This window comes from Cucumis sativus, chromosome 7 (genome assembly GCF_000004075.3).
Source record: "Cucumis sativus cultivar 9930 chromosome 7, Cucumber_9930_V3, whole genome shotgun sequence".
NCBI classification, from domain to species: Eukaryota; Viridiplantae; Streptophyta; class Magnoliopsida; order Cucurbitales; family Cucurbitaceae; genus Cucumis; species Cucumis sativus.
Window position 1 is genome coordinate 9,240,915 of NC_026661.2, and position 144,179 is coordinate 9,385,093.

The following is a 144,179-nucleotide window of genomic DNA, read 5'->3' on the forward strand; positions in this document are numbered from 1 at the left end:
TTTTGTCATAGCTTGTCACTAATTCTGGTGTTTTACAGCTTAGTGATAGTAAGTTGGTTCATATATAAAGGTAATGTTTAGTAGGTAATTTTTATGGTTTTGGAAGTAGGCATTATATGAAAGGTGTTTTGTGAGCGGAAAAGGTGAATTGCTTTTGGTAGTGAGGTTACGATGGAAGTCTTTTAAGTAAGAGGGACCTTTGTGCTATGAGAATAGCTTATTGGTTAGGGTTATTGGTTTCTTCTAAAGCTTCAATGTAGGCTTCTTGATCATCATCATTGTGACTAGCTTCATGGACATTTTTTGATGTGTGGGTAATGGGATTTTCAGCAGTATGATTTGTGGTGACACATTTGTTTTCAATATGGTTAAATAAGGGGCATGGTGTGAGAAACTATTCCAGGAAGTCATGTGAGGTGGAGTTGTCATCTTCTTTGATGGAATGGAATGGAAATAGTTCTTCAAAGAATAAGACATCCTTGAAGAAAAAAAATTCTTTTTAGTTATGTCATACAGTTTGTAGCCTTTCATACCCGGTGGGAATCCCATGAAGATACATGGTTGTGCTTTGGATCAAACGTTGATATCTTTGTTAGTAGTGTGAAGGCATATGCAAGTCAACCAAATGTCTTTATATTTTTGTAGTCTACATCTCTGCCAAACAAAGTAGTAAAGGGGGTGCTATTTAAGAGTAGGACCATGGGTGTTCTGTTGATTAAGTAGGCGACAATTAGTATGCATTCTCCTCAAAAGGTAATGGGAAGTTTGGATTGGAACATCAAGACTCTTGCTACATTGAGAAGGTGTTGATGTTTTCTTTCAACAAATGAGTTCTATTGAGGAGTATAAGCACATGAAAACTGGTGGGTGGTTTCAGTGTTAGCAAAAAAAATCTATGAAGTTTAGCTCGGGGCATTATCAGAGTGCAAGGTTTTGATCAATGGGTTTCAATAAGTTTTAAAAATCATGGAATGACTTCTAAGACGTCATTTTTATTTCTCAAAAGATGGATTAAGGTAAATCTTGATTTATCATCAACAATAGTAACAAGGTCAGAGTGACCAGCATGTGTTTGGGTTTTAAAGGGACCCCATATATCACAGTGCACAAAGTCAAAAGTTTGTTCAACAACATTATTCAAAGTAGGAAATGAAAGATGCTCTGTTTAGCTAAAGGAAAAATATGACAGACTTCTTTACAGTTTAAAGAATCCAAAATTTCTATCAGTTTTGATAGTTCTTTTATTCTACTAGTAGATGGATGTCCCATGGATTGTGCCAAATGGATGTTGAAGCTTTACATGTCAATCACTTTGTTAGATATGATGGCTTTTACTCTTTTCATCTTTTATTCTGAGTAAGTAGAGTCTGTTGAAAAGTTCAACCTCCCCAATCATTTTCGAAAATGACTTGTCTTGAATGATGTAATCAGTGTTAGAGAATGATATAGAATATCTTTTATCCTTGAGGACACTTACTAATAGCAAATTATATTTGAAATCAGGTATGTGAAGTGCATCTTTCAGTATCACTTCTTTTGTCATGGAGGTGTCACATATTTACTCAAATTTCAGGAGGGTTCTAGTAGGTAAAATGGCTAACATGTTTTTAGTGCTATGTAGATTATTGAACATGAACTTTTCATTTCATATACGTGAGGAAGCACCAATATCAATTATCTAAACTAAAGAATTGGTGAGTGAGGTAAGGAAGCAAATACCTGCTATATGAGTAGTTTCTTTTATGGAACTCTCACCATTTTGGAAACTATTGAGATGTGTTTGAAGCATGTTTAAGAGTTGTGAATATTAATCACTATTAAGGCTTGCCAAAAATGCAGATCGATTGGTTTTAGGTGCTTTTGATGTCTTCTCACTTCCAGTTTGGACAGAATTGTTTTGTCTTTGTTGATGCACTAAGTTGTTGTTTGCCAATTTGTGTCCAAGTGGATATCCATGTAGTTTATAGCACTTGTCAACAACGTGGCCTCTATAACTGCAATTGGAACATATCAGATGTGTATCTTTCTTCTTAAATTTTTTAGAAGAAAACCACTTCTATGTATTAGCCATTAAGGTAATGGTCTCAATGGAAGGGGAAGATCCAATGGATCTTTTTCTTTCTTATTGGATGATAGAAGAGAATACTTTGTTTATTGGCGGCATAGGATCTAAGCTCGAATTTGAGAGTAGGATTCATTTAATCCCATAAGGAATATCATCAAAAATTCAACATTTAAAAAGTCAATCATCTTCTTTAATCCTTCACAGGTGCATTCATCAATAAGTTGATATTCAACGAGTTCTTGCCATATTAGTGGTAATTTTAGTATAATAGGTTTCCAATTGAGAGACTTCCTTGTGAAGTAGTTACCAAATCCTTTGGCAACTGATAGATGTGAGGCCCATTGGATTGTCAATATCTCTCTTTTACGTCATCTCATATTTCTTTTGCACTTCCATTATAGACTAGGTTGGCAGCAATTTCTTTTGAAATGGAGTTAATAATCCAAGAAGCTATTATGTCATTGTTGCATTTCCAAGCAGATAGGAGACTACCTTCTGAAGGTTTCTTGATTTCGTCGGTTATGAAACCAATCTTATTCTTTCTAAAGAGAGCGAGCATTTGATGAGAGGACGTGGTGGTAATCGTGGATGTGGTGATTTTAGAGGTCGTGGTCGAGAAAACTACGGTAAAAGAAAATTTGATGAGAGTAATTCAAACTCAAATTCATCAAGTGGTCATGGAAGACAACATTATACGAGGTCAAATAGAGAAAGATCAAATAAATTTGACCATTATTCCTAGGAATGCAAAAATAGAGTTGAAGAAAAGGCAAATTATGCTGAGAAAGATAAAGAAAGTGGTAATTCATCATTGCTTCTAGAATGCAAAGGTGTGGAAACATGTGAAAACAATGCATGGTATCTCGATAGTGGTGCAAGCAATCACATGTGTGGAAGTAAATCGATGTTCATAGAGCTTGATGAATCCGTTGGTGGAGATATCGCATTTGGTGATGCCTCAAAAAAATTTCAGTTAAAGGAAAAGGTAAAATTTTGATCAATTTGAAGAATGGAAAACATGAGTTTATCTCTAATGTTTATTATGTGCTTGATATGCTTGATATGCTTGATATGAAGAACAACATTTTGAGTTTGGGACAACTATTGAAGAAAGGCTATAATATTTTGATGAAGGTTTATAGTCTTTTGATAAGAGATAATCATGACAAAATGATAGCTAATGTGCAAATGACGAGAAATAGAATGTTTTTATTAAACATTCAAACTGATGTTGCGAAATGTTTAAAGCCATGTTTGAAAGATCCAAACTGGATTTGGTACTTGAGATTTAGGCATTTAAACTTTGATGGCTTGAGAGTATTAGCTAAGAAGGACATGGTGAAAGGGTTGCCATATGTTAAACATCCAGATAAATTTTGTGAAGGTTGTCTTTGCAGCAAATAATCAAGGAATTGTTTTCCACAAGAATCATCTTCAAGAGTAAGGAGACCACTAGAGTTGGTTCATACTGGTATTTATGGATCGATCAAACCAAGTTCTTTCAGTAAGAATAATTATTTTTTATTACTTACTTATGATTTCAGTCAAAAAAACTTTGGTTTATTTTGTCAACGAGAAATCAGAAGGAAGCATGTTCAAGAGATTTAAAGCCCTTGTTGAAAAAGAAATGGGTTATTACATCAAAGCATTGAGATCATACAGGCGAGAGGTAAATTCACTTCAAATGAATGCAAAACTTTTTGCGTAGAAAATGGAATCCGTCGACCTATGACAATTCCATTTACTCCTCAACAAAATGGTGTTGTTGAGAGGAAGAATCAAACAATACTTAGCATGGCTCGAAGCATGTTGAAGAGCAAGAAGATGCCAAAAGAATTCTGGGCACAAGTTGTTGAATGTGCAGTGTACTTGTCAAATCATTCCCCTACTAGAAGCTTATGAAACAAAACTCCTCAACAAGCATGGATAGGAAGAAAACCATCCAATGCTCATTGGAGAGTATTTGGATGTATGGCTTATGTGCATATACCTGATCAAAAGCATAGTAAGCTTGATGATAAAAGTGAGAAACATGTTTTTGTTGGCTATGATGCAAGCTCAAAACGCTACAAGCTTTATAATTATGTGACAAAGAAGACGATGGTAAGCAGAGATGTTGTGTTTGATAAACAAGCATCATGGAATTGGAATGATGAACCAAAAGACTATAAATGTTTGGTTTTTCTCGAGGATCATGATAAGCGGCCTAGTGACATTGCTTCTTCATGAACACTACCAACATCGTCAATCACTCCACAACAAAACACATCTTCATTATCTGCAAGTTCAAGTGAAGGACCTTGTGGCATGAGAAGTTTACAAGACATATATATGTTGAAACTGAAGAGTTAAGTCAAAGTTTTAATAACCTTACTCTCTTTTATCTATTTGGTGACGCAGTGAATCTTTGAATTTTGAAGAAGCTTCACAAAATGACAAATGGAAGATTGCTATGAATGAAGAGATAGAAGTCATAAAAAAGAATGATAATTGGGAACTTTCTACTCTTCCAAATGGAAAGAAAGCAGTAGGTCATGTCAAATGGGTGTTCAAGATAAAAAGAAATGAAAAAGGAGAAGTGAAGAGATACAAAACAAGATTAGTTGCAAAAAAATATTCTCAAAGAAAAGGCATTGTTACGTGAAGTGTTTGCTCATGTTGCTCGTTTTAGAAACCATAAGGTTGTTAATTGCTCTTGCTCCTCAAAATAATTGAAAGATCTTTCAGATGGATGTCAAATCAGTATTTTTGAATGGATATCTAGAAGAAGAAGTTTACTTAGAACAACCTCTTGGTTATTATGTGAAAGGCCAAAAGGATAAAGTTCTAAAATGGAAGAAGACATTATACGAATTGAAACAAGCACCAAGAATGTGGAATAGCAGAATCAACAAATATTTTCTTGATAATGGGTATTTGAGGTGCCCTTATGAACATTCTCTTTATATTAAGACTAATGGTCATAGAGATACTTTGGTGGTTTGTTTGTATGTGGATGACTAAATTTTTACAGGAAATCATGTAAGTATGTTTGAAGATCTCAAGAAGGAGATGACCCAAGAATTTAAAATGACAGATAAGGGTTGATGTCATATTATCTTGGCATTAAGGTGAAGCAATCAGAGAAAGGTATTTTCATCTCTCAATAATGATATACTAGAGAAATTCTAGAGAAGTTCAATATGATCAATTCCAAGTCTGTCACCACTCTGATTGAAACTGGGACCAAATTGTCTAAATATGAAGAAGGAGATGTTGATCTGTTGGTTTTACAACAAAGAATCTGTAAAATCTCACGCACTCTTCTTGAAGAAAGCAAAGATAAATACTTTGTAAGATATATTGCCAAGAGGGAGAGAAAATTAAATGGAACTTCTTATCTTTATTCAATTTGATGGACTAATATTTATAGTCTAAAAAGAAGCACAAATTAGTAACCCACTAACTTAGTGCTTGCTAAAACTTTGGACATGATTAAAAATCAAATAACCAAAAACAATAAATACAAAAATAACTTAATTCTTCCACCTATTTAGGAAGATCATGGCAAATTAATAGCCCACACTACCCCCCTAATTCTGACATGGTTCTAAGTTACGAACACCAAGTAGTTGACGCATAGCAGCTAACTTTACTCTCGTCAATGCTTTAGTCAGGACATCGGCTCGTTGTTCTCCAGTGTTGACAAATTCAACGATAATTTGTCCATTCTTGACACACTCTCGAATGAAATGAAAACATGTATCTATGTGCTTGTTGCGACCATGAAATACGGGATTCTTCATGAGAGCTATCGCGGATTTGTTGTCCACAAATAATGTTACTGGCCTTGGCTCCATTCCGACTATCTCGCTAACAAGGCATCTTAACCACAATGCTTGGCAAGCTGCGGTAGTGGTTGCAATGAACTCGACTTCGCAAGATGAGAGTGCCACCGTCTTTTGCTTTTGCGAATTCCATGAAACCAAGCTTTCGTTTAAGTAGAATGTCATTCCACTTGTGCTTTTCCTCCCATCGAGATCACCGGCTAAATCACTGTCAGAGTAACCGAATATATTGAATTCTCTGGGACCTTTCGTATAAGTGAGCCCAAAATGAATCGTCCCTCTCAAATACCTAAGTATTTGCTTGACCACCTTGTAATGCATGGTTGTAGGCCTTTCCATATACCTACTCGCCATCCCAACAGCATATGAAAGATCTGGCCTTGTGTTCAGTAAGTATCTAAGACAACCAACGATGCTTCTGTACTCCGTAGCATCAATTGGTGCTTCTTCGTGTCTTTGTGAAGTTGTGCCTTGGGTTCCATCGGGTATTTTGTGGCATTGCAATCAGCCATTCCAAACTAGGACAAAATTCTTTTGGCATAAGTTGGTTGTTTGAGCAGGATTCGACCCTTCTGTTGTTCAACTTCAATTCCTAAGTAGTAAGAGAGAAGGTCTAAGTCGCCCATTTCAAATTTTGCCTTCATTTATTGCTTGAACTTATTGACCTTTTCAATGCTACTTCCTGTTACAATGAGATCGTCAACATACACTCCAACAAGAACACATTCCTCTTTTTCTCTTCTTGTGTAGATTGCTTGCTCTTGAGTGCATTTTCTAAAACCAAGATCTTTGAGACTCCTATCAAGTCGAATGTTCCAAGCTTGTGGAGCTTGCCTCAATCCGTAAAGAGCATTTGACAATCTATACACCTTGTGTTTTTCATTTGGAACCTCAAAACCCTCCGGTTGAGTAACATATACTTCCTCTTCCAATTCTCCATTGAGAAATGCCGACTTCACATCTAGATGGTGTACCTCCCAACTTTGGTTTGCAGCGAGTGCAAGAATGACTCGAATGGTGTTAAGTCTTGCAACCGGTGCAAAAACTTCTTCAAAGTCAATGCCTTGTCTTTGTACATAGCCTTTAGCAACCAATCTTGCTTTGTGCTTGACAACTTCTCCATTAGGGTCTTTCTTCAATTTGAACACCCATTTTAGACCAATGGGTTTGTATCCTAGTGGAAGCTCGGTCAGACTCCATGTGTTGTTTTTCTCAATGGATTTTAATTCGTTCTTCATTGCTTCGTACCAGCGACCCTCTGTAACAGCTTCTTGGTAACAAGTCGGTTCTTCAGACACTACCATCATCACCTCATTCTCTTGTTCATCACCACCTACAACTTCCTCTGTGTTGGCGTAGATGTCACTGAGAGATCTTAGACGAACCGGTGTGTTCGTCGACGGAGGAGATGGACTGGTCTCTCCAATCGCAGGTATCTCAGTTGCATGTGGTAAGGCATTTTCAACCCCAGTTTCTGCATCCTCCAAGTTATCGAACTCGTCAGAATAAAATTGGTCCATCACCTGAAACTCTATAATCTCCTTACCGTCACTAACAACTTCGTTCCAAGCCCATTCAGGATTCTCTTGAAAAAGAACATCTCTACTAATTTGTAGTTTTCCACTGCCTGGGTCATATAAGCGATGGGCTTTGCATCCTTCTTCGACACCAAAATATACCATTGGTGAGCTTCGATCGTCGAGTTTCTTGAGGTGAGGGGTTGTGTTCTTTACATATGCCACACAACCAAAGACTCTTAAGTGTGCAAGATGTGGCTTTCTCCCCATCCAAGCTTCAAATGGTGTGCGTTCTCCAAGGGCCTTCGTTGGAAGACGGTTTAACAAATAAACCGCGTGTCTCACTGCCTCTTCCCAAAGTTTTGCAGGCACATGCATGCTTTTGAGGAGTGATCTCGTCATCGCCATTACGGTGCGGTTACGACACTCTACAATGCCATTTTGTTGTGGTGAATATGGAGCGGTGAGGTGTCGTTCGATTCCTTTTTTTTTTTGCAAAATTGAGTGAGCTTTGCAGATAAGAACTCACCACCTCGATCCGTCTAAAGCGTCTGATCTTGTACTCCGTCTTGTTCTCCATTAAGAATTTGAATTTCTTGAATGCTTCAAATGCGTCACTTTTTGCCTCCAACATATACAGCCACATCCATCTTGTGGAATTGTCAACGATCAACAGAAAATACTTGTTTCCAGCAAGAGTACATGGTGAAATCGGTCCGCATATATCAGCATGGAGGAGTTCTAATGGCTTCTCTGCTCTATATGTTGATTGACGGGGGGAAGGGCAATCTGGCTTGTTTGGTAATCACGCACGCTTCACTAGTGGTACTCCAACTACCAATTTCTTCTCCCCCATAAGCTTCAAGTCATGAAAATTTACATGGCCAAGTCTCACGTGCCATAACCATGTTGGATCTTCTAGGCTTGTCAGAAGGCAGACTTGCTTGAGTGTCTTCAAAGTTATCTTGTACAAACGATTTTGAGTTCGCTTCACCGACATCAAAAGCTTCCCACTCCTATCACACACTTTCATGATATCTTCTATCATTTGCACCTTATTTTCGTTTTCTATCATTTGTCTGAAGCGTATGATGTTACTACATAATTTTGGAATGTAATACACCTTTTGGAGAGCCTTCTGATCACCGTTCTTGCACTCGAACATGACTGTTCCTTTTCCCATGATCTGAATGGTTGATCGCCAAACTTCACCCTCCGAGTGAAGCTTTCATCTAATTCTTGGAACTTCTTACGATGGCCAGCCATGTGGTTACTAGCACCGTTGTCTAGATACCAAACATCATTATTTTCTCCATTCTTGTTGTTGCAATATATCTCTGGCAACAACCGCTCTTTGCTGAGTAGTATGGCATCCTCCTGATCACATATAGTGCGTGTCCCCTCCTAGGACATGGCCATCATCAAAGTTGGTTCTTCTTCGGCGGCACAAGTTAGATGAGCTTCCTCGTCACGACCTTTTCCACGACATTCCGACGCGTAATGTCCCATCTTGTTGCAAGTGAAACACTTAATATGACTTTTATCACGAGTGCCATTTCCAGTGTTGCTAGTGCCTCCCGCACTATTTTGACGCTCAGTGCCACGACCACGTCCTCGCCATCTTCCTCGATCGGTACCACCAAATTCGCGCCCTTTGGTCATTGAGGAGTTGTCACCACTATGTCCTTTTTGTCTAGCTTTCCATTCGGCATGGGTAAGTAGGAGTTGTCCATCGGTGTTGTTATTGTTTTCTCGAAGTCGTGTTGTTCGTTCCTCGTACGCCTTCATCCGTCCAATTGCTTCTTCAAATGGCATGGTTTCGAGATCTTGAAATTGCTCAATTCCGGCGACAATGGGAAGATATTTGTCGGGTACGGAATCGAGGAGCTTCTTGACCAATGATGAATCCTTAAGTGCAACTCCGAGGGTGGTGAACTTGCTTGCTAATCCGCTGATTTTTCCTGCAAACTCATCGATCATCTCGGTTTCCTTCATTCGAAGAACATTAAACTCACGCTTCAAGGTTTGAACTCTCGCCATCTTCACCGCTCACTGCCCAAGTACCTTGTCTTGAGACTATCCCATATTTCCTTTGCGGTCTTCTTCTTAGCAATTTGTAGAAGCACATCTTCCGGGATGCATTGGAGAATGTATGCACACGCCTTCTTGTCTTTCTTCACATCCACTTCGGCTCCTCTCGCTGGCTCTATTGCTTCCCAAACTCCTTGGGCATCGAGGATTGCTTCTGCCTTTATCGTCCACACCGTGTAGTTGTGTGGAGTTAACATCGGGTAGAGAATTGGCATTCCGCCATTCTCCTTTGTTTGCTGCGAGGTGCTTGTCATCTTTGTTGGAATATGCGATGAGAAGACAACCTGCTCTGATACCAAATGTTGGTTTTACAACAAAAAATCTGTAAAATCTCACGCACTCTTCTTGAAGAAAGCAAAGATAAATACTTTGTAAGATATATTGCCAAGAGGGAGAGAAAATTAAATGAAACTTCTTACCTTTATTCAATTTGATGGACTAATATTTATAGTCTAAAAAGAAGCAAAATTAGTAACCCACTAACTTAGTGCTTGCTAAAACTTTGGACATGATTAAAAAACAAATAACCAAAAACAATAAATAGAAAAATAATTTAATTCTTCCACCTATTTAGGAAGATCGTGGCAAATTAATAGCCACATGATCCTCCATATTTCAAAAGTTTAGTTGGGAGTTTGAGATATTTTACTTACACCATGACCAAGTGTTTTTTTTGCAGCATTTAATAGGTGAGTCGATTTATGGAATCTCCTACAACTACTCATTTGAAAGTGGCAAAGAGAATTTTTCGTTACCTCAAAGGTACGCTTGACTTTGGGTTATTTTATTCTTCATCTATAGAATCCAAGCTTGAGTTAATTTAGTAAGAGTTTCATATTCATTAAGTGTAGGTTTTAAACTGTTGTGTTAATTTGTAGTATGAGTTATGCTCATGACAATCCTATTTCTAAATCTAAATCATTCCAGTGTGAGGTATAATACACACAAAAAAAGTTAAATTATTCCAATAAAGTTTATTTTTATTTCTTCTCAAATACTCTATTCGGTAATGATCTATTTGGAGTGTTCATCACACGCTTCCAACAACACCAAGTCAAATCTCCAAGAAAATATGAAAAAAAAAAATCTCAAGTTGCAAAATTGATGCCAATGCTGAAGTGTTAGGTCAATTCTGGCCCAATGCACAAACTCAAAAAGACAAAAAATTGCATAGTGTAGCCCAGCACACAACATCACAAAGTTGGGTTTGGTGCAACGACGCCTTGCGTTGTAACAAAGTGCGGCATGAACATTTATATATATATGAATATTTCATGAACATATTTTCCAAAAAGCTGGTTTTTCTTACCGCATTTGATTGCATATTGTTCAAGAAGAATAGATACATTTTCCATAACAAATAAATTCCCAATTCGGTTCAAAAAACATTAAATATAAAAGGAAAAAGAAAAGCAATTAACTAAAGAAACATTAAATTATTACCAGAATTCTATCACGATATTTCTCCCTAATCCTTGTAGCCTCTACAAACATGGAAAACTCCTCAGTTCTAAACTTACAAAAATATGAACATATGAACATTGCAATCAAAACCCAAGTAATAAGGATTGTGGAGAGGAAATTAAAAAATATAATAAGGATTGTGGATAGGGAAAAAACAAACCTAGGAGAGAGTTAAGATAAATTAATCGTGGCTGGTAGAGGGAGAGGCGCACGGCGGTGTTGGGGCACATGATGACGAGAGAGAGAGACGGATGGCAGGCAGAGATGGAGAGGGAGCCTTAGAAGTTCGAAGATGTGGGAGATAAAGTTTCAGATATGTGTTGTGGGTTTTTTAAAAGGCTATCTCCCGACATCGTATGAAAAACATCATGAGTTAATAGAGATCTCCGGATGCGCTATTTAAATTGCCTGCAAGTTTGGAGAGAACTCTCGACACATTATTTAATGCGTAGAGAGTTGGTAGGAAACTCCAAACCCAATAAAAACGGTCTCAGGCACTAGAAGAAAACTACCCTACAATGACAGTTATATATCTCAAAAAATGAATGGAAGAAAAAAAAACTGTCACGAAATATAAAATTTAGCGTTTTTGGCGAGAAAAGACGGAATTTTTCGGAAAACACTTTTCGTGACAGTTATTAACTGTCATAGAATGTTAGGGTTAAATTTTTTTTCTTTTTTCCTTTTCTTTTCTTTTTCCTTTTTCTTTCTTTTCCCTATTTCCTTCTTCCTCCCCGTGCGTCCTTCCCCTTCTCCCCAGCCGCAACCGTCGCGCCTCTTCTCCTTCCTCCCGTACGCCGCGACGACTCCACTGTCTCCTTCTTCCTTCCCTTCCGTTTCCTTCCCGCCGCAGCCAGCCGTCTTTCTCTTCCGTTTTCTTCCCGCCGCAGCCCAGTCGCAGCCCGCGATCTGCCGTCTCCATCTCCGGTTCGCGAAGCAACCTTGCAGCAGTCGTCCCGCACGCCGATCTGCCGTCTCCACCACCTTATTTTGTCAAAGGTGTCTATATATATATCTTGTTATATTTTTTTGCTAGTGTACATAAGGAGAAAAAAAAAGAAAACGAAAAAGGATGGTAGTTAGTTTGGTGAAGGCTTGTGAAGGCTTGTGGAGGAAGAAAGTGTTTGGGTAAAGAAAGCTTTCCAAAATTTTGTTCTCGGCTTTAAATTCCATAGTGTATTTTGCTATGACTTTATTGGTGTTTTTTTTTCATCCAGAGGATGTAATTCTTTGAATTTGTGATCATGGATGTTTTAAATTTGAACATGATTGTGGGTTTGAAGAGATCTATCATTTGGATGGTGTGAAATTTGTTTTAAATTCTTTGGTTTATGATTTAGGCCAAAGAGATTGGAACAGTATAAATGAATCTCAACGGCCTAGGTATTGAGAAGGTTAGATCTCTTTCAACTCTTGATTTAGTACGCTTTCTCAATTTACTTGCTGCAACTTTGTTTCTTCGTTCTTTTATTCTTCATCTTCATTTCAAATAGGGGACGTCCCGACTTTACCTTTTTTACCTTAGATGAACGCTGTTGTGAATTCTTCTTTTCTTTATACACATATGTGCAGAACCTTCATCGTATGAATATGTAAAAACAATAGTTATGAGTTGGTCTTATGGTAAATAGAGAGTATGGCATTGCTTTGTCTCATAATTTTATTGAATTGTGTTTTCTAACTTCGTTCTTTTAACTTTATAATTTTCAATGCAATGTTGATAATTTGTGATTTCAGAGAAGGCTTGATGACATACACACCATTTATTGCAAGAACTTGAAGAAGATGAGATATATGTTGTTGAAGTTGAGAGCATGTATGTTGATCTTTTTAGTTATGTGGAACTTCATTTTTTTATTTTAGATATCAAGAATACAAGTCAAAGTATATTACAACACATAAACAAGCCTTTTTCTCACAAGGATGAAGAATGGTACTTCTTGTCTTTTTACTTCCAGATTTTCTTTCCTTTTGTTATTCCCCCTAATTCAATCTCTTTTGCCTAATTAGGTTGGGAGACAAATATGATCCAACCAAGGGTTGCACAGTTATAGTTGTTTGATTTTGTAGGAATGTAATTTCTGGATGTAACTTCATACTTAGAACGGATTGATTCTTACAGTTTAGTATTTTTTTTTCTCCATATTTATGTTATGAAATTTATTGGTTGTGGTATAGAGAGTTAAGTAGTAGTTCCCCAATATTTTGGGTTTCTACTTTGAGTTGGCTAGTTTATGGTCCTAGATCCTAGTAAAATTTTTATCTTTCTTTTGCCTTTATAAAAACATGTTTATATTTGTATAGATACTACTTTATTTTGTAATTTGGGATTGATATAGAGTATAGTTAGATTTTGGTTTGTTAAGGGAGGAAGAAAATAAAGAATTAAAAGCTTGGAACTTCATGCATCTTTTTCTCTCACTCTTTTCTTGGTGAATGTATTCAAGTCTTGAAGATTATGTAGCAGAGTACTACCAACAGCAGGTAGAAAGGCTTGTTCCGTACTTGTATGTTTTTTTTATGATTAAGACATTCTTCACTGCTCAAACCCAAAATTTGTTTTCTTCTCTATCACTAAAAGCAATTTTGTTTTCGGTCTAAAGCGAAATATGTTTTCTTTTTTGCTTAGCAATATTAATTCTAGGCAAGTTGAGAATACATATTTTGATCTTGATTTCTGTTATACTGTGAAAAAGTTTCTATAATGCTTGTTGATTTCTTCAATTTGATCTGAGTAACTTTATTTTTTTAAGAACAAACGATCAGAGTTCACCACATGGTTGGTTGAAATAAAAAAGGTAAATTAACATTGGTAAATGTGTGAAATAGTTTTATGCAATGCTTGAATTTTCCTTCATTTTTAACACATTTCATGCTTTCATTACGATGGAGCCTAGGAATGGAAGAAAAAAAAGAGACTTCAAGTTTCTATTTTGTTTCTATTTCAAGGATATGATTCCTAGACTTAAAAGTTAAAGTTCTAAGTTTTAATGTTATTCTCATTTTGTTTGTAGATTTTAAAGAGTTGAAGATAACAATCGATGAGACATTGAGCTTTGAGTTATGTGAGAGTTCTGTTTTAACTGAGGTAACTCTCTCTCCCTTGTTTCTTAATTCTCTCCCTTTGCTTTCCAAATTGCCTCCCAGGCCATCTTGCCATTGTTAAATACTATTGGAATGTGAGTTTATTGGAAGTTTAATAGGTAACTGCTTAGATTCTTCTGCTAAAGTTCAAAATGTCCACACCTCCCAAGGAATAACTCACGGTAACACTCTTATCTCCATTTCTATATATGAATCTTTGACCCTTTTCTTTTCTTCTCTTATCATTTATGTTTTTCCTCTCTTTTGGCCTTATGGTTTCTGGGTTTTCCTTGGATTTTTCATTGCTTTGATCTTCTGCTTGGTTTGGTTATTTGGAATTGTTGGTTGATCCTACTGTTTTCTGTTGTTTTCTCCTTCCCCTCTTTTCTTTCTGGTTTTAGCAAATTTGAACTCAGGCTGCTAGTTTTTATGATGTGTATCGGTTGAAGTTTCAAGTTGTTTATTCTGTTTGGAAATAAAAAAAAGATCTAGAGAGACAAATGTAGTTTATTAAAGTCAATAGAGTTAATTATTTTAAAACTAGTACATGTTTGAATTCAATATTATTACATGCTTCTTGTTTTTTCTAGTTTTAAGTAGCATATGAGATTTTGTCAATGTTTGGGTATAATAATCTAGTTTTTAATGAGATTTTGTGAATGAAAGATTCTGAGTACCCTTTCATTTTTTGGACTTCCCCATTGTAGTTCTCACTCACCTTAGTTTCTCCATTCCCACCATTTGATTGGAGATTTTTTTTGTTATTACTCCTTATAGGTTTCTTAGGAAGAGTTCGATATATATGTGACTGGCTCATGGAATTATGGTATTTGGTGTCATACTGCATTGGGATATGAATCTTCTTGCAATCAAATAACTGCAGAAGGTGATTATTTGCTTGTGTCCTTGGTTCACTACCTTTGAATGTTTAATATATGGATTGGGGATTAGAGATGTATGTTTTTGCAATGTGCTGTCTAATTGATTTTTGTAATTCAGAACTGCGGTCTTCCAAAATATGGACAGCTTTGTCATACACATGGGATAATGCTGGGCACTTCATTCAAGTAAGACGCTATAGACCTACATTGTCGCAAACCAACAATTAATGGTATGTCAATACATGTATGGCTTGCACATGAACCCTTCAATCGCTGTAGCACTTTTTTTGTTCCTGAACCTGAGTAGTTGCTGTAATCTTCCTATTCGTTTTAATAATTTGAGAGAATTGGTACATGATTATTCATAGTTCATCTTTATTGGCGATGATTGCATAATACAAACTGTTTAACTCTAAGGATTACAAATTGTCGTACATGTATTGTCGTAGGCTGTTTTGTTCTAAGGACCAGGAACAACCCAAGAAGTTGTTCAATTTGCAGTGGCCATTTGGTTGGACGTTCTTCTTCTCCTTGATCTCTTTCTCCTCTTCTTAGGAACTTCATTTTCATTATCAGATTTGAAGAGGGACCACCATGAGTGGGGTAGTAAAATGAATAGAGAATTGGAGAGTGAGCTGGGTATGTTTTTGGTATGTGTATTCTAGAGAGAAAGAGTAGCAGTATGTTTTTGTTTGCTGTGTTTGCCTAATATAGTCCTCATGGTCTTCTCTTTTCATTTCATGGAATCAAGTGTTGAAGTTCTTGTTTGTGTTCTATATTTTGTTGAGACGTTGATTTAGTTATTCATTGACTGTACGTATGTGTTATGGATTCTTTGTAGGTTCAACTGGAGTCGACAAGTTCATGAGTTTTGTTTCAAATATCATTTCCAGAAACGAACATTCTCGGTTGGTCCAGTCAAATATATTCGAATGTTATTTAAGATATTTTTTGATTAAGGGTTAGTATTTCGCACATGTGGATTACTGAAACTTGTATTAAGATGTACAAATATTATAAATCGTATTATAGTGTATATATATTAAAGTGTTGGCTATTTTCTTGTACATTGGTGTGAAACTTGTATAATTTCAAATTTGTCATTCTCAGCTACATTATTGTCATTCTAATGGTTCGTGTAATGGTGGAGCTGCATGGAGAACAAAATAAAACTATAGGAAATTGAGAAATGTGATAGTTAATAGTTGTTGTAAATTGGAGAATGATGACAGTTATTTAACAAAATAAATTGTCACGATTGCTCTATATGTGACAGGAATAACATGTCGTCATAAGATAAACAATGACAATTTTTTTTAAAAAAAAAAACTGTCACGATTGCATTATATTTGACTGGAAAAAAATGTCGTCAATGGCAAAACAATGACATTTAATGTTATCGAAAAACTGTCACGATTGCACAATCGTTGACTGGAAAAAAATGTCGTCAATAACTAAACAATGACATTTTTACAAAAAAAAAAACTGTCGCGAAAAACATATTCATGACAATTAATACATGTCACGATAATAGAATTCGTGACAATTATTTAACTGTCGTTAATAAAGAAATGATGATAGTTATTGAATGTCATAAAATAAATTATGACAGTTATTGAATGTCGTTGAATGTTGATTAACGACATTTATTTCATGTCATAAAACAACCTATTGCGACAGTTTTCAAAAACTGTCGTCGAAGGCCTTTCCATGACTCCCGCTTCTATGACTGAAAATAACTGTCGCGAAATCTGTTCGCGACAGTAAATAACTGTCGTCGTAGCCCACTTTTGTACTAGTGGTTATAAACATAATATAATAATATAACACAATATATCTATCTATATATTATATTCTTCTAATACTTATTTCAATGTAATACAAATGAAGTTCAATAGAACTGTATGGATTTAGAAATTCTGTTCACATGAGCTTTATAATTTAATAAAAAGGTTAGGATACAATTTCAGTATTGAACTAGCTTTGTTAATATGATATATTTTCAGTTCTACATATATATTATGTAAAGAGTTGAGAGAAGTTTAAACCTACAAAAATCTATACTAAATGTGTGGGTTTGTATGGTTGCAATGTTTATGTCACTCATCAAGTTAAATTCTTATTTCTTTCCTTCTTTTTTAGTTGTACATCAATAATTTATAAATGTCCTTTCAAATAAATTCCAATGATTTTTAAAAGAAAACTGATTGTAAAGTTTCCAAGTTAACTTGGAGAGTAAACTATATTTCGTCCTTCAATTTTTTAAATATATATCCTTTTACTTTTTCACTTTTTGTTTAGAGAATATATATATATTTAAGTTTTAAATTTTCCAAAAGTATCTTTTTAATCATTTACTTCCTAAAAAATACATATATTTTAGGGATATTTTTAAAAATAGTAAAATAAATTAAAATATGTACGCAAAATTTTTTATTCTATCACTACACTATATCAATGACTAATAGTGATAAAATTTGCTATAGGTTGTAAATATTTTTGTAAAATTTGCTATTTAAAAAAAAAATTCTATATTTTATTGAGTTTGTTCAAACGTGTATTTTTAGTTCCTGAATTTTTAAAAATATGTTTAATAGGTTCATGATTTTTTTTATTTAGAGATTAAATTATAAATCAAAATTATTTTTTAATTTAAAATAATTGTAAATTGTCTGAGGACCTAGCAAACCTACTTTTTTTTTAAAATCTCAAACATAAAAAATATATATTTGAAAAACTTAGAAACAAAATCCTTAATTATATTATCAAAAATTCAATAGCTAAAATGGTACAAATATACTTACCTACACAGATGGTTCAATAGTACTTTATAGAACAATGTCATGTGTGACAAATGTTGATAACTATTATACAATCAATACTGTGGGTGTGGATTAAAAGGAAACAAAAATATGATTTGAAAAATGATTGTCTACTGATGTGAATCCAACCGTGGATCTACTACAACTTTAAAGGTTAGCCGCTAATGCACAATCAGTGAAAGATTTTCGAGTTCAATAAGTTATTTACAAGAGAATAAAATGATAATGACAAAGGAAAAGTCCTATAATTTGGAAGATCGTATAAAGAAGAAAAAAATTATGCAAAAATTGTGAAGGATGTGCTATCAAATCAAGTATAAATGGCGTACGAACTGATGATATCAAATCTTGTCAAATGTGCATATCAAATTTATCGTCTTCCAGAGGATTTATTTAAGTTTATTTGGAGCATTTCTACCTATTTGGTTTTGCATTTTGCCTTCTCAATTTAATTGAGTTACAATTTATCACGTCTTATTTCTTAACGAATTTCATTTATTAACTTTTTTTAACGTTTTCTAACTTATTGGACTTTATAATGTCTAGTTGACTATAAAATGACTTGTAATGCTTTTAAAACAAAAACTAATGATTGAAACCTTTTGGTATTGTTATTTTTTCTTTTTCAAATATGCTTTAGATTTTATGATTAATCTGATTAATTGAATTAGTTTTGATCAAACTAATTCTGAAATGAATTTTCTTAGGATCTAAGAATGACCGTCATGAGTTCTTAAGTTCGACTGAATTCTTAAGTTCGACCTAAGGGTTATTCATTCTTATAACTAAGTGATTGATTGGAATCATTTATTTAGGTAGTCATATTTGTGAGTATGCAAAGATTATAGAGGATGTTCTAGCTTTACATAAACCAAGCATCTTGGACACCTTTCGTCTAATAGGTGTTTTTAGTGTTTTTTTCCGACAAATTTCTACCGATGTTCTTTCTTTTTTTTTAGTGTGTAAGAAAAAATTCATCACATCTGGATCCTCACCTTTCTAACCTTCTTTAGAGTGTTTGGGTCAACAAATTTGTTATTATATAGTTCAGTTCGTATGTTAAATAGCTTGTGTTTAGAGAGTACATACTATATTTTAGTCCAGTAAACACTCTAATCTATTAGAACCTCTGTCCTTGCTCTCTTTTATATCTATCTTTCTTCTTATTGTAGGAGTGGTGTAAATAAAGGACGGAGAAATCCGGAGAATATAAGGAAGAAGTTCAACCTCTGATAAGTGCTGCGTATTCCTCACTTCAAGCTTAATGAAGTGCATTCATAAGTTTTTCCTCGATTCATCTTTCCATGAATTGCTGAAAATGAAAATAAGTTCATAAAAATTCAAGATCTAATAAATCAAATAATTCAAAATTACTTTTCAAATTACTGAGTTTTTGACTCCCGAATATCCAATTGATTAATTAATTCTTTATAACGCATTTTATAAGGGAGATGAAAGATAATTTAAAATAGTAACGTTGGTCATAGCAACTGGAAACAACTTATATTACCATTGTTTTGTTTGAACTTTTTGTGGTTATAGGAATGATATAAAATAGAGATTTTTAATAAGATTATTTTATTTTTGGACTAAATTAGGATGTTTTAATCTTTGATATCTAAGTTAGGTTATAGGATCTAGCTTTCTTTCTATTCATTCCACGATAATAACTTTTGGATTTCTATTTTGTATCTTTTAATTTGTTGTAGATGTATGTCATTTCTTCATACTCTTTGTGTTTAGGTCATCCCCAAAGTTTGCCAAAGTTTGGCACTACGGTTCAATTACTTTTTCTTTGCCTTTTTATAAAAACAAAAACGTACATTTGTTTTTTCTCATTGTCTCCAATTAGGGTTTTCTTTAAAGCTAAATTAAGAATCGATATTCTATGTATTTATAGAAAGCAATTACGAGATTTTATTCTACGTATATTAGTAAGAAATTTGAGAAACTCAAAGTATCGTTGAGAAAAATAGGTAGTTATCGCGTAAAAGTCGTTTAATTTTAATGAACTATTTTACTTCTTGTGTGCATTCTCATAATTTAGGGTATGGTTGGAAGAACCAATAAAATTAAATATCATGGGCCTATGTGAGCATTGGTTTTGAATTAAAACAATGTAAGGACCTGTTTGGATGGAGTGGAGTTGACTACTATATCCCACTCCTTGTTTGGGTCTAGAGTTGTGTTTAATTGGGGATTAGAGTTAAGGTTAGAAATAACCTCCAAACAACGCACTGTGCTTCACTCCTTCGTTTTTCTATAGTGGTACTATTTTGTTCTCTCGTGTCCACACCTCTGTCTCACCCTCCCTTGTCCTTCACTTCCACTATGATGGTCTCCTCTTACACAAAATCACACTTTTCGTCTGCTCACGTCTTCCCTCTTTCCTTCATGTCTTCGATTCCAGTTGTCGATTTTTCTTATAGATTTCAAAGCACAAATTTCAAGATTTGTTACCATTCTCCTATTGCATGTTCGATTTCTTTGGGATTTTAGGGTTGATCTTTGAAATAATGGTTTTTGTACAATACGCTTCTCAAACCCTAATAAAAATATTTTGTTCGCTCACGTCTTCCCTCTTTCTTTCGCCTCTTCCGATTTCCTTACCACTCCAATCGAAACCCCAACTCGTACCACTCATTCTTCCCTTTTTCACTCAATTCAATTTCATTATTCTTCTAACCCTTCGCAGATCTATAGTTCCACATGGTTGCACAGTTGGTAGACATTTTCATTTGGAGTGTGGTCAGGGCTGAAGGATCTGAGCATGGTAAGGAGGAAGAGGTCATAGGTAAATTTCTCAACTTTGTGTCCTCGATGATGCAATCCCAAATTCTTTTTTCAACTTTAGGATTTATATTTCAAGTACTGTACGATTTATATCTTGTTGATTTTAGATCCGTGAATCTTTGGAGGTCAATATCTTTGATTTTGTTCCCAACCTTTTGTATTTCAATATCTATGATTATTTTCAATATATACGTCTTTGTTCTCAACTCTTTGTATTTCAATATCTATGTTTTTTTAACCTTTGGGTTGTGTTTGGTTTATAATTCACATATTTTGTATTCCTATCTCACTTAGGAGTCTTTAATTTCTACTTTGACAATATCACGAACCTTTGGATAGCGTTTGGTTTATAGTTCACATGTTTTGTATTCCTATCTCATTGAGTGGTCTTTGATTTTGTACTTTGACAATATCATGAACCTTCTGGCAGTGTTTGGTTTATATAATTCACATATTTTTTATTTGTATCTCATTGGGTAATCTTTGATTTTCAATTCCTACACTCTATAGGATAATTTCTTTTGTCGCTTCTAACGTTTTATTTCCTTGCTACATCAAATTCTCTCACCCTATTGGTTCAACCTAATTGATTTAGTTAAGGGATGATTGTGCTTGGTGGGGATAGAGAGTTGTGTTTGGAGAGTGGTAGGGGTGAAGTGGCATTGTGGGTCTTGGTGGGAATCAAAGATAAGCTTTCTTTTCCCTTACCCAACCAATGATGAAGTTTTAACTCTGAAACAAAAATAGTTAGCTTCTAATTTACTTATCTGTTTAGAGTTTAGTTTTAAAACGTTGTTGTCTTCTTTGTTTCTTTGTTCCCTACCCATCCCTACCATATTTTTAGTATTCATCACTATTAATCATTGTCATATCCCTTGTTCTTTTTGTTTTTTTGGATATTTTGCTTATGTACTATATTATTGTGATTCTGCCATATCTTTGCCCTATCTCGTACCCCTCTTTCTAGGAAACTTTAGTCCAAGCACATATTTTGATTGTGTACCTATTTTGATTCTACCATATCCAAAATATTTTCTTTCACTTTATCTCTTATACCTTCTTTATATGAAACTTTATGGCATATTCTAGGGAATACTTGGTAGGTATTGGTTGTTGTTGGAATTCTTTCCTTTTTTTCTAGGCTTTTTCCTTGTTAGAATCCTAGAATAATTATGGAAAGATTATGGGAATGTATTCCTTATTTTCCTAAATCTTTTCCCTTTTTATTCCATTGTGTACTCTATTTATTCTCCCTTGTACCTATTGCTTTATTCATTAGAAAATAATAACAACACAAACAATCGTGGTTTTTCTCCCGGTACTTGGGTTTCCACGTAAATTGGTGTGAACTCGTTGTCTCTCTTTTCAATATGGTATCAGAGCGGGACAATGAAAACACCCTAGAAACCCAAAAAAACCAAACCACTTATGAAAATCAAACAGAAGGGACAACCATCAATTTTAGTGCTACCGTAGCTGCTGCCATTGATGCTCGGATGCGTGCTGCCATGGACGAATTATTAAGCCGCTACAGAAAACGTCCAAAAATAATTTTTCGTCATTACCGCAGTCGTCCGCGCCGTCACCGACGACCCACCACGCGCCTCGTAGACCACCACGCGCCTGGTTTTCTTCCTCAGATGGCGCCGACCATCCCATCTGTCCAACCCTTTTCTTCGTCCGCGGCCTATATTGCTCCCCACGCCCCGATTTATGTTCTGCCATCTAATTCCAATCGGCTACCACTGCTTCTGCCGTCAAATCTGTATGGCCAGCCACCCAATGATCCTAGCTACCATCCCGATGTTAAAAACTCTCAAATTCACTCAACATTTGAGGTTGGTGAATCTTCGGCATATTCCAACCGTAACGTGCAAGCTTCCTCGGGAATAGTTCATCAACAATTGGAAGGGCTTCGACAACAGATAGCAGCACTTGAGGCTACCTTAGGGACGACATCCACTCTACCGATGTATTTTGAGAATCTGATAAACTCGTTCCCTAATGTATCCTCTCCTTATGTGACTAATACAGTGACTCAGTCTTCCATGTATCATCTTTCAGGAGAAAAGTTGAATGGCAACAACTATTTCTCATGGTCTCAGTCAGTAAAGATGGTCCTCGAAGGACGACAAAAATTTAGCTTTCTGACAGGGGAAATACCTCGCCCCCTACCGGGCGACCCACATGAACGATATTGGAAGGCAGAAGACTCTATTCTTCGATCCATATTGATCAATAGTATGGAACCTCAAATTGGCAAGCCGTTATTGTTTGCTGCAACAGCCAAGGATATTTGGGACACAGCCCAGACACTTTACTCAAAACGTCAGAATGCCTCTCGTCTATACACGCTGAGAAAGCAAGTTCATGAATTCAAGCAAGGAACCATGGATGTCACATCCTTTTTCAATAAGCTTTCTCTTATATGGCAAGAAATGGACCTATGCAGAGAACTAGTCTGGCGTGATCCCACTGATGGTGTACAGTACTCGAGAATTGAAGAGAATGACAGGATTTATGACTTTCTTGCTGGTCTTAATCCTAAGTTTGATGTAGTTCGAGGGCGTATACTAGGTCAAAGACCGATTCCCTCCTTGATGGAAGTTTGCTCTGAAATCCGCCTCGAGGAAGATCGCACAAGTGCTATGAATATTTCCGCAACCCCTACTATTGACTCTGCTGCTTTTAGTGCAAGATCTTCTAACAGTAGCAGTGACAAGCATAATGGAAAACCAATTCCTGTCTGCGAGCATTGCAAAAAACAATGGCATACCAAAGAACAATGTTGGAAGTTACATGGTCGTCCCCCAGGAAGTAAGAAACGCCCTTCCAACGACAAACAGAACACAGGGCGGGCGTATGTGAGTGAGTCTGCTGAACCTCCTCAACAATCCGATCCACACAAAAACCAAACTGATCTCAGTCTTGCCACTTTAGGTGCCATTGTCCAAACAGGTATACCTCATTCCTTCGGTCTTGTTAGTATTGATGGGAAGAACCCCTGGATTCTGGATTCTGGTGCCACAGATCATTTGACTGGGTCCTCTGAACATTTTGTATCTTACATTCCTTGTGCTGGGAACGAGACAATTAGAATTGCAGATGGCTCCTTGGCCCCATTGCTGGAAAGGGGAAGATTTCTCCTTGTGCAGGGCTCTTCTTACATAATGTTTTGCATGTGCCCAAACTATCTTATAATTTGCTTTCGATAAGCAAGATCACTCGTGAGTTAAACTGCAAAGCAATATTCTTACCTGATTCTATCTCTTTTCAGGACTTGAGCTCGGGGAGGATGATTGACACTGCCCGACATAGTAGGGGACTCTACCTCCTTGATGACGATACCTCTTCTAGTAGCATTCCTAGGACTAGTCTCTTATCTTCCTATTTCACTACTTCTGAAATAGGAAGTCGGTTCCCCTACTAGTCAGCCGCCTACAGTGGAACCGACTTCCTTTTTGTGATTCCTCCTGTAGTACGTTTTCCAGGGGACTTGGTTTGTGGGTAGGACTATGGAATGAGGAATGATGTTAGACACGACACTAGGAGTGGGTTCGATGAATTCAAAGGTGTTGTTAGACTCTTCACTCACACTCTCCCCCTGAAGATGGCTAACGGGAAAGTAGGGTCGATCCTCACAGAAAGTAAACATCCATAGTGACAAAGTATTTTCTGGATGGTGGGTGAAAACATTTATAACCACGCTAGTGAGGGGGATACCCAACAAACACACATGCCTGAGCCCGAGGGGTAAATTTGGTTTGATTAGGGCCAAAATTATGGACATAAGCGGTACACCAACAAACACACGAAGAGGAACCTCAGAAACATGACGAGTCGATGGGTAGGACTCCTTAAGACAATCTAAGGGAGTTTGAAGATGAAGAATACGAGAAGACATTCTATTGATTAAATGAGCTGCTGTAAGAATAGCATCTCCCCACAAGTATGAAGGAAGGGAAGTAGAAAGCATAAGGGAACGGGCTACTTCCAGAAGGTGACGCTTTTTTCGCTCGGCCACTCCATTTTGTTGAGGAGTGTAGGCGCACGAGTTTTGATGAACAATCCCCTACTATGCTGGGCAGTGCCAATCATCCTCCCCGAGCTCAAGTCCTGAAAAGAGACAGAATCAGGTAAGAATATTGCTTTGCAGTTTAACTCACGAGTGATCTTGCTTATCGAAAGCAAATTATAAGATAGTTTGGGCACATGCAAAACATTATGTAAGGAGAGCCCCGCACAAGGAAAAATATTCCCCTTTCCAGCAATGGGGGCCAAGGAGCCATCTGCAATTCTAATTGTCTCGTTCCCAGCACAAGGAATGTAAGATACAAAATGTTCAGAGGACCCAGTCAAATGATCTGTGGCACCAGAATCCAGAATCCAGGGGTTCTTCCCATCAATACTAACAAGACCGAAGGAATGAGGTATACCTGTTTGGACAATGGCACCTAAAGTGGCAAGACTGAGATCAGTTTGGTTTTTGTGTGGATCGGATTGTTGAGGAGGTTCAGCAGACTCACTCACATACGCCCGCCCTGTGTTCTGTTTGTCGTTGGAAGGGCGTTTCTTACTTCCTGGGGACGGCCATGTAACTTCCAACATTGTTCTTTGGTATGCCATTGTTTTTTGCAATGCTCGCAGACAGGAATTGGTTTTCCATTATGCTTGTCACTGCTACTGTTAGAAGATCTTGCACTAAAAGCAGCGGAGTCAATAGTAGGGGTTGCGGAAATATTCATAGCACTTGTGCGATCTTCCTCGAGGCGGATTTCAGAGCAAACTTCCATCAAGGAGGGAATCGGTCTTTGACCTAGTATACGCCCTCGAACTACATCAAACTTAGGATTAAGACCAGCAAGAAAGTCATAAATCCTGTCATTCTCTTCAATTCTCGAGTACTGTACACCATCAGTGGGATCACGCCAGACTAGTTCTCTGCATAGGTCCATTTCTTGCCATATAAGAGAAAGCTTATTGAAAAAGGATGTGACATCCATGGTTCCTTGCTTGCATTCATGAACTTGCTTTCTCAGCGTGTATAGACGAGAGGCATTCTGACGTTTTGAGTAAAGTGTCTGGGTTGTGTCCCAAATATCCTTGGCTGTTGCAGCAAACAATAACGGCTTGCCAATTTGAGGTTCCATACTATTGATCAATATGGATCGAAGAATAGAGTCTTCTGCCTTCCAATATCGTTCATGTGGGTCGCCCGGTAGGGGCGAGGTATTTCCCCTGTCAGAAAGCTAAATTTTTGTCGTCCTTCGAGGACCATCTTTACTGACTGAGACCATGAGAAATAGTTGTTGCCATTCAACTTTTCTCCTGAAAGATGATACATGGAAGACTGAGCCACCGTATTAGTCACATAAGAAGAGGATACATTAGGGAACGAGTTTACCGGATTCTCAGAATACATCGGTAGAGTGGATGTCGTCCCTAAGGTAGCCTCAAGTGCTGCTATCTGTTGTCGAAGCCCTTCCAATTGTTGATGAACTATTCCCGAGGAAACTTGCACGTTACGGTTGGAATATGTCGAAGATTCACCAACCTCAAATGTTGAGTGAATTTGAGAGTTTTTAACATCGGGATGGTAGATAGGATCATTGGGTGGCTGGCCATACAAATTTGACGGCAGAAGCGGTGGTAGCTGATTGGAATTAGATGGCAGAACATAAATCGGGGCGTGGGGAGCAATATAGGCCGCAGACGAAGAAAAGGGTTGGACAAATGGGATGGTCGGCGCCGTCTGAGGAAGAAAACCAGGCGCATGGTGGTCCAGCGGCGACGCGTGGTGGTCCGGTGACGGCACGGACGACTGCGGTAATGACGAAAAATTATTTTCGGACGTTTTCTGTAGCCGGCTTAATAATTTGTCCATGGCAGCACTCATCCGAGCATCGATGGCAGCAGCTACGGCAGCACTAAAATTGATGGTTGTCCCTTCTGTTTGATTTTTTTTGGGTTTCTAGGGTGTTTTCATAGTCCCGCTCTGATACCATATTGAAAAGAGAGACAACGAGTTCACACCAATTTACGTGGAAACCCGAGTACCGGGAGAAAAACCACGATTGTTTGTTGTTATTATTTTCTAATGAATAAAACAATAGGTACATGGGAGAATAAATAGAGTACACAATGGAATAAAAAAGGAAAAAAATTAGGAAAATAAGGAATAAGGAAAATAAGGAATACATCCCCATAATCTTTCCATAATTATTCTAGGATTCTAACAAGGAAAAAGCCTAGAAAAAAGGAAAGAATTCCAACAATATGACGAACTAACCTATCACTAACCAACCTATCACTCACACGTGTTTCCCCCCTTAATAACCCTCCATAACAAACTTATTTATATGACGAACCAACCTATCACTCACACGTGTCTCCCCCCTTAACAAACTTATTTCCTCTCCTCTTGTACTGATATAATATTAGAGGTCTAACAGAATCCTCACTTCGCTAAGATGACAGAGATTCACTCTCCTCAGCATCTTGCATTCAGGCTACTGCAATAACTCCATCCACAACATCCAAGGATTTCTCGGATTCCTTTCTTGTTACACCAAATGTCCACACGACGCCGGCATATACTATGTGCACACCACATAATAATAGCTCAACCTCAGAAATAAGACCAATAGTTTACTTACACACAAGCATCACAGTCATCATATAAGAATCATTCAAGTTACTCTTACAAATAACATAGCACTGGCATCATTTAAGACCATAACATATAATAATATACCCAACAAAATATGCATACTACAAACTCAGAAGAAATGTTTTCAAACACAACTTTCATACATGAAATCATTCGTCATATTCACATGATTATTCTCAACGCATTCATATAATGAAAGAACACTCACACAAAACATCCATTAAGTATTGAAAATCGTTTACGTAAAAGTACTTACAAGAGATAACATAAAGAATGCATAAATTAAGAGATTATTGGGTTTCTTAAAAGTTATTTAAAAAAACTAGATACATAACTAAATAAAGTATCAAATTCAAAGATGAAAGAGTTAACATACATAAAGAAAGCTCTTCAGATCCCTTCCTATTGCAACATCTCTCAAGACAACAATGGCCCTATTGATCTCAACTCTCAAAGCAGAGACAATCTCTTTCACTGGCTCCTCTGGAATGTGAATTTGAGGGATGTGCGGCATACAACAACCCCATTATTGGTTTCCAGCATTCTTCATCGTTATGAAAAGAATAAAAGGAACATTTAATATCACTCCTCGCTGACCAAAAATCATAGCAAATGCCTACATCAATTACTAGCTTGCTCATTAAACAGTATTTCGATAAATCTCACAATATCACAACCATGTATTAATGAACAAGTTTCCATCCTATCCTAACAATTGTAACAACAAAGAAACGGAAAATAAATTAGAGAGAACCATAAGTGTCAAAAGATCTCAAAACTCAATGGCGTATGTAAGCCACCCAACTCACCTCCCTTGTCCATAGATACATTTTTCATAAAAATACAAACCAGCTTCTTTGCAAGCACAGCAAACCGTGATTAAAACTTATCACTAATTGAATGAAACCCAATTCAATAACAAAAACCCTATAAGCACCAATTAAAAAACATGTAAGTCATAAGTGATCTATATATATGATGATGCAAACCTACTTTGTAGCATTGGAGCAATAAGATAACTTTCATATATTAAAAAAATAAATGGGCTCAAAAAATTCCATTTTCATAGTACAAGAGGAAGTTTGTGAAATCAGAAGCAGAAAATGGATAATCTAATAACTTGAACTTGAACAAATAGAGTATGAGGAAAAGAACAATAAGTTTTCAATTCGCAAAAGCTACAAAATCAAAGAAACAACGAATGTCAAAATGTCAATCTTAAATTTATGAGGAAAATGGAACACAAGTATTGTGGGAATGGCTTGGTACCTAAACTTTATGTTGGGCTCGATTGAACCTCATATCCCCGGTCCAGACTGACATTGAAACGTCGAACACCAACCATGGTAACAAACTTGGTTAGAGGAAACTCTTGTTATTTGAGAAACATAGGGATTGGAAATAACTGTTGCGTCTCCATAAATCCTACCAGAGAGAGAGAGAGAGAGAGCTTAAACAAACTTGTCAAGTTTGCAAGAACTACAAATTTTTTAATTTGGCTCAAACCTCTTTTCGAGAAAGTTCTTCTGTTCAAGAGTATAATGAGAGCGAGAAGGATTTGTAAGCTTTGCAGTTGTTGAACTAACTGCACATCCTCTTAGTCTACCAATTGATAAAAAAGTTATTACATGCTTAAAGATATACCCAAAGCAAAGATATACTCAAACCTCTTTTCGAGAAAGTTCTTCTGTTCAAGAGTATAATGAGAGCGAGAAGGATTTGTAAGCTTTGCAGTTGTTGAACTAACTGCAAATCCTCTTGGTCTACCAACTGATAAAAAAGTTATTACATGCTTAAAGATATACCCAAAGCAACATCTTCCTATTATACATTTCTTAACTATTAGAAGGAAACAACATTTCTTAACTATGACGTAGGTGGTGTTGGATTTGTTGGTACCTTCCAGATGTACCCAAAGCAACATCTTCCTATTATACACACCCAACTGGGGCACAATAACGCTCCAGACTCGGGCAAAATAACGCATTGTTTGAAACAAAAGAAAAACCAGAAAAAGGTTCAAATACCTGGCATTGGTGACCAAATGAAATTTGACAAAAAAACATTTGTGAATTCATCACACTCTTCGGCATCCATGGGTTTACACCTGAGAAGTTAATAAAATTATGAGAAGCTAATCCAATCAAACATGGGAGAAGCATGTGATAAGGGAGCGGTAAAAAAGAATCATCCCATCTAAGGAATTAGAAAAGGAAGTACGAGAATTAATTAAAAAAGGGAAACGAGAATAGAAGTTACTCTTCAAGGTTCCTGTAGGAGGAGAATAGTTTGTGCAAGTCATCTCCATAACCCAATGCTGGGATTTTCCTCACAATCAAATACCTGTTGAATTTCAAAATGAACAAGCTAAATATGACCAAGTGGGAAAGACATGCATAAAAATGAAACATTTAACAAGCCTATTACTAACTGGAGTTGGACAATGATGTAGAAGAAAAGAAGAAGAAGACTAACCTTGAATCATTAGCTTCAAGTGTCTAATAATTGTAGAGAGACGAGCTGATAGACAAAGAACCCACTAGTACAAAAGTGGTCTACGACGACAGTTATTTACTGTCGTAAACGAATTTCGCGACAGTTATTTTCAGTCATACAAGCGAGAGTCATGGAAAGTCCTTCGACGACAGTTTTCGAAAACTGTCGCAATAGGTTATTTTATGACATTAAATAAATGTCGTTAATCAACATTCAACTACTTCAAATAACTGTCATATTCTATTTTATGACAGTTAATAACTATCATCATTTCTTTATTAACGACGGTTAAATAAATGTCACAAATTCATTTATTGTGACATTTATTAATTGTCATGAATATGTTATTCGCGACAGTTTTTTTTTTTAAAATGTCATTGTTTAGTTATTGACGACATTTTTTCCCAGCCAACGATTGTGCAATCGTGACAGTTTTTCGATAACATTAAATGTCATTGTTTTGCTATTGACGACATTTTTTTCCAGTCAAATATATTGCAATTGTGACAGTTTTTTTTGAAAAAAAATTGTCATTGTTTATCTATTGACGACATGTTATTCCTGTCACATATAGACAATCGTAACAATTTATTTTGTTAAATAACTGTCATCGTTCTCCAATTTACAACAACTAATAACTATCACAAATTCGTTTGTTACGTCATTTATTTCCTGTTCCACATTTCTCAATTTCCTATAGTTTTTTCCTGTTCTCCATGCAGCTCCACCATTACACGAACCATTTGAATGACAATAATGTAGCTGAGAATGACAAATTTGAATTTATACAAGTTTCACACCAATGTACAAAAAAATAGCCAACACTTTAATATATATACACTATAATACGATTTATAATATTTGTACATCTTAATACAAGTTTCAATAATCCACATGTACGGAATACTAGCCCTTAATCAAAAAATATTTTAAATAGCATTAGAATACATCTAACAAGATTTTCTGCAGAAGCATAAACGACCCAACCGAGAATGTTCGTTTCTGGAAATGTTCTTTGAAAGAAAACTCATGAAGTTGTCGACTCCAGTTGAACCTACAAAGACAACATGAATATAAGTATCCATAACACATACGTACAGTCAATGAATAACTAAATCAATGTCTCAACAAAATACAGAACACAAACAAGAACTTCAACACTTGATTCCATGAAATGAAAAGAGAAGCACATGAGGACTACATTAGGCAAACATAGCAAACAAAAACATACTGCTACTCTTTCTCTCTAGCTAGAATACACATACCAAAAACATACCCCATCTCACTCTCCCCTTCTCTATTCATTTTACTACCCCACTCATGGTGGTCCCTCTTCAATAAGAGTTTTGCTTGTGGGAGATCTTTCCCTTGGGAATATGAGTTCTCACTTGACCAATAATATACCTCATAATGATAAGAAACAAATGGTCACTGCAAGAAGAAGTGGAAGAACCAGATTATCATATTACAGATGCCGAACATAATATGGTAATGGATATCAAATCTGATAATGAAAATGAAGTTCCTAAGAAGAGGAGAAAGAGATCTAGGAGAAGAAGAACGTCCAACCAAATGGCCACTGCAAATTGAACAACTTCTTGGGTTGTTCCTAGTACTTAGAACAAAACAACCTACGACAATACATGTACGACAATTTGTAATCCTTAGAGTTGAACAGTTTGTATTAGGCAATCATCGCAAATAAAGATGAACTATGAATAATCATGTACCAATTCTCTCAAATTATTAAAACGAATAGGAAGATTACAGTAACTACTCAGGTTCACGAACAAAAAAAGTGCTACAGGGAATGAAGGGTTCATGTGAAAACATACATGTATCGACATACCATTCATTGTTGGTTTACGACAATGTAGGTCTATAGCGTCTTACTTGAATGAAGTGCCCAGCATTATCCCATGTGTATGACAAAGCTGTCCATATTTTGGAAGACCGCAGTACTGAATTACAAAAACCAATTAGACAGCACATTGCAAAAACATACATCTCTAATCCTCAATCCATATATTAAACATTCAAAGCTAGTGAACCAAGGACACAAGCAAATAATCACCTTCGACAGTTATTTGATTGCAAGAAGATTCATATCCCAATGCAGTATGGCACCAAATAACAAAATTCCATGAGCCAGTCACATATATATCGAACTCTTCATAAGAAACCTATAAGCAAACACACATTCATATCCACTTACTTAAAAGCAAGTCACATATACTTAGATGTGATAAAATAACCATTCACTTACCCCTTTCATGCTTAAGTCTGTTCAAAACAATGTGCTTAACATTTTCTTGTATGTCGTTCGGGTTTAACAAAATTATATTAACAAAAAATCCCCACAAAATACTTCAAAAAATGTTGTTTCCTAATCTGGTGCTAAGCACGATGTACGTGCTTAGAAAGGAACTCCGCCAATTCCGATCTAACTTCATCGATTTCATCTTGAGAGTACGTAGGAGGTAAATAGAGTACGTAGGAGGTAAACTTTTCATCTGTAAATAATAAAGTGGTTAAGAATTATTTTCATTCCAAACAATGACATAAAGTGGTTTCAAAACTCTAATACTTACGACATCTACAATCGAAGTACTCCTCGCAGAAATTATGTCCCGCATGAATCGCATAACATAGTACCTGCATTCTACCACCCATTTTGTTTGGGACACTGGATGTAGAATATAAAAAATACATGTGAAACGTTTAAATTAATAACTTATTTACGACTACCCTACTGGTCAATGCCACATACCTTAACAACCTTCCAATTCGGTTTTTTCTTCTTTGATATATTGAATGACCTACCACATAATATAAGATTGTTACATAATTAAAATAGTTGTACACATAATAAAGACATTAACGACAATAATATGACCTACATTTGAAGCACTTCACTCATGTCTCCGTCAATCCGATTCTTCAACGGGTCAATCCAATATGCAACACCTTTGTAGGATTAACAACGACCAATGTCCAATGATTGCTAAGAACACATTTCCACCATTATAAATTAATATTTTAATAGTGAATTCAAATCGTGAATGCTAATGAAAATGTCATTGTCATGCGCTTACCCAGAGTTGTATGGGAACAATACTACTTGGTCATACTCGGCACCGAGAAGTCGAGCATTCAACAACTGCGCACGCGATTGTTTGTAACTCGAGTAACTTACAGATCCGGCATCCATGAACTTGAACAAGCTTGAACTTCGTCCTTGTACCATAATTGTGTGAAGGTACCTACACAATGAAATGACATTACAATTAAAAGGAGACCGCAACCATCAATGACGTATATATATTAAAAGGAAATCTTACATCATGTAAGCATCTAAGCATGATGTGCATATTGGCTGCATTGACGAGAAATCCCTCAGTGACTCAACCATAATGCAACATTTTCTCTTCACACCGAATAGCTCTAAAGGCGTGTTTAGTTGAATCGATGACCCCATATGTTCAACGAGTCTAACCAAACACCGGAGTGCCACTAGAGCACGTAGATATGCTGCCATAGAGAATGTGGACGGATCCGTATTGAAGCCCACAGTTTCCTTCTATCACAAAAAGTTCAACTACTGTTAGTATAATTTGATGCATAAAAACTCCAACACAATAAGACAGACAATTACCTTATCATTCCTAGTAAGAACAAGATGTCGTGGCCACAATAAATGTGATCCGACTTCATGCGTCAGTTTGGTGACTCCTTCCTTTGTCGGATTTGGAATCACACATTGGCCATCGAGGACAACATCCACTGATACCTTGATGTTCTCACCGTCACCTTCAGCATCAAATATTGTCCCATGTGCAATGATAGTATCTTCAGTTTCAAACGCAAGCATACACAGAGTTCCAACCTACGTAGAATTATATGTTAAATATGTGCACGTAAAGTTAGTCAATACGTTTTCAGGGTTATGTCTAACTTCTTACAAGATTAAACACGTATATAGAATTGTTGTGGAGCAGTGTGCCTTAATTAGTAAAGTATACTTTAAACTAACCTTCAAGTCACTTGATCTTGTGTCCCCCACATTTTCTTCTTTGTTCACTTCTGTCACAACGTCAGCCGCTTTATCTGGTACTGAATCAGAGGCTACGTCTTCAGTCTCATCATCTGAAACCCCTTCAACTGATGGTGTTCCTTTCGAACACATACTAGGGTCTTGTTCTTCTTCATCTCCTTTCGCACACTCATCTTTTTTCATTTTATGCAACTTCGCTTCTAGCTCGATAATTCGTTTGGCAATTTGATCACGTTCCTCATACACTGTCCTCTCCTCATTACCTTCTTTAGATTCCATTGGGGTATGGAAATATTTTTTCTTAGTCACGTACTTCCCCACGCCTCGGAGTATGCCCGGACGATCTTTCCCTCCCAATGCCTGGGTGAGAACATCGTCACCACCAGATAAACTACGTCCCTTCTGGTTGCCCATTAGATCGTCCTAAAATAGTGCATGAAATGGAAATTAAAAGATGTGAAACCATAGTAACAAAAAAAACATAGAAATTATAAGTTGCCAAATTTTCTCAACTTGTTAACTTACAATGAGATTGGCAACGTCCATCGTCTCTTTATCTGGGAACTCTCCCTTACGATCCAACCGTGCATGTTTCCATACTATCGATCGATCTATTTGATCTGACGAAGAAGATGCACGCTACATAAACAGTATATGTTATATTTGGAATCTAACATCATGAAAACAAAGAACATCTTTAAGGGCAGTTACTTACCAACTCCTCAACCAGATTTGCATACCCCTTGCGAGATATTCTATGGTTGTATTTGTACAGGCTCCTTTTCAGTTTACCATCTTCACTTTTTTTCTGTAGAAAAAGTTGTATAACCTCTATTAAATTAACATATTTGTGTAACAAATTGTACATAAAGTATAAGAAAATGTTTGGATATCCATACGTACTTCAAAATCTTCCTTCAACCGTGAAGCCACAAATTCATCCCAATGGTCTTGATCGATGAATGAGTATTCCGCTGGTGGGTGTTTTAATTTCTCCACATCGTCCTTAAATGGAAGTACGTACGTAGTTGTTAATCTCGACTTGAACCCACGATAGCATACTCCCGCGTTTTGAAGTATGTTTTTCTTCGACTTGGGGTCAAGAATGAAGCCGGCCTACAAAAAAAATAATAATAAAATGTATTAAATCTGTTGAAGTTGGTAGTTTAACCTAAAAACACTCAATAAGAAGCATTTTTACCTCAATCAATTCATAAATTTTCCCCTTCATCTCCATTGGAACAACATGCCAAGTAGAGTACGTGATAGGAACGTGAAACCTTACGGTCGTTCCAATAAAACTCTTCAACTTCGTTGCATTCGGTCCAATCGGTTGACCTAGTTCATTGTACTGAATAACCATTCTCCGTCCCTCACTACTAAAACGTGTTATATCTTTCATTCCCGTAGGGCCACGTTTCTTTTTCTGGCTACTAGTTTCCCCTCTTTGAATGGGTGTAGCAACCTCATCATCATCTGAATGAACCATTACTGCAAACATACATGTGATTTAAAACATAATACATGTGATTTAATTGTAAATGTGAAATATGAAATAACCAAAAAAGTGTTAACATAACTAAACATTAATAAACCCTTGGTTCTCAAAGAAAATAGGAAACAATTCATACAAACTTAATTAGGCAAAATTCACACTAAATATGGTAAAGCACATAACACTTTCAAATTAGAACATCTACTACATAAAATTCTCTAAAATTTGAAAACAAAGAAAGTATTGAACATGAAAAGAAAACTTGATAACGATACATTCTGAAGTAGTCATCTCTGAAAATGGAATAGTCCTACAAAGAAGAAAAAAACAACAATGATTAACTCATTTGTGGGGATAGTCAATTGGTAACTCATGTGCTTTCACAGTCAGGTCTAGCATATGTTTCACCACCTTCGTCAAAATCAAAAGTTGTGTGGTAAGAAGAGAGTGGGGGATAGTGAGGCAAGATGTCACTTATGTCATCATCAACACATTTGTGGGGAAATTCCTTCTCGGGTGGCATCACAACAACCGACCATCTTGGATCAACAGGATCTGTGACATAGAATACTTGTCTTCCGTGTGTGGCAATAATGAACGAATCTGAAGGTGGCCAATTCGACTAAGGTCCACCAGTGTGTAGTTCAGATCGTCCTTCGAACAGCAGCATTATTTTCAACCCAATTGCATTTGAAAAGAACAACCTTAAACATATTGTAGTTGACTTCCCAAATCTCTTGAATGGTGCCATAGAAAGACATGTCACAGACGACCGGGTTTTTGTCCTTCGCACTTGACACTTGCATTGTTGTTGCGACTAACATAATCCCACTGTTTTGCACCGTTCGGTAGTCATCACGAGATTTTGTGTGGTAAGACGTTCCATTAATTATGTATCCGTCGTACATCATTAAAGCAGGGTGGGGTCCATGTGCAAGCCAACGTATGGTGTTCGAGAGAACCTTCCCTTCCTGTAGTTCACTCATCACCTATTGAATAGAACAATTAGTCGTTCTAAATATTGAACAATTAGATTAAACGAAAATAAATTTTTGATTGTGTACGTACCCGATCCCTAAACCATGCACTGAAGGATCGATTATGTTCAACTTGTAGCCACTGTTCATTTTTTGCTCTTCTGCGATTTTCTATCTTTAATTGATTGAAATGTTGCCTACGAAATGTTTCATACATTAAATTGGTGGCTTGAGGGTAAATTAATGGCAGTATATACTCATACGAATGCTTACTCAACGTATGGGTGCACTTCTCCAATGTTCTGTAAGACATGAAGATGTGCTTGCTTGAGTTGTTGGACATCGGGTCGAACGTATGTTCCTGCTGATAGCGGTCGATCGCTTTGTATTTCTGTCCTTGAATTGAGTGACCCAAGTCCAATAGGATCTAATCCAGAAAGAAAATCTGAACAGAATTCAACTGCCTCCTCGCATATGCTTGCTTCTGCATTGCATCCTTCCGGTCGAGCTCTACTGCGAACATAACTTTTCAACACTTTCATGCATCGTTCAAATGGGTACATCCATCGCAAATATACTGGTCCACAAAGCTTTACTTCTCTAACGAGATGAACGACAAGGTGAACCATGATTGTAAAAAACGAGGGTGGGAAATACTTCTCAAGATTGCATAAAGTCAGAACTATATCTTCTTGAAGTGCATCAAGATCTGAGACAGAATTTTTTTTGGCACAAATCGCATTGAAGAAGAAGCACAATCTACTAATAGTGTACCTCACATTCTTCGGTAGGACTGAACGTATTGCAATTGGAAGCAGTTGCTGCATTAAAACATAACAGTCGTGCGACTTAAGGCCGGTCAGTTTTAAGTCATCCAAAGAGACACGACTACTAATATTTGCTGAATAACCTTCTGGAACTTTAATTTCTGACAAAGTCTTGCAAAATCGATACTTCTCTTCTTTTGACAGTGTATAACATGCCGCAGGGATATAAGTTCTATTACCAGTAAACGTTGGTGCCAATTCTGGTCTAATTTTCATATCAACCAAGTCAAGTCTAGTATTCATCCCATCCTTACTTTTTCTTGGTATATCAAGTAAGGTGCCCACTATGTTCATGCATACATTTTTTTCAATATGCATTATGTCTAAACAGTGTCGAACATGCAAGTGTTTCCAATATGGTAGTTGAAAAAAAGCATGTCTTCTTTTCCAATAGTCATTGCCACCTTCATTATGCACGGTCTTCCCACACTTCTTCCCTCATGAAAATATCATGTCTTTCATCTTAAGGTACATGGCCTTGCCGACAAGGGTTGTGGAGGAATTCCATGCTCTTGCTTCCCATTAATTATTTTTTTTTTTTGTAATCTGTATGGATGATGTCTTGGCAAATACTTCCTGTGTCCCATGTATGACATTTTTTTTCATGTTGCAATCTTATAGAAGTAGTCTCCTCTCCACATATTGGACAAGCCTTATATCCTTTCACACTAAAACCGCATAGATTACCGTATGCTGGAAAATCGTTGATGGTCCATAATAAGACAGCCCGCAGTGTGAAATATTCTTCCTTATATGCATCGAAACAACGAACTCCATCCGTCCACATCGTTTGTAGATCATCAATTAAAGGTGCTAAGTACGTATTGATATCGTAGCCCGGTTGCTTTGGACCTGATATTAACATTGTCAGCATCAAATGTTTTCTTCTCATACACAGCCATGGTGGAAGGTTGTATATTGTAGTGATGATGGGCCAACAACTGTACGTCGTCGACATATCTCCAAATGGGTTAATTCCATCAGTAGACAAACCCAAACGGAGATTTCTCGGTTCTGACCCAAAGGTTGGCCACATGTGGTCTATCAACCTCCATGATGGAGTGTCAGCCGGGTGTCTCAAAATACCATCAACTTGTCTATCTATCGCATGCCAACGCAAGTTCTTAGCATTTTCAGATCTCTTGAACATTCTTATAAATCTTGGAATTATTGGAAAGTACCACATCTACTTAGCAGCCACACCACTTTTTTCCTCTTTTGAGTTCTTAGCGATCTTCCACCTTGACAAACCACACTTAGGGCACTTGGTCAACTTTTCATATTCTTTTCTGTACAAGCAACAATCATTAGGGCATGCATCAATCTTTTGGTAACTCAGTCCTAGGGCACCAAGTGTTTTCTTCGCTTCGTACAAAGAACATGGAATTTCATTGTTATCAGGTAATAAATCACTTATTATGGACAGCAATTCAGAGAAGCTAGTATTCGTCCAACCATACTTAACCTTCAGGTTATACAATCTCACGAGGGCTGATAACTTTGTGAATTTCTTACATCCTGGGTATAAGGGTTTCTTCGCGTCATCAAACATAGTGTCGAAGGTATTTGATGCATTACAAGATTGTTCTTGAACAGATTGAACCATATTAATTGTATTAAATAAATCGTCGTTTTCATCAGTTTCATCCACTGTATTTTCCATCGTGTTGGCAACGTGATCTGAGTTCAATTCTTCACCATGCCAAAACCATACCTTGTAACTCTTATCAATTCCATTGGCATACAGATGATACCGAACTGTTGAGACATCCTTAAGTAAACGATTGCCGCAATTCAAACATGGACATCTAATTGAATTAAGACCTTTGGCATGACTCAACCCAAATTTAATGAACCTTTCGACTCCTAAATCATATTCTCTTGACATCCTATTTTGGGTCATCCATGACTTGTCCATTTTGTAGAGGTCTAAGTTGGCCTCGAAATAAACCTGATTACAAAAGAGATTATAGGCAACAACTTTTAAAACTCAAACTTTCAAAACGGTAGATGATCCTCAAAGTACTTAATAATTTATTTCATACCATTTAGGAATTTTCTAGCTGTATTTGAAACGATTGTGGTAGGAAAAAGCGTCACAGATAGACACACAAAAGTATATTTTCCAAAATAGATAATCAACATCAAAATTATATATACTAAAGAAAATATTGTAACTATATATACGAAGAAAATATCGTAATCCACCTATTAACACTCAAATACCATGAAACATTCTCCTAAGACTTGAGTCAATTCAGACCTCCCCTATTGGATTTTGTCGACTTTGACAGTTTTGAAGACTTTCGTCCCTATTAAACGAATCACTCGAATGCCATGATGAAAAGTAATGAAATTTGTTACATTAATTTGAAAGGTTGTCTCATTACCACATTAGTGATGAAACCATCTTGAAGGAAACTTCTGGACTAGGTTCAACAACCCCCAATTAGCATAAAACATTTGAAGGACAATTTCCTTTACAGACATGATGAATGATGAAGGGAATTAGTTGACAAATAATTATAACAATAGTTTGTCTTTAGTTAGTTGATTAGGGTAGGTTTGTATAAGTAGTTTGGCTTACATTGTACAAGTAATTAGACTAATTTTAGATTGTACCACAGTACACTGCCAGAAATTAAAATTGAAGAGAAATTAACAGTTAGAAAACAGAAATTGGGCATAACTCAATTCACAAAATAAGCTCATGTGGTTGCAAGAACGAATTAAGGTCATATAACAGAAAATCAACGATTAATGACTGAAATTGGGAAAAACTGAAACTCACGAAACAATCCAATGGAGACAAAGAAGAACTTCATAGAGAGAGAAAGAGAGAAAGAGATAAGCTTACCGGCAGAGGGGAGGGGTAACGACCGACACCCACGATTTGAAGCTTCGGGTTGATTGCAGAGGTTTGGAGAAGACCGGGGTGGTGGCGACGGGTTGGTGGAGGAGGTTTGGACGGACGGGTAGGAGGGGGGTGGTGGTGGCGACGAGACTTCAAACGGTCGGAATTGGGAGAAAAGCGAACGGTTTCGGAATGGGAGAAATTTTGGGCACAATGCGATTGCGAACGGACGGACGACCGGGCAGGAGGGGGTGCTATTAGGGCATACGGATGGGAGGAAGAAATTGGGAAGAGTTTGGGGAAATTTAGGGCACGCGGATGGGAGGAAGAAATTGGGGAAAATTTGGGGGAAATTTAGGGCACGCGGATGGGAGGAAGAATTTGGGGAAAATTTTGGGGAATTTGGTTTTTTTTTAAATAAAAATATGTAATTTTAATTTTTAAAATATAAAATAATAAATTTTTTAATGGTAACATTCTATGACATTAAATAACTGTCGCGAAAGTGTTTTCCGAAAAATTCCGTCTTTTCCCGCCAAAAACGCAAAATTTTCTATTTTATGACAGTTTTTTATTTTCCCATTCATTTTTTGAGATATACAACTGTCATAGTAGACAGGTTTTCTTCTAGTGACCCTAAGCAAAACCCTTGTAGACAACGATGCGTTGCCTTGTAGATGACGATGGTGCCAAAGCTTCAACGTTAGCAATTGGATAGAGAAAATGACGACGAGGTCATCGGTTGAACGACAGTCGTGTGAGACAGGATGTGGATGGGTATAGCAGCAAAAGAGATGAAAGTATTGTCGTCGTTTGGTTTGATGCGGGGAGTTTGCTTGAGCAAAAAGAAGAAAGCGTGAAACGCTCCAAAGTCGAAAAATATTAGATGGGATAAATTTTTCTATTTCCCACTTTTTTGCTTTTCAATAGCACAATTTAAAACAAGCTATCCTTAAGGCTATTAAAAAACTTTTCTTCTAGTGAGTCACCCACAAAACTCTTGGTCTCAGCTCCACCTCTTCTATGTTAAGGTATTTTCTTTTGCCTAAAGGCTACCATAACCAACTTCTCAGCATTTGAAGCTCCTTTCAGCTGTCTTTTCGAGGATGGTTTCAACTCCTTCATTAATCCTCCACTCTATTTATAGAGACCTCTTATTTCCAAGGCCACTTTCGTGCTTTACACTTGTTTCTTTGTCAAATCACCATGCTATGCAACTAACCCGAACCCGACACGTATGTTAAAATGCAGTAGTGATTGGACCCTCCCTTGAGACAACAACCTTATCTTCTTGGAAAGTCAAACTCTTTAATTATCTAGCTTCCTCAGACATAACTACTTCTTCTTATGATGCCCATTTTTAACGCAATTGACCCAAACGTATCCTTCTTTGCTTAACGCCTTTTCTAGGCTTTTACTTGTCTTAGATAGTCCTTTTGACAAGGGTTATTTCTTTAGATCAGGACCTCACAACTAGTCCCTCCTTTTTGGAATTTCGTCCTCGAAATTCTTTGTGTAGTAACTTTATGGTTCTCACTGTACCTTAAAATTCAAAACTCAAAGTTTTCTTTCCCTTTTCGTACAGCGGAATCCTTCTGCACGAATTATTAAAACGAGAGAAACTGCATTCCTATTTGCGTTGGTCCTACCCCAATTGTGGTCTTCTCTTGGCAATCATATTGATATTGCCCCACTTTTTCACACTTAAAACATTCAATTTTGTGCTTACAAGTTCCTGTGTGTCTCTTCCCACACTCAATGCATTTTGATCTCTAATCTTCATACTAATATGACCCTCGAATAAAGTAGAACTTCCCCTGCTTACTTATCTTTTCACCATTCCCCTTTTCTACTTCCTTACCTACCTTCAGATTTATTTTCTTTTTCTTCACGCTTCTTTCATCTTCTTTAATCAAATACCTCTCAACTCTCATGGCTGCCTCAATCAACTTAGAAATATCTATTCAATTCATACTTGTCGTCACTGGAATTCGAATTGTCGTTCTTAACCCTTGTTCAAAACATCTACAATTATTCTCTTCGTCTACTACAAAGGTCATTGCATACTTTGCAAGTTTGGTGAATTTCTTTTCATACTCCGTGATAGTCATATTGTTATGTTCAAATCTTAGAAATTCTTTCCTCCTTTCATCCACAAACGATTGAGGATAAAACTTCTTTTGAAATCCTTTCCTGAATCCTTCCTAAGAAATAAACTATATTCCTCCTCCACTTGTCGCATACAGGATCCACCAATCCTCAACGTTACCTTGCAACAAGAACGTTGCTAATTTTACCTTCTTTTCTTCTAGGCAATCCATTACCCTAAAGCATTTCACAACCAAGCTTAGTCACTTTTTTGCATTAGCTCGATTTATGGTTCCTTAGAAAGTTGTGGCTCCCAACGCCTTTAGTCTTTCAATACTAAATTGCTTCTCTGATCGTTTTAACATTTGGGCAACGAACCCTTTCAAGAAATGTCTCTTCACTTTCTATCATTGCATTGTAATTGACTGAATTAGTTTCTAAGTCCATCATATGCTCAATAGTAGTCAGGGATCTAGTTTGTTCTCTACTGGTCCATGGTATGATGTCAACTTCTTTCTACAAAACAACTTAAAATTTAGCCCAATTCCTTCACTAGAACTTAAAAGTTAGTACTAACTCTTTATTCCAAGATATAAATATTGCATGGTACATAGCTAACTGTAACAAATCATTTGGTTACACGATCGAATTTGGCTTACCTATGCCAGGAAATTATGCATTTGAAGTTAGCTCTCGCACGTTAGAATTATGTGGTTGAAGACAACTCTCGCATACTATACGGTCGAAGTCAGCTCTCACATACTAATGTGGCCGAAGTAAGCTCTCGTATATTATACAGCCAAAGTCAACTCACACATGATAATTCATGCGACCAAAATCAATTTTTCACATAATGAAGCCATATGGTAAGATTTAGCTCTCGCGTATTTAGCGCCTGTTATGGTGACAATTAGTACACAACAATATGCTTAGTAGAATAGATGATAACTTGTAGAAAAATAAAAGTCATTATGGTCTTTTAGATAAAATAATGTGACCAAAATGCTAAAAAAAATGTATCAAAACACGTAGATTATGTTGTAAATGCATAAATATTTAGAAATACATTTTACATAAGCATACATGCATGTTTCACCCTATTTTTAGCGTCTTAATGCAAGCTAAAGAACAAAAGAATAAGTCAGTGAATCACAAAGGAGATCCCACAAAGACTAGACGAGAAGACCACATCAGAACGTTAGAAAAAGGTTTGCTAGAAAACAAAAGTGGTAGATGGAGTTGAATGTGACCTGACAATAGAAGCAGCTTTTGGTGCGGACATACTCAGAATGATAGATTTCCCACCTAAATCTACCTATAAAAAATGACTCCATCTCTATCAAGAAAATAAGGTCTGAGTGGACCATTTTAGCAGGCTTGACTAAGCCATTTAGAACCGTGGGCCAAGCTCTAGAGAAAGGTGGAAAGGAATAGTCTTTCTAATGTTTATAAAGGTGTTTCCTCATCTTCTTCGGTCATTTTGTAAAGTGAAAGCTTAAGGGTTGAGTGAAAAAAATCTCATTCCCCATCTTTCCCTAACTTGTAATGTCATTCTCTATTCACTACTACAAAAAAGGCTTTACTTGATGCTTAAAAACTGTCAAGTATTTGTTACTTGACGCTTTTCAATGTGTCAAGTAATCCAGTGTCAACAACAAGAAACAAAGACATCACCCTCCTCCAAGCACCACAACGCTCTTAGATAACTCCAAACTAATCAAAGTTTCACTAATTGTTATCCTCAACTCCTTGAAATCTACAAACAAAATAAGAATAGCATTAAAACTAAGTACTTTACCTTCTAACTATAGGACTAAAGAAACTATATATTTGTAGTAGTGATTCTTCCCATTTTTGTATTTCTTTACATTGCATTTGTTCCTATTATACAGTTCGACCTTTGTTCTTTAATATAATGTATCTTTTTACCTTTTCAACCTCTCCATGTCTTTACTGTTCATTTTTTGATGTAATTCAAATTTGGATTGATTTCTCAAAAGAATTCTCTGCCATATTTCAGGCTAGGAGACTGTTATATATTGATATCTCAAGGTTGGTTACAAGTTAGTTACAAGGTTGTTTTATTTAGTTAGTTAATTACTGTTTTAGGAAGTTAGTTACAGCTGTACTTCTAATTAGTTAGGGATTTTTACTAACTAACTAGCTATAGTTTACATCATTTGTCTTGTGTTATTTGTAGTTTAGGATCTATGATAGATTCTTGATAAGAAGCTTTGCTTATAATTCTTACCGCGTTAGTTGAGTTGCTTTCATCACTTGGCCAGTGTATATCGTCAACTACTCGAGAAGGAAAGTAACAAGGATATAGCTAACGCGCACAAGAAGGAGTTTAGAGACAAACTCAATCTTGGTGAGATAGCTTCCAATTTATGTCGGGAACAAGTGTAGGTATTACGCGCCAAGAGATTACTACCCTTAAACACAAAGCTCTATAAGCCTTTTAAGTGAACACTTCTAGATATATACCTTATTTAGCTAGGATTAGTCATTTGAATCCCGACAAGTGATTAATTATGGTGTTTAAAGACTCCAAAAGGAGCTCTCCTTAATCATAAGCTAGTTAGGTAAGTCATATCGTGTCAAGATTTTCATATGGCTTAATCGTCGAGTAGCACTATACATTCCCTCACCTCATCGTTAATGCAAGTTAGTTCACGCTTCCATTCTCCCAACTACCTTCATTAAATTACAGAGTTATCTAGTGTACATAAGTTTGATATAGTTTAAACATACACTCTCTTATATTGTATAAAATTCTTTGATACTGCCTAATTGATAAGTAGACCCTAGAACTAAGCTTTGATATCAATTCCCTATGTTTGACTCTAAATCATCCAAGAAAACCTATTGTTTAACTTACACTTAGGCATCCAATAGGAAAACTTGTACACATAAGGAGGACTTAGAAGTATGTGATGAGAGAGGATATTGGGAGCATTTTGCATGTAATGATTTTGAATCAAGGAATCATCGTGAGGAATTAAATATACACATACACTACACCAACATAAGCAACAACATTATTTCTTATGTCTCTAACCTTTGTTGCTTAGAGTTAGATATGCATGACACTACATTTTATCTCACTAAGTCCATGGAGTTAACCAATTAAATCAAGATGTAGACAAACAGACAAGCAATAGCTCACACGTGAAGTCAAGCGGCCAGACTACTTAGACTTATCTATCAGAAACCATATTCCCACGACCAAGCTTCAGAACTAACTTACATCAAACTTCCTCATCGTAGCTTCAACTTGAATAGTTCTAACCTATTGAGCTCTCAATTTATCCTCTTGAATAAACTGTTTTAAGTTTCAACTCTTTACATCCCATGAAATTTATACTCTGAAGCTATTGGCAACCTCTTGTCAAATTGTTGCTCCTTCCGAAGAACTTATGTTCTTATACCACCTGGTCTCACACCACTTAACCTTGCCTTAAGCTTTTGTTCTTCTTCTCTGAAGAAACATATGCTCTGATACCACCTGTCACGCCTCGTCCCAAAAAGTTGTTGCTCTTATGCTCCGATATACCTTTATCGCGTACTTCTCGCGAGGCAACGCATTAAACGTCTAGTAAGAGAAATAACTTATCTCTTTTTGCACATCTTAAACGTCAACTTCCTTTAAATGAGGAAGCGGGATGCAACAAAATAAGCCTTTTATTAATTATCAAATTATGTGATAGACAGAGATAATACAGCGGAATAAGTACAAAACTTCACTTTATTAACTTAACACTTTTATAGAATGCACTTTAGACTTTTCCTTACAACAAACTAAACTTGACATAATGTTAGACCCTTCTTGCCTAACACAACTTTTCTGACTGCAACACCTAGCTTACTGACCTCATCGTGTAGCAATGCACACCTTACGTCTTTCTTGCTACCCAATGCTTCTCCTTAAGGCTGGGTGCTTCGAGGGTGAAGACTCCACTTCTTCCATTACCTCAGATGTACAATGACCCATCCAAAGAACAATGCTTAGGGCTTCCTTTCCTTGACTAAATCCTTTGGTTCTCTCACCTCCTGGGGTAGTCCTTACCAACCGTGGTGTGATACTCGTCTTTCCCCAAAATGGAGCCTTTTGCGTTAAGAAGCAATCCGCTTTCCAACCAGCTCCTTAGACGCAAGGTAAGATGACACGGCCCTTATGCCGCATAAATCCACACAAGTCATCATAGATAGTAAATAAAATCCATTAACCTTTATTAATAAAATGTTACTATTATTATTTCAATAAGTGTTATTGTTTTTATTATTAGTTTTGTCTTAATAACCTAAATCCAATAACCTAACACCCTAATCTGCTTGATGATTCTTGAACAAGATGTAGAGACATACAGGGATCAATATTCGAGATAAGCTTAAAGGGTCTATAGTATAGGAATAAGGTTGGATACCTTATCCTAGTAACACTATGGATAAGGCTCACTTTGTACTTGATACAAATGCAATGATCCAACGTGTTCGCGTAGGTGACATGCGAGTGAGGGTATCCTATGCAATGAGTTTGCATCAAACTATACCATGAAATAGTAACCAGTAGATGTAACTCTGTCAACGAATTGAGTTTCTATTTCATTAGGATGACCTAGGTAACTTAGTCTTAATCGTGAGTGTATTATCAACTCCTGTTTGTAAGAGATTGCCCTTTGATTTGTACGGATGATAGTGGCTAGATTGCCGACTTAATATCCTTATCATTTTTAGGATAAGACCGAGTGGAAAGCTGAAAACATAATCCCACAAGATGGAATTGACTCCTCCTCAACTTTAGGGTAAGTGGATGAGTTGTCCCTTAAATGGTATCTTCGGGACTTGAACAAATGGCTCTACCTTCTCTATGGCACGAGAGGGATTTCTATTTATTGGTTAGATCATAAACATGTTGTTTATTATAGGAGCACTAGTATTTAAGGACTAAAAGTAACTCAGGGGTAAAACGGTAATTTGACCCAGCTAATGTTACGAACACTTGTGAAGGAATAACTTACTATTATTGGTCTATATCTATGGACACAGAAATATATTTACATTGAAAAGAGTTCAATTGTGAGTCTTTAGTGAAGTGTACACACAATTATGAAATATTGATTAATGTGGTTAATGAGTTTAGCTTAATCTCATATCGTTGTAGCTTCTTATATGTAGGTCCATTAGGTTCCCTTCCTAGTTCGTAAAAGGTAATGAGATTTATTTATATTGGTTATAATTTGAAATGTTCAAATTTACTTTGAAAATTAGTATAATGTATGGTGATACATTATAATATAAAATTTATATTTAATTAAACTTTATTATATAAATTTAATTCCGGATATGATTCAAAATTAATTTATGAGAGATCAAATATATGAATGAGTTCAAATATTAAATTAATGTGAATTGGATTTCATATTAAAACTATAGGTTAAAATTTAATGCATATATGATACACATTAAAACTATAGGTTATGAGAGAAATTTATATTTCAATATGATTCAAATTTGAATTAAATTAAATATAAGATATTTAATTTAACTATTAATTAATAATTAATAGTTTTGTTTAATGATTTAATTAAATTAAAACTATAAATTATGCCAGAGATATTCATTAAATATGATTTAAATGAAATATTAATTTAATATACTTTAATAAACAAGTTAATTAGTTAATTTAATATCTTTATTAATTTAAGATTTTCAAATTAATAGAATCTCATTATTTTCTCCAACTTCCTGAATAAGACGGAGTTTTAAATACACATAAGAAAACATGTTTTTTCAATTTAAGCCTTTGTCTCTTGCGAATTCTTTAGAGATTCTCTCAAAATATTTTTCCATTCTAATTGGTTTCCACAAATCAATCTTATCTTAGAGAATAGGAAGTTCTTTAACGGGTGGTTTCTCCAATTTCGAGTTTTAGTAGATTCAGAGGCGTCAAAATACGTAAGTTTTTCTTTCTCTAATCTATAATTTTAAAGCACGTTTAGCCTCAATTAGAAAATTGTTTCTGTAACTATTACCAATGTACGATATTTTTAAGTTTCCAATTAAATTAATCTAAGATCACTGTAAAATCTTCTGCTGCAAAGGGCTTTAAGCCCTTCAGTGCATTCATCATTCTTCGTATCGTCAGATCAAAAAGCGAAAGGGGTTGTGTTAAATTAGGTGGAACCTGAGGTGGCAAGACAACACATCAGTAAGTGTTGATATTTGAGCAAAGCATTCAATTATGTATCATTTCTCCTGGCCAGTTCTTCAACTAAACCCGTTAGCCTTTCTATTTTGTCTTTTAGGACCACATTTCATTGTTGGAGTTTTTTGTAACAGCCCGAACATTATTTATCGTGAGAGTGACCTATATGGACACCTCTTATTGTGCGAGTGATCACAGGTACACACTTCATAAACATGTTTGTAATAAATAGGTATACTCTTAGTTGTGCGAGTGGTATCGTCGGAACACACCCGTTATCGTGCAACTGACGTCGTATACACAGTAAAACTGTCCTCTAATCGTGCATGTGATCCATAGGTACACCCCCAAAATCGTACGAGTGGTTTTGTCCTTATCGTGTAAGTGAGCCCACAGATAGGATCACAATACATATGGAGTAAAAAGCTCAACAAACAAAGTTAACCAACGAACTCCAGTCCAAAGCATGTAGCAACATCATAAACATGACATGAATATCAATCATAACATTGATCCTTAAATGATTACATATCATGCGTCATAACATATCAGTCATCAATATTAGTCATCAACATAAACACATTATGCATCTTAGCTACATCAATGCAAAAGAAAAAATACATGCAAGCTCTTAATTTTATGTTCGAAGGGCCAGTAGTAGAATCCCCTACGTGAGATTAACCAAACAAAATACTCTTTAGCTGATAGTAAAAATTCTTCAATTAATTCGATCCCAAAATTGAGGTTGAAACCAATTCAACCTTGATGAGAAATTTTCATCCCTTAAATCTTCAAGCTTTTCCATAATGACCAATCTTAACCAAAATTGGTGAGGCAGCGACAGAAGGTTATCTTAGTGAAGAAGATGAAAAACCTTTTCTTTTTTCTTTTATTTTCAATTTAAACATTTAAAAGCTATTTATAAACCCAAATAATAATAATCACAATAATCATTACTATTTTCTTTTCCTTTTAAGATAGACAACACTAATATATACATATATTTTTATTCTCATTATCTTTCATCAATAAATTTCTTCAATGCATAAAATCTTAGGGTGTGTTTTGGGGAAGGGTTGAGTTATGAAGGGTTAGAGTTATGATAAACCTAGGATTATGATAAGATGACCCCCTCTAGGTTTGTTGAACTTACGACCCTCACTAATTTTTAATTTAATCAAATAGTTCTTATAGTTTGTTAATTGTTGTAATCAATTCATGGTAATTTGTTAAAATTGTACCATTTTTTTTTATTGAATTGATATTTTTTAAATATTTAAGTTAATTAACAAAATACAATAAAGTTGAGATTGATATCAAAATCTTAATTTCACAAATATATTGATGTGAATTCTAACAAAATCTTCTCTAATAAATCACTTATTTTCAAATTTCGCAAATTCCAACATGAATTATCTTAATTCAATAATTCAATTTTAACTTCAAATCTTAAGATGACTCTCAAATAACTTCAGATAATCGATAAAAGCACGTACAAATTTGGGATGCTAAATTTTTTCCAATAATTATATTCAAGTATATAATTATCAATTTTTCTTTTCTTTTTTCAAATAACCAACTCTAAATTTCTCTTTCTTCCTCAATTATTTTTCACATATATCCTTACTAAATATTATATATATATACATAGATAGATAGTTATTAATTTATTTTCCAAAACAAATCAAATCTTCCTCTTTCCTCATTTAATTCCCATCAAATCAACTTTGATCTATTTTTCATTTCCAAAAATAAATACACTTTTACAAATAATTATATTTTAACCAATATAATTATCTTTTCTTTTTTTCATACTTATATATATACACATATATATATCCATATACATATAATTATCAAATCTTCAACAAAATTTTCACTCTTCAGTTTAATTAACTAACATCTAAATTATTTAATTAATTCCAATGTTCACAAAATCAATTAATCTTCAAAATAATTTCCAATAAATGAAATTTAACTAAACAGAGCTAAAATAAATAACTTCAAAAACAATCTTAATTTTTTAGGCTTTACACTTTTCATTCTGCGTTACAAGCTGTGTGACTTTCTCACTGAGTTGTTCTATTTGTGCCTCGAAATTTGCATTTGCATTGTCTACTTTAAGTTCTAAGTCACTCAACTGCTTTTGATTCTGAAAATGCATCTCTGGAAGCATACTATGGCACTGGATCATATCTTCAAATCCATTATCCAATCATTTGCATACGTGGGTGATTTATGAAATAGAAGATATAATCCTCGTCAAAAACTTCTTCGTCCTTTTCCTTTACTGCTTCTTTACTCTTATCGTCTTGCATTAAAGCTTCTACTGTTTCTTTAGGCAGTGAAGAGAGGTGTGTCTCGCCAACTTCCTTAGAGATTGTTTCTTTCTCCATGTGGAGTGGGTCATCAATCACCTGCACAAGAACTTCGTTCCTTTTTTGGGACAAGTTTGGGCCAACGCCCCATCTTTTCACTTGTTGAATGTGTCATCACTAGTCGCGTTAAGATCAATAAGAGGGTCCTGATTTCCTCCTAGTCTGGATTTTCATGTCCAGTAGATTTGATTTGGCTAACTAGGTCAAATTGTACTAAGGTACGAGAGTTGTCAGGTTTCCACCATGAAAGAGATGAATCAATTTGGATTTGGGGAGAGATTGGCGATTTGGATTTGAGGGATTTGGATTGGCAGGCTTGCGAGGCGGACTTTGGTGAGGACTTGGTTGGGGTAGCGGCAAGGAGTTTACAGAAAGTGAGAGGCTGTGGTTTCCTAGAGTCCTTGGCCTTCAAAGTTTTTTTTTCTTGGATCTACAGCCCTCCCCCTCGCCACGCCTCTTTTGCTTAAGAGGATTTTCCTTGTCTTCTATTTCTTCTACCTCTTCTTCTCCTTCTTCTCTTTCTTTTTCTTTTGCATCCACTTTATGGCCAACTTTTATTCTCTCTTCATCTCTTGTTTTTAACTTATTGGTCGTGGCCTTGTTTTTGTGGATGGCTATAATGCGACTTAAATTGGTTGCGTTGCACATACCATCTCAAATGCATGCAACTTGTGGGGACTTTTCCAATTCTTGACATGCTTTCAAGTAAAGCCTTTCAATAAGATGCATGAAGGGCTTAGCTTCGAACTGATGATGCAGCCAAGTCTCTTTGTATTCACAAATTATTTCATCCACATCCACTGGTATTGTCTTCATTATACAATAAAGTATTATTCTTTCAAGTGAAATCGTACTATCGTGGCGCGTGGACATCAACTTCGTTTTAACGAACACCAACCAAGCACTTGCTGGTGATTTTAGATTGCACAGGAATAGTTGATACTTCCCGATTAGGGTTACATCCCATGTTGTACTAGACTAAGCTACTGTATCTCATGCGTCTAGCATGTCGTGAGATGATGGATCTTTGAAAATCGATTTCCCTACCTCGAGTTGTTTCAATTTGTATAACGCATTGATTACCTTTGGTATGTAGTTTATCTTTTTTTCCTTCTACAATGGCATAATGTCTTTTATTGACTAACTTGCCATTGTAAAACATGTCCACTACTTCAGGCCGAATCGTAGTTACCTCGTGAAAAAAACTCTTGTCATCTTAATGCTCTAATGGAACCTGTGAGAAACGACAGCAGTTGCCCGTCAAATGCAAAGAGTTCCTTTTCCAGCATATAATGTTTGCTCAAATTCTCTATGGAAAAGGCAACTTCCTCTTCAATTTCTTGGCCCTCATCTTCTTGTTGAGCCTTTTCTTTCTTAAGTCTTTTCTTGGTGTCCTGTCCTCTTTATACCTCTTTCCTCTTTGGTTGTTCCTCACCAACATTGTCCTTTAAAGGACTCATCTCATTCATTTCTTTGTTAAACTCCTCACATAACTTGTAAAGGGACATCTCCCTTCCTTTGCTCTTCTCTACGGAGAGGACCAATATTTCAATTTTGTTGAGGAGCTCTTCCCGCTCCCTCAACTTTCTTTTGGTACTTTCCTCTGCCAAATACTTTATGCCTTTGGCCTAATCCTTAATCTTTAAGAGCCTATACTTAACTTTTTCGCTCTGTTTCTGGGCTTCTTTTGCCAATCTTCGGAATTCAGTCTCAATAATGGGTGAAGAGGATTCTTCTTCGTTCACTCTTTTTCTTCCTTCTTCTTCCTCTTCACATGTTTCATCCTCTTCTATTTTCTTCTCTTTTTCTCTCTTTTTCTTTCTCTTTTTCTTTCTCTTTTTTTTTTCTTCTCTTTTCTTCTCTTTTCCCAACTGTTCTTATCTCATCTTTTCCTCACTTTCTTTTTGTTTCTTTGTTGCTTCCTCGTTTGCTTTTTCTCTTTTGTTGTTTTCCTCAAGAAGTACCTTAAGCACTCCTCCAATGTTTTCATTAAACATGGTTATCCCCTTGTTGTGGAAGTTGAAGGTCCTAGGTAAAAGATAGCTTTCATTAAGGGACAAGGGGTTAGTCTGTGCTTACGTCGACACAGGACCATCAGAGTGCACAATTTCAGTATCAACTGTAACTAGTACTTCTTTCATTTCAGACTTCTCAAATACTTTGTTTTCGGCCATTGTTGCGAAGGGGTAAAGGAAATAAGATGGAAAATTAAAGGATAAGGAAGAAATTTTACTTTGCGCATCGTAGAAGATGATCGGAGAACTTAAAGCGATGTGAGAAGTTTAGGGAGGAAATCACGTGGTGAAAAGGTTAATGTTAGGGTTTTGAAAGGGTTTTTAAAGATAATCTTTACTATGGTTAGGTTTTACTTAACTGCATAATAAGTGTCACGTGTTATTATTGGGAATTGATGTCTGACACAAATAGGTGAGATTATCAAAGTGTAGTACAATCATTACAAATCGGATTTGAAATCTGAAAAAGTAATGGTTGAAATTCCACAAACCCCAAACTAATCATGAATAAGACCCTTTGCTCTACACCTTGCGAGACGATCAAAACGACTAATGTGTTTTGATGCGAACCTTCTCACTAGATGGCTGCATCGTGAGAAACCTTAGCTTACTTCAACTAATGGCCACACGAGTCAACACGCTCTTCCTAACTGAAGAAGAAGAATATACAAATCTAAATTACAAAACTACACAAGTAAAGAATAATTAGAAATAAAAAAAAAAGTATAATAAATATATAAAATTTTGAAGATGCAGTTGTAAAGATGATGGAAAAGTTATACGCTATAAATGCATCCTTGCGTTCAAGTTCCTTGATGAGGAAGAGTTGTGGTCTCATTGCATTATGCTTTGCAGAGCCTTCCTAACCGCATCATTTTTCCTGAACTTTCATGATCATCTACTACATGACTCTTTGTGTCTTGATTGTTCCTCGCATAAGTCTCTACTCTCTATCAATCATTGCAATGTTCAAACGATTGTTTTTGGTCCTCTTCGCATAGTTAGCCAAAGTAATAGTCTTGCTAAGCTAGATGTGTGGACACTTTCCTTTATGCCTTTAATCAGATTAGGCGGCATCTATAAATTCATGCGGCTTTAAGGGACTCAGCTTCATTTGCGATCAAACGCATTCATTCAAATACCTCACAGCAGTTGGCCAAAAGATGCACTTGAACTTGGATGCGTTCAAGAAAGCCTAGATTACTCTCGCACCTTGAACCTTCTCGCGCGATCTTTGACTAAACACATAATCCACCAAAATCAATTATTTTGCCAAAATCAAAGTAAAAACCCTACTCTAGTGTTTGAAAAATCAATTCTTCGATAGTCGTGCCAAAAACTTGCTTGTTGTTTTGCGCAAAAGGAAAGAAGGAAGGAAGGAAGGACATGTGAACATAGATTCAAACTCAGGGTTGTGTATGCACATGATGAATTCTATGTAATAAGTCATTGGTTAAGATCATTGTATGTGAAATACTCAATATGAACCTCTTCATCGTGTTATAGTTAAGTCCTCGTTCAGTGCAAGTTTTCCTACTACTTGCCCAAATATAAGCGAAACGGTAAATTTTCTTGGATGATCCAGGGTCGAACACAAAGAATTGATATCAAAGTTTAGTTATAGGGTCTTCTTATCAGCTAGGCTTTATAAAAGAATAAAATAATTACAAAGAATGCTAAAGGGAAATACAATTACTTATTTATGCCTAGAGATCTTCTGCAAAAGAGATTAAATGATGGCGAGATAGAAATGTGAACTATCTTGGATAGATAGAAGAGTGAAGAAAAAGATATGCATTGTAAGATGATTAAGCAATGTGAGAGCCTTAACCCGACATATTATTGTTAACCAAATTATGATTAAGACATGCTTCTCTCGAAGTCTTCATTGAATGCCACACATGGTCACCCTGTCAGGATCCATGTGACTAATCTTGATTAAGAAAAATATATCTAAAAATATTCACTTATAAAACTTATAGAACTTCACGTTTAAGGATAATAACCTCTGCATGCCTATTGTCCACATTTGTTCACCTTTTGGGATACAAATTAGGAAAGTTATCTCGCAAGGTTGAGGAAACTCTTCCTTGCGCGTATTAGCCACGCGTCCTTGCTACTTACCCTATCAAACAGTTAACGACATACACCAGCCAAGTGCTGAATTTAGCTCGACTAATACGATAAGAGTTATAAGCGAAACTCTTTATCAATAACTTACTATAAACATGTAATATATCATAGAATGTAGGGCTTTCACCATTATACAAATTAACATTATATATAACACAATGAATACAAAAAATAAAAAGGAAATATAATGAAAAATATGGCAAGTTAGGAGAAAAGTGGAAGATGGATTCTTCTTTATTCAGACTCTAAGCTTTCGCTTTACAATCTAATCAGAGAAGTAAAATAAGAATCCTTTGCATATGGTGGAAAGCCTATTCCTTTCCACCTCTCTCTAGAATTTGGCCGGTCTGGTAAGACATCTGGCCACTCAAGCCTCTCTAGAGTCTCCTTGAATAGTGTATAATGAGGCTTTTTATAGAAACTTTTGGGCGAAAAATTGGCCTTCTAGTTGCGTCTACCAAAAGTAATCTCTGCAATCAAATCATTGTTGGGATTTATGTCCTAAAACTCGTAGATTGTAAATATAATCCATTGACCGCTATTAATAAAGTGTTATTATTGTAATAATTGTTATTAATTAATTTATTAGTTTTGTCTTAATAACCCAAATCCAATAAACTAACATCCTAAGTTGTTTAATGAGTCTTGAACAGTATGTAGAGACATACAGGGATCAATAATCAAGATCAGCTTAAAGGGTCTATAGTATAAGGATAAGATTGGGTAACTTATCCTGGTAACACTATTGATACGGCTCACTTTGTAATTGATACAAACGCAATGATCCAACGTGTTCATGTAGTTGACATGCGAGTGAGGGTATCCTATGCAATGAGTTTACATAAGACCGGACCGCGAAATAGTAACCACTAGATGTAACTCTGTTAATTAGTTAGGTTTCTATTTCACTAGGATGACCTAAGTAACTTAGTCTTAATCCTGAGTGTGTTATGAATTCCTATTCGCGAGTGATTGTCCTTTGATTTGTACGGGTGAGAGTGGCCAGATCGCCGACTCAATAAGCTTATCATTTTGGGGACAAGACCAAGTGGGGAGCTGGGAACATAATTACACAAGATGGAATTCACTTCTCTCCTACTTTAGGGTAAGTAGATGAGTGTTCCCTTAAATGGTGTCTCCAGGTCTTGAACAAAGGGTCCTACCCTCTCTATGGCACGAGAGGCATTTCTGTTTATTGGTAGGACCATAAATAGGTTGTTCATTGGAGGAGCACTGGTATTTAAGGATTAGAGGTAACCCAGTGGTAAAATGGTAAATTGTCCCAACTAGTGTTACGAACACTCCTGAAGGACTAACTTACTGTTATTGGTCTATATCCATGGACACAGAAATATATCTACAGTGAGAAGAGTTCAGCTATGAGTCTTTAGTGGAGTGTACACACAGTTAACGAATATTGATTAATGTGGTTAATGAGTTTAGTCAATTAATCTTAGATTGTTGTAGCTTCTGATTTGTAGGTCCATTAGGTCCTCTTCCTAGCTCGTAAAGGGTAATGAGATTTATTTATATTGGTTGTAATTTAAAATGTTTAAATATACTTAGGAAATTAGTTTAATGTATAGTGATACATTATAATATAAAGTTTGTGAAACTTTATTATAAATTTAATTTTGGATATGATTCAAAATTAATTTATGAGAGATAAAATATTTGAATAAGTTCAAATATTAATGTGAATTGGATTCATATTAAAATTATTGGTTAGGAGAGAAACTTATATTTGAATATGATTCAAATTTAATTTTAATTAAATATCTTATATTTAGATATTTAACTTAGCTATTAATTAATTAATAATTTAGTTTTATTTAATTAAATTTATAAAATGATATTGCAGAGATATTAATTAAATATGATTTAATTAATTATATTAATATAAATGTATAAGATATTAGAGATATTTATTCAAATAAGATTTGAATGAAATATTAATTAAATATAATTTAATTAATTATTAACTAATTGATTAATTGTTAATTAATTAGTAGATTTGATATTAAAAATCTTATGATTCTCTCCTGCTCATTTTCCTATTCCAAGAAGGAAAGAGACCTATAAATATCTAGAAGAAAACAGTTTTCTTTAGCGAAAGCTTTTTTTGTCTGCAAAAAGAGTTTCTCTCAAATATCTCTAAACCTTTTCCCATCCCAATTGATTTCCACAAACCAATCTCATCCCAGAGGATAGGAAGGTCTCCGACGGGTGGTGTCCCAATTTGGAGATTGAGTTGTAGATTCAGAGACAACCTCGAAAGTAAGTTCTTGTATCTTATCTTTAAAAGCATTCTTAGAATTTATTTAGAATTATGATTCTAAAATTTTGCCAATGTATCGATATTTTAAGATTTTCAAATTAAATTGAGTAATAGTTCTTTAATTCTTCCGTTGCCGTAGGGCTTTTATCCCTTCAATCATGTCACTCCAACTACTACTTTGTCTTCTAGTGAACTACTTCTCACCTTCTGATATGGTCTTTTCGTCAAGTTTCTTCGCCTGAGATTCGTTTCAAATTGCTAGCTTCTTCCTTTTGTTTACAATCCTACGTTAGAACATTAAAACATGGTAAAATAGGCATGAAAGCTTGAGCAAGATATATCTCTGAATATTTATGCATTTTCAACATAACACACGCGTTTTGATACACTTCTCATCCATTTTGGCCTCGTTATTCTTTAAAAGAGACTACAATAACTTGTATTTTTACAAGTTATCAATCCTTCCTTCACTAAGGTTACTGGGATTCACTCTTGCCATCATCTTGGATTCAGGTTACTACGATGTTCACTCCATCCACGACATATGAGGATTTCCTAGATTCATTTCATGTTACACCAAATACCATTTCTATGCTTAGCCATTCTCATTGTGTTACTCACTTCCCCGCGATAGAATAACTTGGGTGCATCTTACTCGTCTTTTCTCGATTTATGTTTCTTTTCTTACAAAATATTTAGCACTTTTACTTGTTCAAGATAGTCCTTTTGACAAGGGTTTTTTATACTGATCAAGACCTCACATTGAGATTGTTGCTCGCTTTTGGATTTCCAAGAGATTATGGAATGTTCTAAGAAAATCCAGAACCTAGTGATGGATCTTCTAGTATCAAGACATGATCCTCAATCAGTATAAATAAAGGCATTTAAATGGAATGAGGTAATAGGTTTTATTAGAATAACTTGGCCCACATATCTTTTTAGGTATCTCAATAAGTGGTGAACAACATCTGTCATCTACATGTGTTTTTGTGGGTTTTTGAATGAATTGATTGAGGCGATGAACAACAAAACAAATGTCTGGTCTTGATATTTGGAGGTATATTAGCCTTCCAATTTGTCTTCTGTTGTAAGTGGTGTCCTCTTTAGTAACGGGTTTTCCTTCCTTCATCTTTTGACAATATCAAATTAGGATCCATCATTGATGCAGTTGGTTTTCTATCAAAGAAACCAGTGTCTTCAAGTATTTGAAGGTGATATTTTCTTTGGGAGAGCATGAGTCCTTATTGGGATCGTGATAGCTCTAAGCCTAGAAAATATTTTGCTTATCTCAAATTTTTGAGTTTGAAATGTCCCTTTAGGATGTCTTTGACTAAGTTAAAGATTTTGGAGATGGTCGAATTAGTTATATGTCATCGACATATACTAACAAGGCTACAAGGTTGCTTCCATTGCCTTGGGTAAATAATGAATAGTTAGACTTTGACTGGTGAAAATAGTGTGAGGATAGTTTTAATGCAAACTTGACGAACCATTGTCTTGAAACTTGTTTGAGGTCATATATTGATTTGTTGAGTTTGCAATCTAGCTTTTCTCCTTTTCTTGGTATTTCTGAGTTTTGGTAGCCTAAGGGTAAGGACATGTGCACTTCTTCAAACAAATCTCCATTTAGAAAGGCATTGTTTATGTCTATTTGGGTGATGGGCTAATTGTAGGATGTGGCAAGAACTAGAAAGATCATGACAGTGACAATTTTGGCAACTGGTGAGAAGGTGTTTAAGAAATTGATTTCTTCTTGTTGGCTCTAGCCATTTGCTACAAGTCTTGTCTTGTATTTGTTAATTGTGTCATATATGTTGTATTTTACTTTGTACATCCATTTGCTACTAACAGTGTACTGATCTTTTGGTAGGAATCAATGTGTTAATTCTTCCATAGCCTCTATTTCTTTTGTCATAGCTTGTCACTAATTCTGGTGTTTTACAGCTTAGTGATAGTAAGTTGGTTCATATATAAAGGTAATGTTTAGTAGGTAATTTTTGTGGTTTTGGAAGTAGGCATTATATGAAAGGTGTTTTGTGAGCGGAAAAGGTGAATTGCTTTTGGTAGTGAGGTTACGATGGAAGTCTTTTAAGTAAGAGGGACCTTTGTGCTATGGGAATAGCTTATTGGTTAGGGTTATTGGTTTCTTCTAAAGCTTCAATGTAGGCTTCTTGATCATCATCATTGTGACTAGCTTCATGGACATTTTTTGATGTGTGAGTAAAGGGATTTTCAGCAGTATGATTTGTGGTGACACATTTGTTTTCAATATGGTTAAATAAGGGGCATGGTATGAGAAACTATTCCAGAAAGTCATGTGAGGTGGAGTTGTCATCTTCTTTGATGGAATGGAATGGAAATAGTTCTTCAAAGAATAAGACATCCCTGAAAAAAAAATTCTTTTTAGTTATGTCATACAGTTTGTAGCCTTTCATACCCGGTGGGAATCCCATGAAGATACATGGTTGTGCTTTGGATCAAACGTTGATATCTTTGTTAGTAGTGTGAAGGCATATGCAAGTCAACCAAATGTCTTTATATTTTTGTAGCCTACATCTCTGCCAAACAAAGTAGTAAAGGGGGTGCTATTTAAGAGTAGGATCATGGGTGTTCTGTTGATTAAGTAGGCGGCAATTAGTATGCATTCTCCTCAAAAGGTCATGGGAAGTTTGGATTGGAACATCAAGGCTCTTGCTACATTGAGAAGGTGTTGATGTTTTCTTTCAACAAATGAGTTCTATTGAGGAGTATAAGCACATGAAAACTGGTGGGTGGTTTCAGTGTTGGCAAAAAAAATCTATGAAGTTTAGCTCGGGGCATTATCAGAGTGCAAGGTTTTGATCAATTTTGAGAATTGGGTTTCAATAAGTTTTAAAAATCATGGAATGACTTCTAAGACGTCATTTTTATTTCTCAAAAGATGGATTCAGGTAAATCTTGATTTATCATCAACAATAGTAACAAGGTCAGAGTGACCAGCATGTGTTTGGGTTTTAAAGGGACCCCATATATCACAGTGCACAAAGTCAAAAGTTTGTTCAACAACATTATTCAAAGTAGGAAATGAAAGATGCCTCTTTTACGTCATCTCATATTTCTTTTGCACTTCCATTATAGACTAGGTTGGCAGCAATTTCTTTTGAAATGGAGTTAATAATCCAAGAAGCTATTATGTCATTGTTGCATTTCCAAGCAGATAGGAGACTACCTTCTGAAGGTTTCTTGATTTCGTCGGTTATGAAACCAATCTTATTCTTTCTAAAGAGAGCGAGCATTTGATGAGAGGAGTCGTGGTGGTAATCGTGGATGTGGTGATTTTAGAGGTCGTGGTCGAGAAAACTACGGTAAAGGAAAATTTGATGAGAGTAATTCAAACTCAAATTCATCAAGTGGTCATGGAAGACAACATTATACGAGGTCAAATAGAGAAAGATCAAATAAATTTGACCACTATTCCTAGGAATGCAAAAATAGAGTTGAAGAAAAGGCAAATTATGCTGAGAAAGATAAAGAAAGTGGTAATTCATCATTGCTTCTAGAATGCAAAGGTGTGGAAACATGTGAAAACAATGCATGGTATCTCGATAGTGGTGCAAGCAATCACATGTGTGGAAGTAAATCGATGTTCATAGAGCTTGATGAATCCGTTGGTGGAGATATCGCATTTGGTGATGCCTCAAAAAAATTTCAGTTAAAGGAAAAGGTAAAATTTTGATCAATTTGAAGAATGGAAAACATGAGTTTATCTCTAATGTTTATTATGTGCTTGATATGCTTGATATGAAGAACAACATTTTGAGTTTGGGACAACTATTGAAGAAAGGCTATAATATTTTGATGAAGGTTTATAGTCTTTTGATAAGAGATAATCATGACAAAATGATAGCTAATGTGCAAATGACGAGAAATAGAATGTTTTTATTAAACATTCAAACTGATGTTGCGAAATGTTTAAAGCCATGTTTGAAAGATCCAAACTGGATTTGGTACTTGAGATTTAGGCATTTAAACTTTGATGGCTTGAGAGTATTAGCTAAGAAGGACATGGTGAAAGGGTTGCCATATGTTAAACATCCAGATAAATTTTGTGAAGGTTGTCTTTGCAGCAAATAATCAAGGAATTGTTTTCCACAAGAATCATCTTCAAGAGTAAGGAGACCACTAGAGTTGGTTCATACTGATATTTACGGATCGATCAAACCTAGTTCTTTCAGTAAGAATAATTACTTTTTATTATTTATTTATGATTTCAGTCAAAAAAACTTTGGTTTATTTTGTCAACGAGAAATCAGAAGGAAGCATGTTCAAGAGATTTAAAGCCCTTGTTGAAAAAGAAATGGGTTATTACATCAAAGCATTGAGATCATACAGGGGAGAGGTAAATTCACTTCAAATGAATGCAAAACTTTTTGCGTAGAAAATGGAATCCGTCGACCTATGACAATTCCATTTACTCCTCAACAAAATGGTGTTGTTGAGAGGAAGAATCAAACAATACTTAGCATGGCTCGAAGCATGTTGAAGAGCAAGAAGATGCCAAAAGAATTCTGGGCACAAGTTGTTGAATGTGCAGTGTACTTGTCAAATCATTCCCCTACTAGAAGCTTATGAAACAAAACTCCTCAACAAGCATGGATAGGAATAAAACCATCCAATGCTCATTGGAGAGTATTTGGATGTATGGCTTATGTGCATATACCTGATCAAAAGCATAGTAAGCTTGATGATAAAAGTGAGAAACATGTTTTTGTTGGCTATGATGCAAGCTCAAAACGCTACAAGCTTTATAATTCTGTGACAAAGAAGACGATGGTAAGCAGAGATGTTGTGTTTGATAAACAAGCATCATGGAATTGGAATGATGAACCAAAAGACTATAAATGTTTGGTTTTTCTCGAGGATCATGATAAGTGGCCTAGTGACATTGCTTCTTCATGAAATCTACCAACATCGTCAATCACTCCACAACAAAACACATCTTCATTATCTGCAAGTTCAAGTGAAGGACCTTGTGGCATGAGAAGTTTACAAGACATATATATGTTGAAACTGAAGAGTTAAGTCAAAGTTTTAATAACCTTACTCTCTTTTATCTATTTGGTGACGCAGTGAATCTTTGAATTCTTGAAGAAGCTTCACAAAATGACAAATGGAAGATTGCTATGAATGAAGAGATAGAAGTCATAAAAAAGAATGATAATTGGGAACTTTCTACTCTTCCAAATGGAAAGAAAGCAGTAGGTCATGTCAAATGGGTGTTCAAGATAAAAAGAAATGAAAAAGGAGAAGTGAAGAGATACAAAACAAGATTAGTTGCAAAAAAATATTCTCAAAGAAAAGGCATTGTTACGTTAAGTGTTTGCTCATGTTGCTCGTTTTAGAAACCATAAGGTTGTTAATTGCTCTTGCTCCTCAAAATAATTGAAAGATCTTTCAGATGGATGTCAAATCAGTATTTTTGAATGGATATCTAGAAGAAGAAGTTTACTTAGAACAACCTCTTGGTTATTATGTGAAAGGCCAAAAGGATAAAGTTCTAAAAATGGAAGAAGACAATTATACGACGTATTGAAATCAAGACAAGAACACCAAGAATGTGGAATAGCGAAAATCAACAAATATTTTCTTGATAATGGGTATTTGAGGTGCCCTTATGAACATTCTCTTTATATTAAGACTAATGGTCATAGAGATACTTTGGTGGTTTGTTTGTATGTGGATGACTAAATTTTTACAGGAAATCATGTAAGTATGTTTGAAGATCTCAAGAAGGAGATGACCCAAGAATTTAAAATGACAGATAAGGGTTGATGTCATATTATCTTGGCATTAAGGTGAAGCAATCAGAGAAAGGTATTTTCATCTCTCAATAATGATATACTAGAGAAATTCTAGAGAAGTTCAATATGATCAATTCCAAGTCTGTCACCACTCTGATTGAAACTGGGACCAAATTGTCTAAATATGAAGAAGGAGATGTTGATCTGTTGGTTTTACAACAAAGAATCTGTAAAATCTCACGCACTCTTCTTGAAGAAAGCAAAGATAAATACTTTGTAAGATATATTGCCAAGAGGGAGAGAAAATTAAATGGAACTTCTTATCTTTATTCAATTTGATGGACTAATATTTATAGTCTAAAAAGAAGCACAAATTAGTAACCCACTAACTTAGTGCTTGCTAAAACTTTGGACATGATTAAAAATCAAATAACCAAAAACAATAAATACAAAAATAACTTAATTCTTCCACCTATTTAGGAAGATCATGGCAAATTAATAGCCCACACTACCCCCCTAATTCTGACATGGTTCTAAGTTACGAACACCAAGTAGTTGACGCATAGCAGCTAACTTTACTCCCGTCAATGCTTTAGTCAGGACATCGGCTCGTTGTTCTCCAGTGTTGACAACTTCAACGATAATTTGTCCATTCTTGACACACTCTCGAATGAAATGAAAACATGTATCTATGTGCTTGCTGCGACCATGAAATACGGGATTCTTCATGAGAGCTATCGCGGATTTGTTGTCCACAAATAATGTTACTGGCCTTGGCTCCATTCCGACTATCTCGCTAACAAGGCATCTTAACCACAATGCTTGGCAAGCTGCGGTAGTGGTTGCAATGAACTCGACTTCGCAAGATGAGAGTGCCACCGTCTTTTGCTTTTGCGAATTCCATGAAACCAAGCTTTCGTTTAAGTAGAATGTCATTCCACTTGTGCTTTTCCTCCCATCGAGATCACCGGCTAAATCACTGTCAGAGTAACCGAATATATTGAATTCTCTGGGACCTTTCGTATAAGTGAGCCCAAAATGAATCGTCCCTCTCAAATACCTAAGTATTTGCTTGACCACCTTGTAATGCATGGTTGTAGGCCTTTCCATATACCTACTCGCCATCCCAACAACATATGAAAGATCTGGCCTTGTGTTCAGTAAGTAGTCTAAGACAACAACGACGATGCTTCTGTACTCCGTAGCATCAATTGGTGCTTCTTCCGTGTCTTTGTGAAGTTGTGCCTTGGGTTCCATCGGGTATTTTGTGGCATTGCAATCAGCCATTCCAAACTAGGACAAAATTCTTTTGGCATAAGTTGGTTGTTTGAGCAGGATTCGACCCTTCTGTTGTTCAACTTCAATTCCTAAGTAGTAAGAGAGAAGGCCTAAGTCGCTCATTTCAAATTTTGCCATCATTTATTGCTTGAACTTATTGACCTTTTCAATGCTACTTCCTGTTACAATGAGATCGTCAACATACACTCCAACAAGAACACATTCCTCTTTTTCTCTTCTTGTGTAGATTGCTTGCTCTTGAGTGCATTTTCTAAAACCAAGATCTTTGAGACTCCTATCAAGTCGAATGTTCCAAGCTTCGTGGAGCTTGCCTCAATCCGTAAAGAGCATTTGACAATCTATACACCTTGTGTTTTTCATTTGGAACCTCAAAACCCTCCGGTTGAGTAACATATACTTCCTCTTCCAATTCTCCATTGAGAAATGCCGACTTCACATCTAGATGGTGTACCTCCCAACTTTGGTTTGCAGCGAGTGCAAGAATGACTCGAATGGTGTCAAGTCTTGCAACCGGTGCAAAAACTTCTTCAAAGTCAATGCCTTGTCTTTGTACATAGCCTTTAGCAACCAATCTTGCTTTGTGCTTGACAACTTCTCCATTAGGGTCTTTCTTCAATTTGAACACCCATTTTAGACCAATGGGTTTGTGTCCTAGTGGAAGCTCGGTCAGACTCCATGTGTTGTTTTTCTCAATGGATTTTAATTCGTTCTTCATTGCTTCGTACCAACGACCCTCTGTAACAGCTTCTTGGTAACAAGTCGGTTCTTCAGACACTACCATCATCAACTCATTCTCTTGTTCATCACCACCTACAACTTCCTCTGTGTTGGCGTAGATGTCACTGAGAGATCTTAGACGGACCGATGTGTTCGTCGATGGAGGAGATGGACTGGTCTCTCCAATCGCAGGTATCTCAGTTGCATGTGGTAAGGCATTTTCAACCCCAGTTTTTGCATCCTCCAAGTTTTCGTACTCGTCAGAATAAAATTGGTCCATCACCTGAAACTCTATAATCTCCTTACTGTCACTAACAACTTCGTTCCAAGCCCATTCAAGATTCTCTTGAAAAAGAACATCTCTACTAATTTGTAGTTTTCCACTGCCTGGGTCATATAAGCGATGGGCTTTGCATCCTTCTTCGACACCAAAATATACCATTGGTGAGCTTCGATCGTCGAGTTTCTTGAGGTGAGGGGTTGTGTTCTTTACATATGCCACACAACCAAAGACTCTTAAGTGTGCAAGATGTGGCTTTCTCCCCATCCAAGCTTCAAATGGTGTGCGTTCTCCAAGGGCCTTCGTTGGAAGACGGTTTAACAAATAAGCTGCGTGTCTCACTGCCTCTCCCCAAAATTTTGCAGGCACATGCATGCTTTTGAGGAGTGATCTCGTCATCGCCATTACGGTGCGGTTACGACGCTCTACAATGCCATTTTGTTGTGGTGAATATGGAGCGGTGAGGTGTCGTTCGATTCCTTTTTTTTTTTGCAAAATTGAGTAAACTCTGCAGATAAGAACTCACCACCTCGATCCGTCTGAAGCGTCTGTTCTTGTACTCCGTCTTGTTCTCCATTAAGAATTTGAATTTCTTGAATGCTTCAAATGCGTCACTTTTTGCCTCCAACATATACAGCCACATCCATCTTGTGGAATCGTCAACGATCAACAGAAAATACTTGTTTCCAGCAAGAGTACATGGTGAAATCGGTCCGCATATATCAGCATGGAGGAGTTCTAATGGCTTCTCTGCTCTATATGTTGATTGACGGGGGAAGGGCAATCTGGCTTGTTTGGTAATCACGCACGCTTCACTAGTGGTACTCCAACTACCAATTTCTTCTCCCCCATAAGCTTCAAGTCATGAAAATTTACATGGCCAAGTCTCACGTGCCATAACCATGTTGGATCTTCTAGGCTTGTCAGAAGGCAGACTTGCTTGAGTGTCTTCAAAGTTATCTTGTACAAACGATTTTGAGTTCGCTTCACCGACATCAAAAGCTTTCCACTCCTATCACACACTTTCATGATATCTTCTATCATTTGCACCTTATTTTCGTTTTCTATCATTTTTCTGAAGCTTATGATGTTACTACATAATTTTGGAATGTAATACACCTCTTGGAGAGCCTTCTGATCACCGTTCTTGCACTCGAACATGAATGTTCCTTTTCCCATGATCTGAATGGTTGATCGCCAAACTTCACCCTCCCAGTGAAGCTTTCATCTAATTCTTGGAACTTCTTACGATGGCCAGCCATGTGGTTACTAGCACCGTTGTCTAGATACCAAACATCATTATTTTCTCCATTCTTGTTGTTGCAATACATCTCTGGCAACAACCGCTCTTTGCTGAGTAGTATGGCATCCTCCTGATCACATATAGTGCGTGTCCCCTCCTGGGACATGGCCATCATCAAAGTTGGTTCTTCTTCGACGGCACAAGTTAGATGAGCTTCCTCGTCACGACCTTTTCCACGACATTCCGACGCGTAATGTCCCATCTTGTTGCAAGTGAAACACTTAATATGACTTTTATCACGAGTGCCATTTCCAGTGTTGCTAGTGCCTCCCGCACTATTTTGACGCTCAGTGCCACGACCACGTCCTCGCCATCTTCCTCGATCGGTACCACCAAATTCGCGCCCTTTGGTCATCGAGGAGTTGTCACCACTATGTCCTTTTTGTCTAGCTTTCCATTCGGCATGGGTAAGTAGGAGTTGTCCATCGGTGTTGTTATTGTTTTCTCGAAGTCGTGTTGTTCGTTCCTCGTACGCCTTCATCCGTCCAATTGCTTCTTCAAATGGCATGGTTTCGAGATCTTGAAATTGCTCAATTCCGGCGACAATGGGAAGATATTTGTCGGGTACGGAATCGAGGAGCTTCTTGACCAATGATGAATCCTTAAGTGCAACTCCGAGGGTGGTGAACTTGCTTGCTAATCCGCTGATTTTTCCTGCAAACTCATCGATCATCTCGGTTTCCTTCATTCGAAGAACATTAAACTCACGCTTCAAGGTTTGAACTCTCGCCATCTTCACCCGCTCACTGCCCAAGTACCTTGTCTTGAGACTATCCCATATTTCCTTTGCGGTCTTCTTCTTAGCAATTTGTAGAAGCACATCTTCCGGGATGCATTGGAGAATGTATGCACACGCCTTCTTGTCTTTCTTCACATCCACTTCGGCTCCTCTCGCTGGCTCTATTGCTTCCCAAACTCCTTGGGCATCGAGGATTGCTTCTGCCTTTATCGTCCACACCGTGTAGTTGTGTGGAGTTAACATCGGGTAGAGAATTGGCATTCCGCCATTCTCCTTTGTTTGCTGCGAGGTGCTTGTCATCTTTGTTGGAATATGCGATGAGAAGACAACCTGCTCTGATACCAAATGTTGGTTTTACAACAAAAAATCTGTAAAATCTCACGCACTCTTCTTGAAGAAAGCAAAGATAAATACTTTGTAAGATATATTGCCAAGAGGGAGAGAAAATTAAATGAAACTTCTTACCTTTATTCAATTTGATGGACTAATATTTATAGTCTAAAAAGAAGCAAAATTAGTAACCCACTAACTTAGTGCTTGCTAAAACTTTGGACATGATTAAAAAACAAATAACCAAAAACAATAAATAGAAAAATAACTTAATTCTTCCACCTATTTAGGAAGATCGTGGCAAATTAATAGCCACATGATCCTCCATATTTCAAAAGTTTAGTTGGGAGTTTGAGATATTTTACTTACACCATGACCAAGTGTTTTTTTGCAGCATTTAATAGGTGAGTCGATTTATGGAATCTCCTACAACTACTCATTTGAAAGTGGCAAAGAGAATTTTTCGTTACCTCAAAGGTACGCTTGACTTTGGGTTATTTTATTCTTCATCTATAGAATCCAAGCTTGAGTTAATTTAGTAAGAGTTTCATATTCATTAAGTGTAGGTTTTAAACTGTTGTGTTAATTTGTAGTATGAGTTATGCTCATGACGACAATCCTATTTCTAAATCTAAATCATTCCAGTGTGAGGTATAATACACACAAAAAAAGTTAAATTATTCCAATAAAGTTTATTTTTATTTCTTCTCAAATACTCTATTCGGTAATGATCTATTTGGAGTGTTCATCACACGCTTCCAACAACACCAAGTCAAATCTCCAAGAAAATATGAAAAAAAAAAATCTCAAGTTGCAAAATTGATGCCAATGCTGAAGTGTTAGGTCAATTCTGGCCCAATGCACAAACTCAAAAAGACAAAAAATTGCATAGTGTAGCCCAGCACACAACATCACAAAGTTGGGTTTGGTGCAACGACGCCTTGCGTTGTAACAAAGTGCGGCATGAACATTTATATATATATGAATATTTCATGAACATATTTTCCAAAAAGCTGGTTTTTCTTACCGCATTTGATTGCATATTGTTCAAGAAGAATAGATACATTTTCCATAACAAATAAATTCCCAATACGGTTCAAAAAACATTAAATATAAAAGGAAAAAGAAAAGCAATTAACTAAAGAAACATTAAATTATTACCAGAATTCTATCACGATATTTCTCCCTAATCCTTGTAGCCTCTACAAACATGGAAAACTCCTCAGTTCTAAACTTACAAAAATATGAACATATGAACATTGCAATCAAAACCCAAGTAATAAGGATTGTGGAGAGGAAATTAAAAAATATAATAAGGATTGTGGATAGGGAAAAAACAAACCTAGGAGAGAGTTAAGATAAATTAATCGTGGCTGGTGGAGGGAGAGGCGCACGGCGGTGTTGGGGCACATGATGACGAGAGAGAGAAAGACGGATGGCAGGCAGAGATGGAGAGGGAGCCTTAGAAGTTCGAAGATGTGGGAGATGAAGTTTCAGATATGTGTTGTGGGTTTTTTAAAAGGCTATCTCCCGACATCGTATGAAAAACATCATGAGTTAATAGAGATCTCCGGATGCGCTATTTAAATTGCCTGCAAGTTTGGAGAGAACTCTCGACACATTATTTAATGCTTAGAGAGTTGGTAGGAAACTCCAAACCCAATAAAAACGGTCTCAGGAGATATCAAAATTTACCGTTTTCTGTAACTAACGTCCAATGCCAATTTATGACATCGGGAGCTAACCATGAATTTTGACGTTCTTTACAGCCCATGGGATATATCCTTTCGTACGCCCAACGATGGTTTTGTGTGTCGAGAATACATTTTTTTTTTTATATGGCCATCTTGATGTTTAGAATTTGATTGGGAGTTTTTGGAGGAGATTGAGAATCTGTCCAGCAAGATCAGGTTTGTTTATGACAAGATTTTGGTAAGTTCTTGGTGAGTTCCTTTGTGAAACCTTGGTTACCCATTGTGCGTATATGGGTCTAACCTTTTAGTTTTTTGTTAGTTCTTTAAGGTTGAAATTTAAAGTTGTTCTTAATTCCTGTAATCTGGTTGAGAGCTTGGAGCCAAAGCTTGGAAGCTTCTGTTTGCCTTGGATAAATTATTTGAAGATTAAGTAATTGCATAAATTAGTGGATGAGCTTGGAGCCAAAGGTCGTTGTTTCCGCTCTTCTTTACTTTTCCATGATTTTAGATTTGTTTTGAACTCTTTGTTGAATAGAAAATTTCATGATTTATATATACACATTTATTTGCTTTTATGATTTTAAATAGGGAACTCTAAGTTAGAAGTATCTGTTTATTCACTAATTATATTCATTTATGTTATTTTAAACATTATTCACCTCAGGTTTTATTTCCTATTTTCTCTAAATAAAATGTTAGTGTTTTGGTTTTAATTTGGTTGTTTATGAAGTAATGATTTTAGCTTAAGTTTGAAAAGTCGGATCTTACTAGAACCATCAGAGTTTGGTTTCACTACCTTTATTTAATATGTTTATTATGACATTTATTCCGTGGGAAGTTATTATGATTTCTCTTCTTTATAGGGTTAGATGGAATCTTGGAAGAAGATTATTATATTGTATTAAGTTGGATGATTGATTGACCATTTGTAGAGAAGATTGATGAATGTTGGTGAATAAAGTACTGTATCAATATACATTTTGACGAAGTCGATACAATATATGAATCATAAGAGAAAATCAGCTATCAAGTTGCTTGAAGTTATGATTTCACATAAGCATTGATTAAGGAGGAGTTCCATCTAATATTGTTATGATGTATTGTATGCTTAGCATATTACTAATAGTTGAGTCAGTTTATAGGCAGCGCTAGATGCATTCATAAAATGTTGTTCTCTGAGTCATAGTATTGTAATAATCAATATTTTCATGAGCAATACATATTTTTTTACTGATGTAGATGCATAATCATCAAATTGGGTTATCAGTTTTTTATGTTCTCCTATAGCTGTGTCATCATTTAATTAACTCAAAATACATCTTTTGATATACTTTTAATTGAGTGTATATTATAAAGAACAAATATAAAAGACCATTAACTCTAATTAAACACATATTTTTAAAACTAAATAGTCAGTAAATTTTTATAACTAAATAGTAAATTTAAAAGGACTCACAGAACATCACACTACAAATTAAAGTTATAATGAACAAGAAAAAAAAAAAGGACAGAAAATGGCAGCTCCTTTGACCTCTCTTTTACATGTTTGATTCCTTTTGTTTTCTATGTAACATATATCATATCCTTTAAAGACAGACCAAACACCAAAAGAGAGATCAAGGCAGTGTTTCTGTTTTTGTTCTTTTCTTTTTATCTGTTCTTTTCTTTCTTTTTGGTCTCTTGTTTATGCAAGGGAAAGCGATGCCACAATGTGAAAGAATTGAAGCTTTTCAAGAAGGTCTTTAGCATGGTTTGTGGCTCTACGTTCAACTCGATAAAAGAGCTCTTCGCTTAGCCGATCACCGATATGGGCATCGACAAGGACACCAGAGACACTCCGGCAACTGTTGGCCAAAGCTCGACCAACCTCTGCTGCATCGTCGGGCTGGTTCACTACTAATGGACTCCCTCCTTTGAAAACTTCAAGTTTGTTTATGGAAAATGAACCATCAGCTTCTACTACCTCCTTGAAGTCTTGTAAGCTCGGTGCATACACTGGAATGTTGAAGCTATCACGTTTCTCATTGCTTATCAATCCCTACATATTACCATTAACACAAACTCATTTAACAATTACATACGTGTCATTTACTTTCTAAATCATAAATATTTTTAAACGTTGATGTATTAATCAAAATAATACTTAAACCATATGGATAATTTGTGTTTATTATCAGTATGATATAATGAAAAATGATCTCATTCACTAATGTTTGGGTGAAAAAGAACAAAGAAGATAATAGAAAATGCATGCAATTCCATGAACAATAATACAATAATGTGGGAGGGGATATCCACTAATGACTTGCCAACACAATGATTTTAGTTGCGACAAGTGGACGGGTGGATGGAGTTGTCAAAGGAAGCCATCAAACGGTCAGAAATGATTGAGGGTCGAATGATGGCCAATAGAAAATCATGATAAAAAAAAACAAAAGAAAAGAAAAAGGGGAGTTTAGTGAGAGACAGGAAACACCCAATTATTATTATTAGTATAAAATTTTGATGTGTGCCTTTGAGAAAGCTTTAAGTTATGCTTTTTGGTCTGCTAAAGAACATATATGAACAGATGGTGGGAGCATTTTTCACATTCCATTTTTACGTAAGATACTTCCCAATCAAACAAATTTAATCAACGGTGGTGATTATTATGTCTATGCTTTTTATTTCTTACACCAAAAAAAAAAAAAAAAATCCCTTTTTTTAAAATACTAAATTAAGCTTATAAATATGTTATCTAGGTTCATAAGTTTGAATGTTATGTTATGTGTTCTTACTCATGTTTTAAAACATCAAACAACACCTTGAAAAGTAAATTTGAGGAAGCTTTTTCCATACTTTGATGCATGCTTTTTTTTAATATAAAATTTAGTTTATATCAAATATGATTTGGACACATGTACCAATTGAATTTATATACTTTATACCTAGAAGTTTGATCCTACAACTTTTTAATGTGATCCTCATAATTTGGATGTGTTGGCTTTATAGTTTTAACTCAATTCCTACAACAATTTGATCTAAACTAATTAGAAACCAAATTGATGCAAAACTCCAAAAAAAGAAAAGTATTAAATTATAAATATATTTGAAAATGGTACCTCTTGGACAAGATCATCCCAAGCATCCTGAAAGTGGGTCCCAAAGAGGAGGCCGGCTCCGCCTTGGTCGGTGGGGTCGAGTGAGGTCCGGCCCAAGCAGACAAGGAACATGGACCCACCTCTCTTCAGTTCCTGAGCCCTGGCCCACAGAAACCCTGCCAAGTCCGTCTGAAATTGCTTCCGGTAAGCCTCCGCCGCCGCCTCGTTTGCCCCGTGGATGAACACTCTCCCTCTGTTGTACGCCATCGATCTTCCATCCACCACCGTCTCCGGCACCTACATCTCAATCATAAATTATCTCTTGTATTTCTTCCATTTTCAAGTTTTTTTTTATTTATTTGGTTGATCAGGTCAAAAAAGCACTTCCAGACATTATTATATAGTGAACTAGGTACATAATTCAAATGAAATCAAAAGAAAAATTAATGTCCATAATAAAATTAGATTGACATTTATACAGAATTTTGCTATATATATATATATGCATGAATATACTAAATAACAGTAACATTATAAAATTCAATATTCTTAAAACTTGAACATAAAAAAATGATATAAACAAGAAAGAAAAAAGTTGAAGTTAATTGATTGAATTGGTCGGTATATTCAATGCAAAAAAAAGTTTCAGATGGTTAATTAAACATATGAACTTTTCTTCTCTTTCTCAAAATTCCAAAATATTCAATAATTAAAAAACAAAAAAAACTTTCTTTAATTCTCCTCGGGGATATTAAAATTAAACCCCACCTAAAACACAAACAAAAAGTCAAAATTTACGATTTTTTTAAAATATCAATAGCCATGCATATATATTATATAACCAAAACAATAATAATAAAAAATAAATAGATTATACAAAGTATCAATCAAGTTTTCATTTGTCATTAAACTTTAAAATAAATTAAATGTGTCATATATAAATGGCATGTTACCAATAGCATTAAAAAATTAATTAGGCGAATGATTTTATAAGTGAAAATTTGATATATATAATTTTAAAAGTCTGGAAAATCTTTGTTATCTCGCAAATTTTCAACCTTCATTTCAATCAAAGAAAGAAAGAAAAAAAAAACTCCCAAAAGATATTTTGTTGAAGTAAAGGGCTCAAAATCAAAGAGTTCCTAGACTTTTAAAATTTAGAAAGCAAAAGAATATATACATAATGAGAGAAAAACCTGAGAGAGCCAATGCAAGGAAAAGGCGGAGTGGAAAAGGTCGATGGACCTGGCCGGAAATAGACGACGGTAGAAGGAGCCAGGAACGCCAGCAGCAAAGTAGGAGCGGTGGTTGTCGGCGGCGAGACATTCCTCCATGCTGCCGCCGTAAGTGGCCAACGGTGGGAGGAGTTGGAAGAGGGTATTGAAGTCATTTCCAGGGAGATCGGAGAAAAAGGCGGTGAACTCCGGCGGGTCGACGGCCAAAGCTTCGAAGCGCTTTATAATGTGTTTTATGATGACATCGATGATGTAAATGGTGTTGCTGCCGCAGCTGCAGCCGAGATCCACCACCACGAACGGCTCTTCCGGCGAGTTTAAATGAACTCCGTCCAATGTTTCTTTTAGAAGATGAAGCATCGATCTGGCATGTTGAGCCTACATTTTATTTTTCAACTTTTAGTTACATCCATTGAAATTTAGACCTATAATTATTGTGTCGGTTTTCTTGTGTCGTGATTTGACCGACGTTAATTAAGGTTAATTAGATAATTGAGTGAGTTTCACCTCAATTATTCATATAAGAAAAATTGAGAAAAAAGATTTCATAGACCTTTTGATTTGGTTATATATGTTTAGATAAAAACAAACATAGTGCCAAGATAACTTAATTCCAACAAAGTCATATAGTTAAGAATAAAAATTACTGAGCAAGGATATATACCTGAGCTTGAGAGTTGTTAGCATAGCTTGTTTCCCCTTTACCTCCTTTCATGCTAAGCATTCGTTCGAGTTTCATGTTCGAAACGACGACGTTGTCGCCCTTAGGAGTCATAGAAAGGGTTTGAAGGTTTTATCTCAAAGCTTGGGAGAAGGAGAGAGGAGAGTGTTTTGTGAGAAAAGGTTTTGTGAAGAGAAGACACTGAAGTTATGGATGAAAAGTGGTTGGGTTAAGAGAGTTGGATATTTATAAAGAACAAAAGGGCTAAAAATCATAATATTCAATTTTTTATTTTTTTCTCTTTTGGTACACATTAGTTTAATTTAATTTGATTGCATTATTAGTGGATAAGGAAAAATGATAATAATAAAGGAAAGGTAAAAGATTTATGGGGCAGAAATAGAAATGAATCTAAATATTGGGGGTCACATGCATAAGAGAAGAAAGTCCTAGATTTCCGCCGGATTTTGATAAATATTGTAAATCAATGCTTAATTAATATTATTAACCCTAGTTTTGGCTGCTAATGCAAACTATAAAAACAGAACCTAATCATCAACTTAACTGTTTCTCTAACAATATTATTTATATCTACCGTTGCTAAAACTTAATTATTTGTTAATCAAATTCAATATAATCCCTAATCGTTACTAGGGAGAGCTAATAGCATCTATATATATTAAATTAAAACTTTGAAGAAAAATTATATGGTTTAGGTTAATAGTTAAAATAAGAGTCTATATGACGACTTTTCATATCACGAGTTTCGAGTAATTGAAAATATGTCATTTTGAATTATAAACAGTTTTGAGCAGTATATCCTTGATAAAAACAAATCTTTGAATTGTAAATTATTTGGGGTGTACTAACGTTTTTTTATTTTTTAATATAATTAGATGTATGGATCCAAAATTTAAAACCTCCTTTGCTTCAATTTATATGTGAACTGATGTTTTTTTTTTTTTTCTTTTTTTGATAATGTGATTTTAAAAAAAATGTCAAAAATAGGATAGGATATATGGAAACTAAACAAAAAAAATACGTTAATAGTGGATTTCTTTATATAGTATATCTCAACTACAAATTTCAATCCAAAAATATATCTTTCCTTATTAATAAAACTACAAATTTCAATCCAAAAATATATCTTTCCTTATTAATAAGAAAATAATCAAAATTAATAGAAAATATGAATTTAATAAAAAAATTAAAAATGAGAGATTTGAAATAAAATAAGATATTTTTAGGATTACAATTTAGAAGTTGGAATATTATATATATATATATATATATATATATATATTATTAGGAAGGAAAGTGGTGGAACTATTTTTGACATTATCTTTTAAAATTACATTATTAAAGAAAATAGTGAATTGAGATATATTGAATTTGATGGTTGGTCTCGTATTCAAAAGTGATTAGCTAAATCAAAATTATGTTTTTTTTTACTAGCTTATTTTCGGTAAATAGTTTAAAGTCATCTTTTTATAAGCTCTTTTCTAAAATTTCTTCAAAAATTAGTTTTTAAATTAATTCAAATATTTTAAAGTACTTCTTAGCAATTATTTTTCTAGAAAAGTTTCTTTTATCGTCTAATTTTTATTTAATAAGCTTTATTAAAACCCAACGTTAAATTATTAATTTATTTTCTAAACAAATGATATCAAACCCATTATTGATTGCTCAATGTAGAAGGAGATAATTGTTTGGTCAAAATATAACTAGTAGTCACTTTGAGCTTGGGCTTTATGGCATTTTTCTTTTCCTAGCATTTCCTAATTACAATGATTTTAGTTTTTATGCTTCTAGGAAGTAACTATACGGAATAGAGAAAACAACACAATTGATTTAGATATATGTTAACAATAATGAAATATGTAGTTCAAATTCCTTAACTACATACGCTAACATTTTTGTTGATATTTCAAACAATTTTAAGTTTAATTTAACATCAACATGATAAGTAAATTGATATGTTCATTCTGTTGTAAAAAAATCATCCATTAAATCTTCAAGTTAAATTTTTTATTACGACTTTTCATTGAGAGAAGGGTTGTATGTAATTAGAGAAATGAGCAAGTGGTCACTAATCATCCTATATTGACCCTTGATCATCATTAATTTAAGACAATGAAAAAGTTGAAAGATAAACTTTGGATAAAATATGTGTTCTAAGTTAAGTAAAATCAATAAAAAAAAATTAATAAAGTTATTTTAAAAAATAATGTTAAAAATAGAGTAGGAGGAAAATCAATTTTCAAAATTTCTTATTAAATTCGCATTTTTTATTTTAATTGGATTATTTTCTTATTAACCATTTTTTTCTTTATATATTATATGGAATATTCTAATATTCAAATTCAATCCTAAAAAAGGTTTCATTATTGAATTGAAATGAAATCCCATTTTAGTTTGATTATTTCCTTATTAACATTTAGGTTCCAATTTTAATACAATCCTAAAGAAGGTTTCATTATTAAATTGAAATGACATCCCATTGGTTTGATTATTTCTTTATTAACATTTAGTTTGTTCAATCTTCAAATTTTCATAAAAATATTTGTTTAAAATTTTAGTTACAACATATTTTATTATATATTTTTTAATATATATATATAGAAAAATAATATCACACCTTTTTAGCATAGTTGTTTGTTAATATATATCTTCTTAAAAAAAAAGTGGAAATTGGAAGAAAAATAATGTATAACTTTGACATGTAGGATGTTAAAGAAATAATCCAATTAAATTATGAAAGGTAAATTTGATAAGAAAAATTAAAGATAGAAATATTTAATATATATATATAAAGAAAAAAAGAAATAGAATAAAGAAGTTTGTAATAAGAAAATAATCATTAAAATTGAAAATATGATTTTAATTTAGTAAGAAAATATATTTTTAGGATTGAGAAATTTAATATATATGTATAAAGAAAAGAAAAAAAATTATAAAGAAGATAACTCATTGAAGTCGTAGACCCTATCACAACTTGGGTAGAAAACTCATCAAAGTCATGACTTCATTATCTTAATTTTGTCAATACTTTACCTCCAACTAAATTTTTAAAATAACATTATTACTAATGAAAATCTAAAATGAAAATATATTTTTTTACAAAAAGAAAAACAAAATTATTACATGTTTTTTAGAATTACACAAAAAAAATAATTTCCAATAATTAATTATATTATATTTTTCACAAGTATAGAGCCAAAATTTTAATACAAAGGATAGAAAGACTAAAACCATATACACTCATATTATGTTAAAATTTTAGTGTAATTATGCAAAGAGACTTTAATTATATTCATGGCTTTAAAAAGAGAGTGAGATAATTAATTACCACTTTAAAGTAATTTTAAAAGTTACCAATTATACAAGGGGATATGATGGTGTGCGTAATATGGAATTAATTATATATAATCCAACTTTGATGGATAGATTAGGTTAACTTTAAGATAAGCATAAAATATAAATATATATGAATTATGTATCATGATCAGTAATGAAGTTGATAATAATTAATGAAAATGAAATAATATGTAATTTGGAGGGATAGTTGCTCACTGATTAATATATGTCTAATTAATTAAACCCACATATTATATACTCAAGAACAGTCATTAATTACAAAGCACCTTCACCACTTTTGATTAGTTTTACACAAATCATTATGTTATTTTTGGGGTTATGACTAATTGAGAGGGTGTGGTAATTATGTATTTTAAAGAGTGGATTAACAAATTAAAGTGTTCTAGCCTGATAATCAACAGCAATTCTATAATAATAAGGTGTAGAAATGATTGAAAGTTTTTGGGTAAAATTACCTCATATCAATTCATTTATCTAAATATTATAATGTAATTAACCCAACAAACAGATAAAAGATTTGTTTTATTTGAGACATATTATTGAATGAAAATGATCTAAAGATGAATGGAATTTTGTTTATGAAAGGATAGAATGGGAAGGTATGTGTAGCCATGCAGGGAGATTTAGGAACAATAATGGATGAAACCCTAAAATATCTTCAATAATTTCCATTTAACAATGAAGCTACAAGTGGAGGGAAAGGAAGATTATAAGAAAATAAAACTATGGATGAAAACTTAATTAAACATTTACCAAATTAAGCTTTCATTACTGGTAATTTTTCAAGGGTTGAGTAATTATTATTTGAACTTTTAATATATCATCCTATTGTACTATATACTAAAACAAATGGTGATTTTTATTGATTAACTCATTACATTACAACTTCTTCCTTGTTTCTAAAAAACAATCAAGCTTATTAACCCTTTATTGCACCTTTAAACGTCTTCGTTTTTGTTTGTGATCCACTGTTTGTTAATATTTTTAAAAATTGATTTTAAGATTTTGAAAATTAAAACCTCATTTAAGTTTTGAAATCTTTTTTTTTTTCTTTTTCTTTTTAATCCTTTTCAACATTAAGTCAAAATTTCAAAAGTAGTTTTGAAAAACTTGTTTTTAAAATGTGATATGTAAATAAATTCTAACAAGGTGATAGCAAATTGGTTTACTTTTTAAAATAAAAATAAAACATTGATCAATTGGTTACCAAATTGAGGTAAGAAAGGTAGAGTTTCTTACATTGGTTAAGAATTCAACTTTTTCATGTGATGGAGGTGTAAATCATTATAAGAAATTATAAGAAATTGGGATGAATTAATCTCAATTTGAATATATAGTTTGAGAGATAAATTAGTAATTAGCATTTCTATAATTGTTGAACTAAACATTCCTCCCTGAGTGGATAAAATATATATACATTTGAGATGAGAAGAAAAAAGGAAAGAAATAAAAAAGAAAAGGAGAGAATAAAACAGCCCACCAACCAAAGAGCATTATAATTACATTCCAAATAGGGAAACAATAGAGTACTCTTTTCTCATCTTCTTAAATACATAGAATCATAAAGCTTGGCATGCAATGTGGTTGACAACATTATGAAATAAGTAATCAATAAAAGTGTAATTTTAATTTTCTTTTATTTATGATATAGTTTTAAATTAATTAATTTTTTCCTTCTACCCAACAATTAAATAATTGAAGGATAATTATAGGTTAATTATAGTGTGTGTGTGTATGTCAAAATACGTATTTAATATGTAATGAAAATTATTATTTCAAAACAAACAAATTAGATAACAATAATTTGGTATGTTTCTTAAAAGTTAATTGTATAATATTGTCTTTTCTTCTTCTTTGATGTCTTCAAATGTACAACAATGAAGATTACAATCACTTTATACTTCTCATTTAAAACAAACAAAAAAAGTTTTTAAGTATATTATTATAACTATTTCTTTTTTCTTTTCTTAAAATATGGCATCCCTTTAAAACAATAGATGTTAATTGTGCATCTTTACAAAAATTCAACTATCATCCATATTAAATTTTATTTTAATTTAATTTAAAATCTCGCAAATAAAATGTAGATTATTATGTTCGATAAAATAATACAAATTGTTGTTATTTAATTAATGTCTAAAGTACTTGGACATATCTTGTTATCTTAATGGTTAATGTCGTAATCTTCCATCTCCGAGGTGGAAGATGGAAGGTTTAATCCCTTTCTATCAATGTTGTAGTAAACTTTGTCAATTTTTAATATATGTTTTATGATAATTTAAATTGCAAGTTATTTTGTTTAATGAAAATATATTGATAAAATTTGAAAAAAAATAATTATCTATCAAAATTTCAAAATAAATGTTAAACACAAAAGTCTATTTGCAAAAGAATACAACTAGATCCCAAGTACTTGTAAATATAACACAATACAATTTTTTTTTGTAAATATGGAAAAATTTAGGTCCAAGTCTCGAAGTTTTATCATTTGTAGAAGTCTTTCCATAAGAAACCATATCATTAATAGAGAAGTTCGTATTATGAGAATCCTAGTATCATGATCATAAATGTGTTTGGAAAAGGTTTATTATTGATAGTGTTATGATAATGTGTTTGGAGGAAGAATTATGAATGATAGCGTATGTGTTCGAGAAAAGGATTATAAATAGTAGTGTTATGATATTATGTGTTTGGAGGAAGGATTATAATAGGTACATGATACTATTTGTTTGGGTGAAGGATTATGAAAATTATTTATTATTATTATTATTTTAAATTTAATATACAAATATTTGTATATTTAAGTTACCAAATTGTCATATTTTTGTAAAACAAGTTATATTAGTTTTCTTAAATACGATGTCCATTTTCAACGATTTTTTATGTGAAGTGTTTTGTGCCAATAAATTATTGTTAGTATTTTAAGTTCATATTCTAACTCCAATACACAAATTATATATATTTAATTTACTAAATCATATTAGTTTTCGTAAAACAATTTTCAGTAATTTATTCAAAGACGACGTCCATTTTCAACCTTTTTTAACATTCGGTTGTTAAGTGCGAATAAATTATATTTTTGTTTTTTAATTGATATTCTAAATTCAATATACAAATTACATATATTTAACAATTGATTTAAGCCAAGTATTAGCACCATAGTTTCATTCAAACGAAACAATATACGAAGAACAAAATAGTTTATAAGAAGAGAGTTATAAACTGAAGTCAATTAAATAGAACACAATCCATAAGTAAAAATATAATTATTATTACTTTTAATAAATTCATATTCTAACTTCAATACACAAATTTCATATATTTAATTTACCAAATCACCATAGTTTTCATAAAATAGTTTGTAGTAATTTCTTTAAGTACGACATCCATTTTCAACGTTTTTTTACGTAATCGTTAGCGATTAAATTATTAATTTTTTTTAAGAGAATCATATTCTAAATCCAATAACAAATTTCATATATTTAATTTACCAAATCGTCGTAGTTTTCGTAAGACAATTTGTAATAATTTCTTTAAATACGATATTAATTTTGAACAATTTTTACGTAATTGTTACGTTCGGTTAAATTGTTAGTTTTTTTAACTTCATATTTTAAATTCAATACACAAATTTTCTATATTTAATTTACTAAATCATCATAGTTTTCGTAATACAGAAACAAAAGGAAAATACAGGTCAAACGGTGTAATCACGATAAATTACCTAATTCAAGAGAAAAATAAGAAATTAAAATTTTAAATTAATATAATTGTACTAAATTCATAACTAGTTGTGTTTTTTAAATAAAATGATTAAAATTAACAAAAGTATAAAAATTATAGATGAGAAAAAGATAGATTAAAGCCAACATGAGCTTAATTCAACTGATAGCCGTTCAAAAAATTAATTAATTATAACCCTTTTCTTGTAACTTTTTCCTCCCCAAACACAGGCATAGAGTCTATAAATTTTAAATTTTAAAAAATGTTATTATATGCTATAATTATTATTCCTACAAATGTTATCCAATTAATAATACATACAAAAAGATTGGATTGGACATTTCTCTTGTTAAAATGAATATAATAGATTTAGACAAACAAAAATTCACTATGTGTAATTTGTTACACCACCCCAATCATAGTTAACCTTCTCGATCAAAGATGTATATACACATATTTAACTTCAAATGGACAATTATATAGATATTATAATTAATCTTATTTACTATAACTAGTATGAATACTTGTTTTAATCTTATTTACGTAAACACTTAGCTTGTTTAATATTTTTTTAGTACAATAGAGTCGTCTATCATAAATCTCTTTAATCATTAATACATACTATAGTGTTAGATAAACACAATACTCAACAACATTTATTTGGCAGCTAAAAAGTGAGTTATAGTCTAATACCACCAAGGAAAAAGGCATTCATGTGCCCTCAATCTGGATAAAACAAGATCGATTGGTGGGACATATTGGCTTGTTCAAAAAAACCTACTCTAAAAATGAAATATTCGTAACTCGGGTTGCTGAGGATGTATACAATCAACTTTTTTTTCTTCAATTTTTTAAAAGTAGTTTAGTCATTTGTATTTAACAGTTTAATTATATATTTATAATCAAATGTTAGAATTGCAATCAAACCCCAATCTAGAAGGGTCCCAACCACTAACAAGTACGGAATATTTTGATACGAATTTGGGTAGACGATCCAGCCACATTAAAAGCTTTGTTGGGGCTTCAAACCTAAATCTATGAGAGGTAGCAACTCATCAAGTATATCTACCGTAGAAATGCAACAAGATTATAATATGAAAGTGTGGGAACTAAAAATTATTTTAGAAGAATCTCAATAAAAATGGAAGGAAAACTTGAATAGTATAAAAAAAAAACAAATGAAAGAGTATAATAGGAGACAAATTGAATAAATGAAAAAAAAAATGAACAAAGAGAATAACTAATGTATTAGATATGATTAATTGATGTTATAATTGTAGTATATATGCTTAGTTTGGCCAATTTGTTGCTATTATGAAATTATCATAGCAAAGTAGTTACGTTTTACTATTAGTTGCAGGAGAACGAATGATTGGCTATCTTACAATATTATGGTAGCCTTAATTGGTTGTTTTAGTGTGTTTGTGGTGGGGTGGGTAAGAAATCAAATAACTCCTAATTTTTTTTATAAAATGAGAGAAAAAAACTTCATTAAGAACACAAATCTCACCAACAAAGGTAGAGAAAATCCAATTCAAAATGATACAAGAAGCCTTACCCACCTCTTTGGAAGGAGAAGAAGAGAAAGGAATAAAACAACCCCCACCCACCATTCACCACAACCATCTGAGCCAAACAATTGACATGTCCATTTGTCGAGCACGGACATTATATAAAGGAACACACATGGGTAGATAAAGCAAAAGCCACAATATCTTAAATAAACTCCAAAAGCTCAGACAGATCCAAACTCTTATTAGATAAAGCATTAGTAAAACTCATTACAATCAGACTCAACTGGAATAGAAGTGTGAGAGACAAATGCAAAACAATCAATAAAAGTAGTCAAGCTTTTCACAACCATCAGAGCCTCAAGAAATTTAATGAGCCATCAGAAGTGCATCCAATCACAACTAGCAAGAACAAGAGATGTAGAGGAGTCGTGAACCATCCAACTAATCCTACCAGCCTCCTCACAATCACACCACGAAGCATCCGAGTTAAGTTTTGAAAGCCCGTGAAAAGGTGGGGTTCAAGATTCATGACTCGATTGACTCTTCTTTCTGGACAGGCTAGACATACACCTATAGAACTCAAAGAACTCCTCCACATGTAAGGCAATACTCTTCAGTAACCCTCGTTTTATTATCCGAGCAAAGGACACTAGACTTGAAAAGGTCATTCTTAAAATTCTATAGATTCCAACACAACGATTGTTGTGATCCTCCATCAAAGCCCTTAAGATTTTGAACAACCCCAACCTAGCAATCCACCAGGCTTCCATAACACCTAAAATCATTCAAAAAGCAAGATAAGGAAGGGAATAAATAGAGCCAAATACTCTTCGTAAATTTACAACGTCCCACAATATAGGACTTGTAGACTCCACAAAGTTCCTGTAAAACAAACAAAGGGGGTTAGTATCGATTCCTCTCATAGCAATATTTCCAAGAGTACTTGGAAATGAATTAAAAATGTCCTTCCATAGTGAGAGTTTTTTTAGAAATGACATGTGGGTCGAAGTTCATGAGCAAAGTTATATTTCCTTGTCTCACATTAATAGTTTTAGAAGAGATGAGTGGGCATAGATACCAAAGAAAGGTAAGTGGGATATAAGTCTATTAGTGGTAATCGCATAACCATGTCACCATATGCTCGCCATCGCTGCCGTCCGTTCGATCGGACAGGGGGTTCGGGTAACCGCGCTTGCACAAAAAAGGATGTAATTTTCATTATCTATACTTTTTTGTGAATTTACATTTTTATCCCTTTCACGTCTCGTTCTCTAACAAGACATTGGATATCGGTTGGTATCTGGGACACACATCGCTCTCCTGCGCTGCCTTAAACGTTCGATTCTATCTGGACATGTGTCGCACAACCAGCAGCCTTTGTTCGTCTGAATCTGTCATTCTAACGTATGTTCATATGCTCCGTCTCTCCCTCTCAGCCTTACTGTTCCAACAATCACTCTTGACCTCAAACTTGCTTCACCTATAAATAGGAGTCATTTCCCATTTGTGATTATCACTCTAAAAGATCAATTCCATTCCAACTCTCCCTTCTCCATTATCTCATTTTTATACTTTCAAATTTTGAGCTTAAAAATATTTTGTTTCTATTCCTTGTTCTGATGAGTGCATGTCATAATAAGGAAGTTGTGTTAACCTTGGGGAGCAACCAACAAGACGATTAACATCATGATCGACCATATTTTCTTTTAGGGCAGTGATTTGTCCCAACACAAAAATTTAGTATTTGTTCAATATTCTCACGTATTTTTCAACAAGTTTCACCCGAGAGGGAACCCTAAGGTTCTATAGCAATTTCCAAAAGGGTTTTATCATTAAAGAGATCCAAGCACAAAGGGATCAATGTCGCATTAATGTTATTGACAGTAAGAAAGTAAGTGCTCTTAACTGAAAAACACTATTTGAGGTCCAATCCCCAGATAATGTCATCACCTCCTGATAATTAGCATCCAATATGCTTTAAGTTTACAAAGCTAGAGGTCCTTCTAGGATCTTTGTAAACGGACACAAACGTGACTGACTTACCGGATGATTCCAACCAAGAGTTTAGTTAGAAGATGAATTACTCTTAGACCAAACTTAGAATCTATGATGGTCACTCCTAGATCCTAAGACAACTCACTTCAGAATTAGATTGATCAAAACTAATCCAATGAATCGATTGAACATCAAACCTAAGACAAGATTTGAAAGAAAAGAACACCGGAGGGGTTGAATAAGCAAAAGTTTTTAGCATTCATCATGCCCCTTCTTATGAGCATTACAAGTCATTTTAAAGGCCAAATCGTCGTGCATTGACCAAGGAACTCAAAAGTCATTCAAATACACTTAATTGCAAATTGTAGAAAATAAGACCAAGGAACTTAAAACTTGATTGCACATCAAACTAGTAGTCATTACTCAAAAACTAGAAAATAGAATTTCTTTAAATTGTCTTAAATATGTGCTATGTAATTCGATCCTCATAATGGCAACGTTTGACAACCTTTGACATCACGAAATCCCAAGAGATGCAAGTTGGACAGCCACCTCTTCACAAATTCTGCACACTTTTCTTGTTCCCTATGCCATCTTCCAAACTACACAACTTTTTCCGGGCCATCTTGACTTCAATCTCTTCTTGACTTGTTGAACTAACATTATAAAAAAATTTGGGTTCAATATTCTCAGCCTTTCGTTGTGTATTTGCCAGCTTTTGAACATGCAATGTGAAAGCCTCTTGTATCTTCTTTGCCTTGCTCCTTGTGATTGGTCCTTCAGGTACATGCAATGGATTATTGATTAAATCCACATCACCTCCCTTGTGACTCCTAAGAGAGACACCAATAATAGTCTTTGCGTCGTTCTTTCCACAAGCTCAACATTCCAACTTCCATTATCATTAATAAAATCACAATTTGCCATGAGTTCACACCATCATTGATGCAAATAGGAGTTTTATATTTGTCGCCAGGAAGCCACAAGTCTTTAAAAGCATATACTTTTGTACCGTTACCCACCTTCCATCTATAGCCTTTTAGAAATAAGTCCCTACCTGCTTGTTTTTTGTGGAGTCAATCCCACTCAACTATGCCAACAACTTGACTTGGTTGGTTAACTCTGCGGACTTAAGGAGGAAGGTAAAATGCAATGGCATGTATACATCTCTACTTCTAAACAGCAAAGATTTAAAGACTTGGAAAATAGTGTTGTTGCTTATGTTAATGTTTCATTCTACAAGATGTGTCATTGATCAGGATCATTGCATGCAAAATGCTCGATAAAGATCTCTTCATCAAGTAATCGTTAAGTTCTCATTGTGTACAAGTTTTCCTATTGTTTGCCCAAGTGTAAGTGAAACAATAGGTTTTCCATGACGATTCAGGGTTGAACACATGGAATTAATATCAAAGCTTAGTTTTAGAGTCTACTTGTCAATTGGGCGATATAATTAAAAGAATAAACTATACAGTATGAAGGAGTAAGTTCAAGCTACATCTACTTATGTACACTAGAGAATGACTGCTTTTACCTTTTGAAAACAAAGTTTCACCACTTCCTCAGTTCTTGTTTTCTTATTTAAATTCTAATTCTTTACACTTTATGGCAGCAATGTCGGAGTCTTTAGATATATTATCTCTTTCATACTTCGTGGCAATCTTTGCATCTTTGTAAGTGTCTAGCAGAGAGTTTTGGAGAATTGCAGCTTTACTTTCTTTCCCAAGCTTCTCTTATGTTTGATTGATTTCAGAAGTCAATCTTTTGAATTCAACTAAATTTTCATCCATTGTCTTTGCAAGTTCAACTTGAATACGAATAGTTTCTCTCAAATAGACTTTATTAGGTACATCATTTCCTACATATAAGGCCTATAGTTTCCACACATCATGTAATGTAGCTTCATCTATTACTTGCCTTAACACGATGTTTGTTGAATTTAATAACTGGATTCTATAAGCAACTTCCTCAATCTTCTTTTTCTGCTCTACTGTAAGAGTTACAACTGATAGAGATTTTGGATCCTCCAACCCTTTCAAAACCTTTTAATGGGTCAAAATCAACTAAATTTTCTTTGACCACATATTAAAATCATTATTTCCATTAAACTTTTTCGATTTCATATTTTTTTTATTGCCATTGTTGAAACTTTCTTCCAGCTCTGATACCAATTGTTAAAATTGAAAGATGAACTCAAGCACGTGAAGGGTAAAAGAAAGGCAGTAACTCGTTTCAACAAAAGTTATTTCTCGACCTTAACTCGCCCGAGACATTCAATTGAAAAGAAAGAATAAAAGAGGAAATAATGTGAACCTCTTGTCAAGCAGTGTATCTGATTTCTAGGGTTAGAGAAAAAATGTCTATGGAGATTACGAAAAGTTTCAACAGAAGAACATAACAAAATTATAGTGGTTCACCTTATTAAAGCCTACGTCCACTTTTGAAGCAGCCATGGAGAGCTTTTATTAATCTTCTTCAAGAATCAAGCAAAGTATAGAGAATTCTTAGATGTTTTTTCTTCCTTACGTCTTATTAATGTGTATAAATTAGGCTTAGTTAATTTGGGTAATTATGTTAATGTAAATAAATTAGGCTTAGTCTAATTTGGGTAATTACCCTTGTATAAATACACAACTACTTTGGTCAATAAAGAAGGGGGTATATTCTTCAGTATATTCCTCAACATGGTATCAGAGCTAGGGTTTTCAGGCACCATCTCAATCGCCGCCGCCGCCGCCGCCGTCAACCACCTGTGAACGCCTCCTTCCCGAATCGTCTCGATACCTCCAGGAAGAGCTGCGTCCCGAATCGTCTCCATCCCGCATCCTCATCGCGCCTCGCAGCTATTCCACCACATCTCGAACCGTCTCCGTCATCCTCGTCGCGCCGATTAGTCGCAGCTCCGATCTGTCTCCGATCTGTCTCCGCTCCGATCTGTCTCCATCCGCGAAGTGCAGGTTGTGCTTCACCCGAGCCGTCTAGGTCCGATCTGTCTCCGCTCCGCTCCGATCTGTCTCAATCGTGCAGTTCGCCGTCTCCGCTCCGATCTGTCTCAAGTCGAGCCGTCTAGGTCCTCGCCGGATCTGCCGTCTAGGTCCGATCTGTCTCCGCTCCGCTCCGATCTGTCTCAATCGTGTAGTTCGCCGTCTCCGCTCCGGTCTGTCTCAAGCCGAGCCGTCTAGGTCCTCGCCGGATCTGTCTCAATCGTGCAATCGTCGCTGCAATCGTGCAACTTACTGCCATTATCACCAGATTTGCCCAGATCCGTTGCTGCAATCGTCGGTCGGTTCGTGAAGCAAGCCGTACGCGTCACCTTGCAGCCGTCGTCCAGATCTGCGTCGCCGTGCCCATTCCTTTCCTCTCCGTTCGTGAAGACCTGCTGCGCATTCTCTGTCTCCGTCAAGGCAAATCTCAGCCGCCAAATACGTCACGAATCCGAATCTGACGAATCCAGTCACGAATCAGTCAAAACTCGGCCGAAAATCCGCATTGTTAACCTCAAATCAAAATGGAGAGAGACCATATCTTTAGACCCATTTCTACCATACTTGATGGTACAAATTATATCACATGGGCAAATCAAATGAAAAGTTTTCTTATTGGAAGAAAACTATGGCGCATTGTAACTGGCGACATCACCAAACCAACGGCAAAGGAAGGGGATAACACATTCATTGAACGTCTCGAAGATTGGGACAGTAAAAATCATCAAATTATCACCTGGCTTGGTAACACCTCTATTCCCGCTATACATGCACAGTTTGATGCCTTTGATGATGCTAAAATATTATGGGATTTTTTGTCTACACGCTTCAAGTCTATTGGTTTAGCCCATTATTACCAACTGCACAGTACACTTGTAAATCTAAATCAAGATATTGGTCAGTCTGTTAATGAATATTTGGCAGTTCTTCAACCCATTTGGACCCAACTTGACCAAGCAAACATCAACAAAGATCATCTTCGCCTTATTAAAGTCCTTATGGGATTACGTCCAGAATATGAATCTGTTAGAGCTGCTTTACTACACCGGAATCCCTTACCCTCATTAGATGCAGCTATTCAAGAAATTCTGTTTGAAGAAAGGCGTCTTGGCATCAACTCTACTAAACAATCTGATGTTGTCCTTGCCAGCACATACACTCCCAACAGAGCCACAAATATGTTTTGTAAGAATTGTAAGCTCTCTGGTCACAAATTTAGTAACTGTCCTAAAATAGAGTGCAGGTACTGCCATAAACATGGCCACATTCTGGATAACTGCCCTACCAGACCACCCCGACCTCCTGGCACTTCCACAAAAGAGAAAATTTTTACCAAACATGGTTCCTCATCTGTTGTTGCTGCGACCTCGGATGATTCATCCCTCATTCAGATAAGTGATCTTCAGAGCTTATTGAATCAACTAATTTCATCATCCTCCGCTCTGGCTGTTTCATCAGGTAATCGATGGCTTCTTGATTCTGCCTGTTGTAATCATATGACCTCTGACTCTTCTCTTATGTCTACTTCTAGCCCTACAAAATCCTTACCTCCCATTTATGCTGCTGATGGTAATTGTATGAACATCTCTCATACTGGTACCATTGATACTCCCAGTGTACATCTTCCCCATACTTACTGTGTTCCTAACCTGACCTTTAATCTAGTGTCTGTTGGTCAATTATGTGATCTGGGCTTAAATGTTTCATTTTCTCCCAATGGTTGTCAGGTTCAGGATCCGCAGACGGGACAGACGATTGGAACGGGTCGCAAAGTGGGAAGATTGTTTGAGCTCACATCACTTCGGATTTCATCTCCTTCTTCCATCTCTGCTTCGGTCACTGATTCTGACACATATCAGTGGCATCTTCGTCTTGGTCATGCTTCCTCTGAAAAACTTCGTCATTTAATTTCTGTTAACAATTTGACTAATCTTACTAAATTTGTTCCTTTTAATTGTTTGAATTGCAAACTTGCTAAACAACCTGCCTTATCTTTTTCTCAATCCATCTCTAATTGTGATAAACCTTTTGATTTAGTGCATTCTGATATTTGGGGTCCTGCCCCAATTACTACTGTTCATGGTTATCGCTACTATGTTTTATTCATTGATGACTACTCTCGATTTACATGGATTTACTTTCTAAAACATCGTTCTGAATTATCTCGCACATATATTGAGTTTGCTAACATGATTCGCACTCAATTTTCCTCTCCCATCAAAATTCTTCGCACTGATAATGCTTTGGAATATAAAGATTCCATCCTTCTTTCTTTTCTTTCCCAACAGGGCACTATTGTTCAGCGCTCTTGCCCTCATACCTCTCAACAAAATGGACGTGCTGAGCGCAAACATCGTCACATTCTTGACTCAGTACGTGCCCTCCTTCTTTCTGCCTCTTGTCCAGAAAAATTCTGGGGTGAAGCTGCCCTTACATCAGTATATACAATCAATCGTCTCCCTTCCTCTGTCCTTCAAAATACCTCTCAGTTCGAAAAACTATATGGTATTTCTCCCGACTATTCTAAACTCAAAGTTTTTGGTAGTGCCTGCTTCGTTCTGTTACATCCTCATGAACACAATAAACTTGAACCACGTGCCCGTCTCTGTTGCTTCCTTGGCTATGGCACCGAACACAAAGGATTTCGTTGTTGGGACCCTCTTTCCAACCGACTCCGGATATCTCGGCATGTCACTTTTTGGGAACACACTATGTTCTCTCGTTTGTCCTCCTTCCACACCTCCTTCTCTAGTCCTCAATCTTTCTTTACAAACACATCTGTTGACCTTTTTCCTCTCTCTGAACCCACCTTGGATACTGAGCTTGCACAATCTTCACCTGCTACTGCAAATCTGGATCCACCGTCTGTCTCCGATGATGTTCCTGAATCGCCACCTGCTACTCCTCTTCGTCGCTCTACCCGGGTAAGAGAACCTCCCCCTCATCTCACTGATTACCATTGTTTTTCTACCATTGTTTCCCTTGTTGAACCCACCTCTTATCAAGAGGCCAGTACTAACCCAGTATGGCAGAAAGCAATGGATGAAGAATTACAGGCTCTTGAAAAGACGCACACTTGGGACTATGTTGATTTACCTCCCGGTAAAAGACCCATTGGTTGCAAATGGATTTACAAAATCAAAACTCACTCTGATGGAACTATTGAACGTTATAAAGCTCGGCTTGTTGCAAAAGGATACTCACAAGAATATGGGATTGACTATGAAGAAACATTTGCCCCTGTTGCCCGGATGACATCTGTTCGCAGCTTGTTAGCTGTTGCTGCTGCCAAACAGTGGCCTCTTCTTCAGATGGATGTCAAAAATGCATTTCTTAACGGCAACCTATCTGAAGAAGTGTATATGAAGCCACCTCAGGGAACTTCTCCTCCTCCCAACAAGGTGTGTCTCCTTCGTCGCGCTCTATACGGTCTAAAACAGGCTCCACGAGCTTGGTTTGCCACGTTTAGCTCCACCATTACTCAACTTGGATTTACCTCCAGCTCTCACGACAATGCCCTTTTTACACGACAGACAACTCATGGTATTGTTCTTCTCCTTCTTTATGTTGATGATATGATTATTACTGGTAATGATCAACAGGCCATATCCGACCTACAACAATATCTTGGTCAACATTTTGAGATGAAAGACCTTGGATCTCTCAATTACTTTCTCGGTCTTGAAGTCTCTCACCGTTCAGATGGTTATCTGTTATCTCAAGCGAAATATGCATCTGATCTAATAGCACGCTCAGGAATTACAGACTCCACCACATCTTCAACACCGTTAGATCCTCATGTCCATCTAACTCCGTTTGATGGTGTTCCTCTTGACGATGCAAGCTTGTATCGGCAACTTGTTGGCAGTCTTATATACCTAACAGTAACTCGCCCAGATATTGCATATGTTGTTCATATTGTCAGTCAATTTATGGCTGCTCCTCGAACAATTCATTTCACTGCTGTTCTACGCATACTTCGCTATGTCAAAGGCACCTTGGGACATGGTCTTCAATTCTCATCTCAGTCTTCCCTTGTGTTGTCGGGATATTCTGATGCTGATTGGGCGGGGGATCCTACTGATCGACGATCCACTACAGGATACTGTTTTTACTTAGGTGATTCTCTCATCTCATGGCGTAGTAAGAAACAAAGTGTTATATCTCGTTCCAGTACGGAATCTGAATATCGTGCTCTGGCTGATGCTACAGCTGAACTTATATGGCTTCGGTGGCTCCTTGCCGATATGGGTGTCCCTCAACAGGGTCCTACCCTCCTCCATTGTGACAATCGTAGTGCCATTCAGATTGCTCACAATGATGTGTTTCATGAACGTACAAAACACATTGAAAATGACTGTCACTTTGTTCGTCACCACCTCCTAAGCAACACCCTCCTCTTACGTTCTGTTTCTACTATTGAACAACCTGCGGATATCTTCACCAAAGCCTTGCCATCTAATCGATTTTGTCACTTACTTACCAAACTCAAGTTGATCGCTACTCTACCACCTTGAGTTTGAGGGAGGGTATTAATGTGTATAAATTAGGCTTAGTTAATTTGGGTAATTATGTTAATGTAAATAAATTAGGCTTAGTCTAATTTGGGTAATTACCCTTGTATAAATACACAACTACTTTGGTCAATAAAGAAGGGGGTATATTCTTCAGTATATTCCTCAACACGTCTTCTTTCTCTCTTTTTGTCATATTGATTTCTCATACAGTGTTCACTATTTATTTCTACTTTACAGAGCAGTTACAAGGAGATGGGGATAACAACCTTCAACTAACTAATCAGTTTTTCTGTTTGATTTTAGTTGCAGGACCACAGAGCTAAGAAATTTGTAATCAGAGACATCGAGCAGCTCTGATCGAGAAGTAACTACTTCTTCATTGAGAAGACTGGGAATAGGGCACTGGGTGCACCAAAGATGAACTAGGATTAAGCATCAGGATATAACTTGCTTTGTCTATTAAGGAATCACTACTAGAAAAATAGGCTTTCTTGACGGTTGCTGTTTTCCTTTCTTGACATTTTTTTAGAAAAACGTCAAGAAAGATTTCATTTTTAATAAAAAAACGTCAAGAATTTTTCTGAAACATCATTCTTGACGTTTATTAAACGTAAAGAAAAAATAAATTGCATTTTTGACGGTTTTAAACTATCATGAACAATTGCATTTTTGACGGTTTACAAATGTCAAGAACAATTACATTCTTGACAGTTTTAAAATGTCATGAATATTAAAATTCTTGACGGTTTTAAAATGTCATAAATCAGTTCATCCTTGACGGTTTTAAAATGTCATAAATAATACCATTCTTGACGGTTCTAAAACGTCATGAACATAAGTATACTTGACGTTTATAAAACGTCAACGTTCACTATTCTTGACGTTTAATCAACCGTCAAGAACTTTGCCTTTCTTGACGCTGGCTTCAACTACGGTTTTAAAACCGTCAAGAAAGCCTTCTCTTGACAGTTTAAAAACGTCAAGAGAGCCTGTTTTTGTAGTAGTGAATCAGAGCACCATGATACAACTTGCTTTGTCTATTGAGGAATCAGAACACGAGGATACAACAAGAATCTCCCGAGATCCACTGAGATCTTCTGTAAGTAATAAAACTTACTCTTCTTTTTAACAGATCATAAGCCTAAGTTTGTGGTTTTTGTATATATTGCGGTGGTTAGGTAGAAATCATATAACTTCGACCAAATTTAGTTACTAGCATTGTTTTGGAAGATTCATTAAAGTGGTATGAATTGTTGAATTGTTCCTAATTAAGTTTATGTTTGTGGTGGGGTGGGTGTAAAATCATATAGCTTTGTTTTAGGTAATTACGTTCTAAGTTTTATTGTTAAACTTGTGAATGTTTGTGTTTATGTTTATAAATTGTAAGCGTATGAATTGCATTTATTCATCAAGTTTAGACTAAGGGCTCATATGGGTGTGAGTTTATTGATTTATTTTATTATTATTATTGTGATTATTGTGATTGCTATGTTTTTTTTAAGTTTGAATAAGTTCAACTTTTCGATGAGATGCGTTTGAAGTTATGGATTAAGTTGTGTTTGGAGATTAATTAGTTTAACATTGGGTTGAAAGTTTGTCTTACGTTTAATTTTAATCTACTAATGTGCACTAATATCTCAACTTCATTTATTTGTAGGTAACTTTGATGCTTTGGAGGTCTCTTTTAGAGTCAAGCTCACAATATGTCAACATCGAGAGTAGTTAAAATCTACTCTCGACACTATGTTGAGACCGTCATAACTGTTTGTAGCTATCTCTAAAGGAAAGTTGAAATTTAAAAAAATAATAATAAAAAGATAAAAAGTGTTCTCTTCCCTTCAAAGTCAAATAAACTTTTAACTAAGTGATTACTACTTTTGAAATCTGGTGACACATATGTTTTAACTAATCTCAATCTCACTTCCAGAAATCAAGGTTCAACTTTGAGCTTAAAAAATATTCTAATCATTAATTAGGGTGGTAGGTTTTGTGGACTAACCTTTTGGCAAAAAAAAATCAAAACCTACAAAAGCTAGGGGGTTATAAGCCAAAGATTTTCCTTTAATTTATCATAAAAGGACACATGGCCCTCTCTCTATTTTCCTAATACATGCATCCTCTCGAACTTAATTAAAACCTCTCTATACTACAATTCATTGAAATATGAATCTATTATCACTTTCTTACTTTATATTCATTGAATTTCCAAATTTTTTGAGTTTTAATTATTAGTCGAGTGCTATGAACCCAAAACATGTCATGCTTATGAATGTACGTAGATTCTGATTTGATATTAGAATCTAGAGTTGAATGGGACATAAACTAAAAATTATGTGTTCTTGAATTTTAAGAAAATAATTCATTATTAATGTGTCTATATTTTAGGGAAACTTAACTTAAAATTAAAAAAAAAATCAAAAATCAAAACTTTTATAATCCATTAATTTATCACACACACATATAGTTGACAGACATCATCACAATTCATTGGAAATTATTAAAACATATAATAAATGTGCAGATGACATCAAATTTCAATTGTGTTGACTTGTGCACATTTACTAAACTATAACTATTATTGAATATTGAAATTGTTCATCAAAGTGTTTCTATCAAATTTGGACAAGCTAAAAAATTAATTAATAACATTTCATAAGATTTTCAAACTAATTAGTGAATTTATCATATATATAAAGTTCACCTTATTAGTTCTATAATAGTTGATTTCATATTTTCAATATATTTTTTTCTTTAAAATTTGAACCAAATTTATTTATTTTTAAATATCTCATATGCTTTATTTTAGAAGTAAAACTTATCTTTTTATTTCGAGGATTCAACGATAACAAGTTATTTGTTCATGTATGGTTCAAAGAGACGAGATTATCATATTCAACAAAAGTATTAACCATTTTATTTCTACTCATAAATACTTCTTAATTAAATTAATTTTTTTATCATTTAAATTTATTATAAATAGTCTTACAACAACACAATATACAATACCTTAGTCACAATATATTTCAACATATTTAAAGTAATCAATTCTCACATACATATTCTAAATGTGTATTATTCGTCACATTCCATTAGTAATCTATGCTATGAGGCATTGTATGAACTTCTATTACCCCTTAACTTAGTGACTTCATTTAAAGATACCCTTTGACTTATATAGTTAATAATCAATTTGAATATACATGCTCCTCAAAATCAAGTCTTAAGCAACACTCTTAATAGATCTTCCCTTTTATGAGTTCAACCATGCATTAATGTCAACAATATGCATCACAAAACACGGCCCCTACAATCATCTTCACTATGTGATGATCCACACAAAGGCAAGTTGGTATTATTCTCTTACTACTTTTCGAAACCAATAACCCTAACCTTTATTCATTGATTGTGATTTGTGAGAGGATGGTCCCAATTTTAATAGTGAGAAGAAGGAAATAAAAACAATAACCCAATGTGAGAAGATGTAGATAAATGAAATAATAACCCAACTTTTTAAAACAAATATATATACATTTTTACTTTTTACTTTCGTGGTATCACGGTCAAATTAGATCAACACTAAGTTCATGTAAGTTGGGATCCCACAAAAAGAGGCATTATTAATTTAAATATATATAAAATAGTTTGAAAAGAAAGTGTAAATTTGAATGCAGATCATATAAAAGTTGAAAATTGAAATGGATGCCATTTTAATTGTTGAAGAAAAAAGAATAATGTGAAGTAAAGTATAGAAATGAAAGGGAAGAAAAAGAAAAGAAAGTGAGGATGTTGGAGATGGTGTAGTCAATTCTGTTGAAGAAGCACGCTATCCAAAATCATGAGTGGGAAAGAAAAAGCCCACACACAACCAAGTTTTTCAAAACATCAATACTCCCTTTTTTCACATCACCCCATTTTTTATTTTTTTTATTTATTCAAACTGCATTATCAATTCCAACTAATTTTTTTCCTTTTAGTAATATATATATATATATATTAATCCAAAACACCTAAAATCTTGTCTTTTCTCTCTCTCTACAAAGTCATCGCCGCCGTGATGGTCGCCGGAGCACGAGATACTAGACGGTTGTTCCTCCTTTTTCTGCCTTTTAATTTACAGACTTTGTCTTTAACCACCTAATTAACTAACCCTATATATATTACCAGCTACCATCTACCAAATTAATATTACACCTCTTTCATAATTCATTTCTATACATATCAAATTTTATGGTTTTAATTTGTTTGTTAACCTTCTACTACCATTAAACTCCAAACCTAATTTGTTGTTAACAAACACAACACACCTTATAACTTCAATTAATACCATATTAAAATAATATGATTGTTGGTATTTCTCGTGCAATAAGATTATGATATCCACATACACAAGTTGATCATAGGTGAATAGTCCCTTAATTCTCTAACTTTCATATATATAGGACAACACGTACATTATTATTCCCTCTTCAACTTTTATTGTGATAGCCTATATATTTGTAAGGAATTGGAGACAGAGAGTTGACCGTTTATCTAAAGAAAAAAAATTACTTATTATTCCTTCGTTTCTAACTAAATTGACCCCATCCACTAAGGAGTTGCAATAAGATTATTAAATGAGGTTAGTCACAATATAATATAATATAATATAATATAATATGCAATGTCACATGCTTATTCCAACATCCTTACATGAAATTTCAATATAATTTATTTGTGTTCTAAAATAGTTATTGTAATTCGATTAAGTTTTTAATAATGACGATTTTGTACTTAAAATGTGGTTGTCTCTCAATTATCGTTCCATACAACTCTTGTTTTAGTGTGTCTCTAAAAAAAAAGCTAGTCATCCATGCAAAAGTGTGACGTACTCTCTTCCTTTTATTTTTAATCACCAACTGTAATTTTCAAAATGAGACAAAGTTGGCAGAGAAAGGAAAGGAAAAGTGGTGAAATGGTCAAAAAAGAAGAAACCGAAAAAGAAGTTGTTGGGTGAATTTTCAACTTTGTGTTTTTCCTTTTGGTTATTTTGTTGTTTTGTTGCATGGAGTTATTTTTCTTTTGTTTTTTCTTCAAATTTATAATACTGTTTGTAGTTGCAGATTTTTCCATAGCGAAAAACACGAAAGTGTTTTTGTAATATATTTATCGCTCATGAGTGGTTGTTTTCAGGTGGCTTTGCCGGCCGGAAGACTTTAGGGTTTTGTTTTTAAGTATAGAAGAGAAAAAGAAAGAAGCCTTTTTTTTTTTTTATTTCTTCATAAAAGGTGATGCAAAATAGAGGGACAAAATTCTAGCCTTTTTTCTTACAAGCTAGACAACTAATCTAAACTCTTTGACATTTTCGTCATCTTCGTCCTATATTCTCTCCAAGGTTTTGGATTATTAAGATACGTCTTTTAACTGAGTTCTGAGTTTCAATCTTATCTTATTTTATGATCTAGCAAAAACATGAATGCAAAGATTTTGTTCATAGAGTTTAGCAAACTCCTTGCAAATTTGTAGAAATAAAATTGAAACAATATTACATAATTTAGGATAAATATGTTTTTTTTACCCAAATAACTAATTTCAATTTTTACTATGTTTTAAAGAAAATAAACTAGGAACAATTAAGTTGTTACTATTAAGACTGAGACTTCCAAAATCAACAAAAGCAAGAAGAAATTATATATTTATTATTATTTTGTGTTCATAAATTTTGAATTCTAAAAAAGAATTGAAGGTCTTGTCTGGTAACAATTTCGTTTCTTGTTTTTCGTTTCGAAAATTAAGCGTCATATTTATTATCCTGTTCATTTCAATTGACATCTTTATCTAGTTGAATTACTAGATAAATTCCAAAAGAAAAACAAATATTTAAAAGTTGTTTCTCTTAGCTTTCAAATTTTGACTTGGATGACTTTTTAAAATTTTAAAAGATAGATAATAAAGAAAGAAGATTTGAGGTGGTAGAAGGGAAGAAAGTAAAATGTTGGAACTACAAAGTAAGTAGTATGTACTAATCTCAGTTTGATATAATGTAAGTAAGTAGAACACTTGTGATCATATCTCCTCCTGTTTAATTTTTCTTGTTCATGTGAGGTACAATCAACTTTGAATAACATAACACATTATATTATAGATATGGAAATTAAAAAGAAAAAGTGGTACTCATCACAATTAATTAAAAAAGTAAACACACTTTGCCAACTCTTATCAACATAACTTCAGTGGTCTAATCGCAACTTAATTATAAGCATCGAATTTAAAGCATGTTAGCAACAAAAAAAAATGAAAATAGTAACGTAATTAAGTATTGAGTATATTATCTTTCATGCAGGTAAGCTCGACGTGTCTCATCAACTCTCTCAACTCTCTCAACATTGGTGTCTGAGATGAAATATCTACAAATAATTAATGAATCTATTAAGAATATAACATTGAATAATTGTTGAGAATATTAGTTTTCAAATGTTTTTGGTTTATTCAATATAAATGCCTCATACGCCCACTCAAAAACTAATTATAATTGGATTTTGTGTGAAATATTTGGCTTCCACCACAGATTCTAAGAGATTATGAGAATGGTAAAAGGGTGTTCAACTCGTAGAGATGCTTGGATATATCTACATAACTCAAGTAGTATCTTTAAAAAAAAAACTAATTATAATTGATGATAATTTTAGGCGTAATTATAATATGATTGAGTGTATATCAATATTTAAAAATATTGCAAATCTAGTAAAGTGTGATATATTTCAATCCTTCTATCAATAATAGACTTCACTCAACTTTCACAAATACTTTTATATTTGTAATTTTTTAAAAGTTAAAAGTGTATAAACTTATTGCATAAATTAAAATGGAAAGTTAAAAGAAACTTAATTACTAGAGATTATTTTATGGTTAAAACCCTAAACCGTTGATGCAATTACTTCAAATGTTGTTTCAAAAGTAGAAAAAAAATTGACAAACTATTTACACTTTATAGAACGAAAAGACAAAATTCATTACACGTTTTTTACAAAAGTGCAAATATTTTGTCAAATATTCTATTTTTACAATTATCCTTATTTTTATAATAATTTTAAAAAATAATTTTTTTCTTTTTTCTCCTAATAAATTTGAGTATATAAATCTACTATTTCTTCTATTAGAAACAAAATAGAGTGAGTAATTCTAGGAATGGGAGAGGTTGAATCTCCTTGATTTGAGTATGTAGATGGACAATGGGTTATCATTATTTAAAAACTTCAATCATACGTTAAGATAATTATATATCATATTGAGTTTAGTTTGACCGTAATTGATATCAGATATTTTTTTTTTCGATATAAGAGATTTGATATGTCATGTTCTATAATTATCGTACTTAACAAAAATAATAACTCTTTCAAAAAGAAAAACCAATTATAAATTTTGGCATTATCTTCTAGTAGACAGAATATCCCTATACACTTCAAAACAAAGTCTCTTGTTTGGGAAACATTAATAAATTCATTTATGATAACCTTCTCAATTCCATGCATCCTTTTTTAGGAACACTCTTCCTCAATTCCTTCCTTCATAGATATTAAAATAATATATTGCTTCTAAAATTTAATTGACCATGCATATCTTTATCTCTATATCTAAATATACACTCTAATAAATATTGCCTTTGTTTGGTTCTTTATTGACAAACATATATAACCCTATATATATGTGCTATAATTATATGACATTGAAATGATTCTTATTCACAGTGCATTTATTATATTATTGTCTCTTTATTCGTGTCAATCTACTTTCATTGACCCTATTATAGTTTTCTTGAGTTTTTCCTAAGAAATTTAATGAGTTGGTTTTTAATTAGAATCCACTTTTTTTTTTAATTGAAAAAACTACTCATCAAACTTTTTTTAATCAAAATTTTGAAAATGAGTTGATTTGAGTGTCAACCTTTTACCGATCATGTTACATAACTATTTCTTTGTCATTTGTGTTTGAACCAACTTACGTGAATTTCGACTAATTTCATCTAACGAGTTAGTTTGATGTTAAAAAAAAATAAACAAACTTATGCGCTACTTAATTTAGTTTTCTAGTCTCAACTGCATACTCTTTATTAACCTACAATCCATTTGAATTGAGTAATTTACCCCCAAATATTAACAAATAAGTAATTTTTTAAGAAAAAAATGTTATAATTTCAAATATATAGATTAGTCATTGTTTAAACATAAACATTATTTGTGCATTAAATGAGACAAATGTCCGTTAATACGATAGGTTGGAAAAAAATACCTTAACACTTTCTTTTGATCATATTACTTAACCAAAAGAAATGTACATTTAAAAATTGTACGAGCACATTTGTGAATTAAAATAACATATCATGATGTATCAAATAATAAATTATAGTGGAATATATTATTGGGGTTTTAGATGTTCTCTCTTTTAAAGACTTTAGGGTTTTTTTTTTTTTTTTTTTTTTCTCATAGAAAATAGGACAAAAGGAGGGCATTTGTGGAAAAAAGCAAAGAAAAAGGAAAATGTGGTGAGAAGTTGAAAAATGAAATTGGAAGCAAAAAGCTAGAAGGCTATGAGTTGATTAGGGTTAGTTCATTAAAGTTTGTAGGAGGAGTTCATTAAATTTGTATAGGGAGTTGTAGGGATTTGCATCAAATTCATCACTTTCTTCTTTCTTTCATTCCTTCTTTTAAAATATAACATCTTAATTGCAAAGCAAACTTTTCTTTCTTTTTTTTTCTTGACTTTCTTTTCCCAATAATAAGTTTTTAGAATTAATACTAATTATTTATATGCGGACAAAAGATATATATTTCTTTCTCAAATTCAAATTCAATTTTAAGTTTTAGAAAGCATGTAACAAGATAAAAGAAAGGTGTGGATGTAGAGTAATATTTATAAAATTTATTTTTAAGAATAAAAAATTACAAAAATAGTTACAAAGAAAGTTAACCTTAATTGAAATTAGAATGTAAGGCAAGATGAAAATAATTTAGGTTTAGTTAGATTGTGAAGTCTCCATTATTCTAATACAGTTGGGTTTGAATTAATATTATATGAAACTATACCCATAAAACTTTTGGTCTAATTGGGCTTCAAGACTTTGAAAGTTTCACTTGTAACTATCAACATTGGCATTTGTTCTTAAAGATCAATATTGTACAACTTTAAAATGTTTCCAAAACAAGTTTGTTTTCCTTTAAACAAATTTTGATATTGAGCCAAACTTAGCTAACATTACACAATAACAACTAACTACTATGTAAATATATTAATAAACATATATATGTATGTACATACATGTATTTTGTTATTGTTATAAAAAATAAAAATAAAAAAGAAAAAGGAAAATACATCTCAATATCAAAGAGGCATCAATCCCATTCAAAATCAAATGTAATTTAAAAGCTAACGTATGTTTTTTTAAAATAATGAAACTTAATCGATAAATAAAATAATGATTGAGCATGTTAAAAAAGAAAAATTTAGAGTAAAATGATACGAAACCCTTGAGCCTCAAATCCTAATCATGTTGAAAAAACAAGACTCGAAAAATTCAAACCTTAACATGATTAATTCAAAATCATGTTGGATTTGACTCCTGAGATATACCCTAAATTTCTTGTAACTCTCATCAACCATCGATCTTTAACACACTTCACAATCACAGGTAGATCAATCTTTACTTTAATAAATGCCCCAAATATTCATCTATTTTATCACAAGAACACATAAGTGCATAATACGCTTAAAAGCTCTCAAAGTTTGAAACATAGATACTAGGTTTTAAAATCATATTCATCTTATCCTACGTACAAATCTTAATTACAAATACTAGATAGCTTTGTATAACTTTCAAATGAACTTCAAAATGAAACTCTTACATATTTTACAAGAAATGTTACAAACTAAACTCTTAAATATTTTATTTAGCATTGCAAGAGTTGTAACATTTCAGAGCATTTAAAAAATTGTAACATTTCAACAATTATAACCGTAGCTTAAATTTTCAAATCAATCTTTATTCGGGTCTATGATTTATCCAATCGTAACTTAAAACTTAGAAACTAAAATTACAATCCAACGTGCATTTTTTAGGTATATTTGATTAAATAATGAGAACTTTGTTTCATGTTTTACTTGGAATGATAAAAGTGACCCATGTTTAAGCTACAAATATTATGTCAAATTGAAAGATTAATTTTAAGTTGGTAGAAGAACTAAATTGATGTCTTTATATGAATTGTAAAACTTTCCACAAAAAACTTGAAAACTTCTCAAAGTTTATAAGAACATCCAAAAGCAATCCAACATTTCAAATTGTTATACTATCAAATTTCATAACTTCTATTATCAAATTTCATAACTTCTATGTTCCCAACATCCTAATTAAATTGCATACATTAATCTAACTTCAACATTCACGATTGAGTTTGTCGATCTCAGCCAATGAGCAATGAGCGCCCTGAGAACGAGAACAGGCTTCTTCGACCTAGTTGCATATGATCAGTGGGGCTGGGGTACTTTTTCTTTTTCATTTTTTTTATGTACATGAGCTTATTTAGAGATTACAAACAAATAGGCTTCCTCTTTCATCACCTTTTGGTTCTACTATTCACACGAATGAGATAATTTACAAGTTCTAACGTCACAAAGAAATGTTGTTTTTTAACTTGAGTAAACAAGATGGTGACTGAATCCCTGACTGAAGGCAACATCACTACACATGATGATCCTTGAAGAATTGAAAACCATTTCAGGGTCCTCAAGAGCTAATCCATGAAAACTCGGCAATGCAATTCCTTCTAAGAGATACAAGTCGACAAATGGCACCAAAACTGTTTTGATCAAAGTTGCCAGTGTCTTCTGCAGAATTTTAAGATCAAAGAAAGATGAATGGCTTTATTATTAAAACTACCATGAGTTAGTATGTTACCAATTGTTTTCACAACAATTTGCACAAGATCTTGAGTTTAAGGAATCCTTCTTCATGACTTTATGCTGAATTTAATGTTGAAGATTTTGTATGAAGCCATTGTACCTGAATTAGATATAGTCGGATATGGCCAATCTTGCTCCATTTCAAAGCCAACGTAAAGTCTTCCATGGTAACATGTCCAACCAAATTCTTTTCCAAGATTTTTGGAAAAAAAGAGGCAGTAATTTCCTGATCCAACAATAAGAAGCAAAAGTTACTGACGAATTGAGATAGACCTAAATCTAAAAGTCTCATTACAAACAACAGGCCCGACCAGTTCTTCTTGTGTACGTTTCCAGATATATGTAACTGAAGACATGAACCTCAAACTAAAGGCTTTGGCACGAGCTTACCAGTGAGATACAAGCAACTGGAATAATTTCACTGGTGTTTCGGACATTGATTATCATGTCAACATGAATGGTGGCAGAGATATCTTTGTCTCGCAATCTCAAGATTGGTGGAGAGGAGGCGGAAATATTTAGGACAATATCGTCATCTGGATACTGCTGGTAGAGTCGAGGAATAACCCACTTCCATGCTGCAGTGTTCAAAAGGTGCTGATCAGGAATATGATCCACAATCCAGTGCATATATTCCTGGAAACAAGATAACTGTTAATACAAGCACTTCTTGTTTCGTTCGGAATGATGGAAGGGTGAATTCATGGAAAGTAAACATTGTAATCAATTAACCTTAGATCAATTGGCTTTAAAATAGAAGTTGAAGATTATTGTACGGTCTAAGTGATGATTGATGTGATTTGAAACTTGGTATTGCAGGGAGGGAAAAAAAACTATGGGAGAGATCATCTGTGAAAACTTACTTGAAAAATAACTTGTGAAGCAGAGTTGAGGACACGTTCATGTAGAGACATCTCAATCATCTTAGCAGAATCTTTGCAGTAGACAGAGCCTTTGGTTTCATCATGGACATACTGTGGCAAAAGAGAAAAACATTAACGAAAGAAGCATGTATGAAAAAGTAGGAGTCTTCATGCACAAGAACTCACTTTAAAGGGAACTTGTGAAGCAGAGCTGAGAACATTTTCGTGTTGCGACTTCCCATAGATGGAATCTTCAGTTTCTCCTTGGTTGTAGCTAGGAACTAATTTCTTGTAAGAAGGGCTGAATAAACCATTGATTTTAAATTCAATGGAAGAAGAGGATAACACTGGGCTCCCCACAAAAGTGATATTAAGCGCAGCAATATCAGCTATGGGAATTTCTTGAGGAAATGACTGCAGTGACGAGTCAAGCTTTACTATCCCTTCTTTTAGTTTTTTGGAAATGTTATCTTCAACTGTCGACTCTATTTTCCCTTCAAAAGCATCGACCACCCTGAAATGAAAAAAAAAATGCCCCCAACTGGTTTTATACCTCAACATGCAGAAAGATCAAGCAAAGGTTAGTGTCAATCATAATCATTTCGTTTTCTACTTTGTCAAATTTTATCACATTTCTTCAAAGCTCCCACCAGCAAGCCAAAAAAACTAAAACAAAACGAAGATGGGCTTGGAAATTTTGAATCTTTTGAAGGGAACTTTCAATCCTACACAGGAAACTAATAGCTCTCAACAGCCTCAACTGAGATACCATAACTATAAAACATGGCATAGCTATCCAGTCTCAGTGCACAAGAGTCAGCGCAAGCAACCTGAAACAGAAGAGATTTCATGAAAGACAGAAGAAGAGCATAGGTTTTGGTTGTGTACCCTTGGTAAAGCCAAGACGCTCCACCGTGTAAATGTATGGAGATTGCTTCGACATTGCACCCGCATTCTAAAAGAGTCAGCTCAAGAGTTCCATTTTGTTGATTTAAGCTTACAGTTAGGCCTATATTCATACCATCAACCTAAAAGTCAAAATCCCCCAATAAGAGTTCAATAATGATGAAAATACATTGCAAGAGTTATTTGTTATAAATTACTGCAAATTGAAATGCAAAGCATCTCAGAAATCTTGAGCAATCAATTAGCAGAGCCATCTCTTCCACATTGTTCAATTTTATTTCTTTTCCTAATTAACTGTGCTGAGTGTTCTAAACCATAAAATCCCACCCTTGTAGGGGTGTGTGTCCTGGTGGTAAGAGTTAGTGGTGTTTGGAGATGTGCAAATCAAAGTATTGAGTCCAAGCCGGTTGGTAAGTTATGATTTTAAAATATATGGCAAAATACACTTTTGGTCCATGAAGTTTGAAGTAGATGTCCATTTGGTCTCTAAGATTTCATAATGGGCACTTTTAGTCCCTAAAGTTTGAACAATGGTTTTAAATAGCCCCTAGATTTGACCGTTAGTTGACATAATAGATTACTGATTGGACCATTAAGTGTTAAGGTGGATTTCCTTAGTTGTCAACTTTTAGTTGAAGTATTGGACATTTATTAGGTTAAAACTTGAGATAAAAATTTAAACAAAAAAAGGAAAAAAAAAACCTTGTTTTAGAAAATAAAGACTTTTATCTGTCGTTTAGTTTCCTGAATCTTCCTCTTCCTTCAACAAACCACTTGTTTTACCCATGTTAGTTCACCCATTATATCGCAATATAGTAGGAGAGGGAAAAAGGAGAGTGCACTTGCGATGGGTAGTGTGGCGGCTAAGGCCCATCCACAGTTAGTTAGGAGGGAAAGAGAGGTTTAAATAGCGAAGGGGTTGGTGAGTGAGGGGAGGAGAATTGTATGAATCATTTGTCTTTTCCTTGAAAGGAAAGGCAGAGGGAAGGGTAGTTCAATCTTTGTTCTTCTTAAGCTTTTAGTTCTTATTCAGGTACCAATTCCCTTGTAATTCAGAAAAACTGGTTTCATTGTAGAAGTTGCCCACAGAAGAAACTTCTAATTATGGAGTAATCTTGGGCTCTGGCTCTGGCTCGGCGGTAGAAGGGAAATGAGTGTGTGAAGGAGTGGAGTTAGTGATCAGGAAATGGAAGATAAAGAACAGTTTTCTACCCCTAGAGTTAGGGAGAGTAGATGTAATTCTGGAAATGCAGTGGCTACATTCAGAGGTGGACTGGCAGAACTTGACCATGATGTTCGATCAAAGAGACAAAGTGTGGTGCCGGGGGGAATCCTAGCTTGAATAGGGATAGGATGAGTTTGAAGAGCATGATGAAATCGTGGTCTCCGACAAACCAAGGTTTTTTGATTGAGTGTAGAGCTATGGAACGGGGGATAACGTTTGCTGAGTTGTATGAAGTTGATGAGGTACCTATGATGACTGAATCAATTCCTGCGCTATTGTCTAAATTCGAAGATGTGTTTGATTGGCCAAAGGATCTTCCACCAAGGAGGAGTATTGAGCATCAGTTAACATCAGCCATACTGATACGCTTATCAGCAAAAGGAAGAGATGGAGAAGCTGGTGGATGAAATGTTAGAATCAAAAGTTATACAACCAAGCACCAACCCGTATTCAAGCCCCGTTTTGTTGGTGAAGAAGAAAGATGACAATTGGAGATTTTGTTTGGATTATCGGGCACTAAATAATGTGACAATTCCAGAAAAGTTTTCCATACCGGTTGTCCGAGTATTGTTTGATGAATTAAATTGGGCCAATATGTTCAAGATTGATTTGAAGGCTGGCTATCATCAAATAAGAATGAATCCAGGAGGTGTGGAGAAGACAGCTTTTAGGACTCTGTGAGACCCCCAATCATACATACGTATGTTAGGAAGGGTAAGAAGGGAGATTCACCAACAAGTAATGAGAGAGAATGAGTGGGAAGTAAAAGAATGTGCAGGTGGGTCCCACTGGGTAGGAATTTGAGGGTGAGTATAAATAGAATGATTGAGAAATAGGGATAGGTATCTATTTTGTTATCCTTAGGGAAAAGAGAGGCGGCAGCAGCCAAAAAAGGGGAGGGGGTATCCTTCTTGTAAAGGATGCTGGTATGCACTTGTTATTTACTGTTCTTGCTTTCATTTCATATTGTAGCTGTATCTTTTGGCTCTATACATAAATAAAGAATCACATGGTGCTGTCTCTGTTTAGCCATTGTTGGGTGTTTTATTAGAAGGTGTGTTAGAATCCTGACATTTGGTATCAGAGCCCAACAAAAACAACAAAAAAAAACTGGGTGTTGTTACGCGTCGCATGGCACAAAGACAAATGGAGGAACGAATGGAAGGAACCGAGAAGGAGCTGTTGAGCATGAAAGAAATGTTACTGGAAATGAAGAAATCTATGGAAAGACTGACGGAGGAACTAAGAGAGAATCATAGCTATAAGAAAAGAGACGAATCCGGAACATCTGATGGATCCAGCATGAAGTTGAAAGGAAAAGTAGAAGAATCGGAAGTCTGTAATGAGGTAAATGGAAACAATGTGGATCGAAGTAAGTACAAAAAGTTAGAAATGCCTATGTTCTTAGGTGAAAATCCCGAATCCTGGGTATATAGAGCAGAACATTTTTTTGAGATCAACAACCTGCCAGAAAACGAGAAGATCAAAGTGGCTGTGGTCAGCTTTGGGCAAGATGAAGTGGACTGGTACCGGTGGACACATAATAGGAAGAAAGTAGAGTCATGGGAAGACTTAAAAGGGAGGATGTTTGATTTCTTCAAGGACTCAGGGCAAACAAGTCTAGTGGCACGCTTGATTACGATTCAACAAGATGGATCCTACAGTGAGTATGTGAAGAAATTTGTCACATATTCAGCTCCTCTCCCTCACATGGAGGAAAGTGTGTTACGTGATGCTTTTCTGACCGGTCTGGAACCTAATCTTCAAGCAGAAGTCGTTAGTCGTTACCCTCGAACATTGGAAGAATGTATGAGGGAGGCTCAACTAGTCAATGATCGGAATGTAGCAATGAAATTGACTAAGACCGAGGGCAGGACAGTGGAACCAAAGAAAAAAGAAGAGTATGCAGGAAAAATCCAAGATAGAACAGACAAAGGCTACATGAGGAAGACAGATTTCCCCATAAAACAAGTAACTATACCTATTAAGGGTAGTTATCAAAAAAGTGAACCTCCTATCAAACGACTTTCAGACGCAGAATTCAGGTCCAGACTGGATAAGGGCCTATGTTTCAAATGCAATGAGAAGTATACGCCAGGGCACAGATGTAGAGTGAAGGAAAAAAGGGAGCTGATGTTATTTATCATGAATGAAGAGGAGAGCAAGGAAGAGGAAGGCAAGATTGAAGAGGAACCAGGGGAAACAGTGGAACTAAACCATCTGGATTTTGCAGAAGGAGAGGAAATAGAATTGAAGACAATCCATGGGATGGCATCGAAGGGAACGATGAAGCTGAAGGGAAATATAAAGGGCAAAGGAGTGATAGTGCTGATTGATAGTGGAGCAACCCATAATTTTATACATAACCGGACAATAAAGGAAAAGAACTTATACTTGGAAAAAGGTAATCCGTTTGCAGTTACAATTGGAGATGGCACCAAGTGTACAGGCAAGGGTGTTTGCAAGAGAGTGGAATTGGAGCTACAAGGGGCTGTGGTGGTGGCTGATTTTTTAGCTATTGAGTTGGGAAATGTGGATGTAATATTGGGTATGCAGTGGCTGGATACAACAGGCACCATGAAGATACATTGGCCATCTCTAACAATGTCCTTTTGGTCAGGCAAACAGAAAATTATTTTGAAAGGAGACCCATCCCTCATCCAAGCAGAATGTTCCCTCAAAACCATTGAGAAAACGTGGGAAAATGAAGATCAGGGTTTTCTGTTGGAATTCCAAAAGTATGAAATAGACACGGAGGTGGAAGTGGAGCAGGCAATGAAAGGGGACAAAGAAGAGATTCCAATGATTAAAAATCTGTTACAACAGTATGCAGACATCTTTGAGGATCCAAAAAAACTGCCCCCTAAGAGAGAAATAGATCACCGTATATTGGTTTTACCAAACCAGAGGCCCATCAATGTCAGACCATATAAATATGGTTATGTACAGAAGGAGGAAATTGAGAAATTGGTGGTGGAAGTGCTGCAAGCAGGTGTGATACGTCCCAGTCATAGCCCTTACTCCAACCCTGTTTTATTGGTCAAAAAGAAAGATGGAGGGTGGCGCTTTTGTGTAGATTACCGGAAGCTCAACCAAGTGACCATATCTGACAAATTTCCTATCCCAATGATAGAAGAACTGCTGGATGAATTACATGGGGCCACGGTTTTCTCGAAATTAGATATGAAGTCCGGTTACCATCAAATAAGGATGCAGGAGGAAGATGTTGAGAAGACCGCGTTCAGAACACATGAGGGTCACTATGAATTTCTGGTCATGCCCTTCGGTCTTACAAACGCACCAGCCACCTTCCAGTCCTTGATGAATCAGGTATTCAAACCTTTTTTAAGAAGGTGTGTATTGGTGTTCTTCGATGATATACTTGTATATAGCAAGGATATATCAGAACATGAGAAACACCTAGGGATGGTATTTGCAGTGTTGAGGGATAACCATCTATTTGCAAATAAGAAGAAGTGTGTCATAGCTCACTCCAAAATCCAATATTTGGGGCATATAATCTCAAGTAAAGGAGTACAGGCTGATATGGAGAAAATCAAAGACATGGTGAAATGGCCTCAGCCAAAGGATGTCACGGGTTTGAGAGGATTTCTGGGATTATCGGGCTATATCGTAGGTTTGTGAAAGGATACGGAGAAATTGCAGCTCCCTTGACCAGATTGTTGCAAAAGAATTCTTTTGTGTGGGATGAACAAGCAACCGTGGCTTTTGAAAAATTAAAGATTGCCATGACTACTATCCCGGTGCTAGCACTGCCGAATTGGGATCTACCTTTTTTAATCGAAACAGATGCTTCAGGGACAGGATTGGGAGCTGTACTATCGCAGAATGGTCACCCCATAGCCTTCTTCAGCCAGAAATTGTCGATACGAGCTCAGGCAAAGTCCATTTACGAAAGAGAACTGATGGCTGTAGTATTATCAGTACAGAAATGGCGTCATTATCTATTAGGGAGGAAGTTTACAATTATTTCAGATCAAAAGGCATTGAAATTTCTCTTAGAACAGAGGGAAGTACAACCCCAATTTCAGAAATGGCTGACCAAACTTCTGGGAAAAGAGAGGCGGCAGCAGCCAAAAAAGGGGAGGGGGTATCCTTCTTGTAAAGGATGCTGGTATGCACTTGTTATTTACTGTTCTTGCTTTCATTTCATATTGTAGCTGTATCTTTTGGCTATATATATAAATAAAGAATCACAGGGTGCTGTCTCTGTTTAGCCATTGTTGGGTGTTTTATTAGAAGGTGTGTTAGAATCCTGACAGACTCATGAAGACCATTATGAGTTTCTAGTAATGCTGTTTGGTTTGACCAATGCTTCATACACTTTCCAGTCTTTGATGAACACAATCCTTAAGCCCTATATGAGAAGATTTGTTTTGGTATTTTTTGATGACATACTGATTTATAGTCAGAACTTAGAAGACCATTTGCAACATCTGGAGCTGGTGTTAGAGATCTGATGTAATTCAAATAGCTTAAACCTACTGCCTTACTAGTTACTCTTATAGTTTACTGTTATAATTGTAACTACTTCTTTAGTTACAAAATAACTAACTTGTATTACATTTTCCTCGATAAATAAACATCTCCTATCACATTGAGAGATAAGATTTCATTCAAACAAAAAGATTAGGCTTTGGTTACACACCAATTGGTATTAGAGCACCATAAAGCTCTTAGATCCATAGCTGTCCGACGAGTAAATCCGACAGCAGCGGAGCATCCTGCTTAGAACCAAGAGGCTGGATATAACTCTCATCCTCTCTCCAAGAACAACCTCATGACGCTTGCTGTCCTTGGAGGCTTCGGTGGAGGGAATACAAGCAACACTTCAAGAAGTCTTACAATGGCTAGAAAGTTTAGCTCCTCCTCAAACAGTATATGAAGAACATCAAGAATTTGTTCAAGGCATTCGAGGAGCTGGACTTCAAAGAGTGGGGCGAAATCATCAAGAAAGAAGGTTTGAAGTGCAAGAAAGAAGATGACCAATTCAAGATTATCAAGAACTCCCTCCAAGAATACCAACAAATTCATCAAGAAAGGAAGTTTGAAGCTCAAGAACGTAGGAGACCTAATCAAGAGTATCAAGAAGTTTACCCAAACTCTTTCAAGATTTTGCAAGAATGGACTACTATCGATCAAATAAGATGTTTAAGGAAAAAACCAGCAATTGGTAGACAAGAAAATCAATTTTACTTCCATAAACAATGTTGGAGTTCTAATTCAAGTGATTTGGAAGAAGGATTTCAACATTCAAATTTAGGCCATGCTCGATTTTCTCAAAGAACCTATCATTATTCAAATTGAAAATTTGATTCAATCTGATGATATTCCTAAGGCAGTTTGGGACGAAATAAGAAGGCAACAATATCAAAAAATGGCCCAACGATCCAATCAAACCCATTTTCCAAGAAATCAACGTTCATGGGGCAAAATGACTCAACATGTAGATCAACTATCAATTCATTTGCAAGAGTACAAGACCGAATTGATTTCATATACAAAAGAAAAAACAAAGGAATCACGACTGGAAAATTTTCATATAGAAAATCATGAAGATAAAATTAAAGAACGAGATAAAATGTTGATTTGGAAATGGACACAAGTGAACAAAAATCCAATGAAGAAGATGAAAAAGAAGAAAAACATCGAGCAAAAATCGAACAAGAACAATGACACATTGGTTGCAGTGGAAATGAATCTTCAAACCATCGAAGAACTTTAAGCGAATGACAAAGAAAATGTGATTCTTGAATATTTTTTTTCAAAAGCTAATTCTTTTCAAATTGATTCTTTGAATATGGTTTTAAGTGAGATTGAAGGAGACATCTTTTTTGGGTTTACAACTAATGGAGAAATTCATCTTTTAGTGGCCATATTTGATTTTTTGTCTCGATTTTATCTCTTCGATCATAATATTTTTGTTCAATACGTAGGAGGTTGGTTTGGTCATACTCTGTTGCTTCAGATAGATTCCAACTTACATGACAGCCCCAACTCAAGGACATGTTTGATGCTCAGGGGATGGAATGATGCAATTCAAATAGCTTAAACCTATTGGCTTACTAGTTTACTATTATAGTTTGCTATTATAATTGTTACAACTACTTAGTTAGTTACTAAATAACTAACTTGTATTACATTTCCTCCATAAATAAACATCTCCTCTCACATTGATGAAATAAGATTTGATTCAAACAAAAAGATTAGGCTTTGGTTACACACCAAGATCCCGAGGGAAAATGAATTATATGCAAACATGAAGAAATGCAACTTTGCCCGGGCAAGAGTATAATATTTGGGGCATATTGTTCGAGAAAAGGAGTGAAAGTTGACCCGAAAAAAACTAGAACAATAAAGGAATGGCCAATACCGACAAATGTGCGGGAAGTGCGGGGATTTTTTGGTCTAATTGGTTATTATCGGTGATATGTTCAAGATTATGGTAACGTGGCTACCCCTTCGACTCAATTGTTGAAGGCGGGAGCTTACGAGTGGACGAAAGAGACTCAAGAAGCTTTTGAGAAATTAAAGAATGCTATGATGACATTGCCAGTGCTAGCATTACCTAATTTCAATTTGCCCTTCGAGATTGAAACTAATGCATCTGGCAATGGGATTGGAGTAGTGTTGATCCAAGTAACGAGGCCAATTGCTTATTTTAGTCACACTTTGTTCGTGAGGGATCGGCTAAACCGATTTATGAATGGGAGTTAATGGCAGTGGAGTTAGTTGTGCAAAGGTGGAGACCGAAATGTTATGCAGGAAATTTGTGGTAAAAACTTATCAACGATCTCTGAATTTTTGTTGGAACGAGTTATTCAACCTCAACATCAAAAATGGATCGCTAAGTTGTTAAGGTTATACGTCTGAGGTAATCTATAAACCGGGGTTGGAGAATAAGGTTGCTGATGCACTCTCTAGAATGACTTCAATGCATTTAAATCAATTAACGGCTCCTGCTTTGCTGGAATTGATCATAATTAAAGAAGAGCTGGAGAAGGGTCCATGACTGAGTGAAATAATAGAAGAATTGAAGAAGAATGAGGAGTGTGTGGCTGACTTTTCTTTACAGCAGGGTGTGTTGAAGTAGAAAGGCAGAGTGGTGATTACTCGGCGTTATTACCCACTATATTACATACTTATCACGATTCTGTGTTTGGTGGACATTCAGGATTTTTTAGGACTTATAAACGGCTGAAGGGAGAGCTGTATTGGGAAGGTATGAAGGGTGATGTGAAGAAATATTGTGAGAAATGTGTCGTATGTCAGCATCCTAAGTCCTTGGCGTTGTCTCCAGCAGGCTTATTGATGCCTTTAGAGATTCCGGATGCTGTATTGAGCCACATCTTTATGGATTTCATTGATGGGTTACCAAAGGCGGCTGGTTTCAATGTGATATTAGTAGCGGTGGACAGATTGAGTAAGTAGGCACATTTCTTTACCTTGAAACACCCTTATACAGCAAAATAAGTAGCTGAGGTTTTTGTCAAGGAAGTGGTGAGATTACATGAATTTCCAAGGTCCATAGTTTCGGACCATGATAAGGTGTTTCTCATTAACTTTTTGATGTAATTCAAAGTTGAGATTAATTTCTCAAATGAATTTGTCAGGATTCTAACCCACTTTTTAAATAAACACTCAACAATGGCTAAACAGAGACAGCCCCTGTGATTCTTTATTTATGTATATAGTCAAAAGATACAGCTACAATATGAAATGAAAGCAAGAACAGTAAATAATAAGAACATACCAGCATCCTTTACAAGAAGGATACCCCCTCCCCTTTACGGCTGCTGCCGCCTCTCTTTTCTCTAAGGTTAACAAAAAAGATACCTATCCCTATTGAAATCATTCTATTTATACTCACCCTCAAATTCCTACCCAGTGGGACCCACCTGCACATTCTCTTATTTCCCACTCATTCTCTCTCATTACATGTTGGTGAATTTCCCTTCTTACCCTTCCTAACATACGTATGTATGATTGGGGTCTCACAACACCCCTCGGTTCCAAATTCACCTTGTCCTCAAGGTGGAATGTGGGAAACTGTTGATTCATTTGATAGACAGCTTCCCATGTGGCTTCAGTTTCTGGTAAATTCTTCCACTTGACTAGCCATTCGTTAGCTCCCAATTCTTTGTTCCAGCGAATTCCCAATACCTGTTCTGGCCATAGTTGTAATTCGAAATCTGTTGTCAACATAGGTTGCTGTTGCTGCACAACCTTCTGCTTACCTAACTTGAGCTTCAACTGTGAGATGTGGAACACATCATGAATACTCGCTTCTGGTGGAAGTTTCAATCTATAGGCCACCTCTCCTATCTCTTCAATGATTGTGTAAGGCCCGTAGAATTTTGGTGCCAGCTTTTCACACCTTTTCCGAGCTAAGGATCTCTGCCTATAAGGTCTGAGCTTTAGGTATACTTCATCACCCACCTTGAACTTCAATTCCCTTCTTTTGGTGTCTGCCCATTTCTTCATGCGGTTTTGGGCTAAGTGAAGATTCTCCTTCAAGGCGTTCAATGCCAGATCTCTCTCTTTGAGCATTATTTCTACCTCATCATTCTGAGTTTTTCGGGTTCCGTAGGATAGAATTGGGGGTGGTTGCCTTCCATATACAATCTTGAAAGGGTTGGAACGTATGGATGAATGGAAAGTAGTGTTATACCACAGTTCAGCCCATGGAATGAACTTATGCCACCTTTGAGGTTGCTCATTGCAAAAGCATCTCAAGTATGTCTCCAGACATTGGTTTACCCTTTCCGTTTGTCCATCTGTTTGTGGGTGGAACGCCGTGCTTCTTTTCAGTTTAGTTCCCATAGTTGTAAATAACTCATTCCAAAAATGACTAATGAAAACTTTATCCCTGTCGGATACTATGGATTTTGGAACCCCATGCTTGCTGATGATCTTTTCAATGAATGTCGTCGCCACTTGTTTAGCTGTGAAAGGGTGCTTCATAGTGATGAAATAAGCATACTTGCTCAATCTGTCTACCACCACCATTATCACATTCATTCCCCCTGCCTTCGGTAACCCTTCTATGAAATCCATTGACCATTCTTCTAGTATGGCTTCCGGAGCAGGAAGTGGATGTAATACTCCTGCTGGTTTCGTGGCCTCATATTTGTTCCTTTGACAAATCTCACACTGTTCCACATATTTCTTTATATCAGCCTTCATTCCCTCCCAGTACAGCTCTCCGCTCATCCTTTTATATGTCCTCAAGAATCCCGAGTGTCCTCCTAAGATGGAGTCATGGAATGTATGCAGCAATGTGGGATCACTGACGACTTCTTTGATAATACCACTCTCTTCTTGTAGAACAGTTTCCCATTCTCCCAGCTAAATTTGCTAATTCCCTCTGGATTCTGTTTCAATTCTTTAATGGTTTTCTGTAATTCCTCATCTTGGTTGACTTCCTTGTCTATCACTTCCATGTCTACAATGCCAGTTGTCGTCAAGGAGTTTACTTCCAGCGGATATTCCATCCTAGAAAGGGCATCTGCTGCTTTGTTTTGTAATCCAGGTTGGTATAATATTTCAAAATCGTATCCCAGCAGTTTGGTCAGCCATTTCTGAAATTGGGGTTGTACTTCCCTCTGTTCTAAGGAGAAATTTCAATGCCTTTTGATCTGAGATAATTGTAAACTTCCTTCCTAATAGATAATGACGCCATTTCTGCACTGATAATACTACAGCCATCAGTTCTCTTTCGTAAATGGACTTGGCCTGAGCTCGGATCGACAATTTCTGGCTGAAGAAGGCTATGGGGTGACCATTCTGTGAAAGTACAGCTCCCAATCCTGTCCCTGAAGCATCTGTTTCGATTAAAAAAGGTAGATCCCAATTCGGCAGTGCTAGCACCGGGATAGTAGTCATGGCCATCTTTAATTTTTCAAAAGCTACGGTTGCTTGTTCATCCCACGCAAAAGAATTCTTTTGCAACAATCTGGTCAAAGGGGCTGCAATTTCTCCGTATCCTTTCACAAACCTACGATAATAGCCCGATAATCCCAGAAATCCTCTCAGACCCGTGACATCTTTCGGCTGAGGCCATTTCACCATGTCTTTGATCTTCTCCTCATCAGCCTGTACTCCTTTACTCGAAATTATATGCCCCAAATATTGGATTTTGGAGTGAGCTATGACACACTTCTTCTTATTTGCAAATAGATGGTTATCCCTCAACACTGCAAATACCATCCCTAGATGTTTCTCATGTTCTGATATATCCTTGCTATATACAAGTATATCATCGAAGAATACCAATACACACCTTCTTAAAAAAGGTTTGAATACCTGATTCATCAAGGACTGGAAGGTGGCTGGTGCGTTTGTAAGACCGAAGGGCATTACCAGAAATTCATAGTGACCCTCATGTGTTCTGAACGCGGTCTTCTCAACATCTTCCTTCTGCATCCTTATTTGATGGTAACCGGACTTCAGATCTAGTTTTGAGAAAACCGTGGCTCCATGTAATTCATCCAACAGTTCTTCTATCACTGGGATAGGAAATTTGTCAGATATGGTCACTTGGTTGAGCTTCCGATAATCTACACAAAAGCGCCACCCTCCATCTTTCTTTTTGACCAATAAAACAGGGCTGGAGTAAGGGCTATGACTGGGACGTATCACACCTGCTTGCAGCATTTCCACCACCAATTTCTCAATTTCCTCCTTCTGTACATAACCATATTTATATGGTCTGACATTGATGGGCCTCTGGTTCGGTAAAACCAATATACGGTGATCTATTTCTCTCTTAGGGGGCAGCTTTTTTGGATCCTCAAAGATGTCTGCATACTGTTGTAACAGATTTTTAATCATTGGAATCTCTTCCTCGTCCCCTTTCATTGCCTGCTTCACTTCCACATCCGTGTCTACTTCATACTTTTGGAATTCCAACAGAAAACCCTGATCTTCATTTTCCCACGTTTTCTCAATGGTTTTCAGGGAACATTCTGCTTGGATGAGGGATGGATCTCCTTTCAAAATAATTTTCTGTTTGCCTAACCAAAAGGACATTGTTAGAGATGGCCAATGTATCTTCATGGTGCCTGTTGTATCCAGCCACTGCATACCCAATATTACATCCACATTTCCCAACTCAATAGCAAAAAAATCAGCCACCACCACAACCCCTTGTAGTTCCAATTCCACTCTCTTGCAAACACCCTTGCCTGTACACTTGGTGCCATCTCCAATTGTAACTGCAAACGGGTTACCTTTTTCCAAATATAAGTTCTTTTCCTTTACTGTCTGGTTATGTATAAAATTATGGGTTGCTCCACTATCAATCAGCACTATCACTCCTTTGCCCTTTATATTTCCCTTCAGCTTCATCGTTCCCTTCGATGCCATCCCATGGATTGTCTTCAATTCTATTTCCTCCCCTTCAGCAAAATCCAGATGGTTTAATTCCACTGTTTCCCCTGGTTCCTCTTCCATCTTGCCTTCCTCTTCCTTGCTCTCCTCTTCATTCATGATAAATAACATCAGCTCCCTTTTTTCCTTCACTCTACATCTGTGCCCTGGTGTATATTTCTCATTGCATTTAAAACATAGGCCCTTATCCAATCTGGACCTGAATTCTGCGTCTGAAAGTCGTTTGATAGGAGGTTCACTTTTTTGATAACTACCCTTAATAGGTATAGTTACTTGTTTTATGGGAAAATCTGTCCTCCTCATGTAGCCTTTGTCTGTTCCATCTTGGATTTTTCCTGCATACTCTTCTTTTTTTCTTTGGTTCCACTGTCCTGCCCTCGGTCTTAGTCAATTTCATTGCTACATTCCGATCATTGACTAGTTGAGCCTCCCTCATACAATCTTCCAATGTTCGAGGGTAACGACTAACGACTTTTGCTTGAAGATTGGGTTCCAGACCGGTCAGAAAGGCATCGCGTAACACACTTTCCTCCATGTGAGGGAGAGGAGCTGAATATGTGACAAATTTCTTCACATACTCACTGTAGGATCCATCTTGTTGAATCCTAATCAAGCGTGCCACTAGACTTGTTTGCCCTGAGTCCTTGAAAAAATCAAACATCCTCCCTTTTAAGTCTTCCCATGACTCTACTTTTTTCCTATTATGTGTCCACCGGTACCAGTCCACTTCATCTTGCCCAAAGCTGACCACAGCCACTTTGATCTTCTCGTTTTCTGGCAGGTTGTTGATCTCAAAAAAATGTTCTGCTCTATATACCCAGGATTCAGGATTTTCACCTAAGAACATAGGCATTTCTAACTTTTTGTATTTACTTCGATCCCCATTATTTCCATTTATCTCATTACAGACTTCCGATTCTTCTACTTTTCCTTTCAACTTCATGCTGGATCCATCAGATGTTCCGGATTCATCTCTTTTCTTATAGCTATGATTCTTTCTTAGTTCCTCCGTCAGTCTTTCCATAGATTTCTTCATTTCCAGTAGCATTTCTTTCATGCTCAACAGCTCCTTCTCGGTTCCTTCCATTCGTTCCTCCATTTGTCTTTGTGCCATGCGACGCGTAACAACACCCAGTTTTTTTTTGTTGTTAGGCTCTGATACCAAATGTCAGGATTCTAACCCACTTTTTAAATAAACACTCAACAATGGCTAAACAGAGACAGCCCCTGTGATTCTTTATTTATGTATATAGCCAAAAGATACAGCTACAATATGAAATGAAAGCAAGAACAGTAAATAATAAGAACATACCAGCATCCTTTACAAGAAGGATACCCCCTCCCCTTTACGGCTGCTGCCGCCTCTCTTTTCTCTAAGGTTAACAAAAAAGATACCTATCCCTATTTCCCAATCATTCTATTTATACTCACCCTCAAATTCCTCCCCAGTGGGACCCACCTGCACATTCTCTTACTTCCCACTCATTCTCTCTCATTACTTGTTGGTGAATTTCCCTTCTTACCCTTCCTAACATACGTATGTATGATTGGGGGTCCCACAGAATTCTCTGCCAATAATGGCTAAGATAAGGGGTATTTATTGAGAATTTGTAAGTAGTTACAAGTAGTTGAAATAACTGTTTATGAAACAATCTTAACTGTTAAACAGTTTAACTGTTTAAACTGTTTTACTAACTAACTACAGCTGTTTAACCATAGCTTTATTCTATATTACATCATTCCACCCCCTTAGCATCAAACTCGTCCCGAGTTTGTCATGAAAGTTGAAATCCATCTGGTGCAATGGAGTATGACCAAACCAACCTTCTACATTTTGGACAAAAATATTGTGATCGAAGGGATAAAATCGAGACAAAAATCAAATATGGCCACTAAAAGATGAATCTCTCCATCGGCCATAAACCCAAAAAAGACGTTCCCTTCAATCTCATTTAAAGCCGTCTTCAAAGAATCAATTTCAAAATAATAAACTTTTGAAGAAAATCCTTCCAGAATCACATTTTCTTTATTATTCGCTTCAAGTTCTTTGACGATTTGAAGATTCATTTCCACCTCAACCAATGTGTCGTTGATCTTTTGCTCGGTGTTTGATACTTCTTTTTCATCTTCTTTGTTGGATTCCTCTTCACTTGTGACCACTTCCAAGTTAACATTTTCAAATTCTTGTTCTTCAATTTTATCTTCATGACTTTCTATTTGAAAATTTTCCAACCGTGATTTCTTTGTCTTCTCTTCTGTATATGAAACCAATCTGTTCTTGGACTCTTGCAAATAGATTGACGGTTGATCTACATGCTGAGTCTTTTTCTCCAATGAAGGATGATTTCTTGGAAAATTAGTTTGATTGGATCGTTGGGCCATTTTTTGATATTGTCCCTTTCTTATTTTGTCCCAAACTGTTTTAGAAACATTATCGAAGTCACTAGAATCATTTTTCCAATTTGGGTGATGATAGGTTCTTTGAGAAAATCGGACATGGCCAAAATTAGAATGTTGAAATTCTTCTTCCGAATCACTTGAATCAGAATTCCAGCATTGTTTATGGAAGTACAATTGATTTTCTTGTTTATACCAACGGCTGGTGTTTTTTCTCCTACCATCAACATGTGACCAAAACCTTATGTTATGATCATTTATTGGACTTTCTTGCCATTCATCATCATTGGAACTCCAATCTTGAAGTTCTTGGAAGAGGTTCTTGATAATCTTGGGCTGGTCTCCTTTTGCCGTGTCGTTGGTGGTGTAGGTTTCTAAAGTTTTCCCTTGCTCGCCGGCCTCTTGCTTCACCGAAACAATGGTCGTTTTGGAAGTTGGCTTCGATCCGTGGTGGAGGTTGTGGGTCTTCTTTTCTTCGGCTTAACAAGTCAACTCTTTCCATCAATCTATCAAATTTGTTATGGAGATCTCCCAAGGATTCCTCAACAGCCAGCAAGCGAACTCTTGTTGTCCTTGGAGAGAGGGCGGTGATTTCCTCCGCTTCTTCTTGTGCACGGTGTTCCCCCGCGGCAGGGTTGTTACCTCTCCGGCCAGCCATCCGTCCAAGAATCGGGGCTGCTCTGATACCACTTTGATGTAATTCAAAGTTGGGATTAATTTCTCAAATGAATTCTCTGCCAATAATAGCTAAGATAAGGGGTATTTATTGAAAATTTGTAAGTAGTTACAAGTAGTTGAAATAACTGTTTATGAAACAATCTTAACTGTTAAACAGTTTAACTGTTTAAACTGTTTTACTAACTAACTACAGCTGTTTAACCATAGCTTTATTCTATATTACATCACTTTTGGCGTGAGATGTTTAGATTGGCTGGTACTAAATTGCACCGAAGCTCAGCCTATCATCCACAATCAGATGCCCAGACTAAAGTGAGGCATATTTACATTATTTCTGTGGAGAAAAACCTAAGGAGTGGTTGTCTTCGTTGCATTGGGCTGAATATTGGTATAACACAACATATCAGATTTCCATTGGAGTTACTCCATTCCAAGTCGTGTATGGACATTTACCACCGCCGCTGATTTATTATGGAGAATCAGAAACTCCCAATTCTACTCTTGATCAACAGCTCAAGGAAAGGGATGTGACTCTAAGAGCTTTGGAGGACCATTTGTGTGTTGCTCAAGAGAAGATGAAGAAGTATGCTGATATGAAACAAAGGCATGTAGAGTTTCAGGTCGAAGATTTAGTGTTTTTTAAGATCGGTCCTTACCAGTTACCGGCAAGTTTTGTTGTGGAAAAGAAGAAATGAGAAACTATCCTCAAAGTTTTTTGGGCCCTATAGAATGCTGGAGAGGATTGGACCTGTGAACTTAGCCCATCTGCCTCGATACATCCAGTGTTTCATGTTTCACAATTGAAAAAAGTGTTGGGCAAGCATTCAGAGGTACATCAGCTAATCCCTTGCGTGTCTGCAAATCATGAGTAGATGGCCGAAGGAGGTGTTTGGATATCGTAAGTATCTGTCGATGGGCTGTGGGAGGTACTGATTAGCTGGAAACGATTGCTGCCTCATAAGGCTACTTGGGAGATTTGTGATGATTTTCAGCAACAATTTCTTGATTTTCATCTCGACGACAAGGTGAGTTTGGAGGAGAGTAATGTTAGGCCACCCATTATAGGCAATATAGTAGGAGAGGGAAAAAGGAGAGTTCACGTAATGGGTAGTGTGGCTGCCAAGGTTGGGACCATGGTTAGTTAGGAGGAAAAGAGAGGTTTAAAGAGCGAAGGGGGGTCGGTAAGTGGGGAGGAAAATTTTCTGAATCATTTGTCTATTCCTTGAAAGATATGAAAGGCAGAGGGAAGGGTAGTTCTATCTTTGTTCTTCTTAAGCTTTTCGTTCTTGTTCAGGAATTGTCCTTTGTACTTGTTCTGCTATTCCACTGAATAAAGATCACTTCCAGTTGGTGTTCTATCAGCCCATTAACCCAATCTTCTTCTTCCAAACTTTGGTTCATCCAAGGATTCCAAATGCATCAAGAATCAAGACAAATATTGTCGGACACACCACCGATCCACCTTTCAGGTCCTTATTCAGTTAATCCTTTTTCTTTTCACCATTGTTATATAAGAACCCAACTTGCCCAACACTTTTCTTCTTATTTCGGACTATTTTTCCTCTTTTCGTTAACAAGAGCAAAAGAGAATTTGTGAGGCAAACTTTAAAATTTAGCTAATTTGGATGTTGGTTTAGTGCAGAGGAATGTGATCCCTAAACGGGCAATCTTCTGTTCATAGTGGTTTGTTGAAGGAAAAGAAGATTCAGGAAAATTAAGCGACAAAAAAAGAACATTTTTTCAAAATTAATTATCTCAAATTTTAACCTAATAAATTTCCAAATGATCTTATTTTAGAGTGAAATTAACAACTAAGCCAGTCCACCTCAACATTTAACAATCCAATCAATATTCCGTTAAGTCAACTAACGGTCAAATAGGTCTAGGGACTATTTAAAACTATTATTCAAACTTCAAGAACTAAAAGTGCCAATTATAAAATCTTAGAGACCAAATGGACACTTATTTCAAACCTCAGGGGCCAAAAGTGTATTTTGCCCTAAAAAATAAGAAGAAAATAATAAGAGAAAAATCTCTTTCTAGATTAACTCTGCATTTTATGATAATAGCAGAACTATAACATTCAAATCTTCTACTTTTGGGGGGAAAATGACCAGAAAACCAAAAAAAAAAAGTGTAAGGCCTCCAATTGGGCACAATTAACAGAGGGGTAGGAAGAGAAAGGAGGGTGAAAATATCACCAATGAAGGAGGAAGTTAGTTAGCTGCTGGGATGTGCTTTGCTGAGGCTGTGGGGACCGTGAGGAGTGAGGGATTTAAGAGAGGTTTTACTAAGGAGTTAGGGGGTAGAGATATTTTGTGGTGGTTTGTGGGAGAGGATTTCCAACACTCTAAAAAGTATCGGGTTGCAAAGTGCTCTTTTCTATCTTTCTAATTGTTCTTGATGACTTCTCTGTACTTTTCCCTTGGAGCATATGATAGAACACCAACTGAAGTTGTGTATTATTCAAAAGATCAAGAGAAACAAGTACAAAGAATTGACAGAGTATCAATCCTTGAACCCAAGCAAGTACAAGAGGTAAAGAAGAATAACAAGAACACTACCCACCCCTCTGCCCTTCCTATCTTTTCAAGGAATTGATAAATGATTCACACAATTTTCATACCTGACTCACTCACCCCGCTTTGCTATTTATACCTCCTCTTACTCCTAACTAACTGTGGGACCCAATCTTAGCACCAATGCTACCCACTACACGTGCACTCCCCTTATTCCCCCTCCTACTGTACTGCCCATATGATAGGTGGCCTGACAGCATATAAGTAAATCTCTGAAGAGCTTTGTTCTGTTTCTTGGGAATTGATGTGGGGTATAATTTCTGTTTGCAGGTTGAGATACCTAACAGAATGCTGGAGAGTAGGTTATTGTCTTCCAAATCATTATTCAGCTGGAGACATGTAATTCATCCATATTACTTATTTCAACAAAATGCCAATACTTTCCTAAATAAAAAGAATGCTATAGCTAATTTCACCATTGCGTCTCCAAATACCAAGCCACAGTTCAGTTTACAATATCTAATCAACAAATCTCATATTTTCAAATATTCAACTATTTCAGTCTGGAAGGTAGAATGTGCCAGTTTAATGAATCTCAAGGAAAAAGCCTGATGGAATAACAACTCCGATAAATGGACATGATTAAGGTGCAAGAGGATCTGAACAAAGCATCTACAAGGTGAGTACAAAAAATTTGGCCGCAAGGAGATTGCATAAATTCTTAAGAATCTGGTGAAACATGAAGGTGGATACTTCAACATTAATGCAGTTGACTGTTGTATCTACAATGGTGAAGTGGCTCGTTAGGTGCCATACCACACTTATGTGATAGGTACCAAAATATAGATATAAATGTTATTTATCTAACACTGTTTATACAACAGAAGCTTACAATATACCATATACCATATCCTTCCTCCCACTTTTGAGAGAACTAAGACACACATAACGTACCTACACCATACTTATTACACACATATGTAACTTGTACTAAATAACCAATCCAATAACTGTAAACAACTTCCAAGATCTCATAACCTCCTAACTCCTAACTATCTTTATCCATAATACTTTTTGATGACTCCCCTTTTTCATAAACATAGACATTTCCCTACGATACTATTTAAATATAATTGGAGGCCTATCATTATGCCACCCAGACCTCAGGACAGAGTTTCTCGATTTCATTATTCTTTCTATATGTTTTTCCTTTTCAAGATTTGACTTTCTTGTCCAATAAAATGCAATGCTCATAATAGTTGCAACGCCAGACAAGAACACATGTTCTCTTCTGATTAATTAGTAATAATAAATGAAAGAAGGCCATTTCTGTCATGACCATAAGTCTATTATTTTTTTTGATAAGAGACAAGTATATTCATATAACAAAACAGAACAGCCTAAGGGCGAGGGATGAGAGGGCCCTCCCCGGAAGAAGCTAAGGAACTAAGACATAATGGCCTTCCAATTGTTGAAAATCATAGAAAGGCTATAATTACAAAAGTGTTTGGTGTAATTCGTACTCCACCAAGAGGCTGTGTGTTGAACCACAGTCCAAAAAGAATCAAAAGAATTAAACCATAAGTCTATTATCACTTCCACAGTCTAATTATAAATAGAATCGGACTATATTCTAACTATACAGGTCGAAATCTGATTGATGAACTCTAAGATTGACCTAAAAAGATAAAGCAGACATCCAATGTTGAATATCTATCTCCAGTGATGATTCCTAAATATCAATAAGCTTTTTTTAACCTCTCAATTGTACAATTCCTACAACTTTACACCCCAAAAACAATTTAAATACATATATCAAGTTCATGGCCAAGCATCAGGATAGACCAGAGTTAAGATCATATCTTTCTTTTTCTTTTACTTTGAACAATAGGGGTGTCAACGCTCGTTATCCTCATGGCCTACCCTGCTAATCCAACAAATCCAAAATCATTCGCACATCCGACACCAATCAACAAAAACGATCATAAGTTACGAAATTTTCTAAATGAGACTTGAACTCAAGTCATCTAAGTATCTCCAAACATTCAAGTCACCAAATCTCACAAATATCCAAAGCAATTGATAAGATGCGTCAATACTCTTATATTTTTATATAGCATATAGCATTAGTAAGTAGCTGAATTACCTGTACAGTAGCGTCTCCTTCATCAGAAATTTCAAACAACCAAGTGTTGTATGTATATCGCCATTTCATACTCATATTAGCAGTGGCTTTTGTAACAACTATATTGACACCCGTCTCGCCAATCCGAATATCTGACGATTCAACCTCGAAGCTGCCAATGATTATCTCAGAAAGAACTACATGAACTTTGCCAATAAGAACTATATTGACAGTCTTTTCCATATCGGGCAAATGAAGCGGAATGATGGTAGAAACGGCCTTCTCTATCAAGAAATCCTTGATGAAGTTAAGACCCTTTTGAGATACAACCATCGAAATGAAACCCTCTTCACTAGAATTAAAATAGGAGGAAGCAGAAGCTAATAGAAGCGAAAAGAGTACGAACTTCAAAACGGAACCCATATCAGAGAAGAGGAACACAGCTCGATTGCTAGTCGATTTCTCTCTGATTTTGAGGAAACTGCGGAAATTAGAAATAACCCAGATGAGAAATTAAGCGAAGAAATTGAAATATTAAGAAATCAAAGGAGAAAGTGGTTTGGGTGAGATGATATTTGAAATGGGGTTTCAAAATTCAACCATAAAAGCTTCAAATCTGTAAAAATCATGAAGTGGGGAAGAAGAAGAGTATGGTTTTGGCAATCTTGAAATAGAATTGAAAATATGGATTTGCAGTGGGAAATTGAAAAGGAAGATGAAAACAAATTTGTGATTGAATATTGGATAATTGATCAAACTCGCAATGATTATCATCAGCCATAGATAACTACAGAAATATTCTCTCGTTTTAAAGAAAATAACAAAAACAAATTCCAAAAATGGATTAAATTATGCAATGGGTACCTCAAAAATTTGTTTCATTTCTCAAATCTCAAAATTAGTTGCTTTCACGGTGGCAATATCGGAGAAGATGGAGGGAGGAAATATTGTGGCAAGGCAATTGTCCATTTGATTTTGTATACATATATATATATATTTAGAAATATGCATTTTAAAAATAAAAAAAATGTTAAAGATTTATCATTGTGGATTGATTTGAAGATAGTTTAATGATCAACCTATGTATAATTACACTCCATCCAAGGTTAAATATTGGGATTCTTACTCTCACATTTTTTTATTGTAAAAGAAATTGTTAATTTAACATTGATAATAAATTTTATAGCTTATACATTAGACATATAATTAAATTTCTAATATTTTAAATATTTGATTATGTTAAATACTTATGCTAACACAAAATTGAAAACGAAAGCTTGTTTGTTATTTGAATTTTTGTTTAAATTAAGCTTCTTCCTATATATTTTCTATTGTTATCACGTCTAGATGGAAATGATCATAAATGTAAGAAGATATGATTAAGGAAGACTTATTGAAAATGACTAAGACCACCATAGTGCACCTTTCATTTTTTTTTTTTATGGTTCAATTGTAAAAACTTCAAGATTAGATAAGTTTACCTCAGTCCAATCTTATATTTAGTGACCTAGAAATTTTTCTAGAAAACATGTAGTGAAAACAATACATACTAAAAAGAACTTGAGTTAGTTCAGTGATAGTTCAAGATGAACGATGACAACATTCCCAAGTCAAAGGAGATAAAGAGGAATGTTAGAACCATCAAACGTTGAATATGGATTTCAAATCATGCACCTGGAACATTATAATTTCTATTTTTGTTATCCACTTTTCATCAATATTTTCAAAAACCAAGTCAAGTTTTAAAATCTAGAAAAGAAAAGCACTTGCTATAAACTTCTTTTCAGAACTATGAGCTAATTAAAAACATAAAAGTAAAAATGTAACAATCCCCTAATAAGATCTAAATGATTACATTTCTAAGGTGTAAGAACCTTCTAAACATAACATGAAAAGATTCTTAAACAAAGACGTTGAAAGTTGAAGTATAAGAAGCTATTCACCTTTAAAGACCAAATAGAAACTTTTCTCATAGTTGAACTAGAAAAAAGTGATTCCACTTTTAAAATAAAATCTTCCAAACGTTTCTTAACGTTTTCAATAACTATTTAAATCAAAGTAGCTCTGGCTTTTCCCCCTCTGCTCCACATCTTTACTTCTTCACCCTCTTGTACGTGACAAATTAACAAAAAAAAAATCGTAACTTAAGCCAATACCCAAACACCCGCAACAAAAAAAATATATAATTTGGCAACATACCAAAGTGTTTAAATTTGACATTGAAATGAGGTAAAATGAAGTGAAGAAGTAGACTAGAAATCATATGGCAGAAGCTGGAAAAGCCATGGAAACTATTGGAACAGATTATAAAATATTTTTAAAAAGTGAAGGTGAAGGTGAAGGCCCCAAAAGAGAGTAATCCTTGAAAAAGAATTTGGAGTCTCATTTACTTTAGGTCCAAAGTGGCAACAAAACCATCTTTTCTTTTCTTTTCTTTTCTTTTCTTTTCTTTTTTCTTTTTTCTTTTTTTTTTTTTTCCTTTTTTAATTCATCCATTATAATTCAGATATCTTCCCCCTCACAAAGTTCCCATGAAGCACCTCCTTTTGGAAGGCCCCATTCATTAGGCATTAATAATCATATGCCTGGAATCTGCCTTTTACACAAATTTCTAATGCACTCATTACATGTAAACACATCAAACAACAAATAGAAAAAACTAAACTCAACCATCCTAACTGATCAGATCACACAGCCTTTTGCTGCTTAATGAATCACCCATGTCTAATGGCTTTGATTCTCATGGTGTCGAACAATCGTCTCCACCATGCAACTCCATAATTTTTCTATCGTTTTTTTCTTGGAACATCCACGAAATGATGAGCATTATCTTCTCCACTTCGAGATTTCAGAGGAAGTAATCTGGTGCAGGTTTCTTCGCAGGGTTTCCTCTTGATTCCTGCAACATATCAACAATCCAATACATTGTATGGTAAGATCAAGAAGTTGTCCAATTTCTATGGAAGTACTAATTTGAGCGAAGAACAAGTCAAAGTTAGACAGCTTATAAGTGAAAACAAAAACAAAGAACCAACCCTCGTTAAGAAAGAATGAAAGAATATCGCTGAGTGATTAACAAAATTATTCAGGGTCCATTTAGAAACCATTTTGGTCCTTGAAAGCTAAGTTTATAAGTACTCATTCCAATTCGATTTTTTATTTTAATCTACTTTTTGTCAATGTTTTAAAAAACCAAGTCAATTTTTCAAAAACTAAAAAAAAAGGTAGTTTTTAAAAACTTATTCTTGTTTGTGGAATTTAAATTAACTCTTGTATTTAAGAAAGATGTTAAGCATAGTAAAAAATTAAGAAGAAATAGGCTTAATTCTAAAAAACTAAATGGTTACAAAACGAGGCATTAATTATTTTTCTTTTAGATAACCAGAATGCTGAAACAGTTCTTGCATTATGGGCCACACCCACCCCACTAACCTAAGGGAAAGGGCTTATATCGTTTTCACCCAAGGCAGATCCCAAAAGTTTCAAGCCTTCAACCTATAACTTAAACCCTCAAGCATTTCAGTCATTAAACTATTTAATCACATAAGCAACTGATGTTGCAACTTACTTCTTACTCCTTACTCAGACTATATAACACTTGATAAACAGCAACTAGATTATACTAGAGCAGTGAGGTTCGGGTATAACAAAATCTTGATCATACCTGTGGAGCAGCATCAAAGACGCAAAACTGCTTGTTAAGGTTCTCATCCAGTTGAAGTATAGCAGCTACATTACCACATCTGAAACAAAATGAAGACTGTTATGACCATTACATGAGCACAAAGTTGAGGCAAAGTCTTGACAAGGATAATGTACCTGTAACAATAATTCGGAGCTGACCAAACTGTGACTATCTGATTATTAAACATCCATTTATAACCTTCCATTACCAACTGATGAGCTCGACAAATATAATCAATGTTGTTTGTGTGGTTGAAAGAAGTCACAACACTGCCACCAAACAGGAAACCAGCACCTCGGGGACTCAAACCCCAGCCATCTACAATGTCTTCAGGATCAGACCACAGTAAGTCACACATGGCACCATCATGAGGTACTTCTTGCTTCCGATCAATTGTTCTAATCTGGGATACATATAAATATATAAATGAATAAATAAATGGCAGTATACTGAGAACTGAGTACCACCTTAAATATATATAAGAACAAGAAAGAGCAAGGAAGGGTTCTAACTTGATCTAGAGTTGTTATGGCAGGAGACAGACCACCATGGACGCTAAATATCTTGTTTTCAATGAGAGCCGAGAGACTGGTAGATTATTAAAGGAACAAAAAAAAAATTAAGGGAACGTGACTAGTACTGCAATAACTGATTTTCAAAAAACGCAATAAACGTGACTTCCAATTCATTTTCTCATATGCAAAAGAGAAACATGCCCGGTTTATTCTCTCCTCCTCTCTGTTATAAATGATTAGAACGAAAATTTACAAACCTTAAGTAATCAAATATATCAGTACAGTATCTCCAAACATTCACGGAGCCATATTTGCGAAGACACTCATCATAAAATCCATAAACCTGAACAGAGAACAGAATATTAACCACAAAAACAAAACATGTTATCTAGGACAGTAAAATCAAGAAACTTAACCTGTGTGATTTGACGGCTTTCATGATTCCCTCTGATAAGAGTTATTCGATCTGGATATCTCACCTGAAATAAAAAAAGTCCACTTTCAGGAAAAGTTAGTTGAGCTAAAAGAAACAAAATAACCAGGGTAGGCTTTAGGAACGAAAATAACATACATGATACCCTATGTTTATCTACAAACTGGTATTTGACATAAACTATTCGTAAGTGTTAACAGGGAAGCACATACACCGTTCCCACCTTGATAAAGAGAGATGTCAGCCATCTCTACTTCAATTAAATGCAACACAATTGCTTTGTAAAGTTACTTGTATGCAATACACTAATACTAATACTGGTTTTTGAACACTGGTTTTTGTTTTCTTTGGACAAAGAACCAAACTTACATTGAGAAAGAATGAAAGAATACAAGGGCCATAAAAAGAAAACCAATAAAAGGGAAGTCCCACAGAAGGAAGGGACTCCAATCGAGAGAAATAAGAACTAACATGTATTTACAAAAAGGTCTCATCACCAATACCAGAAAAGAAACATAGAACCCACCATAAACTTAACATCTTGAGAATCCCTCTCTAAGACTCAAAAGGTTCTATTGTTTACTTCTCTCCAAAGACCACACAAACCAGTGCAGACCCCAGCTTTCCAAAGAAACATCCCTCCCTTATCACACACACAAAAAAAAAAGTAATGAAGTACTCATCAATCATCTCCTTGTAATCTTTTTGTCTGGCACCTGAACACCAAATGTGGCCAAAAGTAAGTCCAAACAGACTAGACTGACCAAGCTGGAAACTCCAAAGGATAATCCAAGTCTGTCGACAATGGATACAACAAAACAGTTCTATAAAGGAAGCCACCTTCCACAAAAGCCTATCAATAGTATTAATATGGTTTTTATTTTTTATCTTTTAATTATTATTATATTTATGAGAACTATCAAGAGTATTATGATCTCCATAAGATTGAAATCCACCCTAACCCTTTCCTTTAAATTGGCCAAGGATCAAAGAATTTTGTAAGGCAGCTAAAAGATCATGCTATTCCAGAACAGCAACAGGAGGTTTCTCTAGTACATACTTTATTAATTTAGTTTGTATCCTTTCTCATCCCAATAAATTATTTTTTTTAAACTACTTTTATTGAGAGAAAATGATAATTCAAAAGGACATACAAATATCCAAGCACACAAAAAAATCCTCAAAAAGAAGAGTTTCTAACTAAGGACAATACAACCTAGAGAATAATTACAAAAAAAAAAAATTCAAAATCAATGTCCAAAGAGAAACATGGAGCTTCACCAAGGACCAAATATCACCAGGGTCCCTCAACTCCTAATTGTTTCTCTCCCCAGCCAAAGTGAGCTTAGCTCAGTGGTATGGGCATATCTTTTATCCTAAAAAGGTTCAATTACACTACAATGTAGTTGTTGTACCCTATTGCCACCCCACCCCCCCTCCTCTCAAATTTTCCATTTCTCCTCGTATAAGACAATCATGCACCATAAAGAGACATGTTTAGACTTTCAGTGTCAGTAGCTACTAGCAATATAAAAACCAATGTTTGCCTCCAACGTAAAATAACTACTCATGTCACAAAACTCAATAATATGACATGCTAACGTGCTTTGTGGAAAGCCTTCAAAGATTGCAACCACTTCATGTTTCATCATTCATTCTTATGCAAGTTAATAGACACCCCAACTTACCAAAGAAACTTCCCTCTAACACAAAAAGGAGAGTAATAAAGGTACTCCTCAATCATCTCCTTATAATCTTTGTGTCTGGCAATCTGAACAGTGAACACTAAGCATAGTCAAAGAGTAAGTTCGAATAGACTGATCAAGCTGATGATCCCAAAGGGTAAACCAAGTCTTCCTCCATTTTCCGACAACAAAACAGCCCTATCAAGGGGGGCATCTTCCACAAAAGCCTATCAATTGTATTATTATTATTGATATTATTATGAGACCTAGCCAGAGTATTGTGATTTCAATTCAATTGGAAGCCACCCTATCTCTTTCCTTCTAATTTCCGGGAGGATCAAAAAATTTATGAAGGCTAACTAAAAATTTATGATGGCTAACTAAAGATCATTCCATTCCAGTACAGCAACAGGAGGTTTTCTAGTTGTGGGGTTATACAGTTAAGGCTTTGTTAGTTGAATTGTGGTTTGAAAGAAATCAGTGGGTTTTTCACGATAAGCCTTCGAGACTAGTTGATCAATTTGTGTTTGCTCATTTAAATGCAACATCGTGGTGCTCTTTATCCAACACTTTTAAGGGTTACTATTTGCAGGAGACTTTGTTGAGTTGACATGCAATTATTTTCCCTCCAAGTTGATGCTTTGCCCTTCACGATCAGTGGCCAGCTTCTTTTGTTATTTGTCGGATTTTAGTTTCAGTATTGCTTGTTTATTCTAATGACTTTCTTCAAAGCTTTTGGTCTGTATTGGCTTATATTAGTCTAGAGAACAAACAATCTTTAGTTCAGTTTATTTGCTTTTTTTGGATATGATGAGGGCGCTAAGGGGGTGTCATCCTAGTTGAGATGTCTGGGTGTGTCTGTTGATCCATCTATTTTTGCTCTTTGTATAGTCCTCTTGTGCCATGAGCTTTTACCTCATTATTATTAATTTATTGATAAAATAGACTTGTTTCCCCTTCCAAAAAAAAAAAAAAGAGGTTTTTCTAGTTAGTATTTGGTCCGGTGTACTAGTAATTTAGTTTGTATTTTTTCTAATCCCAAAACTCCTCAAATTTTTCATTTTTCCAAATATAAGATAATCATGCACCATAAGGGACATGCTTCAGTGTCAGTAACTAAAATCCAACGTTTGCCTTCGAAGGAAAATATCTACTCATTGTATGTTAACATGAAAGTCCTTCAAAGATTGCAACCACTTCATGCTTCATTATTCATTATTCATTCTTATGTAAGTTAGTTAGTTGCAGGCTAAGATGACTCATAATCAAGGAGAGGAAAACCAAGCTGAATTGACCTATCTCCCTAGTACATAGACAAAAGGGATCAAAGCTGTTAAGCATGATGAAACATAACGGAGGCCAAGGTCGATTCTTTCACTGCTGTATATTGGCCTTCACACACAACCGCCAACTGGTCCAATCAGATTGCTTGGGGAAGTGGATCTAGGATCCTTTGCGGTATTTTTCTGTTAAATGCCCGTCCATAGTTGCCAGTTTCCTGGCCACTCCTTTGACTATTTGCATGAAGAAATAAACACATTTTCAACACAAGGCTTCCAGCGAGTTTGGCAAGAAGATTCTATTTAATTGTTCTCTTTTTTTCCTTTTTTAAATTGAAAAAATAACTTTTGTTGAGACAAAAATGAAATAATACAAAAGCGTACAAAAAAAAAACTGTCACAAAAAGAACTTCCTCTACAGGAACTCCAGCTATGCTAAAAAAAACTATAGAATAGTCACAAAAGGCCTTCAAAATTGAAATCCACAAAGAAACGTGAAAGCGAACAAAAGACAAACAACACTAGGGTCCCTAACCACCCCTCTAAAAATCTTACCATATAATTGTTTTCGAGCCCTGGTTTGAGTTACTACTACCTAAGTGGGACTTCAGAACATTCCTCTTACTATCAAAAAATAGAAAATTAAAATAAAACCACTGAGAAGAGATTGTCAAATTTATGGGGGCTTCTGGACTTTTCCATGACTCAACTCATAAGCTTAGAAGATCAAGAATAAAAAAAAAAAACTCCCTGTAATCTGAAAGTGAAGGGATAATAATTGTGAAGAAACACAACTATGACAACGAGTTCCTAAAACTTCCAAATGTTATGCATAGAGTGAAGAAACACAACTATGACATTTTTACAAGTTCCTAAGAAATTTTCATACTTAAAAGAGGTATACAAAGGAAACCTTGATAACAAAATATGACTGAACTATGATACCTTTCAGGACCAAAGTCTTACACCCTATATCAAGGACAACTTACTCTTTCAGCATCTTACTCTCTCAAATCAAGAACTACTACAAGAATTAATTGGATCCCAACAGACCACAAAAGTAAAACTGATACATGCAACTGTTCCTGTTAAGGTCACCCAGAAAAATAATAATGTTATCATTATTATTATCTCCTGCTCATTTTCCTGGAATCTCCTATCTCTGGCTTCAAGTTATTGGTAAGATAAGTTTATTGATTTTTTTTTCTTTGGCTTCAGGAAAGCATATCTATTAGTAGATATTTAAAAACAAGTCCTCCTGTGCAACTTAAAATATTGACTCAAATTTATACCCAAACTTGAAAACCAATAAAAGTGAAACCACAATAAAGTGATGTTTAATGATCACGTAATCACTAGAGATGAAATATAAATGTAAGAAGACAATAGTGTAACTGCTGAAAATATTTTTAAAAATAAAAAAAATAAAAAAGACAATCACCTTTAGAGCGAGTAGTAATAGAAATGTCTCGACTGAGTAAAATCCTCTGTCAACAAAATCGCCAAGAAACAAGTAGTTAGTCTTCGGACAATCGCCTCCGACTTTAAAAAGCTCTTTCATGTCATAAAACTGCCCATGGATGTCTCCACATATCTAAGTAAAAAGAAAAACAGAAAATGGTTAATTCACATAATTAATAATAAATATCAATCCAAATCTGAAACTAGAGCATAGTTTACATAACTCCCCGGTCTTGGGGTGGTGTCCTACTCTTTCTGTAGTTCAGTGAAATGTTCGTTTCTTATTTCAAAAGAGGGCCGAACAATATAGTGGACATGGAAAAAGTAATGGTGGCTCCACTTGAACCCTAGACCAAAGCCATCTAGTTTGTTCAACAATATAATATCCACGAAACTGTTAAAAGGGTTGCTTAAGCAAGTAAGAAGTAGTTGTTTTCATCAACACAAAGATAGTATTCATATCTGCTCATGAACCAAGATAGTATTCAAGAAACAGTCGTTTTCTTCCCCAGAAAGAAGGAACCAATATACCAGAATTCCAATTAGCAGTCAAAAGACAAAATCTAATAAACCAAATAGACTAGAATAACAAAAACACCAAAAGAAAAAAAAAAAGAGTAATAATGGGAAGAGTATAAGTTGAAATTTCAAAAGAAGAAGGAAACCCCAAAATCCTCGGGAGGGGATCGAAATAAAAAAACGGAGAAACAGGAAGAATAGAAGAATGAAGAAAGAGTGAGGAGGGTTAATAGAAAGAAGTGGGAAGTGGAATCGAGAATCTGGAGAAAAGGGGGTGGGGAAGAGTGTTAAAGACGTTACAGTAACGGGGGCATCAACTCGTTGAACGTTGCTCTCTTCGACGAGGATTTCCATGGCCTTGAGACAAAGAGCTTTAACTTCAGACTCCTTGAGGGGCTCGCAATTCTTCAACTGCTCAATTTGGCGGTCTAGGTCAGACATATCTCCTTCTCACTGGATCGTTGAACCCTTCTTCTTCTTCTTTTTCTTCTTCCTCCTCCTCCTCCTCCTCCTCTTGTTCTATGAATTTTTCAGAAAGAAAAAAATTGAGTATATCGTGGTGCTGCTCTCTCTACCCCTTCACTTCATTTTGCAAAAACCTTTCTTCTTTTCTTTTTTCTTTTCTTTTTTCTTTTTCCTTCTTACAATTTGCAAGCCATCACTCTTTTTCATTCCACAATATGTGAAATAGTGTGATTATGACCTAAAACAAAATTTAGATTACATACTTATCGCCACATAATTTTATTCCTTGATTTTGGTTCAAAATCATGAGGAATTTCTACTTTATGGATACTGTTCAAATGATTTTGAAAGTTTTTACTTACTATTGCAACTTTCCAAAGTTGGATGGTATCTTGAAACAAACCCTAAAGTTGAAGAGTAATATTGTAATTTAGTCATTATAGTCCAATTTTAGTTGATCATGTTTACTAAAAATCATCAATTTTCTCACATTTTATGGTTATTGTTGTTACCTTTGTGACACAAATCCTAACGTTGAGATTAATAGTATATAACGCCTCAATATTAGAAATGAACATGAATGAATTGATATCATATCTAAATTAGAGAAATCTTGAGAACATGAAAACATGATAAAAAAAACTTTAAAGTTTGAAAATTACTATCATATCAGTAAGATGCACTTTCTTTTGGATGTCTCAATCATAAAAACTTCAAAATTTAGTGTGTTTAACTGGAGTAATCGCATGTTAGGTGGGCTCCTATATTTTTTCCTAAGATGCGTCTGAATGAGAACAAAACATGTTAAAAGAACTCATATTGATTTGTGGAGAACTAATTCACTTTTAGAAGTCTTCATGACATGCAAGAATGGCGTTGTCAGAAAGCAAGGGAGTGTTAGGGCCATCAGTTGCCAAATCCAGAGTTTAAATCTTGGTCTAAATCCTGGACTTGGAGGCGTTATAGATGGTATCAAAGAGAAACTTCTCATAGTAAGATGTGATTCGGGGACAAACCAATTGAAAGCATGGTGAACATGTAATACCATAAGTCTATAAGGAGAACATGAATGGACTGATACCACATTGAAATAAGAGAGATCTTTAGGACGTGAAAATACGTGGTCAAGAAATGCTTAAAAAAAGAGTAATAATTAGATGCATATTGAACATCACCCACAAGCAAAATCTAACACATGACATTATGATTCAACAATTTGGTAGAATGCACAAAAAGAGATTATGTTCGTAATGCACCTAGGTATTTTTCTTATAAAAATTGAAAGTTGGTACTTACATCAGTAATGTGCACATTTCTTTTGGTGGTTCAATAAATCTTGTCTTCTTAAAATATTTCTAAAATATATATAAACAAACAAAGAAATTAATAGATGAGAGTAATAAATTATATGCTCAATTTTTAAAAGTCAAATTATTATTTTAAAAAATGGACTGGACTTTTCTCAATATTTTAGTTTTCAATTTTGGATCTTGCCAATACCAACTCGAAGTATGTTGGTAACATTGATCTAATCAAATATTTAGAAATGGAGTGGGTCGAAAGAAACCCTCCTTGTTTAGAGGTCGATTCAAATACACTAGAAGATATTAAACTCCTCATAGAGGAGGAGGTTTCTCTTGTTGAGATTGAGGTTTTCATCGAGGACATTCTTTCTTGTAAAGGACTCTATTGATATTGTGTGTTTTCGTCATGTTTATCGAGAGGAGGACAAAGTCACTCACACTTGACGGCTTTGACATCCTCTCAAAGTTTTGCTGGATGTTTTGAAAATATGCTTTTTTTCATATTGTTTCCTCGTTATCCTCCAAGATAAGGTGGTAATGTGTAGGTTGTTCGGCGTTCGCGTTTTGGCCTAAAAACACAAGCACCTATTAATGCAAGCTATGAACATTTAGGAAAAGTGTCTAAAAAATACACATAAGACAACCTCGATGCTACTTGTTTGCATTCAACACAATAATTATCACTACTACATATTTAATCTTTTTGTACGTAAGCAAAATTTGATTTCTTGATGACCATGACAAAAGACTATAAGGAAAATTTTTTTATTGATACAATAAAGGTTAATATTTATCTTAACATTCATATACGTCAATAAAAGTACATTTTTTGATGAATAAATATAAAAGTTTTATAAAAAAATATGAAATTTTGGTTTGTGGTTTCGTTGTTGGCCAAAAAACATCAAGAAAAATTTTATATTACATGACTGACATTGCTTATCAAGTAATCTTTAATTTATTTGTTTGGCTTTCTTGATGGACACATTTAAGATGACACGTGTTCTACTCGTCAATCAAAGTTTCTTAGGCAAACGTCCACTATTAATGGACATTTTTCATTAAGAAACATATTTAAAGTGATATGTGATCAAGCAAAATCACTTTGACAAATAATGTTGCTACTGTTTATGAAATCTCAACCATTTGTAGTAGCACCTTTCCAAATTGTTGTTATTTGCACTTTCTTTTTCATAGTTTATTAAACACAAAATTGAGAGTGCAAACATATACTAAACACAACTTTTCAAAATGAAATAGACAAAAATTTTAAAGTTTTAGTTATATTAATATTTGTAAGTTAAAATAGTAAAATAAAGTTAGATTTTTAATAATTTAATTAATAACATGCATGTAAGTATGAAAGTTAAATGAAATCTTTTTTTTTTAGTTATAAAAGTAATTGTTAGGTGGTTGAAAAATATAATAAGTTTTCATTTTTTTTTTTTTTTGTTGTGTTCCACTAATTTTCTAATTCAACTTTAAGATTTCTAAAGGGAGCGAACTCACAGTATATTTCTTTGCTATCCTTCAAAACGTGGTGAAGACTCATGGACACTCAATAATCAACATCAATTTTCATCTTCTTCCGATGAGGCCACATTTGGCTTCAAGTTGAGTTAGAAAAATTGGACAAAAAAAGTTGACCAATCGGTAGCGTGCAAGTAAAGGATCGATTTAACTTGGCTACCCGATTATGTATATAATATATATAAAATTCACTCCTTTGTTTTCAATCTCAATCCCGACATGACTCAACTTCTCTGCCTTCATTCCGGTTGGGATTAGCCTGAGAACTCAATCTCTAAAGCTTTATGTTCTTCATCTCGAGAAACATCGAGATTAGTTGTTTGTTTCCAATCTCGATCGAATTCGTTATTACGTAAAAGATGTCAACAAAAAAGTTTAGTTTACCGTAAAAAATCGTCAATATAAAAATAATAGTTTATGGAATTGACAGATAGATGAAAATAGTTTTTTGATGTCTTTTAAAATTAGTTTATGGATGAAAAATGTCATTATTATTACTTTACATCACATTTGATGCTCATCATCAAAAATTGTTAATGTGATGTGTTTTTCAATTTTTTTTATGTACTTGATGCACAAAAAAACGTCAAAGTTTTATTTTTTTCATGGCAAAAAAAATTATGAAAATAATTTTTGATGACATGTTTTGGCTTGATGGACATGTTTTTCGAATGTCTCTATCTATTTGATGGGTTTTGGCTATCAAAATATACATTTTTAAACATAAACTTAAAAATGTTAAAATCGTAGCCGTGTATAGTTAATTATAAAAAACACACATTAATCATGGAAGGTGAGAAATTAATAAACACAACTTGATCCATTGAAGTTTTTATTAATCAACAAAATTAAACAAGCATTTCTCATAACTAAACAAAACTTAAAAGATTGATAACAAGATAACAAGAAGAATTGAATACATGTTCACACGAGATTTCGAAGAAATGTATTTCGTGAAATTGAACTTTGATATATTAATGAATATTGTGAATATAATCTCTAGTATTTACTCTTTTGATGTTTTCTCTCGAATACAAGATAAAAACTTTAGAACTTTTTGGTCTTCGGTCTTCAGGATGTTGTAGTTGCAAGTCGATTTGAACTTCGATCTTCTAGAATCCAAGGAAAGTTTAATCTTTAAGTTTAATCTTTAAGTTTAATCTTCCAAGTCTGCAATCTTTCGGAAGATGTTGCTCTCGAGGTTTCGAGGTTGATACGAACTTGCACGTCTAGAGAGCTTGTAGAAGTTTGAATTGAAAAGCTTGTAGAAGTTTGAATATTCAATTCTTCAGTACTTCAGAGTTTCAATTCTTCCTTCAACCAAAAGACCCTCTTTAAAATGAATGACAATGGTTTATATTTATAGAGAAATTTCTTGGGCTTTAAGTGAGATTGAGCTAATTTGCTTGTTGGGCTCGGACTTGAGCCCATTTGCGAGTTGAGTTTGGACTTGGGCCCATCTGCTTCTTGTACTTGGGCTTGAGCCCATTTGTTTGTTGGACCTAAATCGAGTTGAGTTGAGTAAACTTAATTATCCCAACTTAAACAAAAGTATAATTATCACCATATTTACTGTGATGATTTGACATAATTTAATTAGTTAAAATTTCTTGCTCAACAAATGTTGAGATTTGTGCACGTTTATAGGGTGGATGAATCTCGAAAACGATAAGTTGAAACAAGTGAATTTGTTCTTGGATTTGGCTCCAGTTAATATGTCAATTTAATCATACTATGCATTTAGACATAAGTGTGATTAAAATATTATATAAAGTTTGATGAATTTTAAGTTTAATTCACTTTTTTTTTGTTTGCATTAAAAATCATTTGGAATATGGTCAATTTTTTTTTTAATGAAATTGAAATTTTTTTACCAATGAATTTTATGAAAAAGTTGAGATTTAAAATTGATAAAATTAGAATATTCTCGACTCATCAAAATATGAATTTAAGTCAAAGTTTTATTTTCCTATTTTGAATTTGAAATAAATGAATGATTTGGGATAAAGTTTAACACTCCTTCAAAACCAAAAAAAATTTGGAGATTTTATTATTATTTTTGTTTAAATATATAAAAAAATGGATTTAATTAGAAATATCTTTTTAAAAGAAATATATTATTTTAATTAATTTATTTGATAGTTTTTTTTAATAAAGAGAAAGATTAGGAACTAACCCAACTCCTAAGTCAATCTTAACTCCCAATTCAATATCTCCCATTTTGTTGAGAAGTTTGATTGAGATTTGATCTTTCCTACTTCTATTTTATCAATAGAGAAGAATGGGTGAAAACAAAAATTACAACACTTCCTTCATACTATTTCTACCATTCCTACTAACGATTCTTCTTCAACTTTTTTTTTTCTTTTCTTTCTGTTTTAGTTTTCTTTTCTTTTTCTTTTCTTTTTCTTTTATATTCTTTTCTTATATTTTTTTATTAATTTTTTTAAAAAACTTTTTCTTTCCTTTTCGTTTTTTTCTTCATTTTTTAAAACATTTTTTTTTATGTTTTCCTTTTTTTTTGTCTATTTCTTTATTTATTTATTTTCTCTTTTTTTCGATAATTCTTTTTTTCTCACTTTAATCTTTTGAAGATGGAGCACATCAAGCTTGATCGAATACAAAAAAGGAGATGGAGATCCGATCGACTACGACACATCGAAGACAAAAATGGAGATGGAGATCCGATCGACTACGACACACGAAGACAAAAATGGAGATGGAGATCTGATTGACTACGGCACATCGAAGATGGAGATGGAGATCCGCACATTGAAGATGGAGATGGAGATCTGCAGCACGTCGAAGACTGCTGCAACACGTCGAAGATGCAGATGATGACGACTGCTGCAACACGTCGAAGATGCAGATGATGACGACTGTTGCAACACGTCGAAGAAGATGAAGATGAATCCTCTCAGTTGCAACACGTCAAAGAAGATGAAAATAAATCCTCTTAGTTGTAACACATCGAAGAAGATGAAGATGAATCCTCTTGGTTGCAATACATCAAAGAAGATGAAGATGAATCCTCTTGGCTGCAACACCTCGAAGATGCAGATGATGACGACTGCTGCAACACGTTGAATGCAGATGATGACGGTTGCTGCAACACGTCGAAGGAGATGAAGATGAATCCTCTCAGCTACACACATCGAAGAAGATGAAGATGAATCCTCTTGGTTGCAACATATGTGAGAATGAAGATGAATTCTCTCGGCTGCAACACCAGTGAGAAGATGAAGATGAAGATGATGACAGCTACTGCAACACGATGAAGATGCAGATGATGACGACTGTTGCAACACATCGAAAAAGATGAAGATCCTCTCGATTGCAACACGTAGAAGAAGATGAAGATCCTCTCGATTGCAACACGTCGAAGAAGATGAAGATCCTCTCGATTGCAACACGTCGAAGAAGATGAAGATCCTCTCAGCTGCAACATGTCGAAGAAGATGATCTCAACCACAACATTTAGGAGAAAAGATAGAGCTCGCTAATTTGACTTTGCTCCCTTTCTTTTTTATTGTAATTGCTCATGAATTTCATTTTCTATTGAGATTACATCATCACGATGAAACATAATACCATCTTTTTTCGTGTGACTGAACTTAAAGTAAACTTTAAACTGCCTACGTACCCTTTTTATAACATAGAGATCAAGTCATAGCGTAGTTCAACTGAGTTTTTTTTTTTTTTTTTTTTTTGTCATCACCTTTTAAGCTCTTGTGGACTAGGAGCATCATGCAGTTTAGACTCTTGCGATAAGAAGCTTTACACATTTAACAAATATTTTCATCAAAAAATTGTTCACCTTTTTCATTTGTAGAATTGGTGAATATAATAAGTTTTGGTTTCACGATCAAGGGACCTTCTATGTTAATGTCAACAGACAACCTCCACTTCATGCGTGATGGGACATGACTGTGAATCTTTTTGTCATTGTTTTCTTCATGAAGTGATTTTACCTTCAAAGTTTTCATCTCTTTTTCATGTTGATCGCTTGTCATCTTTAGTAAATTAAAAACAGATGTTGAAGGTTGATCTTTCTTCGATGTGGAGATACTTAGCCTTTTGAAAGCTGAAGTTCGAGTCGAAGTAAACGTTGGACATTGATTTTCTTCTTCTTTCGTGGCCATACTCAATCTTTGAAAGACTGAAGATCGAGTAGTTGAAGGCTTAATACGATCAAAGATAGAAGTCATTTGCTTAATTTCGTTTGAATTGTCGATTTCTTCAGAAGATGCATAATTGTTGTCGACTTCTATTATCCTGACAACATGACATGCAGTAACTTATAATACTTTCTTGGGATGAACATCAAGGAAGCTTCTTGGGAGGAATTCTCTTAAAGTTATCGATCGTCGAGGTCGAAAGAAGTCCTCGTCTTTTCCTTTCACAGGCTTAGGCTTTCACATCTTCTTGTTTCTTTTTCCTTTCTTTTCATGGAAGATGTTTCCTTTCGTATGCTTTTGACGGAATGATGACTCCTTTAAATGCAATTTGGTTGTCTTCCTTTTCAAAGAGTCACAACTATCCATCTTTCGTCATCATCTTCAACATGCTTTTCTTTGTTTTGGGAGTTTTTCGTCACGATCCTTTGTTGGAATTGAACAATTATAGATTCAAAAGTCCCAAATTGAATTAAGCTTTTCCTTTGATCATAAAGTTGTGTTGATGGTGAAACACTTGAAGTCATATCGACCGCAACATGATTCGTCTCAACTGATTCTTCAATATCCAGCTCGATCTTCTTTTCACGAGCTAACTTTAGAATCAACTCTTTTAACATGAAACACTTTTCAACAGGGTGACTAATGACCCGATGATACTTACAGTATTTAGAATCAGTTATTTTTTCTGCTTGTTTTGGTCGTTTGCATTCTGGCAATTGAATAAGTTGCTTCTATAGCAGCTGCTTTAACATGTTTGCAACATCAGAGTCAAGAAATTGATAAACTTTTTCTTGTCTTTCTTTAAGAGTTGGGTGTCAATTTTCCTCGCTATCATGCTTTCCTTCAAATTTTGTTTCTTTTCTTTTAGAGAAAGATTTCAAAAGGGTTGCATGAACAACCATAGACTCATTTATGACACTATTTGCAATCATTTTAGTGTCATCAATTTCATTCTTGTCACTCCTCATTTTTGGAACCAAGAAATCGTTTGCTCCTGTGCATGTGATACTTAGTTACATATCATGGGCACGAGTTGCCAACTCTTCAAACGTGCGTGGTTTTATCCCCTGCAACATATAGAGAAGTTTCCAATGCATGCTTTGGGTGCACATCTCAACTGCAGACATTTCTGTGAGCCTGTCTTTGCAATCTAGGCTTAGAGCTCTCCATCAGTTTATGTAGTCGATGACTGGCTCCCCCTTCTGTTGTTTGGTATTTGTCAACTTCATCATGTTGACGATACGTCGGGTGCTGTAGAAGTGATTGAGAAAGTCCCCCACAAGCTGCTCACAATGTCAATGGATTCATGTTCCAGGTCGATGTACCAGCCGAAGGCGTTTCCTTTCAGAGTTCGAACGAACTGTTTTACCAACAAATCTCATCTCGTACCAGCAGTTTCACACGTTTCAATGAAGTGAGCAACATGTTGTCTTGGGTTACCCTTTCCATCAAACTATTGGAACTTGGGTGGTTGGTATCCATTCGACATTCTGAGATTGTCAATCATCTTCGTATATGACTTGGAATACAAAGAGAAAGTTTGAGCAGGTCTACCATATTGAGTTTTGATAGAGTTTACAGTCATCTCTTGCAACTGCTAAACAGACAGCGATGCAATTGAGGTCGAATTTTGTGGTTGACTTTCTTGCATGACTGCCTTCCCTTTGTCAGTATTCTTGATAATATGTGTATGACTTGATTCAGTAGCATCACAACGCTCAATGTGATTCTTGAGAGATGCAATCTCATTATCCCTTTCTTCAACGGCCTTCATGAACATGTTGATTTTATTTTCAAGCTCTGTCATTCTATTTTCACTTG

At 35.1% G+C, this 144,179-nt stretch overlaps 8 protein-coding genes and 2 long non-coding RNA genes across 13 annotated transcripts; 1 reads left to right on the top strand and 9 right to left on the bottom strand.

Annotated features, from left to right (window-relative positions):
• Positions 1 to 8,813: 8,813 nt before the first annotated feature.
• Positions 8,814 to 9,449, bottom strand: LOC116405247. The gene has a single exon (XM_031889209.1). The coding sequence runs from the start codon at positions 9,447 to 9,449 to the stop codon at positions 8,814 to 8,816; it is 636 nt and encodes a 211-aa protein (XP_031745069.1).
• A 3,337-nt stretch (positions 9,450 to 12,786) lies between these two features.
• LOC116405137 lies at positions 12,787 to 32,375 on the top strand. 3 transcript variants are annotated; one of them, XR_004218245.1, is made up of 6 exons: positions 12,787 to 13,448; positions 13,979 to 14,052; positions 14,160 to 14,230; positions 14,826 to 14,934; positions 15,048 to 15,115; positions 15,771 to 16,042. It is a non-coding gene; the product is annotated as an uncharacterized LOC116405137 (long non-coding RNA). The 3 variants fall into 3 exon arrangements; XR_004218246.1 differs by having other exon boundaries at positions 15,048 to 15,159; positions 15,771 to 15,812; XR_004218247.1 differs by lacking the exons at positions 15,048 to 15,115; positions 15,771 to 16,042 and adding an exon at positions 31,812 to 32,375.
• A 426-nt stretch (positions 32,376 to 32,801) lies between these two features.
• On the bottom strand, positions 32,802 to 33,576 carry LOC116405248. Its single transcript, XM_031889210.1, has 2 exons — positions 33,052 to 33,576; positions 32,802 to 32,973 (listed from the first exon to the last, which is right to left on the bottom strand). Exons 1-2 carry the CDS (start codon positions 33,246 to 33,248, stop codon positions 32,802 to 32,804), a joined length of 369 nt encoding a protein of 122 aa, XP_031745070.1. The 5' UTR covers positions 33,249 to 33,576.
• A 74-nt stretch (positions 33,577 to 33,650) lies between these two features.
• LOC116405249 lies at positions 33,651 to 35,253 on the bottom strand. The gene is made up of 5 exons (XM_031889211.1): positions 34,966 to 35,253; positions 34,668 to 34,880; positions 34,480 to 34,572; positions 34,290 to 34,403; positions 33,651 to 34,187 (listed from the first exon to the last, which is right to left on the bottom strand). Exons 1-5 carry the CDS (start codon positions 35,251 to 35,253, stop codon positions 33,669 to 33,671), a joined length of 1,227 nt encoding a protein of 408 aa, XP_031745071.1. The 3' UTR covers positions 33,651 to 33,668.
• Positions 35,254 to 63,313: 28,060 nt separating this feature from the next.
• On the bottom strand, positions 63,314 to 64,084 carry LOC116405250 (secreted RxLR effector protein 161-like). The gene has a single exon (XM_031889212.1). It carries the CDS (start codon positions 64,082 to 64,084, stop codon positions 63,314 to 63,316), a length of 771 nt encoding a protein of 256 aa, XP_031745072.1.
• A 2,091-nt stretch (positions 64,085 to 66,175) lies between these two features.
• On the bottom strand, positions 66,176 to 67,435 carry LOC116405251. The gene has a single exon (XM_031889213.1). It carries the CDS (start codon positions 67,433 to 67,435, stop codon positions 66,176 to 66,178), a length of 1,260 nt encoding a protein of 419 aa, XP_031745073.1.
• A 976-nt stretch (positions 67,436 to 68,411) lies between these two features.
• LOC116405139 lies at positions 68,412 to 69,279 on the bottom strand. Its single transcript, XR_004218249.1, has 2 exons — positions 68,808 to 69,279; positions 68,412 to 68,667 (listed from the first exon to the last, which is right to left on the bottom strand). It is a non-coding gene; the product is annotated as an uncharacterized LOC116405139 (long non-coding RNA).
• Positions 69,280 to 70,554: 1,275 nt separating this feature from the next.
• Positions 70,555 to 74,355, bottom strand: LOC101213472 (indole-3-acetate O-methyltransferase 1). The gene is made up of 4 exons (XM_004151360.3): positions 74,139 to 74,355; positions 73,436 to 73,852; positions 72,261 to 72,536; positions 70,555 to 71,197 (listed from the first exon to the last, which is right to left on the bottom strand). The coding sequence occupies exons 1-4, from the start codon at positions 74,247 to 74,249 to the stop codon at positions 70,844 to 70,846; spliced, it is 1,158 nt and encodes a 385-aa protein (XP_004151408.1). The 5' UTR covers positions 74,250 to 74,355; the 3' UTR covers positions 70,555 to 70,843.
• A 28,183-nt stretch (positions 74,356 to 102,538) lies between these two features.
• On the bottom strand, positions 102,539 to 126,276 carry LOC101212911 (putative BPI/LBP family protein At1g04970). Of its 2 annotated transcripts, none has more exons than XM_031889261.1 (8): positions 126,168 to 126,276; positions 125,325 to 125,784; positions 104,930 to 105,069; positions 104,228 to 104,555; positions 104,042 to 104,152; positions 103,569 to 103,814; positions 103,279 to 103,404; positions 102,539 to 103,103 (listed from the first exon to the last, which is right to left on the bottom strand). In XM_031889261.1, exons 2-8 carry the CDS (start codon positions 125,724 to 125,726, stop codon positions 102,906 to 102,908), a joined length of 1,551 nt encoding a protein of 516 aa, XP_031745121.1. In that variant the 5' UTR covers positions 125,727 to 125,784; positions 126,168 to 126,276; the 3' UTR covers positions 102,539 to 102,905. The 2 variants fall into 2 exon arrangements, with proteins under 2 accessions (XP_031745121.1, XP_031745120.1); XM_031889260.1 differs by lacking the exon at positions 126,168 to 126,276 and adding an exon at positions 125,904 to 126,120.
• Positions 126,277 to 127,628: 1,352 nt separating this feature from the next.
• LOC101220629 (serine/threonine-protein phosphatase PP-X isozyme 2) lies at positions 127,629 to 135,561 on the bottom strand. The gene is made up of 8 exons (XM_004150909.3): positions 135,182 to 135,561; positions 134,343 to 134,495; positions 129,920 to 129,982; positions 129,761 to 129,846; positions 129,501 to 129,576; positions 129,123 to 129,391; positions 128,968 to 129,046; positions 127,629 to 128,202 (listed from the first exon to the last, which is right to left on the bottom strand). The coding sequence occupies exons 1-8, from the start codon at positions 135,320 to 135,322 to the stop codon at positions 128,152 to 128,154; spliced, it is 918 nt and encodes a 305-aa protein (XP_004150957.1). The 5' UTR covers positions 135,323 to 135,561; the 3' UTR covers positions 127,629 to 128,151.
• Between the last annotated feature and the right edge of the window lie 8,618 nt (positions 135,562 to 144,179).

What these genes read in the sequence shown, in the direction of transcription:
- LOC116405247 (XM_031889209.1), bottom strand. Translation starts at nt 9,449, where the DNA reads ATGGCGAGAGTTCAAACCTTGAAGCGTGAGTTTAATGTTCTTCGAATG.
- LOC116405248 (XM_031889210.1), bottom strand. Translation starts at nt 33,248, where the DNA reads ATGGCAGCATATCTACGTGCTCTAGTGGCACTCCGGTGTTTGGTTAGA. An exon ending in TGCTTAGATGCTTACATGAT is followed by an intron (nt 32,974 to 33,051) that starts GTAAGATTTCCT and finishes TTCATTGTGTAG; the next exon opens with GTACCTTCACACAATTATGG.
- LOC116405249 (XM_031889211.1), bottom strand. Translation starts at nt 35,253, where the DNA reads ATGGTTCATTCAGATGATGATGAGGTTGCTACACCCATTCAAAGAGGG. An exon ending in GGTTGAAGGAAGATTTTGAA is followed by an intron (nt 34,573 to 34,667) that starts GTACGTATGGAT and finishes CTTTTTCTACAG; the next exon opens with AAAAAAAGTGAAGATGGTAA. An exon ending in CAAATCTGGTTGAGGAGTTG is followed by an intron (nt 34,404 to 34,479) that starts GTAAGTAACTGC and finishes CTGTTTATGTAG; the next exon opens with CGTGCATCTTCTTCGTCAGA.
- LOC116405250 (XM_031889212.1), bottom strand. Translation starts at nt 64,084, where the DNA reads ATGGCTGATTGCAATGCCACAAAATACCCGATGGAACCCAAGGCACAA.
- LOC116405251 (XM_031889213.1), bottom strand. Translation starts at nt 67,435, where the DNA reads ATGACAAGCACCTCGCAGCAAACAAAGGAGAATGGCGGAATGCCAATT.
- LOC101213472 (XM_004151360.3), bottom strand. Translation starts at nt 74,249, where the DNA reads ATGACTCCTAAGGGCGACAACGTCGTCGTTTCGAACATGAAACTCGAA. An exon ending in CTAACAACTCTCAAGCTCAG is followed by an intron (nt 73,853 to 74,138) that starts GTATATATCCTT and finishes AATAAAATGTAG; the next exon opens with GCTCAACATGCCAGATCGAT. An exon ending in CCTTGCATTGGCTCTCTCAG is followed by an intron (nt 72,537 to 73,435) that starts GTTTTTCTCTCA and finishes ATTGAGATGTAG; the next exon opens with GTGCCGGAGACGGTGGTGGA.
- LOC101212911 (XM_031889260.1), bottom strand. Translation starts at nt 125,932, where the DNA reads ATGATTTTTACAGATTTGAAGCTTTTATG. An exon ending in AAGGAGACGCTACTGTACAG is followed by an intron (nt 105,070 to 125,324) that starts GTAATTCAGCTA and finishes TTTGACTTTTAG; the next exon opens with GTTGATGGTATGAATATAGG. An exon ending in CTTCACAAGTTCCCTTTAAA is followed by an intron (nt 104,153 to 104,227) that starts GTGAGTTCTTGT and finishes CTTTTGCCACAG; the next exon opens with TATGTCCATGATGAAACCAA.
- LOC101220629 (XM_004150909.3), bottom strand. Translation starts at nt 135,322, where the DNA reads ATGTCTGACCTAGACCGCCAAATTGAGCAGTTGAAGAATTGCGAGCCC. An exon ending in GCTCCGAATTATTGTTACAG is followed by an intron (nt 129,047 to 129,122) that starts GTACATTATCCT and finishes ATTTTGTTTCAG; the next exon opens with ATGTGGTAATGTAGCTGCTA. An exon ending in TCTTTGATGCTGCTCCACAG is followed by an intron (nt 128,203 to 128,967) that starts GTATGATCAAGA and finishes GATATGTTGCAG; the next exon opens with GAATCAAGAGGAAACCCTGC.